Source organism: Pagrus pagrus (assembly GCF_965226575.1).
Source record: "Pagrus pagrus genome assembly, chromosome: 20".
NCBI lineage: Eukaryota > Metazoa > Chordata > Actinopteri > Spariformes > Sparidae > Pagrus > Pagrus pagrus.
The window spans coordinates 3,551,045-3,695,223 of NC_140207.1; the positions used below are offsets into that span (position 1 = coordinate 3,551,045).

Consider the following 144,179-nt stretch of genomic DNA (forward strand, 5'->3'; position numbering starts at 1 on the left):
TTTAATCATCAGTCAGGCTCTAGTTTTAAATATCAAACCAGGAACCGACAAACCGACTGAACCTGGAAGAACATACCAGCATTTTCAGGAATGTGACATCTTAATTTTTCATGTGTCCATCAAAGACTAATTTTAATGACATGTGATAGATTGTCAGAATTAATTTCACACTCTGCTTTGTGTTTTTTCAGCTCTGTAGCCTGCAGGATAAGATGTGTTGTGCTGTATGTGTGTGTCTGCACGCATGTTAATGAAAATGGTCGATACGCTGCAGCGAGAATCTCAACTGGCCCATCAGGAATTTTTCCACTTCCTGGACGAAAACATAGATATTTACAAAAACACAGCTCTCGTTAAAGTTAGAGCTATTTCTGAAATGTCACAAGTTCACTGTGTTAAGTGTCTCCGCTTCCGCTTCTCTCTCTGGACAAACATACGAACAGTTATTTCCACTGGAATGCAGGAAATGCGCATTTTACGACGTTTCCTCCTTTAAAAAGACTCATCAGAACACGAATACTATTTCAAGACCGCCAAAACAAGCCTATAATTATCCTTTGATCTGACGGCGCAGCGGGAGGGAACACAGATAGAGCTAATAGCCTGCACGCATGCCTTTAAAGATAAGAGAAAGAAAATCACTTTAAAGAAAAAACTGACTTCAAAACATGAACTAAAGCTCCAGACACAGAACAGTAAAACTGTGTGTCGGCTAAAACAAACAGTAATAAAGTATTTTTTTAACAGTAGTTAAAACATTTGATACCAGTTTTAAAAGTGATACCTTATCAACTGAAATTAGTTGAGTCTGTCACTGTTGTAGCTGTTTTTAGCATCACCACAAGACTAATTAAGACGTGCAGGGGCGGATTTAGTCATTTTGGGGCCCAAGGCAAACGCAGGCTTGGGGCCCTGAACATCCTTTTTCATCCCCCCCTCCCTTTTTTAAAATCCTCATGAACACCTACCTGTAACATCTTCTCTTCAAGCTTGATCTTTGCTTCAATGCAACAATATATTGAATTTTGCAATAAAAAAGTCTCTGGGCTCGTTAGGTGGAGCGGACAGGCTTGTTGTCCGCATGGCGGGCTATCGCCGAGCTGCCCTGCTGCTGCTCCACCACCCGGCCTGTCTGCTTCACCTAACGAGCCCAGAGACCCAGAGAGTGTCGGTGTGTTTACTGGTGGGGAAACTACGGCTCACAATCCGCTGTAGCTCCGCCGCTGGTTGTTTGTTTTTACAAACCAACCGCAAGAAAACACAAATAAAGTCTCGTTAGGCGCCACCCTTTAGCGGATGTGGTCATCATTACGGCAGCAAAGGAAGACATCAAGTGGAGAGTGAGAATGTTGTCATAGGGAGGAGGACGGGCTGGATAGTTGGGTAAAACAATCAGGACTGTTAGTAGTATTAGTGTAGTGTAGTTTTAAATCTTACTAACCTAGTTAAGTTACATCACGTATGTAACATGAATGCACAAAACAATTGAATGCACTTGCAATTATGCAATTATGAATGCGCATAACTGATGCTACATAAGTAGCATAAGAAGTGCTGGATTTAGTCATTTTGGGGCCAAAAGCAAACACAGGAATATGTTACAAACATTTAATATATAACTTAATAACATAGTTAAGTTACGGCACGTATTTAAGTCATGTAACATTAACGTAACATAACATACAAATGTACATAAATGTACCGACGCTCTCAACTAAACAGTCTTTCACGAGTGGATAGAAAAAGCAAACACCAAAGTGATGAGTTTCAGCATTTGCAGAAAGTTTTATTTCCCCCCCCTCGTGTAGAAATGTGAAGCTTTGTGTGCACTGTGTGAGTAATTCAACAGGATTCATCAACAGGCAGTCCAAACAGGCAAACAAAGCAAACACTGACAAGACAGGCAGGCGGGCAAAACGTCCAAAGAGAGACACAAATGATATTTATAAATAACAAGCAGCAGGAAACTGGAGAGCTGGATGATATCTGATTGTTGTTCACCCTCAAACTGATAATATAAGGAATATAAAACATAGAAATTCATGAAAATTAAACCTTATTTTAAATTTGTCCATGTTCATGTATCAACAAGGAGCTCTGTAGTAGAAAACTAATTGCTAAAAACACAGGAGAAGAAAATCAATGTTTTTAAAACAACAACAAAGTCCTGACAGTGTACGGTAGTTTCTGTTGCTTTCTTGTTTTTAACAAGTTTCATGGATCTCATGCGTAAACACACAAGGCTGGAGCTTATTATACAGGAGGCGTAATGGATGGAGCTACAGGTGTCAGTCATAAAAAAATCGATCCAAAACAACTTCTGCGTGAAAAGAAGATACGAACCGTGTTTTTAATGTTACCACCACAGAATACACAAGTGTTGTCGATTAGGGTTGAAACGCAGTGAGAAGATTTCTTTGAAGCAGCTTCGTCCTCATCAGAAAAAACAACCACATGTTGACTGTGAAAGCAGCTTATTATGACCCATATATATATTTCTTGATCGGCCGGTGGGAAGTAACAAAGTACAAATACTAACAATCAATGTTTCAGGTTATTTCAACCCAACATGTGGCTATTTGACGTCCTGGGAATGAGACTCAACAATCAACTGTCTTTGTGGTGCGTTCAGGAACAGCTGGGACAAATCCTACTGATTCTACCTTTAACTTTAATAGTCTTTGAATTATATTAATATTACGTGAGCTTCAGTTAGCTTTGACCACAAATGTCCTTCAGAGGGAGACTTTTTACTTACTGGAGTAAAGAAGCTGTACTTTTACTTTTACCAGAGTCTTTTCTTACACAAGTATCTGAACTTCTACTGGAGGAAACAATGTGCAGACTTTTGGTAATTATTAGGGCAGCAAAGGAGGAAGTCAGGGGGAGAAGTCTGCACAGGGAGGTGTTCAGGGTGGATGTTTGAGTAAAACAAAGCCAGATATTGCAACCAGGAAGCTGCTATTCCTGTCCAATGTGAAACCAAAAGCAGTGCAGTAAATGTTAATGTGGCTTCATCACACAAAACATAACGTGTAATACATAAAATCTAAACCAGTAGCTTTCTTTGTCCTTTTGGGACTCGTTATCGTAATTGTTCAGGTATAAGGATGTGTTGCTTTGAAGGGATTTGTACCATTCACAGTCCTGAAACGTGTCTCTTTTGTCTCGGGGAATATAGTTTAAATAGGGAGATAATTCCTCAGTGGGTTGAAACATTTATTTGTGATGATTTTCAGTGTTTCTTACATGTGAGCACTGACTGCATTTGACCCTGTTCGATGCTCCACTTCTACCTGTTCTGACGCCATCGATCTGTTTACGCCTCTCCGCCTTAATGAATGCACCGGGGAGGCTGTAGAGGCGGCATGACGGATTAAAGGAGGTCATACTCGACTCAAAACAAATGTGTCTAATCCTGGGAATATGCATCATGCTGCTCTTGTGTACGCTGTGACCTGACAGGAAGCTTTCTCACGATGCACCGATTTCTGTCCGTCCAAATCCAGCCTCAACCCCTGGCATCAACCTGACACGTACCCGGATAGAGACATGCACCGGAGTGGACTTTCAAGGTTATTCAAGCGTGTAAACTGCTGCGCTGCCCTTGAGCAAGATGGTCGGAGGAGGAAATAAATTCAGTCTGCGTTACTACTAGAACTTCTCCTGGGTGGGAATTAAAGGTCACGAATGTTTCTTTAAATTAGAAGCACCACAACAGAACTACATTCAGTCCTTGCAGAGAGGACGTAGCGGCTCTTTTTGTCCTCCCATTTGTCACCGCGGCTCGGTCACGACACGGCTCGGCTGCTCTCCTCCTGCTGCCGGAGGTTGGCCGGGATGTTTGAGTCAAGAGGTGAAGAGAGATGCTTTGCTTCACTTCTCTCGCTGGGAGAAAAAGTAGTCGGCGGATAGTCAATACGACGCTGCGAGTCGGCCTGGAGGACTGTAGTTACATAGTGAGAGTGAGATGGAGGGCACGGTGAGCGTGTGGGCGAAGTCTGCAGGAAAGTTTTTATTTGTGGGCTGAGCCCCCGATGTTAGATTAACTGGATTCTGGATGAATGTACAAGCAAGATAATCCTCACAGACGAGATTGTGCAACTTCCCATTATGCAGTGTTCGCTCGCTGTTTATTCAAAGTTTAATACTGAACACCGCGTGTCCGAATTGCACCAAATTCGACACTGCACTTCCTTGAGTCCTCAGCAACAAACCTGCCAAGTGTGAAGTAGATTGGGTGAATGGTTCTTGAGATATGCAAGTTACAGACAGACAAACTACATTTTTTAAAATTCACCACGGTGAATACGGTGGTATATCAGAGTTGCATGACTTCATCGACTTCATTGTCACAACAAGCTTCCTACTACTCTATAGATACTGTAGTATAAATTAAATAGAATAATTCTCAACTAAAGTCAGCCTTTAAAGACGGACCGGTTAGTCGATGAGTCTCCATGTTCGCTGTGATGACATTTAATATCACCAACAACCTCTGTAGTTTAATTTAGACACTTAAAACTGTAATTACACATATAAAATTAGAATAAATCAGTGATAACTACCAGTAAATTAAGTATTGCTTGTGTAGCTACATTTATACGTATTGTTTGGTTACATAAGTTTGTTTGTTGAAAGACAGATATCTTGTAAAATGATGTAAGTTTTCGTAATGAAAACTTGCTAGCAGTATTTTTCACAAACTAATTAAATATTAATGAAATGCAAAAGATTTTACATATAAAATAATACATCCAAACTAATAACAGCGCTCTTCTGCAATTTCAAGCCTGATTATTTGTATTATAACAATGTTTGACCATCTTTAAAGGTATAATTTAATTGTTTTTATATGTGCAAATATCGGGTTTTCAAGATGGCGACTTGTGTTTAGGAGAGCTGGGCGCGCTAATTCATCTTTCGCCCCCACGAAAAAAAATGAGCATTAACAACTATTTTTTTGAGGCAGTCTCACAACACGGCACGCAGGAAAACCCCAGTTTCTGACGTCTCAGACGAGCCTAGCCAGCAGGCTAGCAAGGCTAACAGGGCTGGAGCTGACGCTAACGTTAGCTCATTTGAACCAGCACTTTGTGAGACGGTTAGTGAGATTACGGCTAACATCTCCCGAGCCATTTAGGCACATCTCGGTCCAAAGCTACTGTGCTAGCGGTGTTAACACCAGCACTCCTTAGTGCTCCAAGCTCCAGACCAGACCACCAGCTGAACGGCTAACTTAGCTAACTAGCAGAAGGTAGCTGCAGTTAGCATTTATTCTTGTGATATACTGCCGACTCCATTTTGTTTTGAGTATGAACTCGACTCGTTCACATATTGAACCTTTAAAAAAGCTGAAGATTTCGTAAAATTAAAGTGAAAAACTGTATTTTAATTAGGGAAAATTAGTGTTTTTACAAGATGGTTATTTTCTTTTTGAAAAAAAAATTCTTCACATACGTCTCTGAGCCTGTGTTTTAATGTCACATGTGATGATCCACACCATCGGTCAGTATTGAGTAGGTTAACGAGGCCGCAGGTAGAAATCAGACGGGGGGCAGCTGCTCTTCACTCACATGGCTGGATCTCCGTGAAGTGTGTCGATGAGTGATGCACTCTGGCAGCTCCTGTGATGCATCGAGCTCAGGCTGAGCTTCCTCAGAAGTAATCCTGGTCTGATTATGACAGCCCCTCGCTCTACATCCCTGTCTCTCCGACGACGTAGCCCGAGGCGTGCCCTTCGCCGCTCGCCCTTCAAAGCCCCACCGCCCCCCCAACCACCACCACCACCACCTGAGGATGTGGATGTCGGAGCTCGTCAGGACTAACCTCTGATGCTCTGTGTCAAGGGGAAACGGCCTCTCGACTTCCCGCCATGAAAATCTCCTCTAGTTGTTTCCAATAATCAAACTGGCTTTCACATGTCAGTTAATAATGTCGTCAAGAGGCTCGCTAACGAAACAAGATGAGTTCAGATATATTTATGATGTGTGAAGAACAGATGCTTCCTGATAAGACTCAAATATGGATTTTTCTAAATGCCAAACACATTTAGAGCTCTCGTGTACACTGTCACAGTTAATAAAATAAGTATGTAAGTTAGGTTTAACCTGTGCTACAACAAGTCAACTCTTATTATTGTATTGTGTAACATGTTAGCTAGGAAGTGGTTGAATGCTAACGCTAACTACTGTCTAACAGAAGCAAACAGGATATTATGAAATGTCATTTTTTCTTGAAATATGGCCCGATGGCCCTCGAAATTTTTGCCTATTTTAATTATTAATGCCTATGTTAATCTACCGTGTCAAGACTTAAGCGATGCTCTCAAAATGTCTCAACATGTGCGTGCAGTCCTACCCCCCTGTAACAAAATGCACATGATGTTTTCCTCCTGCAGCCTGTTTCTGCACAGCTGGAGGAACATGTGTGCGTGACCGGATGCACAGAAGTCGCATGTCTCTTATTTTCAGCCTTGTGTCAGGTGGCTTTATCCTCCAGGGATGGACAGTCATGTCATGAAGAGCTGAGAGTCTGCAGGATTTAATCTAAAACCAAACTCCACCCGCTGATTTAACTGATTAGCTTCAAGAAGACTTCACCTTCAGTGACATCACCTGCGACGTCGGCTGGTTAAATTAAAAACATGCAGATTGTTGGCTCAGGGCCCACATAGAACATGATTGCTCTTCCCAGGTGCTTTGATTGGTCCAAAGAGTATTATCAGTGGCGGATTTAAGAAATTTGGGGCCCATGGCAAAGGCAGGCATGGGGCCCTCTGAAATGAGAAGACAACACACAAAACAACAGGTCAATTATACAGATACATACATTTCAACAGAATACACATGTATTATTTGTTTTACCTGTTGTCCCTCTCTTCCTGTCCCTTTTTCACGTTGTCTCTCTCCCTCACTCTGAAAACAAACACACACAAAACACAGTATAAGGCTCTTACCCAGTGGTGAAGTGTAAGTATATTTACTCAAGTGCTGACGTAGACATTTTAGGATTTCATGCAACTTCAGTTTTGTCTGCTCCGCTGTATCTCAGAGGCAAATACTGCACTTTCTACTCCACATCATTTATGTTGCTGGTTACATATTTCAAACCCTTCCTGCCCAGTGAAAACCATGTACCCTCAAAATGATGATTTAATGCTAATATTTGTGATAAACTGAAAGAGTCTTCCTTTGTGGGGCGACTTCTTAAGCCAAAACTCTTCAAAAAATCGTCTTGGGCCAGCTGGAAAATACATCATGACAAGACTTCAGTGAAGTTAGTTTAAGTTGGATATTCGACATTCGCAGCCACTCCAACATTTCAAGTGCACCCGTATTGCAGACTTTACAGTAAACACACGGAGAAGACGGCTACAGCGTGTACCGACTTCCTGTTTTCAAAATAAAAATGTGGGATATTTTAAGCAGAGATACTGTGTTTAAAGCTATTGAGAAGCTATTGAGCTAAGATGCTAATATTTACATAAAGCCTAAAAATTAATAAAAAATTATGAACAGATGTAAAATGTAAAAACAAGAGGTGTATCTCATGCAGCCAGTGTAGTTACATGATCCCGCACTGATTTTGAGTCAATTGATCATATGACCTGGAAGCTATTGAGCTAAAATGCTAATATTTACATATAAAAAATAATAAAAAATAATAGAAATTAATAAAAAATATTTAGAGATGTAAAATGTAAAAACAAGAGGCGTATCTCATGCAGCCAGTGTAGTTACATGATCCCAACATTATTTTGAGTCAATTGATCACATGACCTGGAAGCTATTGAGCTAAAATGCTAATATTTGCATATAAAAATTAATAAAAAATAACTTAACCCTATTAGGGTTAATTGTTTGCTTTGAGATATGCTACTGAGGCTTTAAAGCAGTGGTTGCCAACCTGTACATCAGGAAGATTGATCTGAGGAGTTACAGGACAAAGACATGCTATTCCCTAAGAAATAAACCAAAATGTCAAAAAATGGCCTACCTCACAATGTTAAAAAAAATCCTGGATTTGACCCACCAAATATTAAACGGGTCTTTTCTGGGCCGAGACACATCCTCCAGCTAAGTTTTGTGGAAATACGTTAAGTAATTTTTGTGTAATGCTGTTGACAAACCAACAAATAGACACAGGTGAAAAATTACCTAAAAAGTTGTTGTTCTGTTTTCCGAACCACTGCTTTAAAGGAGAGGTTCTCTATTTTTTTATACTGGGCCTTAATAAATATTAGCTCACGACACAAGAAATTGGGAATTATGCAACTTCCAATCATGCAGTGTTCGCTCGCTGTTTAGTCAAAGTTTATTAATACTGAGCGTGTCGTGTGTCCGAATTACACCAAATTCGACACTGCACTTCCTTGAGTCCTCAGCAACAAACCTGGCAAATGTGAAGTAGACAGGGTGAATGGTTCTTGAGATATGCAAGTTACAGACAGATGAACAGATTTTTTTCTAAATTGCTTTATGTATTCAGTATTTTAATTTAGTGAAAATATTGTTTGATGGATATTTTTGCCATTTTACTTGATAATTTAGATGCTTTAATGATAGAAGAACAAATGAATCAGCTGAAATGTAGTTCATGTTACATTTGGTGGATAAATTGTGACAGGTTAGTTGTTTTATATGAAAGAAACACAACTCTGTGTTTCACTTTGCGAGATTCTATTGACAGTGTTTTCTTTAAGCCTAAATGAGGCCGAGGTTGAAAAATCCCAAATGCTTTAAGGATGAAAAACCGCAGAGAAGAACAATATTTTTCAAAGAAAAACACGGATCTTCTGCGAGACGACAAATATCCAACAAAGACTCTCATACAGACGGGTTTGTTTGACTCCCACAGATGTACGGTATCTTACATACACTCCATCGCTCTGGTCTGACAAAATAAAGAAGGCTGGTAAACAAACCGTCCTGCTGGGATTTACAGGATTGGCAGCTCAATAAGAACACTATCACAGGGACAACACGCGGCGCTGCAGCCATATCCCAACAAACACTTCGTATCAACCTGCTCTCGACTCCTTCCATCACTTTCCTTCCAGTCCCCGTGCTGTTTTTCTATTTGTAGCCAGTGACATTCATCGTAAGGGTCCCCGGAACCTAATACGCTGCGTGTCGAGTCCAATTTGTCAGATCCAGTTCATGTTCTCATGCTTCACTTTCCTTCTCTTTTTTTTTTTTTTTTGGGGCAAAGCAGAAAGAAGCGCCGTGGTGGTTCCTCTCATGGGAAGCGAAGAAATTGGTCATTGCGAGGAGGATGAGAGAGAGGAAGTAGCAGGGATTTGGAGACCAGCGGGGGGTAGTTTTCTTCCAGTTTAGCCTCCTTTTTTTCTAATCTGTTGCCTTCGACAACACCTGGATGTAGGCTCCTAAACGCAGGAATCTGACAGTGTCATTAAAAAAACAAAAATGTGCAAAGCCAGCAGGAGCGAGACAAATCACACGGGATCAAAAAACACTCTGAAGTGTGGAGAAAAAATGTCTTCCCCCGCCTTGAATAATTTCAACTAGGTATAAGACAGGAAGCAGAACATTTTGTTGTGTTCCCGTCATGTCACTGTCATCTTTACCTGGAGTAAACCTGCCATCCTCACAGTGTCTCCTATAGATTTCCTGTGTTTGATGCTTCAAATGTTACATTCTGGAGTTAAGAGAGACGAGCAACGCTTTGATGCTGCTTTAAATTGTTGGCTCTTCTGTTCTCATTCAGCTTTGATTCGAACAAATTTGCTACCCATCACTTCTTAATGTGTAACGATCTGAAGTATCAAAGCAAGTCTGGACGGTCTTTTTAGGAAATGAGGGCTTTTTGTGTGGGATAAAGGAAAAGAAGAATGTAATTGCGAGTATAAGCAGAACAGTCAGGTGGCAAAAATTATTTTTCATCCATCTTTTATCTATAACTGCTTATTGTTTGGAGGGTTGTGGGAGGCTGGAGTCGATCCCAGCACTGGCGGAGAGACGGTACACCCTTGGCAGGCTAACAAAATATCACAAGGCTCACATATAGAGACAATCAACCGTTCAGTGCAGACTCACTAATTAACCTAAAGTTGTAAGATTTGAATCAATTTCTACCTAAATTTTGAAGCCACGCCCCTGCTGCTGTACAGAGCATGTTCACTCGCTGTTTATTCAAAGTTTATTAATACTGAACATGTCGTGTACCCGAATTGCACCAAATTCGACACTGCACTCCCATGAGTCCTCAGTAACAAACATGCCAATTGTGGAGCAGATTGGATGAATGGTTCTTGAGCTATGCAAGTTACAGAGAGACAAATGATTTAAAAAAAGAAATTGCTTTATGCATTCAGCATCATAATTTAGTGAAAAATATTGTTTGACAGATATTTTTGCCATTTTACTAGTAAATGTAGCTACTTTAATAATAGAATTTGGTTTTGAGAACAAATTAATCAGCTAAAATGTATAAAGTGTCAATTTATTCAAAGTTTATTAATACTGAATGTATAAGAGATTGTATCCGAATTGCACCAAATTCGACACTACACTTCCTTGAGTCCTCAGCAACAAACCTGCCAAGTGTGAAGTAGATTGGGTGAATGGTTCTGGAGTAATGCAAGTACAGACAGACAAACAGATTTTTTTTTTAATTGCTTGATGTATTCATTATTATAATTTAGTGAAATATATTGTTTGACAGATAATTCAGATGCTTTAATTTGATACCTTTTACTTATTTTTAGTGAGTTTTTTTCTGATTTATTGAAAACAACCGAGCAGTTAAATTTCAGGTTTATAATGTAATTGATACAGGAAGTTGTTCACTGAAGGGTTAGAGTTGATACTAAACCAAACGCTTCAGTAAATATCATGCAGCACCCGAGATACGACGTAAAGAAAACATCCAAAGAAAGAAGAATAAAACGAGATGATGGAAGAGATTTCCTGTTTCAAAGTAAAGCTACGCACTAGCGTCTGCGGCTAAGTTACCGTAAACCTCCGATGACGCGCCGCTCTCTGACGGCTGAATCTCCTGTTCTGCTGCAGCTTAACGAGATAAAGCGGGAAATAACCCACCGCTGCACTCGTGAGCCGGGCTGAGAGGAGGGAGAGACGAGAGAGAGAAACAAAGTGAGGGAGAGAGGATCGAAAAAGACAGAAGTGAAAGAGGTAGAGAGACGGACCGAGGGAGATAAGAAAGAGGATCAGAGTGAGAAAGCCCGGCAGTGATTTGGGCCTGTATATATGTTTCGCTCTCTAACTCCACATGTCAAATGGGGTTGGACCTGCTCTTCTCTCCCAGGGCCTCGAGTTTGCCTTTTCTTTTTTTCCGCCCCGCAATTTCCAGCAGAGCAGAGTGTGTTTTTCCACTTCGCATTAGGGGATGATTCACTGGGTCTGCTGCGGTTTACCCTCAGCAGGATTAGAGCTGGAAGGCTTCTTATTATCTTCTACCGTTTGAGCTCCATCGACTGTTAGAAAGAGCAGTGGAGCTTAAGACAAATTACCCCCTCAGTGCCTTTTTCGGATGGCACCGCTCCGACCTGGAAATGGCCCTGGGAGAGGCTGGCAACGGGGGCGAATAGGAAAGGAGGGTAGGAAGAGGGGTTGTTAGGATTTTAATTTAGGCAGCGCGATGGGGCAAAGTGTAGAGAAGGGCACTGAGGAGGAAAGAGACTGGAGGACACGAGCTCTGTATGCTGACAAATGCTCCTGACAAGAGATTTACGGGGAGGAGTGATGGGGAAGAAGGTCGCAGCGAGCAGCAGAGTTTTATAAACTAGAGAATAACTTTCACAGAATGATAGAAACAGCAACAGGGAGGCTACATCGAGCACGTAACGCAAACGTACACGGAGCGGCTGCTGCAACACTACGACCACCAGACCCTTTTCTATTTATATTTGTTTTAACTTATATCATAAATATATTTATTTTGTTAAAGGGGCTCTGTGGATTTTCTGTGTTGTGGTGGCAGCCCGTTGTTTGTTTATGTTAGTGGACTAATGTTAGCTGCTGATGTTGTCTGTTAGCGGACTCCATTTCTAAACTAATGTTAGCTGCTGTTGCTCTCCATTAGCGGTCTAATTTATACTCTTAAATCCTTCATTTTGCCTCTAAAATATTTTTAAATGTCACAATTAAATCTATATAAAGCCATTTTGGACCACTAGAAGGCAGAAAAAACAAAAACCATCCGACAGATCGACTCCTCACACTTCAGAAAATGGTACCAATTATCCTGATGAGTGACGGGTGGAGGTTAGAAAGCGTTCCTCTGAATTACTTCCAAAGAAACTGTGATATGATGCAAGACGGAGAAACATAAAGATCTGTGAAGCCTTTCTGGACTGTCGGATGTTTAAAACAAAGAGACAAATTGGAGGGAAAATCCCCGGTATGTAATTGAAGTGTTCTGCTCGGCATCAAGAGGATACGACACCATTTATGTAAAAACGTTAATCCTGTGAATATTAAGTTCATCTTCTGTGCAATTTCACCGCTGATTGCCACCCAGCAGGTAAAGAAGGGGACAAAATTGTCCGGGACAGATGATCACTTTTTTATCTTTTCTTGTCCTTCGTTGGAATTGATTGACAATCAAGTCGACGCTCTTATTTATAATTGATTGATTCCCGGTGGCAAACGTTCAACACGCTCGTGTAAATGTTACGTTGAAAGCAATCAGACGGAACGATTAAGGCGAGGTGCCGCCGAGGCCCGGAGGCTCAGGTGACGGCGTACGGGATGAGCTTTTAATCAACGCTCGGCTCTTAATCGTCGCCGCACAACAAAATAAGTCAAGAAAATTAAGCACTTTGAGGGGAAACTGTAATGAAAAGTGATTCGACTGCAAGAACACTTTCGAGGACAATTCAGCATGTGATTGCAAATTTAAAGAGCTACTTAATCTTTTCAAGGACTTATATTTTTGTCATGCTTCAGGGGGATTGCATAATGCAGTTTATAATTCCAAAACCATTTTGGAAATTTTGCCACAAAGGTGGTTTAAGGACACGAGAGAAGCAACGTTATTTTTTTCCTTTTTATTACCAAGAATACAAAAAATATCTACATTCACATACCACATACTGTAGCATGACTGACCACAAAGATTTCAAGTAAACGTCACCCAATCAAGTTATCAAAATGTACCTTCACGTCCCATCGCAGTTTGTAAAATCCTTTTTTTTTTTTTTTTCATCTTTTGGTGTTTGTGTTTTGCTGATTTTCATTTTCATCCAAAACGTCTTTTTTTTGTTGTTGTTGTCCTTTTTACATTTGGCACTTAATGCAGATTATCAGTCTCTGTAAGTCTTTAGGATCGGAGGATTAAGCCACATCTGTAAAAGCAAAACAGTATCTCCAACAGGACACATCAAGCCCTCCACTGCCGTCGGACTCTTGATTGGCACGGCGGTGGATCCGAAAAACGAAAAAAAGGTGGCTCGGGTTGTGTGCTCGTCCATTTTGAGTAACATTTGTCCTTCTGCTTGGATTTATACATCTCCATTAAGAGATATTCACAAAATGGCTTCCCTTAAATCCTCGTGAATGTAAAACTGCTTCATGTTTTTGGGAAAAATAACAGTTACAATACAAATCGCTCCAAAAAAAGATACAAAAACAATAATACAATAAACATATCAACCTGGAAAACCCACATGGGATTACACATTGTCATCTCTACTCATGTCACGTGACATATTCACCCCATTTACACCTGGTGTTGAAACGCGATCTGTGTCCGGACACGTTATTCAGATTAGGGAAATGCTTCGTGCAGGGACCTTGATCGGATCGCCAGACCACGTCTGGAGGTAGCCTGCCTCACGCTGCGTTTGGATCTTAGGTGTGAACTCAATTTGTACAACGTGCCGCCAACTTTAAAGGCATACTGATAACATTTTTATGCATTATTAACAATAATACATCTCCAAAGCTTGTAGAAAGGAGCAGAAAAAAGTAAAAACATTATTTTGATTGTGAATTAACAATTTTAAAATGTTTGTCAGATCCAAAATGATCGTTTTGTTTATCTGAGTCTGGTGCTGATATGCAGCCGCCTGAAATTCATCACGGCGGACAGAGATCTGATAACGAGAACGCGTGAGTAATACAAGATTGTAAATGCAAAGGCAAGATCGTGTAACACCAGGTGTAAACGGGGTTTTAGAGATGCATCGAAAACATTTCATCACACGGACTGAAAACAAGGGGCAGTTACGTCATGTATGTTACAACATATACGTGATCTTTTAAAGATTTCCTCACACGGCGGCAGTTTTAAGTACAGTGTTGGTTCCAAGTACCCAAATAAGTTAGCAAAAAATATAAATACAGCACATGAAACAAAGAAATAAATTAAGACCTGCCACAGATGAAAACAAACGTGAAACATCTCAGATTGCAGCAATGACTCTTCACTTTTTTCCTCCAGCGTCGCGGCTCGGCTCGTGTATAAATAAAAAGCACAAACTCAGAGCGGTTGGATCAGCGTTTTCAGAGTTCGTCTCCGGCGTTGCCTGAGAGGAAGGTAGTCCCTCTGTCCCGGTTTCATCTCTGGCATGAATCGCTCAACACTTTGAACCAAAGCGGCGCTGCCTGCGGCTGGGGCAGGCGGGGGAGTTAACATGTGCTTTGAAGCCGTTCCTTTGCGGGCCGAGCGAGGCTGCCAATCCGGCCCGTCTCTGGGGGGGTAGATTTAAAACCAGCTCACACTGCTGCTGCTGCTGCTGCGGGCGTCTCAGGCCTTCAAGGCTGTGGAGAATCGAGGCTTCGGCAGGAATTCAAGTGCTAACAGTCATTGGATGTGAACGTGAGCACATCCCGGCTTTAATGTGTCTTCCTTGCACACTGTTTTTGTCTTTTTGTGTCTCTGATGTTTTTCTTGTTTTTGTCGGTGTGATTTAAAAAGGCAAAAGGTTCTGGCGTCCTACCACAGCGGAGGACTGTTTGTCTCCAGCACGCCGTACATCTCGGCCAGTTTTTTAAAGCGAGGCCCCCAGTCGTTGAGATAGTCGTACTCGTGGTCCGTATTCGAAGTCCCCGACTGGAGCGAGCTGAGCGACTCGGCGATCGATCCCTCCCCCTCGTAGGCGTAGGTCTGCAGGGAGTCGTAAGGCGGAGCGCACGGGTCCATGTCGGCCTCCAGGAGCTTCGCCAGCACGTATCCGTGAACGTTACTGTCCCCGCCGCCGCCCATGACGCACGCCTGAGGGACGTAACGCGACAGGCTCTCGATCTCGGGCAGCATGTCCTGTCTCATCTTGCCCAGGTGGTGGTGCGCCTCGCGCGGGTTCCACATGGCGGCGATGTCGAAGGCCTCGGTGTCCTCCTCGCCGCCGCCTTCGTCGTCGTAGCGCACGATGTTCTCGTGGACGTTCTCCTCCTCGTCGCACAGGTAGGGCTTCTTGCGGTGGGTGCGCAGGGAGAGCATGAGGAGAATCATCACTGGAGAAAGGAAAGAAAACACATTTAATTCATGAAGCCTCATTTTTTGTTTCTCAATCTTTTCTTTTAACTCGTATTATTAATATTTTGTTTTTCTATGTTTTTACTGGATAATCATCTATTGATTGTTTAGTTTTTGTTGTATTTTCCCATCTTATGTTGCAAGATTTTGGCTTCTTGACCTTGATTTTGGCCAGTGAACGTATCTCCTGACGTGATATCATCAGTACAGGCTTCAATAAGGGTTTTCTTTTTGCATCCTGGCAAACGTCTAGCATTCATTAGCACCGTCTGCCCCACAGCATCACACTCTCCTTGCCCCTGGAGGCTGATATGGACCCACTTTAGCTCTCCCTGCAGACCTGTAAATGTAAGCAGGAGGGCTCAGCTGGTTGACTCGCTGCGCTCCACCGAGAGGCAGCCGTAAGTTAAGTTAAAACGTCTCCGCTCGCTGTGAGAGTGAGCTCATTGTTTTAAATAGACGTAATAATTCTGATTTCAAAGGAGGAGTTATTAAATGTAGCAAACATTCAATAAGAATGAAGTGGTAATTGTTTGTGCTTTTTAGTGTTTAAATATTTGATAACATTTGACAACAAACAACTTTTTTGGGGGACAAATAAAGTTTGACTGTTGATGGTTACTGTTTTTATTTTATTGTCTTCAAAACCAAAAAAACAGCAACTAGCGTTTCCGGCTAACTAGCTTACTGCCTACAGTGTTGACGTTAGCATCTCTGTCTTGCTCTTTGTTGGATTTGGGGTCCTCAACCTAAAGCCTATTTTTCGAGTAACGGTAAACGTGAATGAGCATTTTCAACCAACTCGTCACTCTGACTCTGAAGTTACAAACTTGTGGCGACAATAATAAACAGGATAATTAAACAGAAATATAAGCAAAAGTACAACAAATTTGTATTTTAGTGAAATACTTGAGTTAATTTCCACCCTAGCTTCAAAAGTTACTCTGAATGTCTGGTGATAAATCTGCCATTCTTATCATTTTAAGTTGAATATGTGCTGCAAAGCTTGACAGTAACTCAGCTATGACATGAAACATTGTATCAGATTAAACATCACTTCATGACAACAGGCCTCTGGCTCCTCTCTGCTCGTCCTCACAGCGTCGGGTCATAACTCACCCAGCAGGACGAAGATGCAGGCCAGGATGGCGATGAGCGCTCCTCTGCTGAGGCTGGCGGGCAGGCTGTATGCCTCGGCGTTGCACGACATGACGTTCCCCTTCTGGTCGCAGCTGCACACGCGGATGGTCATCGTGCTGGTGCTGTACTGGACCGGCTGCTCGCCGTCAGAGATGAAGATGGGGAGGTAGAAGGTGGTCTGGTCCTGCTGTGACCAGCCACCGCGACGGGTCAGGATCCACGCTGTGTTGTCTGGAAAGAGACAAAGAGGTCAGAGAGAGGATGCGACAGAGCAAGACGTTTGGAGTCTTCTGGGATCAGATCACTTATTTTGCGACAGCTGACTATAAATGAATAACAGTTTATAAGGCTGTGGTCCGGTTTGCACCGCGTTGTTCAGGGTCGTACAAGAGCGCGAATAGTGCTAAAATAAATGTAGGAAGGTAAACTTAAGCCGTCTTAACAGGTTGTGTTTGTGAAAGATAGCATGGAGCACATAAGTCCCATATGGTCTAGCGGTTAGGATTCCTGGTTTTCACCCAGGCGGCCCGGGTTCAACTCCCGGTATGGGAACGAAGACACTCCTTTGACTCAACATCTGAGTGCAGCCAAGTAAACTTGTACTAACGATCTAAGGCACTTCAATCACAGCTACGTAGGTGCTAACAACTTCCTCGTAGACAACTTGTTCGCACTTTAGAGATACACGAAACCAGCAAAATTCACTCGTCATTTTAAACTGTAATGTTTAAAGATAGATCATTTTGACCACCATGTTCGATGACGTTTATGTGGTGCTTAGCTAGCGTCTTTGTTATCTACCCAACAGCGGCAGCTCACCACCGGTAGGCCTTACTGCTAAAACTTAAGCCGTCATTTTCATACCATGTAGAGATAGTGAAAGAAACCAAACACACAATTTAGAAAACTAGGAAGTTTAAACTCTGAAATAAAATCATGAAAAAGGGGAATGAAATTGTACAGTCACATATGGTCTAGCGGTTAGGATACCTGGTTTTCACCCAGGTGGCCTGGGTTCAACTCCCGGCATGGGAATAGAATCGATAAAATGCATGTTTAATGCTTTAAATGACAGCTTAAGGTTAGCAAAAGCTGTTGGTTAGATAAAAGCAGGAAATATCATATAGTGGTTTTGTGTATATCTGATATGCAGATCATTCATCAGAAGTTGTTTTGAAATGGCATCGTTACCATCCTGGGAGTTGAACCCCGGCTGCCTGGGTGAAAACCAGGAATCCTATCTGCTAGACCATAGGGATGGTACAACTTCGACCACCTTTTTCATGATTTTTCTTCAGAGTTTATACATCTTAGTTTTCTAAATTGCGTGTTTGATGCTTTCTTTCACTAACGTTGTTAAGAAAGTGACGGCTTAAGTTTACCAAAAACTAGTGGTAGCAGTCAGGCCTACCGGTGGTGAGCTGTCGCTGTTGGCCAGATAACGACGACACTAGCTCAGCACCACATAAACGTCATATAGTGGAACAAGGTGGTCAAAATGATCTATCTTTAAAAATTACAGCTTAAAATGACAACAGACAAATTTGCTGGTTTCGTGTATCTCTGAAGTGCAAATGAGTCGCTTACGTGGAAGTTGTTAGCGCCCACGTAGCTGAGATTGAAGTGCCTCAGATTGTTAATACAAGTCTGAATGGCTGCGAGTCCAAGAAGTGTCATTGTTCCCATACCGGGAGTTGAACCCGGGCCGCCTGGGTGAAAACCAGGAATCCTAACCGCTAGACCATATGGGACTTGTGCACTGTGAATTATTTTGAAGTTGTGCAAAGAAAACCCCTGTTGGTATGGTCTTATATGAGAGTGTATACATCTTAGTTTTGTTACTGCTGGAAACGACAACAGAAAGACAAATTTGCTGGTTTTGTGTATGTCTGATGTGCAAATCAGTCACCTACCTGGAAGTTGTTAGCACCTACAGTACGTAACTGTGATTGAAGTTTAAGTTTGCATGGCAGCACAGTATCACATGTTGAGCCAAAGAAACTACATTGTTCCCATACCGGGAGTTGAACCCGGGCCGCCTGGGTGAAAACCAGGAATCCTAACCGCTAGACCATATGGGAGATAAAATCAAGTGTGGTGTTTTCTCAATCTAAACTTCCTGAAGCTTTTACATCGTAACAAGGTCATAATTTGAGGAAAACGGCTGAATACTTTATATCAAAAAACAGAAAATTGGTGCAATTTTTCCAAAACCATCCAGAGAAAACAGTGGAAACTAAATTTGTATCTCCTCCACAACTATCCAGATCCTCGCAGGTCAGCTGGACAGTCCAGATGTTCACTCTACCTTGGTTGTCTTTCAGGGTGAAGTTGGGGTTGTTGGCGGCCTCTGGAGCCAAGCTGTAGTAGAAGTGTTGTCCACCGAGGGGCTCGTCTGGATCCACCGCCGTCACCGTCTGGATCAGCTGGATCACATCAACACAGTTAGATCCCAGAGGACGGCAGCCACTGATTCATATTTTTGGCACACAATATTATGTGTTACATTTATTTTCTTGGTATTTACAGCAGCTACGGCTCCTGTGAGGCTTCATTCTTGTTCCATAAACATTGTTCTTGAAAAATAACAACATAACTCCCATTTTTTTGCTATATTTGTCTCCAGAATGTTGTCAGAAAATGAAAATAATAAAGAGAAGTACCTCAAAACTCTACCTAAGTACAGTACTTGAGTAAATCTACTCAGTTACATTCCATCACTGGCTAATTTTGCTATCTTTATACAGAGCTTAATCAGTAACTGCATCATATTTTTGAAGATTGAATCCTAAGTAGCAGTGGAGTAAAAAGTGGGTTTTCTCCTCTGGTGTTTGGTGGAGAAGAACTATAAATCAGCCCACACCACACCTCAAACTTCTTATTTAAGCGTAATACTTGAGTACATGTACTTAGTTTCTATGTACTGTTCCTTCTGCGATGCTCAGTGTTGTCGTGTCAGACGTTCGCTGTCTCCTTACCTGCCCTGCTTTGGCGGTTTCACACACATAAGCCTCCAAGTACTGAGTCAGCGAGGGAGGATTATCGTTAACATCCAGGACCTTTACAGCCACCGACACACTGGCGATCTGTGAGGGGTTATCTGCAGACACGACACACAAACTGGTCAGAAGCTGTAAGACACGTCGATGGACTCAGATAAACGACTCTGCTGAGCTCGGTTCTCAATCTTCCCCTCGTTTACAGCGAGCCTGAAGCACATTAGAGCTCCTCCGCATTACAATTCTATTATTCTCCATTACCAATCAGCAATTTGCATATCTTAACCAGCTGTGTAATGGGCAATAGAAGCCCAATTAGTGCGTAGTAACGACTTTCTCAGGTTTAATCACATGATCGATCAATCAATGGCGTGACTTTGGCTCTGGAGGTCGAGGCTCCACGCGGCCTCGTGTTACTAAAAACGTGCTGACGTTGCACCAAAGCGGAGTAAAATCAGCGGTGTGATGATCTATATGAGTTAATTAAGATGTGAATATTGATTGAGTTGCTTTAAACTAACGAGGGTTTTGTTCCAAATGATCTTCCACCGAGAGTTATAGAGAAAACATTTTGACAAGCGTAGATTATAGAGTGACCGACGGCTTCAGTTTCAGGGTCCTGGTATCGACTGTATTCACGCGGCGGCCATTTTCCACTGAAGCTGCAATGCTAGGCTAATGCTATTCTGCTGTGTTCAAGGCTGCAAGTCGTACATACTCAGGAAATCTGAAAATGTTTTATCATTTCATCACTTTTCAATAGATCAGCAATGAAATGATGATTAATTGCGTAAATCTGGAGGGAAAACAACAATAACCCATTAGCCAACGTTAGCATTCAACCACTTCCTAGCTAACGTTACTTTTTGCTTACATCCAGTGTGTTTCACTTCCAGCACAAGGTGTGCGTTGCCATTTTAGAGTCAATTTAAGCATTTTCTATCGTGATGTGTAACGTTTATCAAATGCTTACGTTAGCTAGGAAATGATTGAACGCTAACATTAGCTGAAGCTAATGGGGTGTCTGTTCAGTAAGCGGTGAAATGATAACAAAATGGAGGAGTAAATTAATTCTAAAATAACAGCGCACATCTTGTAACAACCTTTTTATCATCAACTTTATTTTTATTTTTTACATAAAATCACAACTTTTGTATTATCTCACGATGACTTGATCATTTTCTCAGGAAAGTTTTGTATGATTTTAATATTTTCTTGTTTTACTTAAATGATTGTGTTTTAAAATGTGCTCTAAGAAATTTAAGCAGCTACAAGGAACTTTCAGCTAGCTAGCGTTAGCGACATTAATGTTAATTGCAAGACTATTTGAATATTTTGAGAATTTTCTCATAAAATCTTGACTTAATCCTCATAATATTAGAATTTTTTGCATTTAATAATAAAAATGATACTTTTAAAAAAACCAACTGACTTTTTCTCATTCTATAACGAGTGTTTATGACGACTTATTAAATAATGACTTAATTTTTTTCATTAAAATCACAACTTTTGTATTATGTAATATGCAAAATGACACGGTGACAGAAAAATCATATAAAAAATAGCAAATTTTCTTGCTGTTGGTCTCATTTTTGATGTGTTACAGTCATTTTTGTGTGTTTTTGATTGGACTATCAGTCGATCTGGAGTTGGTTTACTCATTTTAAGAGCGTCTTCTATCTGTAACTCTTTGTATCATTGCAGTGGTTTTGAAAACAAGTCGTGCAGAGTTATATAACGTAGATCAGGAGATGCCCCGCAGATCTGCACACAGCTGGTGGCCCTGAAAGTCACCTTCATCACCCTCCTCCTCCCTCTGCTCTGTTTGCCTGTTTGTCCCTTTTGTTTGGTAGACACACCTAAAAGGAGATGCTAATTAAATTAATGACTAATTAAATAACTTTTTTCGCCTGGTGGTTAATTAATAAGATGTGACGGAGACGGAGAGGGCGAGAGAGGGCACAGGTAGGAGGGGGGAGAGAGAGGGAGGAAGTGTGGAGGAGGAGAATCAGCTGGAACAAAACGAAGCTGATTGATTTAACTTTTTATACGACTGAGTGATCGTCTGATATTATTTATTGTTTCATTACACTGTGAAGCCTTCATGCAAAGTTCTGTGACTATATTTAGTTTGTTAGCTTCACTGTTGGAGCAAGTTTTGAGGTTTGAGAACAAAATGTCATAAAATAATCTTAATTTGAAATTAATAAATGGTAAATTTATTGTTAATTTAACTTTAGTCAGTAGTTATTTCGCCGTTAACTAACAAAGACATGCTTAATTAACATTATTACGCCTTTGTGAAGGTTTAAAAGCAACAATTATAGATGAACTACACAGTATTTATCATTAATTATATAAATTTGTTGTAAATAAAAATATAATGTACCATTTATTAATGATGGTTGTTATGAAGTGTTACCTAAAAAATAAATGTTACATCATATTTCATAAAATTATGAGAATTAAATCTTGCAATGTACTAAAATTAACTTTTAACAGGTTATGAAACAGTTTTAATTAAGTTATTAAATTTTATTTTTTACATTAATTTATACATTTGTGCTTTTGTGTCAATAAATAAGTACATAAATTAACAAAATAGATTTTAAAAAATGTAATAAAGGAATAAATAAAATGGAAAATTAAATGGTAAAGTAAAACAAGTGTAACCTGTGTGTGTGTGTGTGTGTGTGTGTGTGTGACGTACTCATCTCCATGGCGAGGATAGTGATGTTGTGCCAGCCGATCTCCTCTCGGTCCAGTGAACGCACCGTCATCAGCGAACCGGAAGTGATTTCGATGTAGAAGAACTTCTCCGGGTCACTGGACCTCTCGATGGAATACCTGGCGACACAAAAACGTCACGTGTGAAGTGTTGGCGCTGAATGAAAACAGCCACGTTTGCGTGTCTTTTTGTGTAAAAACCACAATCCAGCATGTGTGCATCTGCGTGATAAGCCGTCAGCTCTCTGAAGGCACAATAACAAGAGGAAGAAGCTGCAGATAATGTCCATCGGAGTATCTGCGTCCGCTGCCAAACTGGCGCCGTGGATGCTCAGACCTGCAGCCTCGGCTCATCTCCACCGCCACCGCCGGCCAACCTCCCAAAAAACACTCTTCAGAGAGCGACACGCAGAGAGAGACGAGGAGGATGTGGAGCAGAAACCTGTTTATGTAACCGTGAGGTCACATGTGGACTGAATTCAAGCTGAAGCTGCTCTCACCTGGAAGAGCTGAAGGTGTAAATGTGTCAGAAAATCACCTCCAAGACGGAAACCATCGACCGATCATCAAAAAGATCTGTTGTTTCAAGATGATCTGCAAACTGCTTCAAAACTGTTTTAGCATATCTTTGTCCTCCTCCTCATTCTTCTTCTCCTTCTTCTAAAAATGTATGGATTGAAATGTTTGATCATTAATCCCCCAATAAGGCTTCTACGTCGTTCAGCGTGACAGCAACAAAACTCCCTTTAAAAATCTGGCAATTTAATTTTGTCTGGAGAGGAACAAACATTAAATAACTTACAAAGTGTTTTCTGCAACTCATTTTTGTTTCTTCTTGGTTTTTGGGTAAATTTGGCACTAAAATCAATCCTTCTGAGGCTAACTCCACCGATTAGATGAGCAGATGATGACTGAATTTTCTATTTTCTGGTGAACTGTTCCTTTAAGCATTCATCTTTACAGCCTCAAAGTGAGATAAAGACGATAACAAACGTCATAGAATCTGTTTAATAGTCTTTAAAAGCTTTACAAGCTTTGCGAAACACTAAAATTCACCTTTCAGACCCAATAATCTGGATTATTGAGACTATTGAGTTAGTCTGGACGTCCTGATGAGATTTTACCTGCAAGGAAAGTCTACAACAAACTGAACTGCCTCTAAAGGACTCATTAACTTATAAGGTTGTTTAATAAAGTACTGGTACTGATACATCAGAGTCACTGAGACAGCTGTGTGTGTGTGTGCGTGTGTGTGTGTTCATGTCCGCAGGCTTGTTTGCAGTGTGTGTGTTTCGGTCGTGACTGGCACATCGACGCCTGGCGAGGATCTCCCTGAAGGATCTCTATTAATATCACTCCTCCACAGTTAGAGGAGGGGCTGCTGTGTGTGTGTGTGTGTGTGTGTGTGTGTGTGTGTGTCAGATAGCAGGTGAAACAGTGTGTGTGTGTTGAGATGTAACTGCCAGTCATGCTGCTGTGTGTGTGTGTGTGTGTGTGTGTGTGTGTGTGTGTGTAGAGGACAGGAAGCTGTAAGACTGAAGGTCATCTGCTGCTTGTTATCTGTCCTCCTGTTGTTGCTGCTGCAGTTTGTTTGTGGCCTCGGCTCTTCACCGTCGCTCTCAGCTGATCCCTCCTCAGCTTTTCTGCTAACCTGCGCCACAAAACAGGCTTTTTTTAAAATGAAAATCTCTCGCTGATTCACCGCCAACGATCCAGCGCCAGCTCTGAGGATTCAGACGGGAGCTTTAGCGGCTTCGGAGGCATCGACGCTCTGATTCACACTCGAACGAAGAGCTGTCGGTTAATTATCATCAGAGTCGGGACGATCAAAGAGCTGCGAGATTATAACATGCAGTACATTTTTTGGGAAGTTTTGATTTAGAGGCAGATTACAGATAAATAACTGGATGAGAGTATCTGTTTTGGCGAACAACTTGACATTTTTTTGTTTTGCTAACCTTTGCGACATGGACATCTTTTCACTGAGTTTGTCCATGCTAGCTAAATAAAGTTACTACGAATCCAGCAGCTGTTAAATCAACGCCGACCGGCTGATCAGGACTCCAAAGGCATCATTTTCCCCAGTCACTATCCCCAGGTAAAGGTGGGACAACCGGAATAACTGGTGATGGAGGAGGAGCGATAGAAACTGAGTTAAAACAAGAGTGAACGGACGAGATTTCATTCCGGTGTTGTGTCAAAGTTTGTTCCCCCGTTGATATGTGTCTCCTCTCACCGTCGGTACTTGAGACGCTTCAAAACCTGCCGACTTATTAACACAACCAGGTGTTTTACTGACTTTTCACAGGACTGAGATCAGAGTTTCTGGGTCAAACTTGGATTCTGACGGGTGTTTTTTGCTTTGGACTGAAGCCAGGCTGCTAACGCTGTCTTTCAGTATTTCTACACGATTATACTTCTAAGTATTAAAGTAAAAGAGTACTGAGTACTTCTTCCTCCAACTGCTCCTTTAGCAAAACATCCATGGACTGACACATGATGTTTACTTTCCCCGAGCCCTGAGGAGTTTTCTTGTCTCACTGTGCGATGTGTGATTTCTATATATGTCATTGTTTACGTGTTGTATCTTCTTCTGCTCTGCCTTTGCCGGCACACTGCAGCTTATCTTGGTGCATTAGCGCCACCTGTTGACCGAAACAAGGACGCACTCGTAGAAAAAACATCTCCAGAGTCCTGCAACTTGTGTTTTGCTTTCAAAAACTTCCCAAAATGGAATAAAACGTGCAACATCCAATGAACGTGAACTATTTTTGGCTGGAAATACCCATAATGCACTGCTTTCAGAAGGGGAAATTACAGTTATGTGACACAGGGGAGAAGAAAATGAGGATTCATAAGTGAAATCTAAAATTTGCGGCTCACTTTTGACTGAGGGAGAAATCTTGAACGCAGCACTTGAGATAAACTGTCCACACACACACACACACACACACACACACACACACACACACACTCGAGCAGTCATCTACCTTTAGTCCTAATCGAGGTTGTAAAGCGGACAGCTGGGACGGGACGCAGCCTGTGAAACACTCATTTACTGCCGCAGTCGTCGATTCCTTTGCATGATTAATGGGCTCATTAAAGGCTTTATGTCTAATGAGTTTATGAGAGGTTCGGTCCGGACACATCACATCTGGTCCGACCGGGACAAAAACATCCTCAGATTCTCGTCTGATCACTGGATGGTGTTATTAACGCTACTGTCCGTCCTCCTCGGCCTCGTCCTCCTCGGCTGCACTAAACACAGGTGTTGTTAAATACAGCCTGCAGTCGAAGCCTCATGTGAGGAGTCATGTTGTGCAGCTGCCCCCTGCTGGTGATCAGGTGACATTACACCTACAGAGCCAGAAAACACGTTTGATCCCCACTGTGTCTGTGGGCAACTATAATTATTATTTTTAATTGAATTAGTTGTCAAATTCTTTTGAATTTCACTCCATATTTACTTTGTTTGTCTCTTTGGTTTAATTTTCTGACAACTGACGGTCGCAGCAGCTCTTGAATGCAGCACTGTTGTTGAAAATACTTTTTTTTTACTGCTTTAAAACAACACAACATTATTTTCCCATTAGGTTTACGTAGAAAAAGCAGGTCTCCATGATTAATTTTAAATGCAGAACCAAAATAAACAGACAAAACTGCAACAAGCTGCTGTATGAATTGACAACAGTTCTGTATGAATGTAAAGATTAGCACGTTTTACAGGGCTTAATATGCAAAAACACCAGTTTTGTCTTACGTTACGGTTCATGAGGTGAGGAGAGGTGATGTTACGGTACATGACGGTACGTGATGTGACGGTACGATACGTGACGGTACGATACGTGACGGTACGATACGTGACACGACGGTACGATACGTGACACGACGGTACGATACGTGACGGTATGTGACATGACATGACATTACATGCCGTGCAGTCAAGAGAGAGAGTTAACAGTGCATGTGGGTGACGGTGATTAAGTTTATAGTGACGTTATACCGCTAACGTAGCGATGCAGTGTGCGTACAGTTTAGCCATACCTCTGCTTGCTACCTACTGATTAAAGTGAAGCAGTTAACAACAACTTCGATCGAGGCTCACTTAAGGTTGACAGACATTTAAGGAGGACCATTTATTCTCATCTGAGAGAAACCCCTCCTCTGACCCCACACTTGGCCTAACAACTTTTCTGCTGCATGATTTTTGAAGGCCTCATCTTGATGTTTGTATTGAAGCCAGATGTGTTCAAAGAGGCTCAGAACTAAAAGTGAAGCTAGAAAAACGCACACAAGGTCGGGACCGTGTCGTCCTCCTCACCTCACAGTGTTGTTGGCAGCATCAGGATCCCTCGCCGACACCGTCTTCACCATCGTCCCGATCTCGGCGTCCTCTGGCAGCTCGATGTAGTACACCGGCGAGTCAAACACCGGGGCCTCGTCCACGTCCTCCACGCTCACGTGCACGATGGTGACGTCCTTGAAGGGCCCGCGGTGGCGCAAGGACGGGTCCACGTTGTTGTTGGCGCCTTCCACCTTCAGAGTGTAACTGGGCTTCTTCTCAAAGTCCAGTGGCTGAAGGGTGAAGATGATACTTTTAATGGCTGACTGAACTTTTGCTGCAGTTGTCAGTAATTAAGTTTTTCTGTATGCTGTTAGAAGTCGTATCTTTAATTCCTTCAAGACAAACTTGACTTTGTGCCAGTTTATATTATAGAAAGAAATGTCCTGCAGAACTACACTAGAATATACACTAGAAGTGAATATCATGTCTCTGCTTTCAAGCTGTATTAGAGCAAATAATTCAGTCATCTGCTCACCTAATTGCTGGAGTTACCCTTTAAAGTATTGATTTAAGTGCTGAATTTACTCAAAAACACTAAGAATCAATATTATGTTGTAGACAGCACTTTAAATGTTATGTAATGTTTATCCCTCTGTAGGAGAAAATTAAATTACCAGATTTTTAAAGGGAGTTTTGTTACTTTCTCCCTGTACGACGAAGGAGCATTTTGGGGGTTCGTATCAAGGTTACACACAAAAATCAATTTCTCCTTCTGTTTGGAAATGTATCTTCAATCATTAGTTACATTAGCTAAAGGAGCAGTTCACCCAAAAATGATGTCTATAATCCAAGTCTACAGAAGCCCAGAACTCAAGAGTAAGTAACAAAACTCCCTTTAAAAAACAGTCAATTTAATTTTGTCTTGAGAGGGACGAACATGACATAACTTGTGAAGTGTGTCTACAACTCATTCTTGATTCTTAGTGTTTTTTGGTCAATTCAGCATTAAAATCAATACTTTTAAAGGGTTATTCCACCAATTAGCCGAGCAGATAATGACTGAATTTCCATTTTGGGGTGAACTCCTCCTTTAAGCATTTATCTTTACAGCCTCAAAGTGACATACAAATTACATGAAATCTATAAAACTCTGGCCAAAAAAACAAGTTTTTCTAAAATTAATATTAATTCAGATAAGAGGTACGATGAAAATGGTTAAAATCATCCAAAGTAACAAAACTCCCTTTAAAAATCTTGCAATTTAACTTTGTCTCGAGAGGGACAAACGTTACATAACTTATCAAGAGCTTTCTGCTAATTTGTCTTGATTCTTAGTGGTTTTTGGTAGATTCAGCACTAAAATCAATACTTTTAAAGGGTTATTCCACCAATTAAGTGAGCAGATAATGACTGAATTTCCATTTTTGGGTGAACTGTTCCTTTAAGCATACATAGTTACAGCCTCAGAGACAAAATAGATTTTCTTTATCAGTTTGCCTTTGTACCTTTTTAACTGTAATGATGCCAAAAAGGTTGGTGGGGTCGGTGCTGATGTCAAACGTGTCCCGTCCGTCTCCATCGATGATGCTGTACCTCATCTCGGCGTTGACCCCGATGTCCCTGTCCTTCGCCCAGATCCGACCCACCACTGACCCCACGGGAGCCGACTCGGGGATGCTCATCTGGTACAGCCCTGAGGAAACACATTAACAGAGTCATCATCATCCTGTCACACCTCTTCCATCTGTTTTACCCTCATTTGTCCTCTAGATGGAGCCAAACCTCTTCCTCCGTCCATCCTCTCAAAATCACATCTCAGACAGCTTAAAATAAATGGCTCCATAAACGCCTCACAATTGGGTTATATACTGTCTCGCGGGCCGGCTTCAATTTCATCTACCGTTTAACCTCAAAGAAGAGGTGACAGCTGCCCAATTTGTGCGGCTCCCTGCGGACCGAAGTGAAATGCCTGCACATTGTGCTTGACAGAGGGGGAATCCCTGAAGCTCTTCACAACCGATCAAAGTTATATCGAAGTGATGGCGCTAATTGGTGGGGGACTGGTGCTGGAAGAGGAAGTGGGCTGCGGCAGCGACGGAGATGGGTGTTTTTCTTTGTCTAAGAGCGAAGCCACCCGTCGACCGCGGACAGCTAGACAACCCCTGACCTCGGGAGGACAGTAATGAGAGGAGCAGGAAAGGGGATAATCAAAGAGACAGCATGGGGTGACTGGTGGCCGAGGGAGGGGAGGGAGGAGGCCAGGGGGCAAATGACCGAGGACTGGTGGCCTGAAGTGGACAAAGGGGGGGGAGGGCAGAGAGGCTAACAGCTACATGCTCCAGAGAAATGAGGTGGAGATGAAGAGCCACTCATACAAAACAGTAAACTCTCGTGGTGTCACTGTGAATCAAAGCGTTCACACATGGTTTCACAGATGCTGCAGGTCCATGTTTTACTGCTCGCATGAAACACAACCACAAGTCAAACCACGAGTCACGGATCGAGCCTGGAACCAAACCAAAGAGTTGTTTTTCAAAATTCAAGTGAACTCCGGGGTCATTTCAGGGCTTCGACTTGATGTTTGTGGTATATTTCAGCTGCAAGTGTACGCTGAAGGGTCAGTACAAAGCGCAGCAGAGGGCTCACTGTACACTCGTTATGAATCTGAAGGAATACTTGTGATGTTTTTCTACAAAGTTGGAATCAAAACGAACTGTGACTCTTCAAAATGTGTGACTTTGGTGCAAAATGCTAATTTAAGAATCACTCACATAGAAATAAAGCAGCTACAACCCAGCTCAATATGAATAATATCAGACGTCTGAGCTTTCTCCACAGACATCAGGTAGCTTTTTGTCTTAAAGGGACAGTTCACCTCAAAATCAGAAATACACAAGACTATATTGTGGCTTGATGTAAGATCCGTCCATCTTTCACAGACAAATTAACGGGAACGTTGCTGGTTTCAACTTCTGTAACACGAGAATTTGCTGCTTTCCATCTTTGGATTCGGTCAAGACAAGGCATTTGAAGACAGAAAGATTCACTGATTAATCGGGAAAATAATCTGCAGATTAATTAATAAGACAGAGCGCGGCGATGAGGGGATGTCTCTTACTCTGGTCGAACATTGGCGGGTTGTCATTGATGTCCCCGAGCGTGATGTTGATGGTGGTGGTACCGGCGAGCCCCCCCAGCTGCCCGCCCATGTCCTTGGCCTGGATGACCACGGAGTAGTTTTCTCTGGTTTCCCGATCCATATCGGCCAGGGACACCCGGACCACGCCTGAGGAGAGACAGGACAGAGAGAGAGAGAGGTGAATCAAAGGTCAGAGGACTGGTGACACGGATTAGGGTCATGTGTCCGAGCGATGGCGTCCTGGAATGTCGACGCCCCCGATGGAAGCTGCCGCATGAGTGATTTATAATTGAAGTTGTCATCAACACAGCTTCACTACTGAGCTGCAGGACAGAAAAACATCTCAACCTTACTTGATACTGCATGGATTCTGTAGTTATTACACCGTCATGTTTCTTATTGTCAAGCTTGTCCGAGCTTTGGATGCGTCAGTTGGTAACAGCTGATAGTATCATGGCTGAGTATGAGAGGGACGTCCTCACAAGTCTTTTCAAACAAAGATGGATCGACGGTTCGACACTTTGTGAAGCACACGACTGTATGAAGGAAAGTATGTAACTGATTTAACTTGGTTTAACGTGTGCATAATGAAGACTGGAGATAAGGTGCGAGCGTGACAGGAGCGTGGCCGGATGAAAGGGAAATGGAAACTTGAGGTGTTTCCTGTTTGCATGCAGAACAAAGTACATCTAAACTCTGACTAACACTGAAGGACAGCAGCCTCCAGAGGACTACATATGTAGGTCTCCATTGTCAGCGTGCCTGTGAGCATACTTTCACCTGGTAAACACTGGAGGATGTCTGCTCTCAGCTCGCTCTGGCTTTTATCCGGATGCCATCTATACGCTATTATCAGCAGAGCTTTACTGTCAACAACTTCACACGTGGTCCTTCACATGTTCACCAGATGCAGCAGAATCCAAACAAGGTTCAAGTTGTTGTTTTGTGCTGAAGAGTAAGAAAAAGCAGCGAATGTACCGACGCTGAGGGGTTTGAGCTGTACGTGCTAAAGTTTTTACGCCGTGTTCCCGCCAATAAAAAGCCTCGGCGCTGAGCTCATAGTGGCGTCGGGAGCTGATTGATAGCTGTAGAGCCTCTTGTGTTTGGGTGATGGATGGACCTACAGCAGCAACCGTCTGAGTGGCTGCTGATGGGCAGCGCAGCCTGAGAGGTTTGGCAACAGATTTCTGTGCTGACAAACAAGGAAATGAGGCAGCTGTGGTAAACAATGGCCACTGAGTCTCTGCTTTTAGGAGGCTAATGGATTTTTGGAAGAGGGAGCTGGAGTTATGAATGATGTTACCATGTGCTGCTGCTCGAGGGGTTTCAGCTCTTTATATGTACACATACACTTTATTTTTTTATTGCTGCCGTCTGGATTAATGTTTTGATTTATTACACTATATGGCCAAAAGTATGCGGACACCTGAGAAAAACAACCTAAACAGGCAGTTTTTAAACATAAAATTTGGTAATTATGAAGGTTAATCTGTCGCTGGAGCAGCTTCCTCTCTTCTGGTTTCAGTCTTTCCACCAGATGTTGGATTCTGGTACAGTCTGGGATTTGCAGATTTTGCTCCAATTCAACCACAAGAGCGTCGCAAGGAGCCAAAACCCAAACCAGGAAAATAAACCAGACTCAAACCAAAAGTACACAAAGGTTTTCCACATACTTTCTGGTGGTATCATCACGTGGTAAGGCAAACTGATTTTAAAATTCGAAACACTCAGTATTTTATATCATAACACTTGTATTTTTATATTTTTATATTTTGTCTCCCCTGAATAAATCATGATTTCAAGTATGAAATCACCCTCTAAGGAACAGTTTCTCAGGATTGACACCACACTCATGTTCGTGCGCCAGCTTTGGAGCTATAGACGGGAGGTGATTAGCTTAGCTTAGCATAAAGACTGGATGCCAGGGGAAACAGCTAGCTTTGCGTCCGTATAACAAAGTTAGTTTTCTTGGCATGGATTGAACAAACATGACACACTGTGTTACTTAGTGAGCTTTTCAAAAAAGGCAAAAAACATTTTTTTAGTGGGCGTTGAGTGTGTTTTTTGTTGGGTGTAAAAGGAGTTTAGCACATGCAAACTCATTGTCATGGTTCAGGGGTTGTAATCACTTCACTTCGAGGGGCTTCCTCTTTAATTCTGTCCTCATTTTCAACAGATAAGTCACACTTTGGGGCTTCGCACATCTTTGTTGTCGAGTCCAAGGAGTTTGAGATACTGCGAGTTGTAACAAAAGGGAAGTGTTTGGTAGTCTCGTAGCAACAACAGGCACCACGCTGAGCTTCCCACATTCAGAGCTGGCTGGTACACACAGGGGCTTAAAGTGTGGACTGCTAAAATCAGCCCGCGGTGCAATTAGAGCGAGGTACAGTGTTAGAAACGAGGTGGGGAATTAACAGTAGCTGTCAGCCGGGTGTTAGTAAATCCTGTCAGCTACTGGAAGTTTGTCGACTTTATCAGGTCATCTGACATCATTCATACTTATGAAACATTCACATGAAGCTCATAAATTAGTTAAAGTGGCTGGTGGGTTTTGAAATCCATCAGACTCTACATGTAATGGATAAAAAACGCCGGTTTCCCTGGTTACAGATTGATCGTGTTAGAGGGAGTTTTGTACCCGTCTTGGCGTCCACGGAGAAGTAAGGCTGGCCCTCCAGGATGCTGTACACCACGCGAGCGCTGTTGCCGTACGTCGGGTCGTCGGCATCTGTGGCGGTCAGCTGGATCACAGATGTTCCTGCATAAACATGGAGGCAAAGGTGAGGAGGAGCGGATGAAATGCAAAACAGGTGAATAAATGAGGAGGAGCAAGAAAGACCAGCTACAGAGGTATCATTATATAAATCAAATAAATCATTTCGGGTTGAAGCTTTTCCATCTGTGGCCGGCTGCAGGAATTAACTACGCTTATTTACTTCAAAGTCACCACGAAAGTAGGTTCATGAATACTGAATGAAGCAGATGGAGACGAGCCTGTGAGAACAAACCAGAACCATGACTCTGCCGGGCTTTTATGCACTTTGCTATTGTTCACTGCCGCTTACTTAAAAAATAAACACCTCAGACATGCAGAGGCAACACTTTAGTTTCTGTCTCCATCCATCTGTCTGCCCTCATCTCCCCCCGCTCACCTATTTTGGACATTTCGGGTACAGACGCCTGGTACGGTCCGTCCAGAAACTTCGGCTCGTTGTCGTTGATGTCCTGGATCTTCACGATGAACTCGGACTCGGGCTCCAGAGGCCGGTCGGTCAGGCGGTTGCGGGCCTGGGCGCGGAGGACGTACTGGGCCTTCACCTCCCGGTCCAGCCTCTGGATGGCGTGGATGTCACCCGTGCTGTCGTCGATGGTGAAGGTGGTGCCGGCGCCCTCGCCCGTCAGGATGTACTTAATGGAGCCGTCGCCTTTGTCCATGTCTGAGTGGAGCTGGGGATGTTCACAGGAAGGTTTTTATTCCACAACACATATTCACAAAGGAAAGAGCCACCAGAAACAGTCCAAAGACAAAGATTTTAATCCTCCCAAAATCAAACTGTTGTTACTTTACTTGTTTTACAACTACAGCTGTTTACAACTTGTTGTATTGCCACCTTAAAGCGCAGTTTACTGTTTAACGCTTCATGTTCATGTTCTGTGTGTTTAGCTCTGTTAGCTGTTAGCTAAACACACTGCAGGACCCTGCTGCCCTCCAGCTGCTGACAGCTGCCAATTTCAACACAGATTTGTTGTTTGCAATGTAGCGTGACTGTGTCCCCCATTAAAAGTGCTTATTATTGTCCCAAACTGTTTTTTTTAACATCCTCAGGACAATTGGATGCTGTTAGATTCACGCCCTGACACCTTAAAGTGTTCAAATACGTGTCCGAAATGTCAAAAAAAGGTCAAAAAAATGCAAAATCACCCCCTTAAAGTCATGACAACTTATTCTAGATCAACTATTCTCAAACTTAAATGTAAAAACAACACATCAAAACTCCTCAGAGTTTCGAAATGAAGTACTTAAACTGAAACGTACATTCAAATAAGCAAGTTTTGTCTTTCCGGTAATATTTTAGTTATGTTGAAGAAACGTGTGGAGCAGGAGGAGAATATCACAACAGCACAACAAAGGTCACAAGTTGAAACCAACCACCAGGAAGACAACAAACATCTGGTGCAGTGACACGATTTCGAGGACGTTCAATTAGGTCACATCGGCCAATTTTAGAACAATGCATCAGACGAGACGACCAAATCATTGTTGCGAAGCCAAAGAGGGGAAAAATTCTTGTTCTGAATCCAACTGAAGATGCTGCGAGAGGTCGGGCTGAGGCTCAAGTACACAGACTTCTGTCAGAAAACAAATCCACGATCGATGCTTTTTAACTATTTGTCGATAAAATATCTCTTTGGCTGCAGTATCCTCATTGTGAGTCTCTGTTTAAATGATTGTAAAATGATTATCTTTGATCCACTGTTAAATGACCCCTACATCTTCATGGGTGGTGTATTGTTGTACGCGGACCCCGACATCTAATCACAGCTCACAGCCCGATTGTTGCCATGGACCCCGCGGTGCAATCAGAAGCCTTTTGTGGCCTGTAAGTGCAAATGCCAGCCACTGATGTGCAATCACTCCTTACTTTACACTTAGAGGGGCCTCCACGCATGATGAGTACTGCCATCACACTGGCAGAGTGGAAATAAATGCCCCTATCGACGCCTGCCTCGTATATAATCAACAACACAGCTGGATGCAAAAGAAACCGCCGACTCCCAACACACACACGCTCGCCCACTAAGCGAAACGACCGTGCCGAGGTTGCGGCGACGCTAAAAGTTTGTCAATTGTTGTCGTTCGGCTGATGGTCCAACAGCGATCTTTACGTTACCTGTAGCAGCACACAACACAGTTTTCCTATCTCTTCGGACAACGTGCCCACCTGCACGCTCTCCGCAGCCCAGAATATATTTTTTAATCAACACCCCATTGTGGGCCTCAGCCTCGAGTCCCGTGGTGATATATCTCAGGCCTCATCCGCCGTCTCCTGCACTGATCCCTCCTTTCTACCCAGGCCAATGAAAAGAGGGAGTTTGACACTCAGGCTATCAATTACCCTGCTCGGTCTCAGCCCCCGAGCCCAAAGCCCAAAACCTCCAACATCCCTACGGCTCTGAATACTAAAAATACTAAGCTGAGAGGAGGAAAAAACTGTCAGTGGGAAAGCTACAGTACATGTTTCTCCTGCTTTGTCATATCCCACAATGCCTCTCTGCCTTGAGTGGCTCTCTGGGTAGTAGCCTGGCCTGTCACAATCACTTATTTCACTCAGCTCAGGAAAAAATTAGGGTGGGCGGCTTGAAAGGAAGAAACGCTAAATGGAAAAAGAAGACGGAGTAAGATGGAAGTGAATATGCTGCAGCGGCTGGAAGGAATATTTAATCGAAACTTTTTATTCCACAGCGCCGGTGACGTTCCTCTCAGGACTTGTAACTCTTCGATCTCGTACGAACACGTGACTGTGAAGAGGAAAAATTATTCCACAACGCTAATTAGGCAGGTTTGCATCATATCCAAAGGGACATGTCTGAGGATGAGCGATCGGCACGGTGACGGCAAATTCAATCAAAGGTTTGGAATCAATGTTTAAAGATCAAGGAAGCATGAGATGGTTCAGAAAACCTGGATGAGGTGTTTACATGCAACATTATCCTTGTTTCTATCAGAATACTTTGTGTAAACACATTTTCATTTGTTTTCTTTACCTGTTGAGTGCTACAGAATATTCATATAATGACGTTAGATATCAGAAATGCAATGTTATAATCAATTAAGTAAAATATCACATGAAATGTTTCATCAATGCTAAAATGTGCCGCTGACAACGTTTCATCTCAAGTTCATCCAAACACGGGATACATCTCCTGACATTTCGTTAAAATCAATCGATAATTTTCAAAAATAACCACTGATCAAAAGAGAGTGCTCGTCTGACACTTCAGCTCTCATTCTCCCCCTTTTAGCGGCTGAGCTAACATTACGTTAGCTAACATTAAAGTGTCTGACTAATGGGACACGCTGCTGATCAAGGTGATTAAATACTGATTGGGCTGTGCCTTAAAAGTGTAAATTAAGCTTTCTTATAAAAAATTCAGAAGTTGCATTAATGTAATAATTATTATCTTATTAAGGTAATAAAACAGCTCTCAGTTTCCCCTTTGGCTGCTGAGCTAACGTTACGTTAGCTAACATTACGGTTTCACAGACTGATACAACAAGCTACTGCTCTGCTCTGAATGTCCAAGTATCTTGATTAAGTTGATTAAAACACTGATTTAATGATGAATAAAAGTTCAGGTGAACTAGTTATCAGTTATCAGTTTATTGTCCTTAACTGCTGTCTGGATAAAATGTACGAAGCTAACGTTCAGGTTCAGTGCAGACTCTTTGTCCAGCAGCTATATCACGTAATCCTCACTTAAAGATACAGAGCGCCGTCTGTTTCCATAACGAAACTCGGTGTTTGAGTGAGCAGACGGACACAGATAACAGTTTAATGTTTGGTTTAGCTAACTCGGAGAGAGGCGCCTGCTGAGAGCGTTTTTCATACAGATAATTTCATGGTTGACAAAGAGGGAGACATTTCAGATATGAGATATTTTCTGCTTCAAGTGGGTCATTTATGTCGGCTCAGCGTACACATTACTCAGAAAGCCTCAACAACAAAAAACAACAACACTTCTCTGGTGATGTAATGCCAATTTTCATTGCAGTTTTGCGAGACTGATGTGTCTCTCCGCCGATGATGACTGGCCTTACAACTATTGATCAAATGTTCAATTCACTTTAGCGATCAAAGTGCTCCTTTGTGAGCTTCCCCCATTCGCCCGGGCTTCTTTTCAGAGCCATGTTGCAGACACGCCGTCCACTTGTGTGGAGTAGAGGACGACTGAGCGAAGCCTCGGTTCGGGTCAATTAACTCAATCACTGCTGTCTGGCTCTGGTTCAAAGCGGTCAGAAGTATGGACGCAGTGCACCCGAGGACTGAACTGGGAGTTATTTATTTAATTTTTGCAGTCTTGCCCACCCGTGAGCTTCTCTTTTGCATTCATGCACTCCGCTCCGGCCCCGAGCAGGTGATGACCTCCAGCCTGCCGAGCTCCCCTATAGATATGTCTTGAAAGTTCGGGGGTTGAAATATCTTTGCAACACCTACACGGAGGATCCCTTAAACATGGCCTCAAGTGCAGGTGGTGCAAACCCCATGCACACCGAACTGAAAGGTCAAAAACAGAAACCAAACCAAGCCAGGAGGCTGCACACTTTACATTTCTTCAGGTCATAACTTCACGTGTGTGTGTGTGTGTGTGCGTGCGTGTGTGTTCATACAGTACAACACTGACCTTTCCAATATAAAGTGGTTCCAGTCCAGTGTACTCCTCCAGGACAAAGAACTGGTTCCAGACCCAGCCTCTCTTCACTCTCTGCAGCAGCGCCGAGCTACCTGTGTTCGCCTCCTCTGCCGGTTTACCCAGAAGGCTGTGAGGCAGAAGGGTCAAGATGCCGAGGGCCACGGGGAGCAAGGTGCTGGCAAGTGCTGGGAGATGCAGTCGGTCTCCCATTGTGAAGCACAGAGTAGGCTTTGTAAAGGACCGTCCCTCTTTCTTCACAAGTGCAGTTGTTGTTGTCTGGCTGCTGTAAGAGACAAAAAAGAAAAAGACAAATGAGTCTCACACTTGTGTCCTTCTGGACGCCATCGAGACTGTAAGTCTGAGCTGCACCGTGGGAGACCTGTGGACGACAGGTCTTTTCTCCTGCTTGTTGAGTTATAATGAGCCTTATCACAGCTGGATCAGCGGGTTAGAGGAGGAAAAACAGCCACCAAACAAAACAGTCATGTCACGAGGATGTAGGTAACGAGCGAGGGGGCTAGCTTAGCTCACAATTTGTGTTTTTTTTTACAGGAAATTGTGAAAGCTGGGAACTGGGTGACTTCCTTTTGTCATTGTGTCACGAGACTCTGCATAAAAGCAGTTATGTTACTGAAAATAGATCAGATATCAGCTCTCAGTCGCCCCTTTAGCTGCTGAGCTAACTTCACGTTAGCTAACAACCAAGATACAACAAGCTACTGCTCTGCTCTGAATGTCCAAACATCTTGATGAAGGTGATTAAAACACTGATTTAATGATGCATAAAAGTTCAGGTGAAAGATTCATTATCAATTTATTGTCCTTGACTGCTGTCTGGGTAAAAATGTACGAAGAAAATGAGTATATCATCCAAAATGTAGATTGTTTTCCTTCAGCTGTGTAACCTCGTCATGATCTGAATACATTCCCATGAAGCCACTTAAAAAGACTGAGTGTGCACCTTCGCTGTCACCAGCTTCAACACCTCTTCCTTCACATTTTCACAAAAAGGAAGAAGAAGAAGAAGCAGCACAACCTAACCCTTCCTTCCTTCCTTCCTCTTCCTGTAACGAAGGCGAGGTGAGCTCCTTCACACCTCCTGTAAAAGGCCCGGGGGTGTGATGTTCTGAGGCTGCAGTGTTTCTGTTAACACTCCTGCTCAGTTTTACTCACACCTTGTTGTACAAGCTCCCATCAGCGCTGCTCACCGCTCATTACAAGTGTGCAGTGTGGTTTTTCTTCCCTCCATATCTCCGGTTGTGAAGGCCTCTACGGTGCAGCGTGGACGTTGGATTTAAAGCCTCTAAACACCGGCTCGCTCCACGTTACTCTTTTTGACGGGTGCATCACAGGAATCTTAAAGATCAGCGAGGTCAAATACATGGATTTCTTGCCGGAGATGCTTTTTTTAAAGGTTACCCATCGATTTTTTTTTAAAGCTAATCAATACCTTTTTTTTTTGCATGCAGCGCATGGCACCTACGCTGCCTCCTGCCATCTGCATCTTATTTTTATGTACCGGGAGGACGGCAGCATCTGCCTGTTTTTCCTCCTGCATTAACGAGCTCGGGGGGAAGAAAATAGGCAGATTTATGGTCAAAAGGCAAAGGAAACGCACAGACAGAGAGAGAAACACGCCCCCCCCCCTTCGTGGATGGAAAGTTTGGGGGTTGAGAATAAAACCAAGCGGAAGAAAGACAGACTGTTTGACTCATGGCTTGACTCCATTATGCTTTGTAAGAGAGAGTGCATTGTGCTGCTGGAGACTCTCTTGAATCGCCAAACTCAGTTAATCATTGTTGAAGAGGCACAAAAGGCAGGGGAGGGTGGGGAGGCGTGGCGGCATTGTAAGCAGGAGGTTGGGTGAGTGTGTGTGTGAGCCGCTTGGCAGGACGGCTGACACTTGACCTCGCTGCTCCCCGTCTTTTCTGTCCATTCACGCCGCCCGGTCGCCATTATGAAGTAAAATTAGCTCCCTGTTCCTTCCCCACTCTCAGCTCCTCCTCCCCCCCCACCCTGTCGAAAAAGGTCACGAGCTCGGCCCCGAAGCATTTTGCTCTGTTTTGTCGTCCCTAATGAGGTGACAAGCGCCGCGATTGTGCCGGCAACACATCCAGCACGTCCCCTCTTCCAGCTAATCTTACGGCATGCCACTTGTTTAAAAAAGAGAAAGCAGCTGCCACACAAGCTGTGAATGGCGGGTGGGTGGAGGAGATGGAGGGATGAGGAGGAGAGGTGGAGGGTGGAGGAGCAATCATATGAACAAGCTTAAGGCGAGGAGGTATTTTCCCACCGTCGGAAACATTCTTCTTTAGCTGGAAATCTGCCTTTTTTGTGGAGAAATTGACGGCGGAGGAGACGCGACTATCAGGACGAGCAGCTGGCGTGACAACATGATGGTTCATATTGTTGTATCATCTCACTCCAAGTCCACCTGCTGCTCCATTAACTGCAATCTGACAACAGCAGACTATATCAAACTGACTACACGAGCGAGACGGAGGTGACCGCTTCCTCCCGACGGAGGGAAAACAAACAGGAAGCGAGCGATACGGTACGACTGAGCGAGCGCCGCTGGGCTGAGGCGGGCGAAGATAATCTCACCACAACTCCACCTGTTGGGATTAATGAGTCGCTAATGTCCAAGTTATGGAGAAAAACAAACTCTCAGACAAACCCCAGTACTTTTAAGATCTATATGTGTTAAATCTTAAAGGAACAGTTCACCAAAAAATGAAAATTCAGTCATTATCTACTGAAGTAACTTCTTTAAGAATGTATAAATAACATAAAATGGCTCCATGCAGCTGGTTTGTTGGTCTCCAGAAGCCCCTGAGATCCAGACCTGATTTGAAAAAGACGTTATTTACACCTTTTCTCAAGCCGAACTCTTCAATGTAGCTGCTCAGCTAAAAACGTTAGCACATAACCCGTCTAAACTTGTTAAATAACATCTTTTTTTAATAAGTTTGGGATTTCAGGGGCTTCCAGAGACATGGACTGTGCAGCTGTATGGAGCCCTTCTATGTTTTCTAAAGTTTAAAATAAGTCCCCATCTACTTCAGTTGTAGGAGTTTTGCTGTGAAGCTCCAGAAATGTTTTGGTGCATTATGTAACTTTATGAAGTAACAGCTTCGGTTATAAAGTCCTGTTTTCTTGGACTGAAGGACGTCTGTGATCTTTTTCTTCTCACTCCACCGTCACTCAAAATAAAAGCTTGTTTTGCTCCAAAGTTTCTGAACAAACTTGTAAACATTCGTCTTCAAGGTCCATTAAGACTCACGTCAGCTCCTGCAAACTGCTCTGGAGCTCTGCCTGTTTATAAGGCCTGTGAAAAAAGTTGCATAATGCACCTTTAAAGTCATTTTCAAGCAAAAAATTTCAACTTTTCCGTCTATAAATCGAATGATTAACTGATTCACTGTGTAAGTGATCATCAGTTCCAGTTCTCATGTTATCAGAAAGTCCGACCCTGACCTTTTGCTCCACCAGACCCTCGTTCTCCATGCGAGGTTACCGAGGTGCCGGCTCGGTGTGTGGTACATTAGTATGGGTCGGCCCTGTTTAAGTGCTATGTGGAGCATTATTAAGTGTTAATTTCACAGTGGCCGTGTCTGTGCTCGGCTCACCTCGGCTCTAAAAGGGAGGCCTCCCAGACTGTGGAAAAGGTCCTTAAGATCTGGGTGGACCCATGGAGAAAGGGTTCCTCCCTCCCTGGCAGGGCGAAACGTCACGGCCAATTTGTTAACCACAATTGATTCTGCACGGTGGAGGGTGACGCCACCGCGGAGGGGCTCTGCATATCTCCGACCCGGGCGAGGGGGGGCCGCATCGATGCACTTTGACTTTTTTTATAGATGCGGCGAGAGAAAGTCTCTGAATAAGCCGAGCACAAAAAAAGCCGAGCCGCCGCCGCTGTTTGCGAAAATATGTGGAAGGGTGGTGAATCTAATTTCACTTCCCGGGCTGAGAGCTGAGCGTGACAGGCTGCATTTTACCTCAACGCAGAGTCCTTTTTTAAAAATTTCTGAATGCTAATGTTTATTTACTTACTTACACGTAATTAAATCCTGCTGCTGCTGCCGCCTCGCTCACTTTTTAATAAGCGGGTCGTCCTTGCAGCGTGGCCTCTGGTATGTTTCCTGTGTGAATGTATAAAGATGAAATGAAATGACCAGGTCTCTATACCGTCGCCGCCTGCAGCAAGGACCCACTTTCTTCAGTCAGCGATGGCAGCCTTCAAAGGCAGAGCCGGGCCGAGGGGAGGTGTGTATTCTGGCCAAACTCTCTCAAGATCACACAGTTGTTTGTGTTTGGTATGAATATGAGTTCTCGGTGGTTGCGCAGCGTGTGTGTGTGTGTGTGTGTTACCCTCTATTCGTCCTCATTCGTCTAACCCCCGTCCCCCCTCAGGAGAGAGGCGCTGGCATGGGGCAGGCTTTGAACCTGCCTCTGCAGCGCTCTCTAATTGTAGGGAGCTCCACCGGGCCTCGGGTCTGTGCAGCTGTGTGCGCCGCCACCGCTGCGCCGTGACGAGCGCCTCCCTCCCCGCGGCTCGTTTACTGTAAGGTGTTTTTAATTACTCGTCCCTCTCTGAGCTCTCTATCTGCCTCAGAAGTTTCTCCAACCTACTATTACAACTACTACTCCTGTTTGAGACTCAAAACAAAGAATCCCTCTGAATCCTTTAATCCTCTCTCTCCTCCTCCTCCGCCTCCTTCTTCTTCTTCTTCTTCTTCCTGCTGCACATTTAGTTCATTCGTCGCTCAGCGGAGGCCATAAAAAAGGAGCCCTTGTCATTTATGGAGAAATTAAATCACACAAACTGGCATTCATCCCAGCCACTGGTGCATGGAGATGATGTCACCATGCATAAGCGTCATCTGGTAAAAGTTTGCAATCAGTGTCACTCCGCCGCAAATTGAACAGCGCGGTGTCTCGGGGACAGATCCTTTCAAATTAATATCGAACTCGTAATCTCTTTTTGAATTTTGCGGGTGGGGGGGTTTGTCTTGAAGGAGAAATCGTTTCATCCTCTGTGAGAACCACTTCCTGTTCTGGGATGTCATTTGAAGTTATCCCCCCTCCACAGAAAAAACCTTAAATGGTTGTTGTTAATACGGACGCCGGCGCACAATGCTCATCTTTTTTAAAGCACCCTCTCTCGCTGACACTGATAATGGCCAGAAAAGTGTCGTTGCCCCGGCGAGGGCTGCACATGCCAATCTACCGTCTTATTTGTCGGGGCCCGAGCTTACAAGACAGGCGATAGTTTAATGGGTTTTATAGAAAAAAACTGGGCTAAAAAAATGAATCTGTCCTCATCTCGAGAAACTAGAAGCTCGGCTCAGGCCGAGGAATGAGGGCTGAATGGCAAACAGAGGTCCGTAAAAAGGCAGATAGGCATTCCTCTCCTTCAGCATGGCTTGTTTGAAGTAGCGACAGTGCAGACGTGCTGAGAATTGGAGCCACGCTTTGAGCCCGAGCTCGTGTTCACAAAAGTTTTTTTAATGTGCCACCGAACCCCAGAGCTCCACAAATAATCACCGTGACCTACTTTTCACAGCCAGACATGCAGCATATGTATATTTGTTTCTGTAAACATTCCTTATCAATTAACAAACAGAAACTATTGATTCAGAAGTCGAGTATTATTCATCTGTGCACAAATCCCCAGTCGCCCCTCGAATCATCCCTAACACTCCCTGTTTACAGCTTGAAAGTATTATTGGCGTTTCTCATCGAGTTTTCAAAACATGACCGCTGAAAGTCAAGGATCATTTTTATATTATTTCTTTGACATTTTAAGCACAAAATTCCACGCCTTACCTTCTGCCGTTTCAACGTTACTCCTCTTTTCTCAGCCACTCGTCTGTGCAAAAATGCTCGTTTTTCCTCCTCTCTTATCTCTTTGTTCTTCTTTTCCCTGCACGCTCGCTAAATTTCCCTTGTAAAAAGTTGTGAGAGCGGCTGCCTGCAGAGCATCACTTCCCCTAAAGTCACCTTGAGTCCACGCTCTCTCTCACTGTCCTCTTTGTAAAGTTTCCCCTCTCTCCATCTCTATATAAATATATATATCTGCTTCTCCTCTCGCTGCTTCAGCTCTGTCACCGCTGCAGTCTGCCTCTCATAGCTGTCTGCACACTCACATCCCCCCCGGTGTTGACTATCTGGGGACCCAATCAGACTAAAGGACCAATTGTCCCGTCTCTTTACAATCAGTGGGACGGCCTCCTCCGGCTCCGGCGTAATCCAGCCATCTCCGAGGGCTCGAGCGTGGGGAAGGAGCAGTGGACGGAGGAGAAGGAGGGGGGTAGATTGACAGCAGGATAGGGGTGAAATTACAGCGAGGAGGGTGGTAGAAATCAAAGAGGTGGCGAGGAGAGGAAAGCCCGAGACATGAGGTGGAGGGAAATGCTTCTGCACTGCACGACAAAAGCAACTCATTTCATCTGAGGGTGTTTTGCAAGTGAATAAAGTGACCAGGAGAAAAACTCGGGAGCGTGTGACGGCTGTGTGGAGATTTTGCCGCGAGTGCAAGGTCCTTGGATCGCTGACCAGCGAAGTAGAAAACGCAAAGAGGATGAGGAGAAACCCCACCTTCCCTCTCACTCCGGAGAACCTGCCCTAATGCATTTTAATGAGCCGGTGTTGTACACGGCTGGATCTGTGGAGGGATTTATGGGCATAAAAGATGAAGCTTTAAACTGCATTATATTCCAGCTGCTTGCCCAGTCAGAGTCGAAAGCAATTAGTTTTCCAAATTGGCAAAAAAGATCCTGAAAAATTAGGTGCACGCCAACACACACAAAAAAGCGCGGCGGAAGATTAGTCATGGTCACGGAGATCTGATCCCTGTTTAGCAGCGAGCGAGAAAAATAGCAGTGTTTCATTTAAGCAATCATGGAAGTAATGCAGCAAAAAAAGAGGTTTTCAGAGTTGAGTCTCTTGCATATTTCTTCTCAGGAGGAGAGGAGGACGGGAGGACGGGGGGGGAGTGAAATCATATTGGAAATGTACTCGAGCATGTTTAAACAGAAATGAGAATATATTATACAGAAGCTAGACGCTGCTCGGGCTCTTATTCTCTGTTTTATTTTCATTATGAAGTCTCGACTGTTTTCATATTATATTTAGGGTCAGACTGAAGTGATGGAGCTCCAGGCACGCTCGTGGGGACGATGGAGGATGTGTTTGGGACGAAGAGACGCCTCGGGGACGAAACGGGTTCCTGCATTTTGCAAATTTAGAAAAAAGCGCCGACTGCAACTTAAGTTAAGATAAAATGTGACTCGTCAAAATCCGAGAAGACGCTGTAATCTCTATCAACAGGGGACGTTAGCATTTTTCCTGCGGTGTGTTTAGCTAACGGCGCTAACAGCTAACTGAACTAAACACACAGCAGGACCGAGAGTTCCTGCTCCGGGGAAACGTTAAGCGTAAATAAGTGAATTTCAGTTTTAATGTGACAACATGATGAGTTTACCTCCTTTTCTTGGCATTTTCTTCTTCTACGTATGATAATTAGGGGCAAAATCAAGTGATGGAGCTCCAGACATGCTCGTGGGGGTTGGAGTCGTCAGTTGCCCGAGAAAAATTTGACTCGTTGGACAGAAGTGTAGCAGGAAATCGTCAGTTGTTTTCCTTCGGTCAGTGCTGATATAATTTCCGATCTTTCTTCGTCCTACCTGTTGAAATCTGTCAGTACACGTTTGACAGTTTCATTAAAGTATTTATGCTAAGAACATTGCAGATGAAAGTACTTTAAATGCTAATACTTTAAACTAACAACCTCGATGATAATAAAGTAAAATCACAACGTTCAAAGTCAAAATAAAATGACAGAGCTGCAGACACGAGCTAGCAAAGTTTCTGTCCTACTCAGTGAAACAACTTTGCTCTTTTTTTTCTTCCACTCGACAGCTCTTTGACTCTCCTTAATCTTCCTGACAGAGTAATTTGGTGTGTTATACAGCTCTAAAAATACAGATGAAGGCTGTTGTCACCCACCGAGCCAGATGGTCAAAAGGTTGTACTTCTCCATCGGTTCAATATGTTTTTTTCTTTCCACCACTCTGTCCCTTTCAATATGTCTTCTTTCTCATTTGGCAGGTCATTCTTCTTCCCTCCCATCCCGACTGCCCTCCCCATCGTCTTTGTCTCTTTGAAGACCTGACTGGTTAGCGCCCCGGCCAATCTGTCAGTGAATGCTTGACTGGACCCCCAGAAGAAAAAAAAAAAAAGGCAGGGGCTCCCTCTTTGTCAGGGCGGGCCTCAGAGAGGGTGGCATTCAGGCCCATTGAACAACACCTTCCATCACTGTGGCAGAGCAGGGGATAATAATTGGCAGAACAAATTGAAGCTATAGGGCTTAAGGAAGGGCCTCTGTCTGTTTTTTAAAGTCGGTTACGGTGGTAGACGTCTAGAAAACAAGTCCCTCTGGGTCCCCCTTCACAAAGGCCCAGATCCGCCGTAGAAATAGATTGGATACAGTCATGTTCTGCATGTTGCCGGACTTTGGTTTAGCGATAATGTGCAGGATGTTATAGGGACACGGTGCTTTCACGCATCGGATCAAGTACGCCTTCTCTTAATGCTCATAAAGGCCGTGACTTGTTCTGTCACCTCGGAGTACCTTTTTAGCTTTAACTGCTCAGGTCTTTCATTAGTGAAGCTGATTTCATGCTTGTTAGAGTTACATATCCTCTCTGGATAAGTATCCTCTCAATTACCATTCCCTACCACTCCATTAATCAGTCTTACTTCAACACTTTGTTAGCCATTTTCCCCCCTAAGCAATCATTTGTGACTTGATTATCACTTGCACTTTTACACTGAGTACATAAGTGACCTTTTATTGATTATTATTTTTTTTAAGATTAACTGTTTTGTTTGGTTTATAAAATGTCAAAAAAGTGGAAAATGTCCATTAAAGATTCCTTGAGTGTGTCGTCTTCAAGTGTCTTGTTGTTTCCGACCAAACGATCCAAAACCCAAAGTTATTTAATTTACTGTCACATAAAACACCGAAATTGAGAATCCTTTTACAACTGAGAGGCTGGTAACACAGAGTGACTTCCACCGGTTAACTGATTATCCAAAAAGGTCCACATTAAAGGGGCTCTGTGGAACTTCTGTTCTGTTCTGGAAGCTAACGTTAGCAGCTGTTGTTCTCTGTTAGCGGACTCCATTTGTAAGCTAACGTTAGCTGCTGTTGCTCTCTAATGGCTATAGAATAATGACTCCAGGGTTTAGATTTCCTCCCTTCAAACTTTGTTTTCATTGCACAGCTTTGTCTGCCACAGGCTACAAAACGAAGGCTGACTGGCGATTCAGTTGGGCTGCAGCCTGGCACCATTTTGGCGCCACTGTTGCGAAGACAACTCGACTGCTTTCTGTTTTCTGCAGCGTAGCAAGTACCAACAACAGAGAACAAAATGCGACGTCACTCATTTATTTGGTCCCTAATGGAGACGTGAAAGCAGAGAGAAATGGTGCCAGGCTGCAGAAATAAATGGTGCCAGGCTGCCAGCTTGAGTGGATCACAAACAGCACAAACCTTTCCTGATGGTTTCCAGAGCACAACTCTACTGAAAACAAGCTCCCAGAGTTATGACCCACTCTGTCTGAATCTCCACAACTTGTTAACACCAACTTCAGTGCCACCGAACAACCCTCGGATTTGATTGGTTCCCAACTGAGGAGACATGGGCGACATTTTAGAGGTCTGCACCAGAGAATACTTCACTGGATACACACTCCTGACCCTCTCGCCCAAGATTGAAAGTTAAATAAGCTCTTAACGGTGCAGCGCATCCAATAGCCAATTAAAAATAATGACAGCAGTTAGGTACGCCGGACCTGATGAAAAATACAACCCAGGAAGGTAATACCCTGCTCGCCGTCCGCCCTTATTTACCCTCACTTATCACGCAGCAGCCTTCAGACGGAATAACCTAAACAAAATTCAGCCAAGTCTCATTCAGTGTATCACTTTGCCACCACAACCACCACCAGGGGAAAGCATGAAAGAGGGTTAGGTTTCAGAAGACGAAGATGACAGAGCGCCAGAGAGGGGGAGCAAAGCCTCCATGTCATCTAAGATAAGAGGAGTAGCTCTCTTCCCTTCTGCCCGAGATTAAAAATGGCATGGAGCAGAACAAGCCCGAGTACAAAGAGCTCTTCTGTGTCTTTGGGGTGCGCAGTCAAGCCTTTTCATGTCTGATTGTGGCTACAGGTCGAAAACAAAGGGAAACTTGACGGGTGAGATGCGCACGTGAAAGAGGAGGATTTGTGTACAGAAGCCAAAGTCACAACTGAAGCAGTAACCTTTACAGTAATTGGTGGAAAAGGAAAAGAAAAAAGGAAGATGTTTGGCCGTAATTGTGAGACATCAGAACTGGCACCGGGTCGAAAGAGTGAACCGTGACATTAACTGCTTGCCTGGCGTCATCCGGCCTCGTGCTCGTGTCTCAGACAAGCTGCGTCTTTTCAAGATCCCCGTTTTTCCCGGTGACCTTTTCACCGTTCCCCCCACCCCCCCCATCCCGCGTCACCTCGGCAGAGTATTGACTTTCACTCCGCCGTGTTAAACTTCGCCATGCGCTTGCGAGGGCTTGTTGCAGAAGCTCCGCTGTGACAAGCAGGCGGCGTTCTGTTTGGGATAAAAGGCTCCCCGGGCTGTTTGATGCGGTTTTCCAGCGGGGATAGGCAGGGACTTGGCCTTGATGAGCTGACAGGAGCGGAGGAGACGTGGGGCCCTCGGAGCAGCAGGACCACAAAACCTCAGGAGCAGCGTGCCTTCGCTCTGATATTTACCCCTCCTTCTTCTGTCATCCCTCATAACCCCCGACTCTGCGCTGCGCCACCGTGACCCTGTCGGGCTGAATCGCAAATGAAAGACTAAAGTAACTTTTGAAGTATGAATTAAGGGGCGACCACATGTGTTGTGACTGATGCAAGCAACAAACACAAACGCAGAACATGACATGCTTGAATTATGAATGGATTCATATGTATTCTGTCTGCAGTGTTATTCCTGCTTAATTATTTACGTAGCGGCAAATGAATGCTGGAAAAAAAAAAGAAAGGAAAACACGTCTCTCCAGATGATAAATAACATCCAGCTCCGGAGCGTTTTTAACTCACACAGCCGAGGCATTAAAGATGTTTATTCCAGAACTAATGGGCACAATATGTCGGGTTCAAAAGGGCTCATGTCCTGGTAGCGAGTGCACGTGTCTCATATCAGCAGGTCGGACTCTAAGCCTCCGCCCCCACCACCAGCGCCACCAGCACCCAGAGTCAATACAATAACAATTAGGGGGGAGTGCTCGCGCTCCATTACACGTTTGGTATGCGGCGGGCGTATGCACAGGCAGCCACGTCCAACCAGAAACAAACACACACACAGGATAAATGTCTCCTTTGTTGGTTTGTGTGTGTTTGTAGTTTCCACACTGATCCAGTGATCAGAGGAAGAAATAGTTCAGCGGGGGTTTAAAACAACACCGTCCGCCACTCTCCCTCCACCTCCAAACCAAACCTGGCTTATCGCGGCAGAAAGAAAACGTGCAGGGAAAAAAAGTTTTCCATTTTCTTTTCCAGCGACGCAAACGAGATAAAACCCAACAGGAGTTACAGCAGCCTGCAGTCGTTTCCATTACAATCATCTCTGAGGGAACTTTGTGCAGATGAAGCCCGATCTTGGCAAACTCCTCGTTAACTACTGGCGCATGAAAAAATCAATTAGTGTAGTTGTGAGTCTTCGGTCGAACCGTGCGGGGGAAAACACTTTTTATTTTTCTCTGTCACCTGGCAACTAAAAGCATCAAAGGACCCGCTAATCTCAGAAGGTCTCAGATCCACGAAAACCTTTTGCTTCGCCACCGGCTTTATTCTCATAAACACGCTATCTTGGGGTCAGAGCAACTTGGACTGCAGACGCTGAACCCTTTTACCAAAGAACATGACTTTCTCCTCTGTGCACTCACACAGATTATGCTGAAGACTCCCATGTTGGCGACTTTACAAGGTGCCGCTGGATAAAAGGTGCACGTGTTTATTTTATGTGTGTGTGGCCGGCGTCTGTGCAGCCTCATGCAAGCTTATAAAGAACAGAGCATTAGCATTAAACAGAGAGTGTATGAGCACTTGAGGATGGAGGAGGAGGCAGATCATTGTGACAAAATGAAACACGGAGCTGAACATTTTATAAAACTGATCAGTTATGAGCCTCAGAAGGTACAAATTCAGTCTTTCATAACGATATTTAAATGACTATTGCTATTATTAATTCTTCACAGTCACTCTGTTAACAGGATTAATGAATAAAAAAGATGTTGATGAAGGATCTCAGTCGTCCAGGTCACGCTGGTTCTAAGTGCTGTATCGAGCGAGGACCGGTTATCTGCTCCCCAACGGCCGTCGGACAGTCAGAAGAAACTCTGATTTCAGATGCAAACAGGGCATCTGAAAACGTCATGGCAACACGACGATGGACAGAGGACACGCTATCCACGTCTTCATCTTCTATTATGCCGCTTCCCCACCAAAATTAGCGGGTCTACATAGGTTTTATTAAACATGCGTCAACTCTCTTAAAATCAACTATTGACCCAACTCCCACTTTATCTGAAGCGTGATGTAAGTCACTGACGTCACGTCAAACTTGAAGGTCCACGTTGTAAACGAAGAGAATAAACTGCATCCCAAATTGCCGTCATCACTTTGCGTGGTCTCATTTAGATCTCAGCAGAGCCGAGGTGATAAAAATCTGTCTACTGCAGAGTTTACACGTTCCCATTGCACACAAAAGCCCGATCTTAGCGGGTTTAAGTGGAAACCTGACCAGTTGAAAAGGGCTATGATTTGCAAGAAAGTGGTAATTGTGAAATCTTAAATCGCATTTCCTGCACGTTTGACCCAGAAACATACACATTTCATACAGCCACACATATCACACGTCTAAAACTATGAACTCTTGATGTATTATCTTATCGACTCATGAACTGTATAGTTAAACTGCTGGAGGGGAGACGTATCAAAAGCAAAGGAGGCGAAGAGAGAAGATGTAAAAAAAAACAGAGAGCAGGATGAAACAATGCTGCAAGTGGCTGCTTGATTCAGAGTAAAAATCTGGCACCTGTTTTTCTAGCTGATTTAATAATGTTCCCATTAACGCTACGCTGGGGTTTCCACCCAGGGGTTGGTGACAGACTGATCTGAAATCATCTCTCTCTGACTGCTTTAATGACTCCACCGCTGCGCTCAGCCCCACGGTGGGCGAAGCAGCATTCTGGGCTGCCGAAGATCCGGAGGCATCTGAGAAACGTCGCCATCAGTTATTTCTAAAAGAGAGTCATTTGTGTGCTGGATCGACAGCCGCGGAAAAAGAAGGGGGGAATTTTTAATACCTCATTTACGGAGCTGACAGAAACTATCCACAAGAACGTGGAAACATTTGGTATCGACGAGCGTAGAAGAAAGCAGGCCAGCGCTCCTAAAGTCGGAATTAATCACAGCCGCCGCTGCGAACGAGTGTTCAAAGATGTGACAGTTTCGGGACTGATCTGGGTATTATCTGCGGGGAAAATTAAATCCGAATTCATTCCCGATGCACAAAAGTGGGGTAATGTGACACCTCCACATTCACCGAATTGACATCTGCAAATTTAGTGGAGACGCCGCAGCCAGAAAGTCACAGTGACACAAAATATTAGGAGCAGAATATGAGCTCGTGTCAGAGGATTTTAAAGTTCAGACCCAGTAAGTGTTTAATCTCTTATTCCCGCATCAGTGTCGCCGAAATGTCATTACAGATAAAACAAATGGAGCAATTACAGTGCAGATAACAGATTTACACTGTAATTCTACGATTAAGCGCGAAAATTATTCCTTAAAAATCAACTTGCAGCAAGAAAAAGTCTTGTTTTTGCTGCAGTTGTTTCTCCAGTGATGTAGAAATGTTAATTAATATTACACTGCTGTCGCCATCTTGGATTTTTGGGAGGAAGACGCGACCATATTTGTACTTGAGGGTGGAGCTGGGGAGGTTTCCTGTACGAATGAGCGGGTACGTCATTAAATTTTCTGTATTCTTGTCACTACTCAGAATGGGCGGGGTTTAACCCCAAAAGTGGGTGGAGCTACACATTTATTGAAGTGGTTTTCAGTTAAATATCTGAAATAAGGTGTTTGGTTACTACAGGCTTAAGATATTTACAAGTTTTGTTCTAAAATACATCATTAAATGTCCCACAGTTTAATTATAAAGCTCTTACGTGTGTTAAAAACGGCTAGCGAGTTGCTAACAAGTGTCTAAATGAGACTACAGAAGTTGTCGGGGACATTAAACGTCCTCACAGCGAACACAGAGACTCATCATCATCTACTCACTAGTCGTCTTTAGTCACAAACTATTCTAACTCTGACTTTACAACTTGTAAATTGATCAGTTTATAGAAAACCTGCATAGTAGTTGTGTAGCAAGACGCTCAGTGGTTGTGACGTTTAAGTCATGTGACCGTGATGTCGTCTGTTTGTAGCCTAACATTTGCTTTTTACTGCTACACATTTAATTTATGCTTCAAAAATCGTAAACTTGTGTTTGAAACAGAAATCATTTTTGGTGATAATCCAAAATCCAATTCAAATATCCCGTGGGCTTTTTCTCGAGGGAACCAGCCAATTCAAAAACATGCCACCGAAACAGCAGATGTATCCTTAAACTGTGTTTTTAATGAGACCAAATCTTCTCAGATAAGCCTTTTCTAGATGTATCACAAACTAGTCCTTAGATATTAAATGAGACGTCCATCAAAATGTAAAAGTCGAACATCTGTGGCAAGAGATTATTAACCGGATGAATCTCAATGTTTGTATTTCCCTCGTCGACACCTGAGAAAGTAACTCGAAAAGTGAAAGTACGAGAAGTCGAGCCGCTCTGCTACCAACCGGAAAAAACTAAAGTTATTCACAAAATAAAATCCATTGTGAGTCTTTTGTGAGTTACCTCAACACGCTCTGAAACACTGCAATTCTTTGGCTCTGCCCACCGAGGTTTAACTTAATCAATGAGATTATCTCCGCCTCCAGAGCAGCTCCGTCTCAGAAATGTTTGCAGCAAGAAAAAAAAAAAACTCAAATCAGCTCACAGGTTCAATTCCCTCTCCAGCCAGCATACGTCCGTCAACAGCCACAGTCAAAGTGTCCTTGAGCGAGGCTCCAAATCCCAGCCTGCTCAGTCATGCAATATGAATCACTCCGAGCTTTGAAGGATTTCATTATCTCCATCGGTGATATTACGGAGCTTAAAACAAACGAACAACACCGAAGCCGTGGTGCTGTTTTTCTCCCTCGAAGGGGGCCGAGAAGTGGAAGTGAGGACAGCCGAACCTCAGCTCGTAGCCTTGTGCACGCCAGACTTAAGCTTTGTTGCCGTAATGCGAGGCGACACGCCGGCGGGAGATGAGAGGAGAAAGAATTGACAGAGCTTTTGTTACATCTTTAATTACAGGCCTTGTGTTTGTCTTGTTCAAGTGAGGGGAGGCCTTGGGGAGAGGCAGCTCTCAAAGTCTGATCCGTTTCTTGTTCCTGTGAAATGAACGACCTGACCTCCCATCTTCCGAGGATTTATCCTCCTCTGACAAAAATCCACGGACGAGAGAGCCAGAGTTGAATTTTAGAGTGAGTGTACAGTCTGTAGCCGGTGTGTACACCTGCTTCAGTGCACTCTGCGAGAAACAGACCTGCCATCCTTCACATGCAGAGAGTGAGGAGTCCACGAGGCGTGAAGCGAGGAGGGAAAAAGGCGCTCCGCTCGCTGCCCGCTGCTTTAACATACCCACCCGACCTCCCCCATCCTCTCTGCAGTGAGTACAGATATGCCTGGCAGGTACAGGTATGGGCTCTGCACTGCTGCCGCCGGAGAGATCAACGGCTGTGTCAAAGGAGATGATCCACAGCTAATATGCAGCTGTCTGACCCTATTACCTTTAGTGGCAGGGCCAGGCTGCTGCATCCCAGGAGGCCTCCTCCACTTCTTCACAAGAAAATTCAGTCAGGCTTTAAAGCGCTCTGCATCTCTGCAGACGCACGCCGCACTCTGCATGTGTTTGTAGTGCGTACATGCGGACCTGACAGCGAAGAGGGGCTGAGGGTTTGGATTTCAACCCGCGAGTCGAGTCAAGTTATGTTAATAAGCCGACGTGTCAGGCCCGTCAACCTCAATAAGAAGACGAGACTATAATAAGACTTTTTTTTTTTTAGTCGTCGGAGGGGCCGACTGCTACGCTCGTTAGCTCGCGAGTGATTAGAGAGAAAATGCTGCGACTACTTAGCATGGAGAGCAGGGTGTGGTGAGAGGTGGAGGAGCTGCCGCCCCCACATATTCGTTAAAGAAGTGGTTCACCATGTAGAAACCATCCCTGGGTTAACTCGAGGGCAAAAACCTGCCGCTGGGGCCCACATACAGCACGTTAGGTGCAAAAAACACTGCTGAAATCTCGTGTTTACTGTGTGGTTGTTAGGTTAAAGGCTTTAATTTAGGAAGAGGGAACATACGAGTGAGAAACTAATATGACAAATGTCACAAAGCTCAGGTGACTCTTCATCATGCCAGCTGATATTGCAATTTTAGACATGCATCAGTTGTTTGGCTACCAGGCAGCATTACCAGCCAAAAACAAAATAAATCCGGACGCTTGCTGTGTTCGTTAGCTTCGTTAGCTCACAGGCGACTGAAACAAAACATCCAAACAAGGTGTCAGGATGCGGGAGGAACACAACGCAGAGGTTGTTATTATGGAGAAGAACATAAGAAGCATGTTTTTCTGTTGCCAACACGATCCCCCTCCTTTCTTTCCTTCCTTCTTTCTTCCGTTGGGTCATTGTCTCGACTGCAGGATCTCGTTACGTCGCCTTTTCACCGAGCCACAATGACAATTGGGCTCCATACAAAGCAGCGTTGTCAGAAGTCGTACCCTCGGTCCTCCTCAAACTCTCATCCCTGCCTGATGGGACACGAGGTGTCTGTGTTGAGATCTTGTTACCGGAGTTATGATCTGTTCACAACAGCCTCTGATGTGTTCTCAGGTAGATTTTCCTGCTGGTGCTGCTGACAGATAAGTGGGTTTCTGCCTCTGAGCGGAGGTAACATATACCGAGCCCGGAGTCAGAGATACTGGAGCGTAACCACATATCACAAGTCGGATATCAGGATACTTCTCACAAGAAGGGAGAAGGTTGTAACAGATTACTGCTCATTTACTGCTGGAGTTATAATCTGTTTTTACGGTACGTCAGAAAGCGTCGGCCCTTTTCCTTGTTATCAGTTTCTTCCACATGGTCTACGTCGAACCCGTTTCCTCCCCGTGCTCTGACAGACATCTACAGAGTGCAACTGTAACCTCAAGCTAAATGTTTGGGCTTCAAGTCGACTTCCTTTGAGCCGAGAGCGCTGTCAAAAAGGCTTCTGAGTGCAGCTGACATTTGGCTGCCTCCTCGGCCCTGTGGACAAGATGATACCGTACTGTGCAAAGGTTCACCGCTTTCCTATTTAGGGTTGCTATGGTGCAATATCATGAGATCAGTGGTTGCTTTCCTGTATCGATATATATGAGGAGAGGCAGAAACATGTAAGACAATCAGACTGATGCTCAAGGCCTTGTCCACACGTATACGAACATTTTTACAAAACATCTCCAGGCACACGAGAAGGAACAAATGAAGAATTAAAGTCCACGTCGACGTTACATCAAACATCAGTTATGTGGACGTGGTCGAAAAACAATAAACCGCTGAGATCAAACCTTCGATATGCTTCAAAGAAAAGGTCCAATAACTCATTTAGTCGTCTTTGACGTACAATCTGCTCAATCATTATTCGGGGGAAGTGTGTCGAAAGAAAACTAATATGGTCTTGTCATCGTTTTCATAGATTCAGTGTCATTAATTTTTTGGGGTGAAAAGAAAAAATATATCAGCGTAATTACACATCTGCTATTCTGAGCGTGTGCAGGTTTATTGATGAATAATATTCAGCTCGGTCTGTGATGAGAAAGACAAGATTTTACTGAGAATTAATTGGTAAGATTAGTAAAGTCTGAAGTTATCTATCAAGAATCTGTAATGTGTTTTATTTCAGGTAGAAATCGTCTCCACACACCAGCTAATTACTGGACAGATGTTGGAGAACCGGCGTCGTCCCCAAAGGACCGCTGGCTCTGAGTCCAGCCGGTAAATACCCAGAAGTCAGGAGCTAAAGATAAACAACGACGACGACTGAGGACCTCTTGAGAAAGGTGTTGGATCTCCTGCCTGTTGCTGCTCAGGGGAGGACTGTGTTCGGGGTATGAATGCAACTCGACTGGAAAAAAAAGGGCAAAAAATGATCCGATAACCTTCCTGGAAATAGAAGAAGAGAAAAGAGTTTTGATGAAATGAAAGTTTCAAAGAAAACATTTTAAAAAACAGAACAAAGACGGAGGATTGTTACGAGCGTATCCACGGTGTCCGACACAATTAAAGACGTAATCGACAAATGAAAACAAGCGACGACAATAACAGCAGGTTTTGAATTTTAGCTAAAGGTGATTGGATATTTTCTAATTCGCCGGCTTTAGTATAATCTAATGCTGGCTCTGAGAGTAATAAGCAATTACCGTGTGTTTATCCCCACAACTCAGAGAGAACTAATCTGCACTCAACAGCCAGGGCCAAAAATAATGAAATTAATTACGAGCATTAAGGCTATGCAACTGCCAGAGAAAGGTAGAAATGTAATTATCCACATTGAGACGGAAACCTCCCTGTGTTTCCCTCCGCTCATCGTCTCATTGTGTCTGTGGAAACTATTATGCTTCCTTTTCTTTCTCGCTCTTGATGGGCACGAGGAATGAGAAGTGTGAAAACATCCATTTGAAACCGATTTTTTAGGCGCACGTTGTCCTCTGACCTGCTTCAAGTCCATTTATTACAGCTCAGATGTTCTGATAACAGCTTTTAGAAACACAACGGTGATTGTATTCATTATGTTACTGCCCCACTGCCAGATAATTTTGACCTGGATTTAGGGAAAACAAGATTATAAGGCTCGATTCAAACTAAATGACTTGTTTATAATGAGATTATAATGTGCTGTCCTGCACGCTACATTGCACTGCGGTGTGGGAATTAGTCTTCAGGTGGAGAGAAAAGCCACTGAAAATCAGTTTACAAGCTCTTCAGGTTAAAAGTAATCTACGTCAAGTGAGTTTACAGTGATGTGAGTTTACTGAAATTAAGTTTTAATCATCCGTGGCATAAAATCAATACGTCTAAAAGTGCAATTTAATTAGTATTTTCTTTACACGTTGTGCTTTTTATCTTATTACTCCGTAATGTTTTGCTGGCTAATAATATCAAAGCAATATCTGATGTTGAACCAACACAGTGAATCATCGGCTTCAAAGAGAAGCGAACCATAAACATCAGTAACTAAAGAGTTATTTTTGCTCAAAAGCTGCGTACGTGCTAAGAAGCTAGTCGTTTGCTTTAAAAAGTTTTCTATTCAAAGATTCAGCAGACACGGAGGAGCATCTTTTCCATCCCTTCAGAGTCCAGATAGCAAAAAATTGTGCCATACACGTTCATCCGGCACTTGGGCGGTCCCCAACATGTAAGCCAGAAGCAGGCTGTACTGACGCCACATGTCAGCCAAGACCGAACAGAATCAACCAGAACTGGCAAAAAATCTGGTGCCACAATGTATTTCCAGTTCTAGTTTATTCGGTTTGCCCTGAGCTTAGGGAGACCAGACGTCCCCCGTTTCTTCTGGAAATGTCCCCGTCTCTAATAGCAAAGTGAAAAAATACTCAGAGTTGCAAAAGAAGACCGGGCAGCAGAGCCCACCGGGTAACGTCTCCATCACGTAGTGCTCGTTTGGGCCAACAGAGGAGAGCAGTGCCGGCAGGAAACAGCAAAATCTATTAAAATATATATATTCGTTTGAGCATACGGCATGTTTTTTAACATTTTTGGCACTTCACTTTACTTACGTTTTCGGTGGCTAAAATACATTTTGCTGCCGGTACAGTTTCTCACACTTCAACACTGCTGCTGGAAACTGGATTTTAAAAATGCAGTAAGTGTGGGACAGCACTGAAAATAAATGTTGCTTACGACCCTGAAAAATGTGTTGAAAGAGGCAAAAAAAAAAAAAAGCTGAGCAGAGTTGGTGATGAGTCTCAGGCAACCCCCTTTCACATGACATGCAGCCTCTCATCTGATTCATTGTCAGCATTAATTATTATTAGTGGAGCTTTTTAAAAGTAGATTAAAAGACACAACAGCGCTGAAAGTGTCCTTTGAGGTGAAAACAGCTTTAAAAGTAAAGTGACTGATATCGACTTGTAGCTGGTTTTGTCTTGTTAACAGGAGGCTGTTGTTTTTCCTCCGTGCTTCTGTTCGCCACTTGTTTTTTCTCTAGTGGCAACTGTCCAGTGTGGTCAGGTTAACACGGGAGAGGACGAGCCACCGGCGCCACCAACCAGTCCCCGGAGCGTTATAGGGCTCGGTTGTCATGGGAGACGGGACGTAGCGGCCTTGTATTTACAGCGGGCGGCGATTGTGCTGAAACATGACTCTGCCTTCAACGGCTATTGTTCTCGTTCCTCACACCTTGCTCTTGTGGGAGAGAGGAGACGCCTCGGGGGGGGAAGTTGGATTCTGCTTTCACCGGTGCACCAGTTCTCAGGGAGATATATACCGCCTGCACCACCTGAAACGAGTATCCGCCGCACCACTTCACCTGCTCGCTACTCACGGAAAAAAAGGTGCACGAACATCTACTGATCGCCACATCTTTCCTTCGGGGGGGCCGTCGTGATCTTTTTGCAGACAACTAATTTTCCCGGGCGCATATTTCACACCAGAAATCTGATGCCAACTCAGTTTTCAAAAGGCTGCACCTCCTCCCTCACAGTCTGCAGTTCACACTCGCTTATTTGAGGGGATGTGGAGCGTGGCGTGGTGGAGTAATCGCAGCCTACTTGACCCTGATGGAGAGAGGCTGGGCTGGTTAGGGTGTTAATGGTCTCTCAGAGGGCATCGAGCAGCGCTAATGGCGCCCTCTTGCACCGGTTTTGCGTTGCATTCACGCGCGAGTGCACGCACACAGACGTATATACACACTCGACGGTCATTTATCATTTTCTGGGGTTGTTGTCTGATGGGTGTGTGTTCAGTGACAGGTGCACAGAATCAGATGCAAGGTTGTTATTGAATACAGGATAAATAGACAGAAAGGAGAGACTTCTTTGAAAGAAACTGTGAATGCAATTTCCCATTAACGTGCTCGTGTGAATGCATCCCCTCACGAGGAAAAGCTCCGGTTGAGTATTTTTTCTCTCAGGACACAGAGAGAGAGAGACTGAGAGTGAGTGGGTGATTGAATTAATTATGTTTTATCACCTTTTAGCTGATTGAAGTCTACCTTACTCCCTTTAGACAGCTTGTGTTTGTGTCTTCGCCGGCGCCAAATGGATCGGGCCTGTCACCCAGTGCTGGCGCTGCCATCTCTGTTGTCTCAGACTTGGACTTTCAGATCTGAGCACTGAGGCGGTGTTGTCAGTCGGCGTCTCAGCTGCTTTTGTGTTGTGTTGTTTTATTTTTTGTCTTCCATTCTTTCTCTCACAGTAATTCATCTCATCTCGTCGAAAAAAATGAGTTCTGGGCCCGGCTGCTCATTACTCACACGATGATTTGTGGGAACAATTTCAGGTTTTCGAAAGCCTCATATGTCTGTCAGGAAAGGTGAGTTGCAACTGGTGCTGTTTACAGAAATAGGCCTCTGTCTGACTTTTGACAAGAGCTCCAACTACAGATTTTTTGTATTTTTATCGTTTATTCTATAAAAAGCCAACAAATGTTCTCAAAGCCAATAGTGATGTCTACAAATTGCTTGTTTTACCTATCAAGCAGCTCCAAACCTGAAATATTTTCAGTTAATAACAGTATGAAACTGAGAAAAGCAACAAATCATCACAACTGAGGCCCCAGAACCTCGATTGGCTGCATGCGTAGCTTTACACTCGTTCCCAGCTCATCAAATACGGCAGCTTGGTCAGTAGCCGTTAGCTTCAAGCTATGACACTCTACCGACCCTTCTGGTGTCAGTTCTGTCTGTGAAGGGCTCCGTAGTCAAGTTAGCAATAATACGTGTGCAACTTGTGGTTAGACTTACAAAATAAAAACAGTTAAAATGTTGTGACTTCTGGACTGTTAATAACATCTCAGTTTGGTTAGGTTTAGTCAACAAAAGTACTTGGTTAGGTTTAGGCACCAAAACTACTTGGTTAGGTTTAGTCAAGAAAAGTACTTGGTTAGGTTTAGTCAAGAAAAGTACTTGGTTAGGTTTAGGCACCAAAACTACTTGGTTAGATTTAGTCAACAAAAGTACTTGGTTAGGTTTAGTCAACAAAAGTACTTGGTTAGGTTTACTCAACAAAACTACTTGGCTAGGTTTAGTCACCAAAACTACTTGGTTACGTTTAGTCAAGAAAACTACTTGGTTAGTTTAAGCATATATCTAAATATAATATGCACTTGTTGAGGATTAAATGTCCCTCTTGAAAGCAGAAAAAAGTTTTTCAGTGTTTTCCAAAGCCTGAACGCTCTGAAAAACGAATAAATGGAACTAGAATGAGGATTTCACGGTGACTTTCGCTCCACTTCAGTGTTTTGTTCCACGTTCATCAACATGACGAACATCCATCAGCCTCTCTCTGCATGTTGTCTCTGCGGCACTGTGATAAACACATGTCGAGACGCTGAGACTTCTGCACGTCAATACGATCGATCGGCTGATGGATCACGCCCGGGGATGAATTACACACCGCTCACAATTGCCGGCAATTAGCTAAACAGGCCGAGGAGTGATCGATGAGCAGCTAACCAGAGTGACGGGGAGGATCCTCTCTCCAAAGACAGTGAAGTAAAGAGAAACCTGAGATGTGGCTGTACATGTATACATTGAAAGACAGAAGAAGAAGAAAAAGTTAGTGAGGAAAGGAATTCACAGATGTATTGGGTGCAGCAGAGGGTGGTGGGGGAGCAGGAAGCCATCCTTGTGTCTGACATATCCTTAACTCAGGATGACACATCCCAGGTCCCAAACAACAGAATTCCTCTGAGCTCGACTCAGTTGCTCTGCATGCTAATGTTTGACATATAGGTTCCTGGAGGATATTGTTTACAAAAAAAAAAGCTGCCGTGAGCTGGTTTCTGCACGCTGAGGATATTTTTCTACCTTTGCATACAGCTCGGATCATTTGGCTGCTTCACGTGTCTCACTGCACTTAAGCAAATATCAGCTTTACAGGTAATTACCTCCACACCTACAGTATGTGCATAGATTTGACTTCAGGAGGTCACGACCGTGTAGGTTGTTTTTTTCTCTTCGGACATTATTCGACTAATTTGCAACAGTAAATGTGTTTTGAAAAGAAAAGTAATGCTGCCTGGACTGTAAGTTTTTTTAATCTGCATAATAAGGAAACTATTAAAATGACATATATATGGGGTTTGTATCACGAAGGGATCTCTTCTCACAGTATCAGCAAGTTTTTGTGTTCTGAGTTTGTTCCCTGAAAAGTTTTAGCACAAAGCTTTCCCACAGAAAACACTGTTCCTGAAACGCCTCGTCAGTAGTGCTGCCTTTAAGTCCGTGACTTCCTGTCATCACACTAAGTCTCACATTTCCATAATTTATGCCTCTATTCACGGTACAAGAGAAGCTGAAAATACGACCGAGCCGACTGGAGACACAGTGAGCGTCGCTGGGTCAAGCATGTGTGAGCTGACCAATCAGAGGAGACTGGGGGGGCCTTAAAGAGACAGGAGCTAAAACAGAGGACTTAAAGTAGTTATTTTAACCCAAGGTACGATCTTTTCCTAAACCTAACCATGTAGCTTGGGAGTTTTTGAACCCAAAACTGACGCAAGAGGGGTCGAAAGAGCGTGATGCTAATGGCCACCGACCAAGCTGCTGTATAAATGAGTTTGGAGCGTGAACTTGTATCAGATTTACAACTGTGAATCAGGAGGAGAGCTTGTGGCTCGGTGTAAAACTGTACTGAGATATGACTTGACGTCTTTTCTGAGATGGTGAACGGTGTACAAAGTTTGAGGAAACATCGCTATGATAACTGACCCTCGGCCACTTCGTAAGAGGAAAATATAAAGACAGAAATCTCCCATGTGAAGTGACCCAAACTCAAAAATAATACAATGCGCTTTAAGGACATTAATATTCTGCTGATATTCCTCCTGTTTGGGTTCAACTTTTCACACAGAACTTTTCACACAGATCACATCAGCTGCTAACTGCCGTGTAAAAGTCATCCTCCCCCTGAGGATGTTCTTCACTCGGATTATTTTGTGCTGCCCACCTCGCCGCATGAGCGTGGCACTCATAATCACACTAAAGCGAACCCTCCCAGGTATTATTATGACAATGACATTTGCCAATAGAAGGGCAGGCAATCACAATAGATGTTTCCATTGCAGTAAAAAGGATTTATAGCGGCTCTCACAGAAACGATGATCCAGAGGGGGCATGTTAGCGAAGGAGGATAATGGCACCCCTGTGCACAGCTCCTCTCCATCCAGCGTGGCGTGTGGTGCAACGCAGCCTTGACTGCCTCACAAACTCTGCTCCCTCGGATGACTGAGCCTCCTGGCCTTCACAAAGTCTATTCTCCCTCGGATAAACGCTGCTATAAATAAAAGAGTACAAAGCCAGTCACCTCTCTGTTTAAAGAGACGTGCCACCTTCCCACACACGGGATCGTTTGTTTGATCTAATCTCCCTGGTTCGGTCTGGGGCCGCTGGTCTGCTGTTGGTCCGGCCTGCCTGACTGATTGTTTGGAGCCTGCTGCGGCTCTGTTTGCTGGGAGACGGAGTCCGGGCTGTGGGTGGTATTTGCCATCTGAGGATTTTCAGCGCTGTAGACCAGATGGCCGTCAACCTCGTGTTGATCTTGGAGCACGATCTTGCCAAAAACCGCTTCCCCCACGGTGGAATAAGAAGAATCGAGATGTTAAACATGCTCCCTGCCCCGAGCTCCTGGCTTCAGCGTACCACAGAGGGATTATGTTTGTATCTGGCAGGGCAGCAGGAGTTGGTATAGGCTGTAATAGAGCCCAAAGGGAATAGGGACTGGCACAGAGAGGAGCAAAATGACACAACCACAGGCCCAAGGGTGCCGTCTACTTTCTTCTTTCTATTTCTACTCGAGTTCGCTCACATTCTCTCACAGCATCGAATCCTGCTTTTTCAAACTGGCAGGTTACAAGTTCAAGTATAAAGAGTTAAACAGACGAAGTGCTCATCAACTTTATTTGCTTTCTTGCTGAGAGTTGCATGAGAAGATCGATACCGCTCTTATTCAGCTGCATGTTAAATATTAAGCTGCAGCCAGGCTGAAACAGCTACGAAACAAACACTGGGACTTGTTTTAACAAACCAGATATAGCATGATAATCAGTGAGCTATAAGAGGAGCAGCTGGACAGACTTTCTTCACTCTTTGACAGAGCCAGACTATCTGTTTCCCCTGTTTTCATATGCTGCATTTGCTTCTATGCTAAGCTACCTCCTGAACATAGCATCATATCTACAGTACGGATTTCAGGGTAGTATCGAACTGCTCATCTAACTTTCAAGAAGACTTGACAATGAAGCACATTTCCAAACGTGATCGAATCCAATTTTTCTTTTAAACATCAGTGCTGAAAACAAAACATTTTTTGAGAAGTTAGCTGACTGGTAAACAAAGAAATCTGGACTAAATAACCTTGCAAGCTCAGCAAGCCTTATCTCCAAAACTTCTGGCTAAATAAACTTTTAATTCCTGCCTCGGTTCAGCTTCACCCACGCTGCCAATTATTTTTTAATGGAAATTAGCTAAAGCCTGCTCTAAAGGCCACTAAAATACCAGTTTTACATGCTGATTTCTGTATCCATGCCACCATAATTATTTACATATATATAGGTTTTTGTTAAGTTAAGCTAAACTGACAGACTGTATCGTTAGCTATTGTTGCTATCGTCTTATCAATGCCTAAACATAACCGAACTGCGAGCCAGGACGAAGGTCTAGCACACCTGTTGTTGCTACACTGCAACAGTCATGTTGTTTTGGGCGACCTCTAGTGGCTTTAGTAACAATTACAGCTGCAAAGGAGGAAGTCAGGAGTAGTATGAAGAGCAAAAAGTCCACAAGGGAGGAGGTCGAGGTTGGATGGTCAGGTTAAACAAGCACAGGATTGTCATTTAGGAGACTGCTGCTGGTGTCCAGAGTGAAACCACAAGCCAACAGTGAGTTCTTCTAACTTACTAATGTAGTGAAGTGACGTCACGATCATTTAGTAGACCACTGCTGGTGTCCAGTGTGAAAACAAAAGTTACGGTGAGTTAACGGTGACGGTGTGTGGAGAACGCTGTCTCCTTACTGCCGATTCTTAAGATGTGCGTTTAGTGTCCAACATTAACAACATTACTCAGCTCACAAATGTCACCGAGATCCATCAAGAAAAACTGGGAAATGTAATAAAAACCAGCTCATTTCAGCCTGAAGAGCAGCTCTGTCACTTGTAAACTAACAATCTGTGACTAAACACCTCAGAAAAACTGAAGTATTGTACATGTTGGAGCTGCAGTGTCAGCTGCTCTTCACATCCTCCTCTGCTGTCCAACCATAATTACACCTCCACTGCTCATTTAGTCCTCTGTTCACCTCCCTCCTCTCCACTCGGCCGTGTAATAACATCATTCTCCATGTTGAAAAGAACAGATAGTATCTCCCCATCAGAAACTTACCTGGCTGTTTCACCGAGCTCTGAATGAGACACGAGTACGGCGATCCTTCACCCTAACCCGGGAGCCCATCACCCAGCCAGCACCAAGTACTCCTCTTCCATCATTAGGTGTAATTCCACATGCCATCTGCTACTGGCGACAGGGCTCGTACGCAGCTGTGGCTCCAGGATGCACTCTCATGTTGACCCCGCACCTCCTCTCGCCAGGTATTTCCGATTCCTGAGAGGCCCGTTGTGCCCCTCTGATGCTACTTCTAATCTACCTGGTAATTTGAGGCTTGCTCTCCTGCCGAGGAGCTGAATCTTCCATCTCCTGCCTCCTGTCATGTCTAATGTTAGCCTCTGTAAGTAGAGGAGGGAGAATATTGGGTCTCAGTCCCTGCTCGGCACGTTTGAAATCAAGTAAGGCTGAAGGATAAAGGAAAAGAAAGCTCAGGTTCCTACATCCTCGTCTGTGATGTGTTTGACAACCAGCAGTTGTGACTCGTCTGTGATTTGAGATGGACGTTACTGTATCATCCTAGTAAGAAAATTATGATAATAATATAAAATATTTTATTAAAAATATTTTTTGTAAATTAATAATATTAAATTAATCAAAAAAGAAAGAAAGAAGAAAATTCCTGCAATTATTCTTGCAAAAAATTTAAACAACATATATCAATAAAAACTATGAAATAAGTAAGAATAAATAAATACATATAAAATATCACAAGAATATAAAGGATAAAAAGTTAAATTTATTAAATAAGTATATATTTTTTATTTAAATAAAAATTTACTTTAATGATGAAATAAATATGAAACTAAATATAAAAAAAAAATAATACAGTATTTTGAAAATGACAAATAATTAAAATAAAATATTAAGAACAAATATTTTTAAAAATTATAAAAATTAAATGAGTAATAAATAATAAAAAATTACTCGCATCATGTAACTATTAAATACATTGAAGAAAAAATAACATTCATTACATATATTATTAAAATGTACTCAAGTTTAGAAAATAAATATAAATAAAAAAAAATAAAAAAAAATTGAATTAATCATAAAGATAAAACTAAACGTAAAAAAATCTGTTATAAGATTAGAAAAAAACCAGAATAAATAAAATAAAAAATAGAAGAATATAAAATTAAATAAGTAAAATAAAATAATCAAAAATACAAAAAAACAAATTCTGGCATGTTGATCAAAGTTTTGTCTTTAATACGTCCCAACTTCCAGCTCCAGCTGAGCGTGTGAAGTGTTTCTCGCCTCAGTCCGTCCCTGTTCGCTCACATCCCTCACAAAGATATCTGCAAACTTTCACCAGACTTTCAGCGTCTCAGATCTTTTCCACTTCTCTCCACCGCAGCTCAGCATTTGAGTGAAACGAGCATCATTTATAGTGAGTGCTCCCCCGGTCTGCAACCTCACCTACAAACTTCCCACCGTACTTGAACTACCTCCCCACCCTCCCATCGCCACGATCCAATATGTGCACGCACACACACACACACACACAACTCAACGCTTGTGAAGCTTGTTTTCTTGTTGTTGTGCTTCGCGGAGGAAAGAGATGAAGAGGAGGCAGAGCAGATGTCAAGATTGATAGCGAGCTTATCTAAACATCATTGATTTTCACACGTTCGTAGCGGGGCCAGCACGGGTTGGTTTCCTCCTCCGATGCCAAAGCATTTTTAGAGGATAGCCGGGAAACATGTCAGCAAGGATGAAACTGATAAGAAGGCACAAAAAGCCGTCCACCCACATCTTTCCCTGCTCCCTTCAACACGTTTCTTTTGCAAACCCTTTAACTTTGGACTCATCAGTGACTTTGTACAAAACGAAAAGGAGAAGACGCGGACACGGACGGAGCAGGGGAAAGAAATAATTGGCCAGGATGTCCGTGCGTCCGGCTTTAAGCCGTACGACGACTCCACTCCTGCTTCTGTTAGTGTTTGACCTATCTGCCCATTTAAAAAGCTCCATCTAGGTGCATGTAGGCCTACTGAAGCATGAAAGCCCTCTGAGGCAGCGTGTTAGACAGACGATAGAGGGGGCTTACGAATAGGATAACAGGAGGAGACCTGGACAATATATACCTATCTCCTTCAAACGGTTCAATCCAGCAGCGGGGTCTGCAAACTCCTCTTAAAACAAGCAAAATATTCAGATGCTAGGAGATTAAACCATCGTTTTTCTTCCAATCTTTGATGCCACAGCAAGAAAACAACTGTCCCTGCGTCGCCGTCGTCTGATTTCACAAAAATGACCCTAAAATTAAGCGACAGGTTCTCTGCCAGGTGCTGAGATTTGCGACTCTCTGCCAGACAAATCGTTTTCTCAACTGTTCAACGACGGAGGCCGGCGCGCTGTGCAGCAAACAGATGTCAAACAAGACTTCATCTGCGAGCCAAAAGAACAAATAACATCAATGCTGTCAAGCAGTCATCTCCAATATTAGAGGCAATTACTCAAAATCTCTTGCATCTCTGCTGTAATTATGGATTAATTATATCAATCAGTGAAAGTTGTTGAAATTTCTTTTGGTCCAGGAAAAAAGTTATAAAGGTTTTTTCTGGTTTTTATCGAAATGCATTGAAAATTTGACAAAATACATTCATTAAGCTGAGTATTCACAATAAGCACTCAAAATTAACAATGGAGGGAATTAATAGCTGTTTTGCAATTTTCAGGACGGCAACAACGGCACAAATTAAGCCCTTTTATACAGAGTTTCTTCTTTAACGATACATTTGGATGATTAGAGAGGCTGCTCTCAGTATTTCAAGTTTCCAATGTCACTGCAAGATCATTTAAGTAGTTAAACATGTGACAGGACAGAGAAAACTCTCCAGGACGTTAATATAAATATTATTAAACAGCTCTGATGGAGCTCAGGATTCATCAGGAGGGTGGCTGCTTCACTCCAAACAGTTTCCCTGTATGAATCTGGACTGGTTCTGCTGAGTTCATGACAGGCTGTGACACTTTCCAGCTGTTTGTAGACCCTCCTCAGCTGATGTCGACAATCTCCAAAGTGTGTTGCAGACCTATTAGCTAAAGTTGGGCTAACATCCAAATTCAGAGAGGCTCAGAGAAAAACTGACATGACTACACAATTTCTAGGAAAATCACCGCCACGCTTCCCAGAGCTGTCCAAAGTATTCAGTGTGCCTTTTTGCAAACATGCATCTCTGCTAGAAACTTTTCTCATCTACGAACTTTAATAGCTGCAGGTACAGGTCAGGCTAAGTGGTGCCATTGTTTCAACTGTGACCTCCAGCTCCGTGAGCCAACGTGCTCCCAGGTAGCCGGCAAGATATTAAATTGCAATAGTTCAGTTCAAGGTTTCAGCAGGTTATTGAAAATAATAAATGATGTGCACTTACTGCTAAAACCTTGTGTATATTTTAAAAAAAGGGCATCAACTGCTGTTTGTTTTTAAAAAGCATGACAAAAATGTAAGTAATAGAAATTCTTTAAAAACTATCTTTTCCGAAGTATCGTGCATTCTTGTAGTACTTGAACATACTTGAACATTGAAGTGGTCCTCTTGTGAGAACACAGGATCAGCAGTGGCCCTGAGTTTGAGACCGCTGGATTAGAGTAAACAAAATCCTTCTGCCACAAGTGCAGCTCAGAAATCTTCTTGTAATAGAAAGAAAGACAAACTGTCCTCGAAAAACAATCCTACAAGAACGTCGACACTGGATGCTTATAAAGAAACAACCAAATGGATGTTTATTGACAACATTTGTTGAATCCAGTACCAATACTTTCAAAGTTCTCACTTTTTACAACATCCTTGAAATTTGAGTTGTCAAACTGTGCTACACCGACCACGGTAACCTCAACTTTCTGCATCGCTACATAAACAACAAACTATCTCCTGTGTCGACACTGAGCGTAAATCATGAAGTCTGGAATCGTCAAATACTGATGCACTTCCTCGGGATCCAGATCTTTTCAAGAGAAACAACCACCGGTCGTTTGTTCACATGCCTAAAATATGAAAGGTTGCTGACGTTTTCCTGAAAAGCATCTCAGTAGCTAACTAGCTATCTAGCTAACGTTATATTCACTTTGATGGCACATGACGCCCGAAATTACCTAAACGTTCAGTTGCTAAGTTGCTATTGTTAGCCTGTAACATCACAACTGCATTGTGATAAAACCAGGATTGTCACAGTGACATCAGAAGTCACCACAGCCGTCTGTTTACATGAACGCTTTTAATGACAACTGATGACGTATGAGCGTCCTGAAGGGTTGTTCCAGTTCATATGGGGCGATTTCAACCACAACCCCTTTAAGTCTGTTTAGAGGGCCGAGCGGGCACTTAAAAATGAGGGGTACCTTCCTACTTTGAGGGGCTTTTATATTTTCATGCTTTTTTTTCCCCAATACTGATAAATACCCAGATTTGTCAGAACATAATGAGCTTGAGGCGAGCTCTCCATGCTTTCCTCAGGATGAGTGTTTTTTATTTAGTGGGGAGCTGTGGACGACCGCCCCCGAGCCCAAAGCCATCATCTGATTTCAGCTCTGCTTGGATGAAAACTCTAATGGACTCCCGGTGTGTCTCCAGCTCCTCACCTCAAACCCAATAACTCTTTCCCTCTGGAGGTCTGGCTGCAGCTCTCCCCGCTCACCCGGCAGGATATTTATCATTCCTCCGCTCGGAGGACGTATTCAGCAGCCGTTAAGACGAGTGCTCGCAGCGAAATGTCAGGGATTGTCGCCGCCGCCTGTTGTGTTTACTTCCTCCTCCCTTCCGTCTGTTTCTGTTCGTCCGTGCTGCCTCCAGGCGATCGGGCTCCTCGCATGCCCCCCGTGACACGTCCCGTCTTTAAAGTGCAGCGTTGACGGCACATTTGTTCAACATGACAATGAGGGCTGCTCGCCCCCAGGCGAGCCGAAAGATGCCTGTAAACAGATCACGCTGTGCAGGCTCACCAGTGTTTGTACACATTTGTTTTTGTGACAGCGTTTATGAATTTATGATTATATAGCTTTAGGTGAGCTAGTGCTTATCCTGCTTCTAGAGAAACAGGAAGAATTGCTATTTTTTGATCTCCTCCGAGGTTTTGACCATTATATCTATGAATGGGATGAGAAATATTTGTAGTTTGTAGCTTAATGTTCAGTAAATCAAAGCTCACCGGCTAACGTGAGAGCCTTGGCCCTTTTTTTCCTTGAAAAGAAAAGAAATCCTTCCTTCCTGACACAAACCATATAGCACTGACTTGACATGTTTTCCTGTATATCCTGCTTATTACGGACCTAAAGCAAGATTCACCAACATTTCTTCTCCCTAAATGCGCCCTGGGCTCCATCCATTAGCGGTTATCACCCCAATCACACCAGGAAAAAGGAGGCAATCTTCTGAGCAGCACGGAGGGAAGGGAAGGGAGGGCGGGGGTTTGGTTTGAGGGAGGCGAGTTCCCCCCTCGCGGGGTTAAGAGAGGCAAGACATGCTCCACAGAGAAAATCACTCAGCCTCATTGTGCGGACTAAATCAGAAACCACTGCCGCCCCATCCATCTCCCTCAGCTGGCACGATGTGTGGTGATACTCCGCAGTGTGATTGCACATGCCTTCGTGTGTGTTGTGTTGTGTTGTGTTGTGTGGAAGAATGAAAGGGGAGGGGGGTGATGAAGAGTCCTAAAAGCCTTAAGCTTTTCTTCCTGTCTCCTGAAATTCACAGCTCTCATGAATCACCATCGCTGCTGTTTTTAGCCCGATTACTTTTTTTCCCTCCAGCGCTCCAACAGGTTATTTAATTCCCACGGTTTATGCTGGTGGTCAGTGGAAAAGGAATAACAAATAACTTGGAACTGACAATCAACATCTCGCTGCTTCAATTTAACGTTTGCTGGTAGATAAACGTCAGAGATGGAACAGAGGGGGTTTCTGTTCATTCCCACCAATCACGTCTTTCTCAATAATTCTGTTTGCATGAATCCGGCTCTGTGTCTCTTCTCGCAGATCAATGACACTTCGAGCAGGAAAGTGAATATTTAGCTCGTTTTATCATGATTTCCTTATTTTGTCATCTCAATCTCCCAATTCTCCAACTTCTACTAAAGTAGTACTTTTTACCACCAAAAGTTAAAAAGAGCCTCGAGCAACATCGGGCGTTTAATTAACATGCATGTTTACACGGATCTGAATTTGAATCACTTAAGTTTCACGATCTTCTGATGTGATAACCCCAAACCAAAAACTCTGAAAGTCCTGCCAACACATCCTCGTACCCAAATGACCAAATAGGTCGACTGTCAGCGACTCCCAAAAAGACATGACCGCCATATCGGACCTTTGTCATATGGTCGCAGTTTGGTCAGGTTCAGGAAAACACTGGTTTGGGTTAAAATAACTACGTCAAGTTAAATGTTGACTGTTCAAAACATTCACCATATTTTTGTCTCTGATGGATCGTGTCATGCACCCACATCCTTCTTGCTCTGATGTCCCGATGTCAAATAAAAAACAAACTGATAGTAAACTGTAAGGGGCAGTGTCGATATTATAGTGGCGGTTGTCAAGATATTGTTGTTATAGAGACAACACGCCCGTGCAGCCCTATCTTACATTGTTTAAGAAAGTTCATAGGATCTATTTTGAGCCCAGACCCGTCCTCCATTGAAGTCTCGTGAAACTCCATTCAGTATTTTTTGTATAATCCTGCTGACAAACCAACAAACAAGCGGGCAGAGGTGAAAACATTACCTACTGTGAGCTTACGACAAATGTCCGGTACACCTGATGCTGTTACGTTGCACCAGTCACGTTTGGTGAGTATAAAAAATTACTTTTGCCTTTGCCAGATTTTGGACTGAACCGATGGCAACATAGCACCAGCGATGGCGCCAAAGTTGAATACAAGCATCCACAGATTAGCGCTCTAAATGAGTGTGCAGACAGTGTTTCAGTCAGCCATCACAGGCCATCCTCCATGCATCAAGCTGTCGTTCTATTTCTGTGCAGAGCCAGAGACACGTCCTATATCAGTGTCTGTTCAGGCTCGCTTTATGGGAGACCTCCTCCTCTCGCAGTTCAAGTCAATTGTCAACATGATTTATGGAGACGTGAGCTATCTCCAGACTGGCTCCTCAATCTTCCCCCCTGACGAATTGGTACCATCGGCCCATGTAACCGTCGTTTGTTTTCTCCATTGGACAATTTTCATCCACGCTAACAAATTAAATCTGCCATGTTTTTGTGGAAGCTATTTTTTCCCCCCTCCCGTCTTATTTCCCAATGTATGACCTGCTCGACAATTACCAGAGATGTGAGATTGACACCGAGGAAAGAGCTTCACAGAACAGTTCGAGACGTCTTTTTTTTTTTTTTTTTTCTCCCTCCAAGGCTCCGATATGAGTAATAACCAGGTTTTTAATGGAGGTATAGTGTCGTAACATTTAATGGTTGGGAACTTGGGTTGGATGACACGTTCTGAGTGTCACATCTCTCAAAGACACGCACCACTTATTGTCCCAATCATCTCATACAGCTCACCAACACCAATACAACTTGATTAATGCGACTGGCTTTTATGAGCGGGATAAAAGGCTCTGCATATTACAGAGGCAATTATAATACCCCAGGAAACTCTTCTAAAAACAATGGAAAGCTCGTGCAATCAACGTAAGTGGTGGTAACTTTTTTAAAGTTTGGCTATTTAAGTTTATAATTGACTCCTCTCCACCACCACTAAAAAAAGAAATGAGGGTCCGGTGAGCAATCAGCCGTATCTTCATCCAGTAACTTTGTTGCCCTGCTCTGCCCTGACCTGCCTGCAGATTAAGGGGAAATTAACTGCCGGTGGCAAGGTGGCTGAAAGGTTGGAGGAACTGAAAAGAGAGAGCAGGTTTCACTCATGAAAGAGCCACTGTTCTTCCTTCTGCAGCCTTTTAAAGAGTCACCGTTCAAAACGCCGCGTTTGAATGTCTGTGACATGCTTGAGTTATAACGCAGAACCTCATCGACAACTTGAAGTGATGTTCAAGTGTTATCCAGGGACGACTGTCAACTGTAAATGCGATGTGATTTCATAGTTTTTTTTGAAGCATACTTCAAACTATAAAGGCACTAACCTTCGCCAAAGCCCAACAGCCCCCTTTAATCCAATCAGTCCTTATCCTTCATCAAACTTGGTAGTCCTGTATCACTCAAGTGAAGTCTGAGATTGTCTCTGATGCGTTGTGTCCTTTTGTAATGTCTGGATGTTTGCTTTTGTATTTAATAGCTGAACTCAGGTCTCTCTTGCCGACGAAATGAACTCAGAGTACAGACAGAAGGCTCAGTCTATATCCCTGTGCGTATCTAACATTGAGCATAAATGAGCCATTACTCAAATTTGCCTTCCCGGATCATATTTCTTATTCTCAAACAGCATCAAGGCCGACCTGAGCGTTTTGTAAATGTGGTGCCATGTTTGTTCTTTAAAAAAGGTCCAACTTGTAAGAAATACCCCGCTGGTCAAAAATCCCACTTAAACCCACTAAGATCAGGCTTTTGTGTGCAATGGGAATGTGCACGCTGCATTTACATCCGGGTCAACTGACTCTGCAGTAGACACAGGTTTTTATCACCTCGGCTAGGCTTTGATCTAAACGTAGGACCCGGGCTCACATGCTGAATTCGAAGTGATGACGCATTTTCAACATCCGGTGGTGGCGTGTTAAAAAACACGCCACCACCGGATGTGAAAATGCGTCATCACTTCGAATTTAGCATGTTAGGAAGGAATTTGGGGTGTTTTCAAGGACGTTTCATTACTGGACAAAGCATCGACATTTGAAAATTTGAAAAGACCTTTAAACTGAGGCCTGGACTCAGATACAGGCCCAATGTTAAAGTGGCACTATGTAATTTACTTAGCCCGGGATATTGTAATATTTTAGTGTTTCACTTGATTGTGTATTCTGTGACATGTTTTCTAATTGCATGGGGTAATAATACAAACTCAGACATATTTATTTTTTTCTTCCATTAGTGAATAAACAAGCTGTTCTCAGAGGAAAATAAATGCGACTGTTTGAGGCTAGAAAGGTGGCAGGGTCAGCCACATATAAACAAAGCGAAACAGCATGACACTACGTCGTCCTTTCATGTCAGTTTGTGTATTCAGTTTAATGGAAGCACTTAACAAGCCTGTTGAGCTTTGCCAGATGACAATAAGCAAAAAACTACAATCTGTTCTCCGGCTATTAGCGGCGTCTTCCTCCTCGATCCGGTCTCATCTCTTCTTCATCTCGTCTTGCGTGCATCCTCTTCCTGCGATTGCAGACGCAGCAGCACGGCAAAACCACATAACAAGGTATGATATTTCAGAATTATTTATAACGCTCTGTATGTAACACGAGTCACGACCTGTTGATAAGATCAGTAAACGTGATGCGATGCCTCTTTACTTACTCCATAGCAGGAAACAGCGATGTGATTGCAGCGGTGAAGCCGTGTGCTAATGCATTTCTTACAGCAGAACCGACTCTGAGAAAAGTGCTGTATCACTTCTGCTTCTCACTCCGTGTTTTTCTCTGTAGGTATATTACAACTGTGACACCCAGTCGAGTGTATAAGCTTCTCCCTCTCCTTCACTGCCTCTCCGTCGGTGGCTGTGTTTATGCGGGGTTTTCACCAGATGTTGATTCAACCGTTGAACAGATGACAGACTTAGCCGGCAGCTGAGGAGACAAATCCACAGTCCAACACTCAGCAGTCTTCCACTTCCCCCTTTTCTCTGCCTGCTTTGTTTACATACGTCTGTCTCTGTCTCGCTTTCTCTTTCTTACTCGCACTATATCAGTGTTCTGACATTTCTTTTTTTCCCTCCCTCCTCGTCTCAGCCTGGCACAGTTGCATGGATTGTCTACAGACACACACACACTCTCTCTTCTTTTGTGTTTGAATAGTAATCATGATTTTCTTACAAGGCGGTTTACACGACGCTGTAAAGTTGCAAATTATGATTTCAAAACCGTAGTAAACAAAAAAAAAAGCGCAGTGAACGCTGTTGTAGTAAGTGTAGTTGTAGGAGCGGGGGAATGAACCCCGCTGTTTTCCTCAGGAGACATCATTTACTTCAGCTGCTCTAATAAACATTCAGCCATAAAAACAAATCCATCCGCCAACGCCAAATGTGTAAAGCTGTCGGCTGTCTGAAATGACAGATTAGTGTGTCCGCCGAGCACATAAAACATGAAGGTTTGAACTGCTTCTTTCAAACAGGTTGATTGTGTGTGCTTCAAATTCCCATTACAAAACATGCAAACAAAATAAGGAGAAAATGATTATTATTATATGTATTTTTGCAGTTATTTCAGTGAGACTCATACTGCTCATTATCAGGTTCATACTTGTTTTAAACGTTTTAATGTTCAAAAAACACTTCAGTCTCACACTGTCCAGTGAAGCAGCTCTGTATTGACCCTCTGTCTCAGATGCTCCTGTCTCTTCTCCGATTGGTCAGCCACAACAGGCCTGAGCCAGATACCCAAACGTACATGCCCAAGCTCTGAAAAAGTCAGTTTTCCATAACACGTCCCTTTTAAAACCATAAATCCTGGACGGTTCCCTGGCCAGCAGCCATTTCCCCTGATTACATCTAATCTCTGAAATGAAATGTCATCTACACAAAGTCCTTCCTAAAACCCCTCGAATCTCTTCTTGTGTTTCTTTTATTCATGTAGATGCGTCTCGATGTCGTGATCCACAGAAACAACCCGACCGTAGTGGCGCCTGATGGCAAAGACAACATCTCCAGCCTTTCTGAAGCATCATACGGAGAAAAATCCATTGTGAGACAGAGACCAATTTCTCAAACAGCAGCGGGTTCAGCAGACCATAATGCCACACAGCTACAGGACATGGGCGCACTACATGACTCCCATTTCTTCTTGACTGTTGCTCACATGTAACCCACAGCTGCGTACAGAATGTTCTCTGGCGCTTATCAAAAAAAAATATTCTGGGAAATGTCAGAAATGACAAACTGAAGTTGACGTACACAAGCCAGGAGGGGAGGGAAGTGAGTTCACCTCACCTCACACCTGGGAACACTTCAGGAAAATGTGCAAGTTTCCTTTAAATAATCATTAGATGCAAATACGTTCCTAACTCGGGGAAAAACAATCGCCGTCTCCGTCAGATGTTGTGAAACGAGTTAATTTTTGCCGTCGCTCATTCGCCTTGAAATAAATCAAGAGTGGGATCTGAGGCGCATTCATTATGAATGCATTCCTATTCTCCTCTCCTCTCCTCGTTCTTAATTCGTGTCTGACTCTTCAAATATTTAAAGGTAGGACTTAAAATTGAAGTGACTGCAAACATGGATCCCAGGGCCCACTTGACAAGGCTGGATAGGTTGTTGTACAAGACAAGCACTTACTCAGACATATGGCCGCGAGAGCTCGCCGGCGACGTTAAGAAAGGAAAAGCCAAGACCGTCGTGCTCGTGTCCCAGAATGACTCCATTATTTACTGATGATATATTCATACTATTCATTTTTTAGTGAACACCGATTTTGTCGTATTTAGGTCAGAAAGCATACAAGTTCAAACTAGGTTACTACGGCAGCAACACAAATAGCTCAGTTATTTGTTAGAACGTAAAAACGAACAACAAAGATAGTAGTTATATATATAAATGTTCTGTTTAACAAGAAAACTTTTCATGTTTTGACGCGCCACTGAAATAAAAACAAGCTCCTGTAAACCGACTGGACACTAACCGTCCAACGCAAAACATCAGACAAAGTTAGACGAGCCACTTTGCAAGAAACATTTTAGCTCAGGGTTGTAAATTGCTTTCAACGCCTCGGCTAAAATGTTAGTTCACATGAAAATGTAGTTTGAAGTTGAACATCCTTCAGGTTTTAATATACTTAGGAGTTGTCGGCCAATCGCTGACTTAGAGCTGCGATCTACATCCGGTAACAAAATATAGTAATTCAATTTTATTTCACACTGAGCGTCTAGTCGTTTTCTGACCTACATGATCAAACTATTCTTACTGGCAAATGTAAAGAGCTTCTGCTTCCCTGTTTTCCACGAGTTTGATTTAATGGCCGCCACATGAGACGCTCAAATATCCTCGGGGGGACGTGCATACGATAGGAAGAGGAACTGATCCTCCCATCGAACCGGGAATTCCTGCCGACAGCTGACACCGAACTCTACTGTGGTTATTTCCTCACTTCGCTCCTCCTCTACATCTTCCATTCTGTCTCATCTGCTGCTGTACACCCCTCAGCTGAAAAGAGGACACAGGTAATGTGATTTCAAAAGGAAGGGAGGGTTGAAGTGTGTGTTTTCAGGGGAGAGGGTGGGGGGTTATGACTGCGGCTGAGGTGTAGATCTCTTTTGAAGCGAGGTGGAGTGAGATCAAACGGCTCATCTGTGTTTGTGTAGATGGGGGGGAGGACGGTCGGTGCCCCGCCCCACCACTCCCACCCATCACTGCAACACGGCGTCAGTGATGTCGGCCCCATCAAACAGCACGAAACACACGAGGGACTCGGCGTGAGCAAATAAAAAAAATAAAAGAGGTCTGACTGGAGCTCTTTCAACAGCATGCATCATTCAAGAGCAAGAAAAAAACATACTCTTTCATCCGATTTTGAGCTCATTCTTCTTAAAATCTGGTTAAAAGTGATGATTCCCTAAAATCTGACATCACAAACTCATCTTGGATTGAATGTGTCAGCGGTAAACGTCATATTTATGTTTCTCATAATAACCAATCTAATGCAATCAACAATTACAGTCCTGCTTAGAATTAATTACATTTTCCGTTACGCTGACGATTAACCTTAAAAACCCTCTAACACACTGCAATTTTCTATTTCTTATTCAAATAAAAAATCAGTTTAATAGACTGAACATACTATAAGTGAGACTATTTTCAGTTGTGAGAGGCTTCTTTAGTCATGTACCTTGAGTCTCGTGTGTTTTTATCAGTCATAACCGCTAATTTTACCACTAAAAAGTTGCTTTTCAGTTCCTCCCATTGTTTTCTTTTTGATTTCACCACTACTCGTGTTAATCTACCTTACTTAATGCCATGCTAATAAGGCTACTATGTCAGTTACAGCTGAGTTATGCATGTAAACTAGCCACCATATGAAGAACGGTTAGCTGAGCGGTTAGCGTAACCTTCTGTAAGAGACATAACTTAAACAAACAGCTGAGAGCTAACTGTAGAGTCTGATGATGATGATCTGTGAGTTTCATTGCTAGAAGCAACCCCTTTCACATTACACCTTATCATCTGATCTATCTTTTAATATATAAATATTGATTATAGCTGCTTTAAAAGTCCAAAAAGCCATTACCTTTAACATATGGACGAATTCTGCAACGTTACAGAATTTATGTCCGAAGGCGGCTGTGATTATTGGATGGCGGTGCAGGAGCGTTTGGCAGGAGTGGGCGAGTCTAAACTATTTCATTTCTAGTACTGTAAAGGCAGAAAGTGTAGCCGAAGAGATGTATTTTTTCCACCTCAAACGACTTACAATCCTCAGCTGTCTCAGCAAACAGCGGGTGAGGAAACAGATGCGAGACTTTCCTTATCTGACTTTGTCTTTCTTTGTCTACATGACTCTCGCTCTATTGATCGGATGCTTCAGGATATGGAAGAAAAATGGTGTTCGAGGGAAAAGCTCAGATAAAAGCTTTCCAGCCAATCAGAGAGCAAACTGTATCTTTTACAAGGCGATGTGTCTTCAAAACTTGAGTCCCATCTCCTCCAAGACGGGACGGAAGTAAAAGAAGAAATTTACCCAACTTCCATCTGACGACTGCCATCGCAACGACGCTCTCACTTCCCTCACAGCAGCAGATGATGCGGGCGATAAGGGCCGCTGTGAAACGTATACGGTTGCGCAGGTATATGTGTGTTTGTGTGTATAAGCGGAGCCCGGCGCTCAGCACTTGATCTTCTCTTTCATCCCGGCGTCTGTGGCAAGCTGCCACGGGCCCATATCATTTAACACACTACACCTGTTGGGGATGAATTTGATACCTGAAGATAATGGATTGGAGTTCAAGGAGGAGAACGCGGACAGGAAACTTTTTTCCAGAGGTCGTATTTCATGAGCAATCTGCGCTGATGCAAACACACCAACCCTCCCCCGCCCACGCACACATGTATTCACAGCTTATGGACAAAGAAACACACACACACACACAAATACAAGAGTATACAGCAGCAGCTTTCACATCAAGCCTGAACAAGAGGAGAAGGCAGCTGCAGTTGGCTGCACGAGAAATAAAAAATACATATCACACCTTTTCTGATTTAATTTAATGGAAGGTTCGGCTTCGAGCCAAGCAAGAACTGATTGCTTTTTTTTTTTTTTGTTACGAGCGCCACAAAGAGGCTATTTTTAAACAAACTCCACACTCATCACTGCTGACCTCCCGCAGCAAAATACTTTGTATTCTGAATACCTCGGATCAATACGAATGAATCAGCCACTTTTACACAAAAACACATTTGGCAAAACCTTTTAACCACCTCCAGAACAATCTTCTCCAAATTCTTTGAATAACATCTTTGGATTTTTAAAAGTAAAATAGCTAGAACTGCCATAAGTTTGGATTGAACTGTGCAATTACAGACACATTTTGTTGACACTCGTACATATACACTTAGAGAAATCCAGGAAATTTCATGGTAGTTCTCCGATATGTGACCTGTATAGAGCGGTGAAGCTGGTAGTCCTAAAGCCTGAGTGTTTTAAATTGGTTTTCAATTAAATGCCTGAAATAAGGTGTGTGTGTGAAATAAGATGTCACAGAATAAACAAACAAGTGAAAATATCCCAATATCCCAAACTCATTTTGAGCAGTGTTGCTACGATTCATATTTTCAGCTGCTTATCAGTTTTTATCACCAAAAGTTGTTTGATTATATGGATCCTTTCTTCTACGACCACGTTGAAAAATTATTAGTACTAGTTGGGATGTGTCAATCTGTGTCTGTTCAACCAATTAAATTATACGTATCCGTACTCTGAGTGGGTGTGGCTTAAACCAGAAGTGGGCGGTGCTTAAAGTCAGAAGTTGTTGAGACTAACTGTAAATTGTTAATTTAAGCTTGAATTATTTATTTTAAAATTATTTGTTTTCAACAGAGCTAATTCTTTATAAACTTATTACAGTATTATTGATAAAGTTAAGTCAGCTACACACTGAGGATTATACAGTAGGATACGGATACTGACACGTTTAACTTAGATGATACTCGTAAAAGTACATTATCTGTACCGGATACTTGTTCCAGTCGAGTGCTGCTCAACTTAAACTCCAGTTCAGTGGGATTCGTTGTGGTAGATATCATACTTTATTATATAAATAGGTCAATAACCAGCCCCTTGTATTTGAGTGTAGTCACATTTGCTGGTGTGTGTTGAATAACAGCTCCGCACTTGACTTGTAGAGAGTCCATGTATCAAGATCGCGGTTGGGTTTCTTTGTGCCTACTGCATTTTTAATTGGGTCCGGTTATCCTGTGATCTATTTTGGACGGGGCCTGACTGTCCTTGGATCCCTGTCAGATTCGGGTTTTTTTTTTATTTGCAAGCACGTACGTGGATCCGGGTGGATAGGGTTTAATACAGGAATAAAGGTTTTCAGCGATTTTCTTTGCGACAACTCGCGTAATTAACTTGCATAACAATGGAAAAACGGACGACGTGGAACAAACACACAGAGACAGATACTGTAAGAAGTCCTGAATAACGTTAATTAACACCACAGATTATGTTGCTGTCGGCGTTGGTGCAAAGAGCAGTGGACAGAGTGAGGGGAAGAGAGAGTAGCCTCACACTGTGTGCTGCAGAGAACAGAAACCTAATGGATCTGTGGCTCAGATTTATGGCGGCTCATCCCCTCCATTGCAATAGGAAAAGTTGACTGGAGCTCACAGACTCCGGAGACGATAACTCATTCCCCACTGTGCTCCATTTTATTCAGCCAGAGTACATTGGTGAGTATTGGACTCCTTTTTTTTTTTTTGCGGGCCAATAAACCCTAATCACTGTCTGCCAGGACGAAGGTCAAACTGTTTTCCTTCTGCAATGCGATGATTATTTAGGCCTTCGCTGAAGGTCGATTAGCTGTTTATTTTCTGCCGATGCCCGGGAGATTGATTGTTAAAAAATTAAACAGGGGATGTTTGGTTTTTGAAGTAATTACGGATCACAGTTTGCACTTATATTTTAGGTGTTTTCTCCCTGGTGCTCTAATCCAGAGTGTGATAACTGAGTAGGTAGGATGTTTGAACAGGTTGACAGTGAGCACATTTGCTGTTGCATGAATTAAGCTGGTGACATTTCAGTGTGTGGACATCCTCCTCGACTACTCGGTCTCCTCTGTTGGCAGAAGTTAAACAGTTCGACATCGCACTGTTTACTTTCAGTGCTCACGCAGGCTCCGAGGACCAAAAGTGACCTGTGCAGTGACGTCGTCGTACTGGAGACGGTAAGAACTGCAGGTCACTTGATTCTGACAGCTGCCATTTAACTACAAATTGGACATTGCTCTCTCTCTCTCTTTTTTTTTTGTCTTTCCTATTCTACCACAATAGGTTGTTTGGCATCACATGATCTCAATGACGTGAAATTCTTGTTGCTAAAGTAGTTGCTAACAGGGGCTAACCCCTAAATTCCACCAGATCCGTGTTCGGGCCGTGACCGATCCGCCCTGGCAGAGTCTATGTGGGCAGGCTCCCCTGCGTTGCATATCTACTCCGTCGCAGCTCCGACAGTCTGGACCGTCCATAGCAGATACGCAAGGCTTCTATTTCTGCCGTATGCCGGCAACATTGTGCCGCGCAGCGCTCAAAACGCAGCCGTTGGGGGTTGATGGACGATGGAGCAAAACCGTAGCGGAGCCGTTCTGCGACGTACATGCAACCAGTGGAAATCCCGGGTCACTTTACAGGGCTCCAGGTGAACACAGCTGTCGCCAGTTTGACGACAGGGAACGACAGAGTTTCTTATTTTAGACGGTTTCTTATGCAGCTAACGTTAGCAGTCCTATTAGCTGACCATGCCTTGGCTTGCCAGGAGCTGAATCTGTCAAATTCCAGTTTGATAGCAGCTTTTTGATCACAGCTGCCTTTGTGATTCAGTTGTTTGTACTTACAGGAAAATAGTCCTCACCTGTGCATTCGTCTCTTGTCAAAAAACCCAGCTGTACTGACGCTATTGTTTGTCACTGGACGATGACGTGTCCGCACACGGCGCCGACGCACAGCTCAAAAGATTCAAAGCGAACCAGATGGCATCAAACTGCGTGAGATTTGTCATCGTGATCATTACAAAGAGCTGTGTGTGTACATACTTAACAATCGCTCAAATGAATAAACACAGGCAAAGAAAACCATCAGTTCTGGTTTGCTCTCCGGTCCAAATTGAGGACTACTGAGAGAGACGGCTCATCTTTCCGATGAGCTTCATTTAGCAATTGATTTTCACATGTGGCCTTGAACGTTTTGAAATTTCCCTCTCTAAACCTTGTCAGCGGCGATGGGGAAAAGGACTGGGGAGAATCAATTCAAATTAATTTCAGAGATGAGGTGTTTCTGTCTATTACTTTAAGCAACTCTCATTTTCAATAGATCCACTGCCTGAGAGAGAAAAAAAAAATGAAGTGAAAACATGATTGCTTTCTTCAACCCGAGAGGGGGATGGAATAATTCACTGTCTGAGCTTAGAGAGAGTTGCAGGAGGAGCTTAATGTAATGAAAACCTGCATCTTCTGGTGCATGATCAAGCTCGGGCGGCCAACACACAAACAATGGCCTCGTGCACACACAGATGAACATTATTGTACTGTCTATATGCTGCGGGGGGAAAAAGGGGGAGTGTTGCCTGTGTTTAAATACACAGGATGCCACGGGAATGAAGTTATTACTTGCTGTAGGTGTTCTTTAAGGTCGTGGGGAGTCGTATTAGTGGTGTCGGTACTGACAGTTTAAATTACACCTGGTATTTTTAGCTGCCTCAGTCCATTTGTTTACCATGTGCCTCGACTTTAACTTGTAGCTCTGAGCAGATGCCTCCGGGAAAAGTGCTAGTCGAGACTCTTTTTGTTAAAGAGACTGCAATTTGTTTTTAAGTGACAACTTTGCTGAAATTGTCAGAGTAATATTTTGAATGTCTTGCCACAGTCTGGGATAAATTACACTCCGTCTTTAACCAATTTTGCATCAACAAAACACCTGAAATTTGAGTCGACAACAGAGGTTTTACTCTTGACTGAAGTGGGTAAAGAAGGTGTATCTGTTAAAAGCAAAATGTGAGCAAGAGCAATGGAAACGGATATCAGATAAATCCTGAGCAAATGTGAAGCAAGTGAATGATCGATCCACTGAAGCTTGAGAGATGAAAAATGGTGCTAGACAAAAACTTGAGATCTGTTCAGAGCATGAATACATGAAACAAATAGAAAATGTCATATTTTCATCACATTTTCCACATCGTTTCTCATCGTCTGAGCTCTTACTGGTGATGATTTACTGGTGTCATGGACCCAACTTCTAATATTCACATAAGAGCAGAGGACGGAAATGGAAAATGTGAGTTTTCTTTATCCTATTTTTTGGAAAATCTGTTAAATGAGAGATATATGGGCTCATTTCAGGTTCATACATTAAAAACATCTGTTTTCTCAGTCTTTCTCTGTTTGTTAAGCTCCTGTCTCTTTAAGGCCCCGCCCACTTAAATACCCAGTCTCCCCTGATTGGTCAGCTCACACACGCCTGAGCCAGCAACACTAACAACAATAGAGCAGCTTCTCGAAACGAAACTAGCTGCTAGGCGTAAATTATGCAAATGTGTGACACGGTGATGTAGTGTGATGTCACAGAGTCACAGAATTAAAGGTGGGGCTACTGACGAGGTGTTTCAGGAGCAGTGTTTGAGCTTTTGTTGGTGCAGACTTTGACCTTTTTAACTTTCAACAACTTTTACATCCACAAGAACACAAAACACAGTGAAAGGAAAGAGAAAATGGACGTTGGTGGACAGTTTCCTAGTCCACTAAACATTTCTGGAGCTTCACAGCAAAACAGTTACAGCTGGATTATTTAGACCAGTATCCTTCAGTCCTGGTCCTCGTGATCCCCTCGTCTGCATGTTTTAAGGCGTCAGGTCGTTAACAGGCTTCAGCAGAGCTTGATGATAAACTTGAGTCAGGTGTGTTGGAGCAGGGAAACGTCTGAAACACGCAGGGCCAGGACTGAAGAACACTGATTTAGGCTTAAAAAAAGGTGTAAATGACACCTTTTCAAATCAATTTAGGATCTCAGGGCATCCAGAGACTTTGATTACGAGCTGGAAGGAGCCAGGTGGGTTTGTTTTTTAACGTTTTCCATCTGACAGCTGACTTTTCATAGCTAAATGTTCATTTTCAGTTGAACCTGTTGCTTTAACATTCCTGCCAAGCGTCTGTCAAGTGTCCCTGTCAGAATCTGAGTCTTTTCTACTTTACCGGAGGTACTGACGTAAACACAAAAAGGAGGAAGTAGGAATGGGGGAAAAAAATTTCGTGGATGATTTCGTAAATTTTACAGAAATCTGAAACGAGCCAATTTACCTAATATAAAGAAGATAATTACACCAATTTCAGACTGTTCTGAGTGGGCATGTATTAAAGTCCTCTAATGGACTCGGACAACGGACAAAAAAAATGGCTTCATTTGGTGTAGTTTAACTGTCGGATCCACACCATTATCAAGCCTTCCTCTCATTTCAGCTGCAAAGAATATTAATCCAGTATACGATTTCTACTTCACGCCGTCTATATGTTTTCCATTGTTGGAAAAAAATGCTTATCAAAGTCAACAGTGAGCGTGAAACAAGCATGACACTCAAAAGTATGCACTGCAGTCTTTACTTCTGTTGAAGTGGAAGCAAGAGCCCCAAGGTCAGTCAATCCATCATCAGCTCAGACAGATAAGCTACAGCTCCAACAAAAGGCTTCGCTCTCTGCTACAAAATACTGTCAGGGTGTTTTGTGTACAGAAAACATACATCACATTGTGACATTTCCCCAACAACTATGTTTCATAAAACCCCGAGTGTGTTTTCTCCGTCTTCCATCAGCTCCGCCACGTCTACGTTATTACTCATCTGGTGTCGGATAACGCCGAAGAAAAAACAGGCGGCGTAATGATCCAATGAGCCAAAAGGAAAAGTGTTTCAAAAGGAACAAAAGCTAATTGGAGGTAATGTGACACCAGCCTCTGCTCGAGCGTAACACAGCAGGTGTAAAGAGCGCCAACACACTCCCACCGCCTGCCAGGCCCGCCTGACTGACGTGACGTTGTTTCCCAGACCGCAACAATGCCGTCAGGGTCCTTGTTATTCCGCGTGCTCTCAAAGGCTCCGTCTGGTAGCCCATAAAGCACCATCAGGCTGCGGGCCCTGCAGTCATTCAATTAAGAATTTACTGGGCTATTGATTTCACCACAAGCTGAAGTGTCTCACATCTTGGAAACAATAAGGAGCCTTTTACCAGCCTTTTAGCTAAAAGGGTTAATGACTCTGGTTTTCCAGCGTGGAGAAAAGGCATGAGAGGACTAATGTATGATATAAATGAGTCTTGTCCTTCACTCGCTCTCTTCATTAATGTAATGGTACCCTTTTTGTATTCACCGTGACCTCGTTAAGAAGCTGTGATTATTTTAAGACAACTGTGAGGAAGTATTCAAATGTAGGCCTGCAAGTGGAGCCACGTAGATCATGTTTCAAAAAAGGAAAGGATATCTCTTTTGGGATTAATAAAAAATCCAGAAAGTTTTGTGAAATTGGGGTCTGGACCCAAAAACTTGAGGGATACGACCACTTGGGGGTGTAAATGTTGGATATTTCAAAATGTAGCTCTTAAAGCACAGATTTTTGTATTCGGACAGATTCCTAGAAATATACAGTACGTTTGACCAATGAAATCCTTTGTTTGTGCTGATGTGCAGGTCCAAACGAGGGAAAACCCTGTATATTTACTCTCGCAGCATCCGATACTGTGTGACAACAACGAAGTACAATATATGGCTTGAGGTTGGCCAGCAGCTGAGATACAAGAAAGATGGTAATGTAGCTGATACTCACTTGATTACGGTAACGTTACATGTTGGTCATGGAAATGGACTTTTTGGGACCAGGGGGATACTTATTACCAGTTACCAGATCTGATCTTGACGTGTACTTACTATTGCCGTGCCGCATTTTCACATCAAACTGGTGGGAAACGGATCATTTAACTATTTGGCATTGCGTATTTTTCAGTATTTCTGATGATCGAACAAACTGAGGCTCCATATTTGCCACATTTGTTCCACGACCAAGATAAATTCAGCTTTGTGAAACACAATTCATTAGGGTTTGATTTTGCTCTACTGTACTAACTCTCGCAGGAAACATCAAGACGGATGGGTGAAAAACAAAGGTCGAGCTCGAGTCAACGTAACGCTGAAATCCAAAAAAATCCCAGACAACAAAACAGACAAAAGCAGAAATGGGCATTTCCACAAACTAAAGAGAAATATAAGAACTAAACTACAAACCAGGATGAAGTTTGGGGAACACAGCCTGGATAGCAGAAAATACTAATTTTGTAAGTGTGTTGTTTGTTGCTAAGCAGCTAGTTTACATATATATATGTGTGTGTGTGTGTGTGTGTGCATATTATTTTATATATATATATATATGTATATTTATATATATAAAGCTGCACTTGAACACACCGCAAAGACTGCAACCGACGTCCAGCTAGCTCGTACGTTCTGCACCTGCGTGAGACGAAATAACTCTCCATACCACCAGGTGGCAGCAGTCTATATTCCTCATTCAAAAAGGGACTGACGATATACAAAATGTTGTTATAGTAAAGCAGCATTTGCCACTTTTAATCAAGAATTGTCCGATGAACGGCACTGGTCAAGAGGTGGAAGTGAAAACTAAGGAGAAACAGCCAATCAGATTGATTTGTCTCCCCTCCGATTCTACTCTGATGGTACGTGACTACAGGGGACGTTTTGGGCACAAGGTCTTGCACCACTTCCAGGCTTTGCAACACAGGATAACCCCGCGACAACCCGGCTGCACACGATTGGACGGACGCCACTCGTGTGCTGTCTGCTCCAGGATTTCAAACCAGCCAACATGGCACCTCATGGCGCCTCGATTGTTAGAAAGTTTGTTTTTAGGGAGTTTCCAGAGGCGGCGAGTCGTGCAGGATGACACTGACTCAAACATAATCGACAGAGGGCAGAAAGCGTAGAAACAAAGGATCAAGTGGACGCATGTGCCTCAGTCGGCAGCCCTGACGTTGACGTGTCCGGGTCTTAACGTTACCATGTCTTTCTGTTGAAACTGCTATAAGTCAACCACATTTCACGACCCTTTACTGTCCTAAAATACTCACAACCAGTCACCACGCTGGCATCTATAAAATCTCCGGAGACCCCCCGGCTGCATGCAAAGCGTCCCCCATGTGGCATCCCAAAAACTCAAGGTTGCCAAACTTTGAGCTGCTCCTTTTTTTTGTTGTTGTTGTTGTTAAATAAATCCTCCCTGAAGAATCGCAGCATATGTGTTTTATTATTAACCGCAGAGCGTTACAGAAACACAACTGTTGAGCTGAAGCTGATTATCGTGGGGCCAACCGAGACCGCAATAAAAGCGAGAAGGGGAGGAGCGGCCGGGGCAGAGCGAGCATCAGCCGGAGAAAGAGATAGAGTAAGTGCGGCCGGGGGAGAGTACATGTTGATGCTTAATGAATTCGGTCGCAGCGCCGCACAATGAAATCTTTATCCGTAGGGGGATGAGGCAGGGGACTTGGCAGAGCCCCGGCGTATCTCGGCAAGGGTGAAAAATAGAAATCCCACTGTCCCCTGTTGGCTCTCCCTCATGTCAGCTGCCTTGGTTACTGAGTTGGCTGCCAGCGAGCCCCCGCCACTCCAGTCCTCCCTCCATCCATCCATCCCTCCTCCTCCTATTCCTCTTTTTACTCTATTTTTCTCCGTCCAACTCTCCTTCACACCATCCACCACCTCCTCCCCTCGCTCAGATTTCTCTCTCCACTCCGACACAAACTCTCCTCTTCCTCCTTTCAGCCCCTCAACACTGTTGTCACCATCGTTTTCACCACATGTGTCTCGGGTTTGAATAAAAGCAAGCGCAAAAATTGCTGTTGCAAAAACAAAACAAAGGGAAAAAAAGCCAATAAATCACATCTTTGTTGTTCAAAGACTTACCTCGAAGCAGGTTTTTCGTGCTCATTATGTGCAACAAATCGATGTGTGATGGGGATTTTTTAAAATGAATCCACAGTCGGTAGCATCTGACGCATATTTACAATACAAAAGTATTAAAACAGATAAAAATCCTACCTTTCAACTGGAACTTCTCCACAATCGCAGCAGTTTTCTCACTTTTTTTTTTTTTTTACTCTCTCCTTGACATGCCGGTTTCTATTTCTCAGTCTTTTGTCCAGTGGAGGATGATCACCGGGGTTTATTTTTTGTATTAATTCTTGCAGAGAAGTCCAGCTGACCCCCGGTGCTGCTTCAAAAAGAAAAAACAGAACCGAGAGCGACAGACCTCCCGATCAACTCCTTCCTCGCTGCTTCTCCTCCTGCTCCTCCCGCGGAGAGACGGATAAGTGTGAGACAAAGTAATCTTCAGGTGAAAAGACAGACTTCCTCCTCCTCTCCCTCCTCCTCCTCCTCTCCCTGCTCTCTCTCTCTCAGCTCTACCTGCTCGAAGCGTCTGTGCGAGCCCTCGCAGCAGCTGCCTCTCCAGCTCTCCCTCTTGTGTCTGAGCGCTGTGCTGTTGCTCCATCCATACCCCCTCGTTTCTCTGCCTCTCCCTCTCCTCACCCTCCCTCCCTTCCTCCCTCCTCCCTCTCCATCCATCCATCCATCCCTCCACGGCTCATGAATGTTTAGACACGGCAATCGTGGGCTGAAAAGGCACCGAATTAACCCGCAGGACTCAAAAAAACACACTCTTTTGCTTCACTCACTTTTCCAGTTTTTTCTCGTTTTTTTTTTTTTGCTGTGACCCGTCTCAGTGTGGACGCGACCCTCCTGAATACTACAATCAGATCTTTTTAAAGGGGGAGTGATAGTCTATTAACTTTGTGGTCCTGGCTCTCCACTGCTTTTTTTTTTTTGTATCCACACACTGTCTGAAGGAGGGATAAAAGATTACCTCGACGAATGTGCGATCAGGGACGCCGGGCCCCCCCGTCGGATTAGAAATGCAGCACACGCGAACGCACATTATGAGCGAAATTGGCTCATAAAATAATCATGCGCAAAAAACAAGAAATATGTATGATGAATGAGTAAATATTTACCACCGTTGCTCCCCCTGGTTAATCAACGGTTAATTGTCCTTAAACGCGTCTAATTGGAGTTAATTCAAGATATTGAGTCATTGGGAAACAGATGACAGTGAACTGAGGAGCGTTTCGGTGTCAGCGAATCAAAGTCAGTCGTAGCTCAAGTCTGTGAGGAAAAAAAGTGCAGTTTAAAGTCTTAAATTACACGTCAGGTCTCCGATTGTGTTTTCACATTAATTACTGCCGATTACATCTTCCCTTCTATAAAAACAGGATCAGAGTGAGACTCAGCGGACAGTTTGTTGACACAAACGAGGGATCGTGGTTGCCGGTAGCTCGCAATACCCACACATAATTAAAAAAGAGGACATAATGACATAAACTCATTGTCACATTCTGCTTTTACTTATATTGTTCTGCCGTTCTCCAGATGCCAAGCCAGAGACCACTGTTCAAGATGCGTTCCAACATTTTTAACTATTTCTAGCGTGTCAGTGGCAACAAAAACAAATATTTTTTAAATCAGATGTTCGGATAATTTCCCGCCATGTTAGGTAAAGGCTCATATATGCTCAGTGTTAGCTACGGATACGGACTGAGCCTTCTGTTCGAACTCTGCGATCATTTCATCCGTATTTGTGCGCATTTTGTGAGAGGTTACGGGTACGGGACAGTACAGATATCGTGCAGGGCAGTCTAATTTATCGTAAAGACATGACACAAACTGAAGTGTATGTTTTAAAACGTTAAATTTCAAGGAAACCAATAAAAAAATACATAAAATGGCTCCAGACAGCTCGTCCAGCATAATCAAAGGCTCCAGAAGCCCAGAGATCCCAGATTGATTTGAAAAAACGTTATTTTCACGCTTGACTCACAGTTGACCTTGTGCACTAACGGGTGTAAATTGTAGCCATAGCGACCTAACGTTAGCGGAGATGAGTTACCGGCTAATGTCGCCAATGTGGTAGGAGCTTTACTACCTGCTTTATGACACAGCGTACATCAGTTACTTAGATTTTTGGCAGCTCTTTCACCAAGTGTATTTAAGAGTCACGGCGACCTAACGTTAGCTTACCCGCTACTGTTGTACGCCGGTCACTTGAAGTTTTGGCAGCTCTTTCAAGCACAGAGTGTAAACAAGAGCCATAGTGACCTAAAGTTTGCTGAGCTGAGTAACTAGCTAATGTTACTAATGCTAATGGTTATCTAAGACACTGGGGTGATTATTAAAATGATCAAAAACACTATATACAAAAAGGAATGAAAATTAGCAATAACATCTACAAAGCTAACTGTGAAGAGTGAATTTGTGATCTTGGCGACTTTCCATCGACGTGAGGGGAGTAGATAATAATTTCATTTTTTGGTGACCTTTTCGTTTCAGGTACTGTTTGATGACTTAAATCAAATCCAATCAAAAACACAACGGCATCTGAACGGGCTGTAACCTGCCTCACAACATACCAGTTGTCAGTGACGTTAGCTCAAAGCTAGCGCTAAAGGGAAGCCAAAGAATCTGAACTTCCTCAAGAGTTGTGCTGAGCTGTATGGAAATGACTTCCTGTCTTTTTACATGCCTTACACGTCAGACTTCTTCTGTTTAGCCCGAAGGCTGATTCAGAATGCTAAACTGTGTGGTATTGATCCAGCGCAAGTCACGCTGCGACCAACACAGCTTGCTGTATGTTGATTTGACGTCACGCACCTGTCTGAGCAGGTGCACAGTGTGATTCATCATCAGTGATAACGGGGGAGGTTTTTAAAAGAAACAAAAAAAAATCACAGTAACGTTAATCCAATACTGTCTTTGAAATGCTTTTGTTGTCCTTTAATCCGTTATCAGCCCGGCGTGAGTCATGTAAGATCAATACAAACACAAGCTGCGAGTCTACAGTCAGTCCAGTGCTGAATCAAGCGGGATACTTCTCGCTGCTTTCTTCTCTAATGAAGCTGAGTTTTATTTAAAAAAAAAAAAAAAAAGCACAAATCTTTGAAAAAAAAAAAAAAGTGACAGCAATTACCATCAAATCTTGGCGGGAGTCATCTCCACAGCTATATGATTTCCTGCTGTCCTCACGAGGGGCCGACGTGATTATGTTAACAAGGAGGCCATCTGCATCGCTGCAAATTACCACGTAGTGCATAAACAAATTAATCAGCGTGGCTGTAGTGTAAAGAAATCATAACTACAAACAAAAAGATGTGTTTCCAGGTGTTTCAGCTGACTAAGATGAAGATATGTGAGTATTTTTAGCACAGCGCTGGTTTAAAGATTAAAATTGAGTATTTGGGAGAAACAAAAGAACAACTTAGACACAGAAGCTCGATTTGAAGATCTCTACAGCTTCCATGATGGTCTTTGGAGAAAGTAGTTTTCAGGTCTGGATTGCCCCCCCCCACACACAGAGAGAGAGCGAGTGTGATTGATTTCTTCGGTTTAACCCCAGGAGATGAGAAAGTTTGCATGTCTCGCTCCCTAAAACCTATAAATCACATCGATCAGCCGGGATAATAAGGCCATGCCTACACATCCCCGGAGAGCGAGATGAGAAAACAATTAGAGGGAGCACGGTAAACCTGCACAGACACACAGAGACGGAGACGAAACAAAAAAAAAGTAAGACCTAGATAGAGAGACGATGAAGGGGGAAAAAGGAGAAAGGCAAAAATGAGGATGATGCTGGTGTGAACTGTCAAAGGTGCAGGAACTGAAAGCGTCAGGGGGAGAATCATTAAATTTAGGGCAGAGCAAGTTTTGTTTCTCACATATATCTTCTCTCCACTGCTGCCATCTTTTTTTGGTAACCCTGACCCACTTATATTGACCCGTGGAGTCTGCCGGAGTCGTGTCAACCTCCTATATTCTGGACAGGATGCTCAGCTTTCAGTTTCTGTACCAGTAAATGTTAAACTTTTTAAAATAACGACGCAGGTCAGTCACAGTTAGGGGGTTTCTGGGGGGGTCAGTCTATATAATGACGTCATTGTGAATGTTATGTGAGATTCGTAATTTTTGTATTTATTTGAAAAACCAGGATAAGTTATGTCTAATAGCTTTTAACAACAGTTTGAGAACATTTTGCACTCGAAAATGCAAATTTGAACACCAGTTCCCCAGACTCCCTTATAAAATCGCTCCATTTTGCGAGTTGTTGATTCAGGAGAAACTTTACAATCTTTGGGAAATCACGTCTGCAACAAATTCTTAATTATTTGTGCCTTCTTGTAAATTCGGCATATGTTACACATGAGGTTATTTCTTTTTTAGTGTAAAAAGCATGTTGTCCGTTTCCTTCAGCGATGTATAGAGTGGGAAAGTGAGATCTTGAGATCAGATCACTGAAGACGCCAGCTGGGTGCAGTCTGCAGTGTAGAGTTTGGAGTAAGAACATGTTGGTTTGTCTGGAATCGCCTGTCTTGACGCTTGGAGATATGGATTTCTGATCTTGTGAATCTAGCTGCCTCGTAAGATAAGACTTCTTTACACCCGTCTGGTCTCATCCCGGCTCCAGATCTCTGAATCACATCAGATATATATTTCAGTGATTCAAAACCGTCTAGCGTCCAGAGTTTTCTGACGGCCGTCCTCTCAATTGGAAGAGACGCACGCCAATGGAGAGCTTTCTAGGTTTTTAATGATGGGAGAAGTCATCACTCCGTTCTTAAAGAAGATGGAAACAAGCTTTACAGATTGTTGCAAGTCGACTTACAGAAACTACAACTGTTGATTCGTGATATGTCTTCAGATACAGCAAACATGAACACACTAACGATGTGAAAGACAGTCTGACGATGAGTCTTGTTGTCGATGAACTCTGATGTAAAGTTTCGTCTCTGGTGTTGCAACAAAACTGTTAAATTAAACTGATCATGAGTTATTTAAAGGAAAGCTGAGATCAAAACACAGACTTTCCTTGAATCCAACGTTGTGTTCATAGTTTTCATCTCATTCATGGTTAACGATTAAGACTTTGGTCAGAGCTGTTTTGTCAAGTGATTTCTTCGTCCTTTTGAGTTTATCCGGATGTGAACAGAGCAGGAGATGATGAAACGACACCCCAACATGCTCTTGTAGTTTTCTACCGTTTTCATTTGTGCACGGACACGACGGTCAAACGAAGGCAGAACTCCAGACGTGCCAGATTCCCTCTGCGTGTTGCGTTTGACGGCCAAACCGCTAGTGAGAACTGACAGCTGGGTAAAAATCTCTGTGAAGCGCCGACGGGAGATAATGAGAGAGAACAGCAAGGCAAAGAACGGAAGAGATATTCGAGATGAAGTCCATCCACTGGTCAATTTCATGTGTGAATGATTGGGGGTGAATGACAACGACAGCTTCCTAATTGTCGGCTCCATCTCCTCCTCGTGACAGATGCCTGTTTTGCGACGAGCTGGCGGTTTGACAGCGGCTTTCTGGGCTGCAGTCATGCAAACTGCCATGTGTGCTGTGATGGACATGTGCGGTGGGTGCTGCTCCTGGACGTCTGATTCATGATTCAGCTCCTTGTTACCGTAAGAAGCATCTACGGACTGGACCTGTCAGACCGAGCCCTGAGAGGGCTTCTGCTTCGAGCCTGGTACACAGACTACAAAATACACATGCACATTTATTTGTTTTAGTTTTTATTGGCTTCATGCCCTCTTACAAAACTAGCGTTACTGCAAAAAAGACGTCATCTTTCTGTGTCCAGGTAAAAAAAACGACAATAAAGGAAAAAATAAATAAATTCAGCTTTCAGGGCTTATATGAAGACTGGTGCAGTGTCCATTTAAAACGTGCTGTTCAGCACAGATTATCTACTGTTAAACATGTTTGATGTCAACGTGTTACTGCAACAAGTTGTTGCAACACGCTTATCACCACTTTGTTTATGTCTGCTTCCCCATGAGCGTCTGCAGAGCCACAAAGCCAGAGGTTCGCTGTTTATTCAAAATGTATCAATATTGAACTTGTTGCACCTAATTTGACACTGGGTTCGATATTCTAAGCGTTTTCTGCTCATTTAAATCTGGATATAGTGTTCGAGATGTCGCTCAGAGCCTGGCGTCTCACAGATTTTCTCCCAAGAGGCAGTCAATCTTGTGAATTTGGCTGCCTTTGTTTTATTTTTAATTGTTGTTGTTAGTTTATATTAATTATTTTAAGTTTTATATGTTCTCCAAGGAAATTTCCAAGTTTGTCAGTTCAGATTAGTTTTTACATTTCTCTAAGGACATCCTAACACCCTCTATACCCTCTCTTCATTTTCTAATGATTTACAGTTTTACCATTAAAATGCATATTTATGAAAAGTAATCACAGCAAATTACAGTCAGAGACCAGAACAGCTTATAACGAGAGCAACAGTCGCACAAGTTCAGTGCAAAGGTCAGCGCTGGGTTAAAAACATTCCTCTGACGAAGGATCGCTCATTATCTCACACACTTTCTCTTATCTGTATAATTGTGTTACACATCTGAGGGGAATTTAAAATGAGAGTCATGGCAGAGAAACGTGAGCCACCAGGGGAACCACAAATCAGGTTTTGTGCACCTCACACTTCTCCATATTGAATCAGCGGTACACTGCAAACACAACTGTCACATAAAGTTTGTCATAGTTTGAAAGACCAAACGAGACGCGGCGGCAGGAGACCGCACAGCTGCTGTAAATTGTTGATACGGTCCGGCCGCCAAACAACAACAATGGCACAAATTATTCAAATGACAAACCAACAACTCGCAGGAAAAGTTGTCCAATATCTGTCAACAACATGCAAGATTGATGGGCTTTTCTTTTTTTTCTCCTCCTCCCCGCCATCTTGAACCTGCAGAGGCGAGAGGAGAAGGGCCTGACCGATTCCTTTCTTGACAGTTAGTTAGCATTCTCTCAGTTTTTATTGTTCCAGCACATTGTCGAGTCCTGACCCGATGAATAATTTGGAAGGAGAGGACGCTCGCTGCGGAGGAGTTGTGGAGGTGACGGGTTCGGGCGACTCAAAGAAAAAACCCGACTCGATGTGACGCCGGCTGCAAGTTTTTTGTCGGGTTTGATTCTGACCTGATTCTACAGTCCGTCTCGCAAAAACCTGATGTGCAATAACCTGCCAGTCAACAAGCAAATAAACTGGATTTGCTTTTTTCTTTCCTCAGCCAAATATTCCGTCAGTCGGCTCCGAGCGTCTCAGCATGACTGAGCGAATGTGTGTCTGTGCTGCGGTGTGTTTGTGTATTTATTAATACGACGGACCCCTGGCAGAAAGCTGCTGCGTCTCACCACGGGGACCGTCTCTCTCCTCTGCAGCGACGAGACGTGTGAAATGCGAGCGTGATCCATACATGCTGTGCGCATGAGGACGCAAATCAAATCCAATGTCTTAACATTTTATCAGAATAAATGCAGCAGATGGGAGAAAGTCTGTGGAAAGAGACACAAACCTTTTGTCTTTTTATTGTCTGCTGCAAAAGACACAAATGCAAATCTCTCCCCTTCTTGTCTGTATAGATTTTTTTTGATTTAAGGCTTCACAGACCGAGCAGGTCGGCTGGTTTAAAGACATCTGGGTATTGAAGAGCTCGAAACCACAGGAGACAATCACTTAATGCTGTCATTAATGGCCAGATATGCAAATATGTCCACTGCAGCTTCAATTATGCCACACTTTCTGCATGGAGTGATCATCTCTCTCATATTAACCTATTCAACCAAACATGCAATTATTGTAAGCCATCAGTGTCGTCGTCTTCACAGAGATCAGCTTGGATTTCCTGAGATAAATGGAGAGGATTTCAAAGTTTTCATGGGAGCAAAAAGGTCTCGTAAAACTTTATGAAACAACATTTACAGCTTAATTCTTAGGCCTCGATCCAAACACCCAAATTTTGCCAGAATGTTTCTGAAAAGCTCTCTACAGATGTTACAAACAGAGGTGGGAAGTATCAGAGTACAAATACTTCATTAATGTACTTAAGTAGTTGTTTCAGGTATGTTTACCTCTCTACATCTGAACACAAACATTTCTCCTCCTTCAACCTATCAGTGCATATTGAAACGAAGACGTAAGAAGACGTAAATAGACAGAGAGGGAGACTGAAATGTGGAGAAAAGGTGTGTTAGTGTCTCGTATCTGCAGAGATTTTCTTATTTTCTCACTTTGTTGCTGCTCGGGACGCTCTTAACTTTAGTAGTTAATAATAGTAATAATGAGAGTCACGTCAGATAGATTTTTTATCAGCAGGTGTGGTTGTTGTTTAACGTTGTGTTCACTAACAGTGAAGTGAGTTTGACGGCAGGAAACATTTGTGTTTATAGCCCCACACAGCCAGACATTACTGTACACCAGCCATAAGCTAATGTCGGTTCAGGTCAACCTTTGACTACACTCAGCACTCAGCACAGACTCTGGTTCTGGTTCCGGTTCTCTCTCTCCTCTCTGTAACGTTCATGAAGTAAAGTCCATTTCCCTTCCGGCTCCAGTCAGCGGTCAACATTACAGAACAGAAACACCGAACAGTGGAGGTCACCTCCGGATCACTGCTGCAGTCAGGTTGATAAACAGGAGTGAAGATAAATCCCAGAAATTAAAAAGTAACTCTGAGCTCTCCTCCCGTCTGTGAACGGCTCCAAACTAGCTACAATTATGCAAATGTGTGACATAGTGACATAGTGTGATGTCACAAAGTCACAGAATTAAAGGCGGGACTACTTGGCGGACTACTTTCAAGATCTTTTACACGCACAAGAAAATATAAAACAATGAAGGAAAGGGGAAGAAAACAGAAAAGCACAACAGGTCTCCTGTAAGGCTACTGTTACCAGCTGTTGTTTCCACTGCTAACAATCATGGCCACTTAAAAAAAGATTGCAGGTTTACAAAGCATCATGCCATCAGCTTCCTGTGACAGACACCATGAATGCTCAGTCACTTTTCCCTGTTGAATAAAATAAAGTAGGCAAAAACATACTGAGCGTTGACACGGACGGTGTAGAAATGGATTCGACTGCACTTCCTCAAGATGTTCGAGAGGTTTTCATGGATTTCTTTGTTCCGTTCTCCGCCACGAAAAACTGGGAACAAATATCGATTCTCTCTTTCTTTGCTCGAGCAAAACATGAAGAGATGAGTGGTGAAAAATTACAGGATTCGCGACGATGATTTCCTCCTTCGACGCAGCATTAAAAGGCCTCTTCATGCTGTACGTGCCTCCATGTGCCAGCTCCTGCTGCACACATATGACTCATACATCAGCTCATACATCCCCCCGCATCATTATCACCTAAGTCAAATATCTGTTCGTTTACCGCACAGAGCAAATAAAGTGATTCAGCTTCTGATTGCCAATTAATGAAAGCGTCCCTCCTCCTCCTCCTCGTCTCAATCACCCTCTGCCTCTTAGTGTGCTCAAAACTGGTGAGAGCAGATGTTGACCTTTGGTTGCTTTGCACAGGGGGATGAGGAAATGAGGCGTTATTAGGCCACTCCATCAGTTCACAGATTGTATGTGGTTATTAGGTGTAAATATTTCATGACTGTAAATCATGTCCGTTAGAATTGCAAACCCCTGAAAGTTGATGGATTTGTGCATATTTTGATGCCGGGAGGTAATTTAACGCTGTATGAAGGGTTTTTACCTGCCGGGGTTAATTTTAATCAGTAATTAATTATTGTATTTTCTTTATGAGAATTGATTGAGTGCAAATGAAACACATTCATGGAGGTGTTATTCGTACTATCTGGACATTTTGTATATTTGCTAGAAAACTCATTAAAAATAAACTTTAATGTAATAATGAAAATAATAATAAACTCTATTTGGATGAACTGTATGGAGCCATTTTTGTGCCTTTTTTCCATAACGAAAATGTAAATTTTTGAGTGAACTCATCCTTTAAGAAATGATTGTTCCTCTATGTATTTATTGCCTAAAGACAGGAGGTAAAATGTCAGAATTTACACCAGTGACACACATTGGCTTCCTGTCAATATTTCGCTGCCTGATTTCCTTTACAGAAGTAGACAACTTCTCCCAGTATCCATCCCTTACCCCACAGCTCAGTCCATGTATTTTTCCGGTCTTGGCTCGTTAACCAGCCTCTTCTTCGGCACGTCTTGGCTCTTTACTGTGTGTTTTCTCTGATTTTCCACGGCAGCACCAGACATCCGGTGTGACGCTGCCGTGCCATGATTCAAGGCGGACCTCGCGGCCTCGCTCCCGATTAGATGACCGCTGTCGGATTAGTCTGGAAATTGATTGTTGTGCTTCCAGAGCACTGCGAGTGATGAAGGAAAAGAGCTCCCTGTTGAGTTTGTTTCCACCTCTCTTATGTGACATAATCACGGCTGATGAATCTTGTGTGTGAACGTATGTGCTGCCGAACCCCAGGAGAGAGTTGACAGCGTGTAAATATACTGTATGTGTGTGTTTGTACACAGCTGGGCCTCACAAAGTCACGAAAACGCCCCGCGTGTCCGAGCTGCTCGTCCTCCACTGGGACGACCGTAAGTGTGCCTGTGAACAAAACAAGCATCCCCCGTCCTCCATCCAGAGGTGGAGCAGGCGCTCTCTGGATTTTCTGACCCAATAGGATTTGAAGGGAGAGCCGCTGGTAGAGTTGAGCTCCCTGGAGGATTACCCCAGCTTGGGTTTTTGGCTCGGCTTGAGACAGAACCCTGGAGAGCTTTCGGGTTTAGTGTGTGTGTGTGTGTGTTGTATATGTGCTGGGGAGGGCAAGTATGGTTCTGTACATCTGCCACTTCCTCCCAAGGGAAACCGCCAGGAAGGTTAGCCTAGTTTTCACCTCCATCAGGACACTGGAGGAGTTTATTCTCCTCAACTGGAGCTGCAGAGGATGTACAGTAAATAAAGCCCTTTCAGAGGTGATTTATTCCTCCGGGGTTCAATTTAAATGTTGTGTACGCTCGTCAGACTCCATTTGTGTGTGTTTTAGTCCAAATCACACTTCGCTTTAGGCCTTAAAATTGGGTGCAAGAGAAGCTGAAGAGATTTTCATGGTAACCATCTCAGAAAACATCATGTTGTATGGATTTTACACAGTTTTTATTATCAGTAATATCATATTATAATTTCACAAAATGCTCTGTCCTGATCGGCCTGTTCTCAGTCCCAATGCATCAAATATGTATAAGCCTGATCATGCTTTTAACTGTGGCGCTGTGGTTACCTTTCAAGCATTATTTGGTGAAGCGGCCCTGATGTGTGATGGTATATATAGTGAGGTCCATATAGGAGGGTGGTTGGGGTTGTGTTGATGAGCTATACTCGGGACTTTACCCGCAGGAGAGCAAGGTTAGAATCCCCTGCGTGACCAAGATAAATTTGTCCAGAGCATCTTTTTTTAATAAAACCTGATCAAGTAGTTTTTCTTAGTTTGTCCCATAGTTAATATTCATAGTTTGACGCTAAAGGCCACTGACCAAGCTGGAGTTGTGAGTGATGGATGTGTGAGTCTCTACAGAAATCAGAAATCAAACGTGATATAAACTTTTTAATAAATTCAATACCGTTGATAAGGAAGTTTCCACCGCGTGATAATTACATTTTCACACCATGATACTCTTTAAAAACAGAATACCGGTGATTTTCACCCTGGAGGCCGGTGTTCAGACTGTGGTGCCCCGCGTGAAACCCAAAAAACATCAACGGTGACAGACGTTACCTATTTGACTGTAGTCATGTTCGCAATGTCATGTCTTTCTAAACCTAAGCAGTAGTTTTGTCGCCTAAACCGAACCAAACTGCAACCGTTGCATGTTTATTTTTCGTCACCCTGTCCCATTGTCCTCTTACAATTATATGCTTATTTCTTACATTTATATACATCTGAACGAATTTAGCAAATGATTATGATAAAGTGGTTCTTGTTCTTTCATTAATTATAGTAGTATAACCAGAAATACATAACCTACATCAAGGCTCGACTTTTCACCAACTTATATGTTGTTTTCTGCTTAAGTAGCAGATGGATAATATATCAGAGTGAAACTGAGTCATGTCCGCTGCAACCGGCATGAATTCAAACTGACCACAAGGACAAAAAAGTCTTAATAAGCACCTTTCAAGCATGCAAGGTTTAAAACTAAGAAGTGTTTCGGTGGCGTTTCTTTTTTCTCTGAAACACTCAAACGAGAGGAACATGGTTGTATGGGCGATAGAATATAAGATGAAACGTGTGCAGGATCAGAGATGTATGAGCATCAGGTGCAAGTGCAGCACATTTCATGAAAACAAGAAGAAATCTGCAGTTGTTCTGCATCAGTATTGACTGTAATTACTCCCTGAGAGGAATATTTGTGTATTTTTTTCTGAGGCCAGAACAAAATTTATGTTTTTCTTCCAGTAATTATTGGTAACCCAGCCCCCCGCTCCCATCCCTCTCACTTCTCCTTCCCATTGTGGAAGATTGACAGAAAAAAATAAAAGCGTCTGTTATTGTGATGCCCCGCAACATTTTCCAAGCAAAGCCTGAATCTTTTCAGCAATTAGAACGAATGTCAACCGGAGAGGAAGAAAAAAAGCGGCTAATTGAAAACATAAAAAGATTCCACAATTATTTCTGGAAGGAAACACATGAAACAGGTTGTGGAGGAAAATCATTTTAATAATTTGCATCATTAGTCAGGAGGAAAGGCATGCTGTGCTGCGTTCACTGTCAATGCTCCAATGGAAATTTGTGCCATCCTCAGCAGGGAGCCACATGAAACACCAGCAGTGTGTGTTTTGTTCCTATCCGTCCGCTCTGGTCCTACAATGGGTGCCATTTTTACCTTCAGCGCAACAGTAAATCACCAAAAGACATGCAGAACAATATTACCTTTGTGTTGCAACATTCCCGCAAAGATAGATGTGAGTGCAACTTGAAATTGCGAGGTGAACCTTTTCACAAGGTGCTGCACCTATGCACAATGCAAAGCACCTCCATCACCCGCTGTGTTTTTGTGCAGCCGGAGAAAAGCATCACTCCCCAACTTTTCAGAATGCAATCCATAAAAAACAATCTTTCACTGTCCGTATGAGTGAACAAGGCCGTCACCTGTGGAACGAAACAGCTGTAATTTAAAAATGGACTGTAATGGCTTAGGGTTAGGCTTTTGCCAGCTTGAGTGCATGCTGTCATAAAGGCAAAAAGGGGACAAACCAAATTCTAGCGTTCTGAAATTCAAGTGCAAGGAGCTCTTTGAATAAATGTGAAATCATGCTGGGCTAACCGGAGTCAGCAGGTTCTACACAAACTTGTGGAGTCCACGCCAGCCTGAGCGCATTCTGTGATTAAGGAACAAAGGGGTAAACACCAAATATTAAGAGATTCTGAAATTCAAGTACAAAAAGCTCTTTGAATCAGTGTCAAATCATGCTGGGATAATATGAGTCAGCAGGTTTTGCACAAACTTGTAGAGTCCATGCCAGCTCGAGTGCATGCTGTCATTTAAGCGAAAGAAGGACACACCAAATAACAAGATATTCTGAAATTCAGGTATGAGAAGCTCTTTAAATCACCGTCAAATCATGTCTGGATAATATGACTCAGCAGGTTTCGCACAAACTTTTGGAGTCCATGCCAGTTTCTGTGCATGCTGTCAGTGAAACAAATGGGAGACACACTAAATACTAAGATATTCGATGCAAAGCCCCTCCATCACCCACTGTGTTTTTGTGCAGCCGGAGAGAAGCATCGCTCCCGACTGTTCAGACTGCAGTCCATAAAAAGCAATCTCCTCACATCTTCCATTACCTGTGTGAGCGAACAAGGCGGTCACCTGTGGAAAGAAACAAAATGGCTGCATGTGCACAATCAGCCTGATGGAGACATCAGATCTCAGCTGTGTACGCTCGCTGTGAAGGCATCACTCAGGTCTTATGCTGAGTCGGAGCTTATCACAGAGCTGTAGATTTTATAAACAAATGAAAGAAGTTGAGCGTGTCCACAAACAATTACTTCTTTTTTTCAGTCAGGCGCATGTGAGCGACCTCGGGTATGGCTGGGTACACCTAATGTACAAATTTATCTTACATTTCCGAGATACCGTGTCACAGGTGACCTTTCACGGAAAAAGGAATAATCAGCTTGTTTTTTTTTTTTTTACTATTGGATTCGGCTGACATTTGCTCGTATCAGTCAGATAGCTTTTGACATGAAAGCCAGGGGAACATCTGCGGGGACCTTTTTCACTGTTGTAGAAAGAGAGAAAAAAAATGAATAATAATAAGGAGGGAACTGTGAGGCTTTTTAATGTGCAAATACGAGGAGCTGTGACCTGTCTGTGGCAGACTTTCAACATTCACTGTAGAGACATCATAATAACAATGTTTCCCTAAAACAAACAAAAGAAGAAACAGAGGCAGCTCCTGTTACCCAGTCGCTTGTCGTACTTATTAACACAAACTTCAAGTCTCCCCAGAAAGAGGAAAATATAACAAACGTCTTTGTTTTTCGCTGTTTACAGAGCCAGATAAAACACTTCCTTTTGGAGCCCTGTCGTCTTATGTTTGTGAAACACAATAAGTGAGAAGAAAAGAGAGAGAGTTTTTATCCACTGAAGGAAACATGATGAGGAAAATAAAATAGTGCAGCAGAAAGTAAAGATGTTGTGATGTACGGAATCCAAAAGTCTGAGACCACGAACCAAGATGCTTCTATTTTTTCTAATTGTTCCGAATGTAAAATTTTAATTACAAATAATACTGTCAGCTTACCAGTTTGTGTGAAAAGTTCAACCTTTGAAAAATGTCCATGAATTTCAGAAAACGTTGCTTTATTGACAGCATGCGCTCAAGCTGGCATGGACTCCACAAGTTTGTGTAAAACCTGCTGACTCATGTTATGCCGGCATGATTACACTGTGATTCAAAGAGCTTTTTGTAGTTGAATTTCAGAATATCTTAGCATTTTGTTTGTACTCCTATTGCTTTAATGACAGCATGCGCTCAAGCTGGCATGGACTCCACATGTTTGTGTAAAACCTGTGGAGTCATGTTATCCCAGCATGATAAGACCTTGATTCAAAGAGCTTTTTCTACTGAATTTCAGAATATCTTAGTCTGTGGTTTGTCCAACTTTTGTTGTCATGACAACATGCACTCAACCTGGCATGGACTCCACAAGTTTGTGTAAAACTTCTGACTCGTGTTATCCCAGCATGATTTGACACTGATTCGAAGAGCTTTTTGTAGTTGAATTTCAGAATATCTTAGTATTTGGTTTGTCCTCCTTTTGCTTTAATGTCAAAATGCACTCAAGCTGGCATGGACTCCACGAGTTTGTGGAAAAAGCTGATGACTCATATTATCCCAGAATGATCTGACAGTGATTCAAAGAGCTTTATGTCATTGAATTTCAGAATATCTTAGTATTTGGTGTGTCTCCCTTTTGCTTTTACGACAGAACTCGACGACAGCTGGCATGGACTTCACAAGTTTGTGTGAGACCTGATGACTTATGTTGACTCATGATGACCCAAACTTCAGCATAAACAAAGCTTTTCAATTTCTAAAAAGCAAGAATTCAAGAGTCTGTGGTGTCTTTGAAATGTAGAAAAGACCCCAACATCAATAAAAAAACAATAAAAATAAAAAGAATTTATTCATTCTTGACTGCTAAGTAACGCTTGACGACGTTTGGTCTGACCAAAACGTCCTAAGTCCCAAGGTCTGGGAAAACCTCACAAAGGTAGAAGTACAAGAGCAAACACGCACTGACATGGAGCTGAAACTTTCCCTGTACATGGTTTTTGGTTCTTTTTGAAGTTGAGAAACGCCATGGAAGCCATAGATTCAGAAGAAAAACAACCTTTTCGACTTGAGTGCAAGGGAAATACATTTCAAAGAGACTTCTTGAAAAGGAAACTTTTGTCTGAGAAACATGTCTCTTCTTCAGGGATTCAGAAAGAATTACAAAACTGATGGAAATAAAGAGAATACAGAAAGAAACTGTATCACAGAACAAATATGTTTTACATAAAGTTTGCTTAGAGGGGTAGTAAATAGTTTTAAGAGGATACATGTGAACAATTCCTGTTCCTTCTGCAGCCATGCACACCAAAACACATTTACAGTGGTTTATTATACAAAGATGAATGATTTTTTGTGAAGTAAAACATAGAATTGCCTTCTTCAAGTTACAAAATACATGAATTATAATGGCCAACACAGCACCTATCTGGATGACTTTGTAAAAGATGAATCCGCGGTCAGTGTTTTTGCTGGAAGACCTTGTGAATTTTGTCTCTATGGAGCTCCAACCTGCAGGTCAAAGGTCAGAATAGATGGAGGAAGCAGTAGGTGTTTACTTGTACTGTAGTAAGGCAACCAGTAGAGAAGTGTATAAGAACCTGTCCTTGAAAAATCAGTAGAAATATCCAACTCTTTACTACTACTACTACTACTATTGGAGTTTCCAAAGGTAAAAAGGGTTCATTATAACTGAACAATATGCTACACAGATTGTGAAGCAGTTCAATGTCATTTCAGTAGAGTGACAAACCAAAAACCATTTTCAATTCTGAATTTGAGCTGAGATTTTCTTCACACAAAGACTCTTAACCTCATTTAACCCACAGCTGGTTACATAACGTGTACAGTACTGTAACCGTAGCTTCTTAGCAGCCGGTTAGCACGATAGCGGGTTAGCTCACGAGCAATAGCACCAGCTCAGGACCTGAATCTTTGGAAAACTATGAATCTTTGATTCAAGTCAAATCCTTGGGTGCTGATTCGATTAAGAAAAGAGTTTTAATTGTTTAATGCTGCGTTATATGCTTTAATGACAACATGCAATAGAGCTGGCATGGACTCCACAAATTTGTGTAAAATCTGTTTACTCATGTTATTCCAGCGTGATTTGACAGCGATTCAAAGAGCGTTTTGAACTTGAACTTCAGAATATCTTTGTGTTTGGTATGTCCCCATTTGGCTTTAATGACAACATGCAATAGAGCTGGCATGGACTCCACAAGTTTGTGTAAAATCTGTTGTTACTCATGTTATTCCAGCGTGATTTGACAGCGATTCAAAGAGCGTTTTGAACTTGAACTTCAGAATATCTTTGTGTTTGGTGTGTCCCCATTTGGCTTTAATGATGCCATGCAATGAAGCTGGCATGGACTCCACAAGCTTGTGTAAAACCTGATGACTCATGTTATCCCACCGTGATTTGACAGCGATTTTCAAACAGCTTTTTGTACGCTAATTTCAGAATACCTTAGTAACTGTCATGTCCCCCTTTTACCTTAATGACAGCATGCAATTGAGCTGGCATGGACTCCACAAGTTCATGTAAAACCTGCTGACACATCTTACTTAATACTTTTACCTTCATTTGTGCCCGAGCCAGACATTCAGCACAGACCTTTGATCAAACAGCTGTTTGATTAATTGCTATTAAACACATTTGAAGAGGATCTTAATCGCCATTTTGATTTCCATTCATTCTATTTCATTATTATTTCTTTTGCAGCTGATGATTTTCCTTTGGCGCTGGATAAAACCTCTTCAGGGAGCACCAACACTGTTAACCCCTGCCTTGCAGGGTGTGTAGCAGCCTCTCCAGGGTCTAATTTGGTTTCATGGTAGTGAGTAGTGGTCTCATTTAAATGAATGATCCAGCTGTGTTTTTTCATGCAGTGCTAACATCAGTCTGAACACTTCTCTCCTCTCTGCAGAGGAAAAAGCTCCTACTCATGCTGTTACACAAACCTAATCTGCCCAAGAAGATCAATAAACCTTCACTGTTATTTCTAAAGCAGCTTTCCCACTCTCTTCATGAGAGAAAAAAATCTCATTGCAGGCCTGTTGAATTCACAATAAATCCAAAAGGAAAATATTCTAATGTATTTAGGGGAGAGTAACACTCAAATTTATGTAAAAAAAAATAAACACAGTTTTTGGCAAGAAATTCAGTTTATTTCAAAAAGCAAATACAGTGGTAAGATGAAAGAGTTGTGAGCAGATCCCCGGAGTGACATTATCTATTTTTGAAGCAGTTTGAGGGTCTAACAAAGTAATTCTGAGGAGATACAGTATTTGCCTCGAGGGCTGAGAAGCTGCAACGTGATGATCCTGCCGATGAAAGCTCTCCTCACATGAAGCTAAATTGCAGATGACTCCAGGTTTGGTGGGATGCACGCATGTCTTTCACCGTGTGGGAGGAGGTTAATGTGACATGACGAGGTGTCTGGGCAGGAGGAGGGAGGTTCAGGGGGTATGTATGGCCTTTCAGTGATGATCGGCTCTGTCAGCTTTCCAGGCCTACCTTGTACTGAACATCCAGGAAGGAGCGGAGTAACGCTGATTAGCTTTGACTTTTCAGCCTGTTACCTTTCTCCCCCTCCGAGCATCATGAGAGGAGAGATGAGACGATGGAGAGGGCTGATGTTTGTTGTCGAGAAAAAGTGGAAAGAAAGTGTGGTGAAGTGCTGCGGTAGGTGGAAAAGAGGAAGATGCTTTACCTCCACGAGGACGTGAAAATGCACATCGAGTGCAATCTGTAATTGTAAGCAGGGGATCGGTGTGTGTTTGTGAATGAGTACTTTAAGTCTTAATGAGCAATTAAAAAATAAATATGTGAATTTTCTCTCTAAATGTTCAAGTGCCCTCAGATGCAGTTTCTCTATCGGCCACCAGGTGCTTCCTCAACAATATTCCAGACTGTATTGATGTCAGAAAACTGCAAATTTTCCTCCAGGGGCGTTCAAGAGATATTTGTTTTCCACAAGTAGAGGAAAGGGTATCAGTAGTTATTTTAGCTTCATCAATGTGTGTCCTGGTGCCACAAGCTGTAATTACATCGAGCTGGTTTATGTCCACTAAATCACTGTCTGATTTGGTCTCCACCAACTCCTGGCAAGTTGGTTTTATCAGAGCTTTCTACTGAACCAAAACAGGGAAGTTGATGGCTGTACGACCAAAACAATGAGCTGAAAGATGCTAAAATGCTCCGAAGAGCTGAGGGTAACTGCAGAGTCGGATGCTGCCACAAAAACACTGATCGGTGCAGCTTTAAAATTGCAATATGTGTGAAAGTTGATCATGAGTCTTATTCACAGATTGCCAAATACTGATGCTTCGGATTGGTAGTAAAAACACTATCGTAGAAAAAATTTACAAAAAGATAAACATGATAAAGTGCCCTCTAGGGTGCGCTAGCAGTGAAGAAAATGAGTTTCTATCACAACTCTTTTAATTTCTTTCGTCACTTGATTTATTTGAGCTCTCAGCTAGTTTGCGATGCCTGCTTCAAAAATACACAAGTGGTCAACATACTTACATCCATTCATGTCTTAACGATGGATTGGCATCTTTGAACTTATAAATACGATTCACATCAACTTCCGGGTCACGGGGTGGTTGGTAAACTTATATTTTGTAACTTAATATTACGTAAGTTACGTGACTAGATGTAGTAATCTTAACCCAAAGTATGATATTTTCCTAAACCCAACCAAACTGCGACATTGTCACAATGTTAACAGTCCGAAAGTCATATAATGTCAATCAATCAATCTCTATTCTGATGCTGTCAAAATTAAGCAGGTCTAAACCACACACACATTTCCCCAATGAGCAAGCACCTGGCGATGGTGGCGAGGAGAAATTGCCTTATAACAGACAGAAACCTCGAGCAGAACCTGCCTAGACCTGTTTGTCAGAAAGCTTTATTTGAAAGGCTACCTGGAAGTTGCATATAACACATTACATGACACTAGAGGCAGCCCAGTCATAGTTTGACGCTTAAGGCCGATGACCAAGCTGCTGTATTTGACGAGTTAGGACGAGAACATGTTGACAATTTCAAGTTGGGGCTTAAAAAAATAAAAAAATGACATCTTGCATCCACCGCTCAGGGTAATTAAATCCACATTTTTATGGATGTGGCTCCATGTTGCCAGTGCACAGTATGTTTAATCCTCCTACAAACAGTCCTGACAATCACAGAACCGCCTCAAGTCGTTGTAAACATGGTAAATCTGTCCCATCGCTACCTTCCATCTCACATCACAGATTTATCGCAGCAGACTCTGAGTATTGGTGTTGTGATGTTGGAGTTGGGCTGAGGCCAGTTCAGGGATGAAATCCTGCCAAACATTTCTCTTCCCCTGCTGAACTCTTTATTTTTTTCCTGCAGTCTGTATTTAAAAGTCGAAATAATAAGTGCTTTACTGTAATTTGGTTCAGTTTGGGAATCCCCAGGCTACCTGCAGATAAAGCCCCCCCCCCCGCTAAACAGTAGGCTGGTAAATTACAAATCACAACTAATAGAAAAGGGGAGAATTAACGCCAACAGAGAGCAGCTCGCAGTGCTGCCAGTGTTTGTCATTTTAATGCCTATAGAGTGGGAGGAAATTGTCAAACTCATGTCAAATTACATCCAGTACCTGCAGGAGCTCACAGATGTTTGAGCACAGATGATGTCCCTTTCTTTCTTTTTCTTTCTTTTTAATGTTAAAGACAATGTGATTCTTTGTGTGATTGAAAAAGAAATTATGAGATGAGGAAAAACCTAATTGGAGCTCCTTTTCCTCGCAGCTTAAGCTCAGGCGTCGGGGACCTTGAAGCCGTGATCACAATGCCAGAGGCGGCGTAGACAAAAGGAAATCGGAGAGAGTAGAGGAGTTAGGTGGCAGCGGCGGTGGAGGTGGAGGTGTGTGAATTTGAAAAAGAAGAAATTAAGTGATGAAGGAAAAAACTCCTCTGGAAGCCCAAGAGTGAGACAATAAAGAAGGCAAGAAATGTATCACAGCAATTGTGTCTTTTCTTTGTAACAGGCAGCTGGATTTCAGGTTGATTTCCAGTGAGAGAACAAGAAGTGTGAAAAGGCTCTCCTGTTATTTAAAAATGAAAACAGCTACTTAGGAAACAAGGTGTTGATGAGAAGGTGAAGGATTTGTCTTCACACCGAGTCAAATTAAAGAAGTTAATTTATAAAAGCAACTTTGTTTTGTTTAGTTCAAGTGAGGATGACGTCTCACCAGCTTCTGCGCCTTGACAGATCCACACAGAGGACCAAAATGTCTGACAGAGTTTGAAAGGCTGTCTTTTATTCTACATTTTTTTTTATGTTACTGTCAAGAATTCCCAAAGAAAGACCGAAACTGTCGCAGCAAACAAGAATCTTTTATAAACACCTCACAAATACAGAATTTCATTTGACCCCTTGAATAAAACTCGGATGTCTCTGCAGCAGAAAGACGCTAATATTTATCAAATTGGTAAGAAAACAGAGAAAAAAGGGCTGCAGTATTCCCTTCTGCTCAAAAGGTAGAAACTTACATCAACCAGAATAAAAACTCCTGCTGATGGGTGACATATAGAGGCAAAGTCCTGTGGGACATCATTTCGCAACTGAAGAAAGTCCCAGTTTGTCATAAAGATACTTGAATACCATTCAGTTTTGTGTATAACCGCTCATTTTGCTCAATAGACGTCACCAACAACAACAACATGGCCGTCACCTCGGCACAGAGTAGTACTAAAAAAGGTGAACATCACAATAAATCTGGTCATGTTGAGACTGCAGGAGAATCTAGCTAATATACAGGACCGACTGCAAGGTTTTCAGATAGGAATGCAAATTTTAAGCAATTTGTTGAAGTGATAGTCGATTATCAATTAATCAACAATATATCAAAGAGAGTATGTTGGACCATCATATGTTTTTCCATCAGAAAACTGTTCTAAAACCTGACTTAGGTTTAAAACTAACTACTAATCAGATATTCTCTGGTTGTGTCTGTGTTTTTGTGGCGGTGGTGATACAACAGACTGCCAGCTGTGCTTTCCCCAGAAAACACACCTGTGTCTCTGGGCTGGGCAGAGCGGACAGGCCGGGTGTACGCATGGCGGACTGTCCCTCCACACGCAGTGAACTTGGATGCAGCAAACGTTACTTGGTTTCGTCAAGGCAGGTTTTGCCACCGGGCTTCAGACACCCAGCCTGTCTGCTCTCTCGAGCCCAGAGACACTCCGGCAGGGAAGAGCGGCTGAGTGTAAGAAAAGCAACAGCAACGCAACAAAAATGTCGGCATGTTTACGAAAAACTGCAGATCACAATCCCTGTATTGGTACCGCCGCTGCCGCCTTGTTCAGCCTCCGTTTTCACAATACAGAAACAATATGTCAGCCGTTTGCGACTCACAATCTTTCTCTATTGCAGCTAAACTATTTTAGTTTATAGTTTATCAGCACTGCTTAGTTGATTTTGGTGAGACGGCCATCACTTGTTACAAGAGAGAGACGCTGGCTTACAAAAAAATGTGGATCTGTAGTCAATACAACACCCCCACAATCCTCCAGATGACATTTGCCTGCAAACAGGTGAGAAGTTGACCAGTTTTTAATTTGCATATACTAACACTGAAAATCTGTTAAAGTCTTAAAGTTTCTCTTTAACACATCTGATGCTCTGGTGAGTATCTCATCAGCTGGATGGTGTTTGTGTGATTGAGTCGGGGGTTGAGAGAGATTGGGGGACGACATGCAACAAATGTGACCGAAGACGAGGAGGTTGCAGGTCATGGTCGGTGCCTTAAACCTGCAGGCGACCGAAAAACTGCAACACTTAAGATTTACAACGTAATTGGATGCAGCCGTCCTCTGCAGGATGTACACGGGGCTATTGTGGAGGCAGGTATACAGTAAATCCACCTGTTTTATACACACCACTGCACCTCTGGTGTCGAGTCTGTGGCGTGAACACATACAGACAGGATGGTAAATATGTTGTCTGTCTGACTACACATAGCGAACACTGAAAACTTTAAACTTAGTGTGTTTGGATGTCAGTACATGAGACAGATGGCTCCTGGCTACACTGTTGAAAACATACAGCTTAACAATTCATTAAATTAGGCTTATATTCAGAGCAAACCAAGCTGTTTTCATGTGTTTGTTACTTCTAGAGGTAATATTTCAAGGTTTGATTAACAGCCACGGGTTTTCAAGTATCTGTACTTGAGTATCTCTGTGACTTTCCCTCTCTACATCTGAACACAAACATCTGAACTTTCTCCTCCTCACATCTTCAAAACAGGCTCCTTACTTTAATTTGATGCATTTGAGGTGAATTATGGATTACTTTTATTCGGCGTCATCGCACGCCGCCTTCCCAACATCATAAGACTGATTTCAACCAATCAGTGCACATCGCGCACGGCAGACGAGATGGAAACAGAGAGTTGCTATTTGTTGCTGCTTGGGACGCTTTACCAACCCAAAATGTGGCTATTTGACGTCCTGGGAATGAGACTCAACAATCAACTATCTTTGTGGTGCGTTCAGGAACAGTTGGGACAAATTCTACTGATTCTACCTTGAACTTTAATAGTCTTTGAATTATATTAATATGACGTGAGCTTCATTTAGCTTTGAGCACAAATGTCCTTCAGAGGGAGACTTTTTACTTTGAGTACATTTCAGAGCCTGTACTCTATTACTTTTACTGGAGTAAAGAAGCTGTACTTCTACTTTTACCTTTTTTTACACAAGTATCTGAACTTCTACTGGAGGAGAGAATGTGTGAGATGAATTCAAATAAGCTTCTGGATGTTTTTCAGACTGCAGATCTCATGTTCATCTCTTTGTTTTTCTTGAACAATAATATCAGGGGATTGTTTTTAGTAAAAAATGATTAAAACTGCCAGCCATACCATGGACTTGTAATTATCCAGGAGACCTCTGTGTTCCTACGTTGATGAACGCTGATCATTAAAATAAAACAACTACTAATTTAGAGTGAGGAAGAATACTCTGGGAATCAGCAGCTCTGTCTACTTTATTTCAGATAAATAAAGGTTAACAAGGACGCGCTGAACGATTCTGTTTCTGTGCTCGCTGCTTGTTTTTTAATCAGCATCTATTGTTTTGTATTTTATTATCACTGAGTGTCATCAATTGGTGAATGCAAATCAGATTTAAATGGATGGTTATAAAATCAAATAACATTGATTTTTTTTTTTCTTTTCCCAAAACTAACAATAAAAATCATTTTGAATCCAATTACCAATCATGACTGATGAATTATGAAAATATATCAGCAGGAAAAGTGCCAGAAAGCAAGCCCGTTAGTCAGCATGCTGTGATGATCTGTTTGATGTGCTACAGTTTGCTCGGCGAGACACTTTGGCCGCCGCCGCCGCCGCCGAGAGACCTCGATTCTCTACAGACGTGCCGAAGTTGCTCCGTGTGGATCTTTGTAAAGAGCATAAACATGGGTATTCACAGGATTCTGGAGAGCTTTCTGCACGCTGCGGCGCTGTCCCTCAGCACGCCTGAGACCATCACGAAATACCTCAAATTAGAGGATGTTGGGCAAACACTCCAGTGGGAAAAGAGAGGAGGGGAGGAGGGCAGATAGGAAGAAAAAATCGAGCAGGAGGGAGAGAGATGAGCGAGGATGCGAGCCAGTGCTTTCATGTCCTTCCAGTCCTCCCTCTCACATGAGGGTTTACTCAGAGAAATCTGCCGCCTGTGGTTCTTCATAGTGTTCTGAATTGGCCCTATCGGTGGGATTTGTTTGCACAAAAGGGAGACATTTGGACTGGGATTATCAGAGGCCCAGACCTCCGTGTCTCAGCTAAGTACAGCAGTCTGCCAGAGATGTTCTCTCCTGCCAAACTCCTGCAAAAAACTCCGAGTCGGTGTCTCTGTGGCTGCAGCGAGAGCAGTGCTCGGTGTTTTAAAGAGTTTGGTGGGTGGTGCATGTCTTTTTTTTTTTTAAAGGCTTCACATAACATAAAACACAAAAGTGTAAATACTGGATTAAAGTGTCTTTGTCTGCTGTAATGTATGCTACGATCGTTAGCATATCTGGCTGACTAGCTTAGCCTACCACCTACAGCAGAACCATAGCTCAAAGGAGCACACAGTATAAGCTAATGGTTTTAGCTTGTGGGTTCACAGGTTTTGTCATAAAAAGCCCTGTTTACGACCAGAGCACTGTTTAGCATATCCATTGTGGAAAGTCCTGGAGGCTTTGAGAGGTAAAAGCTAATGTTAGCGGCTCTTCTCGTTCGTTGTTGACAACTGTCAGTTTATTTACACATGTGAACTCTGCAAACGTGTCCGTTACCGTAACTTGCCAGCTAGAAATGGACCAACAGATGTTGGCTCAATTAGCTGGCTAGCTACAGCAGAAAAATCAGTGGTTTGCAGCTAGAAATGGAGCTAACATTAGCTTCATTAGCTGGCTAGCTACAGCGGAAAAGCCAATGGCTTGCAGCTAGAAATGGAACTAACGTTAGCTTAATTATCTGTGTAGCTACGATAGAAAAATCAAAGGTTGCCAGTTGGTGAAGAGACGCCTGCTTTTGCACTTTTCAGTGTTTTGTTTTCTGCTTTTGTTTGTGTGGAATTAAGAACCAATTGTTAAAATAATGTAGATCTGCTTAGTTCCTGAGGTCACTCGTGTTTTTTTGATCTTAGTAACAATGTTGTTCTGAATGTTTCTTCTTATATTCCTTTTGATGAAATCTTCTGTAGCTGCAGGTCAACAACTGCAGACAGAAAGACGTAATCTAGTTTGTTCTCTGTCCCTGCTGAGAGAATAAATAAATAAGAGGCCCTCTGAATGCCTATTTCCACTTGTTCATTACCATCCTGTCTTCTTCCACCCTTAAATTAGTTCTTGGCATTAACAGGCTTTCTTCATTGCTAACTGGAGGAAAGAATAGATATTTGCAGAAGGAAGTTAAAAAAACATCAGTGTTTTAATTAGATAACTGGTGCCATTAATCGCAAGATTACAGTGTCAACATCTCCTTTTGCAGTTGTGTCTCAACCATCTGCTGCGTATCATAAAATACGCTGCGCACAAGAAAACAAGCAAGTAAAGACACTGATTAAAGGGAATTTGGTAAAAAAAAAGGAGCTTCTCATTAATTTGAAGCAGAAGCACAGATGAAAATGGTGCAGCTGCTTATCCAGCTCCAGAGACACACACACACATATATATATAAAAACAAAGATTAGTCTTGTGAGATCGTTTCAATCAGATCTGCCTTCAAAAGGATAAAATAGCGTTGCATCATATCTCTTAGAGAGGCATGAAAATGTTGATTCTGTCTGTGCTGGTGTGTGTTCTGGGCTGAACGCACAGCAGTGTCAGGGTAACAATCTCCTACACTAGAGAGCCACGACAACAAAAATAAATAAAACAAAAAAAAAACAACTGCTGGGATGCTCATGGGAAGAGGGAGACAAAAGTGAGTCACGGAGGATTTGCAAAGACAGAAAAAAATGAATTTACAGATGGTTTTGAGGCACAGCTGCATCTCCAACCCCGAAGTCTTTTTCACTGCCCTTTTCCGTGCAGATGCAGCTTCTACCTCTTCTTCTTCTTCTTTACATCCCCGCTGCTTCATCTTCATCGCCCTCTCCTCGCTGCTCCAGTTCTGAGCGCCGCTATTGTGAGCGTAATGGCTTCAGATGCACCAAAAAACACAGATTTAAAAACACATAAGAGGGGAGGGGAGGAGAGAGCGAGAGCAGCTCCAGAGGCGGTGGTGGTGTTGAGTATATTTTTGTTAAGCTTCTTTACTGCGTGCCCCACAGATGTACACGAGGAGATGCAGCTACCACGGAGCAGAGACCTGGAGAATATCATGTTTGCCTCATTAAAAACGACACTCACAGTGAGGTGAGCACAAACAAACAGACAATAGGAATAATAAGACGCCCCGCAGCCCTTCACATATTCAAATGAGTGGGATACATGCAGATTTGCACTTCATTATTTAAAAATGTTCCGTCCGTGCTCACTAAAGACGACCAGCCATCAGAATAAAACAAGCAGATGGAAAAAGAAATAATCAATTTGGAGTGGTTCATAGCTGTGAAACCCATTAGTCCCCAGACAATTAGGAGCGCATGTCTCTTGCATTATGTCCTGTGCAGTACGAAGCAGAACACCCTGAACGCAGCAGGCTAATAGGTGAATAATCAGATAATTAATCAGAAGCTTTTCACTGAATTACACGCAACTTTCAACGACTGAAAGGGGAGATGAAAAAGATACGAGGAGTCTGATATCATTGCATATGCATGTTCATCGTCGGAAAAAGTAGCAGTAGTCCGTTGTTCCACAGCAAGACACCAGAAACACTGTCATTAAAAGTTTACTGTCAGAACTATTTAAAATTCTGCCGTCCAAAAAAAAGTTCTCGAGTGTTATTCCGTCATTTATCTTCACAGGGATATACACAGAGATGAGTTTCCCTCCATCAGTATTAAATCACCACTGAAGAAATAGTTAATCAAATACGTCTCCTGTCGAAGGCGATTTTAACCGCTCTCACTCTTCATCTTTTTATTTCAGTGAGAAAAAAAACAGAAGCTGTGAAAGTCATAAAAAATTCAACCGCCTGGCATCAAGAACTATCTGTTCACAGGAGGTTATACTCGCAGAACGGTAAGAAAATAAAGTTCAAAACATGATGAGCACCTACATCATACGAACAAAAACACTCAAAATATATTAAAAAAAAACCACCGCAACACAAAAGTTATTGGTGAAATAAAAAGTTAAAGGTTGGGAAAAAGAAATTTAAACTGAGAATTTTAATATTTATAATGTTAATGAGGTTATAATACAAACTCAGAAATATTAATTTTTTCCACAACTGAATAAACAAGCTGTTTTCTCAGAGGAAAATAAGGTCCAATAAGTGAGCTTTAATAAAGAAAGCTGTAATCCAAAGTCCAAAATACAAGAAACAAAACCCAGTTCAGTCAGGAGAGAAGAGAGGAGACTCGTGATGAAGTACAGAAAATGTTTTCTCTTGTCGACCCAACTACCCAACTCTACGGGCGCTGGTTGATGTCTCTGACCCGGGAATTCCACTGGTTGCAACACCGAGTGTTTTATTCTGAAAATTGACCTGGATGTTACGTTGTTGTTTCCAAGCCTTTGCGTATCTGCTACAGAGGGGTCCGGACTGTCGGAGCTGCAACAGAGGAGATACACAACGCTGCCGTGGTGGATCAGAGACGGACCGAACACGGATCTGGTAGAATTCAGGGGTGAGCTGGTGAATCTGCGAAGACTGGGTAGTGATGGAGAGGTGGAGGGCAACACATCAACATGAATGAACTAAAGGCAGGAGATCATCGTATTTAAAAAGACAGCAGCAATATGATAGGCTAACAGTGAAGGTGTGAATCAGGTACAAACCAATGATAACAATCGAACACAGGTGAGGTGCTAAAAGGGTGGGAAAACAGACAAAGGGAGGAAATGAAAAGCAAAACGTGACACATGAGGGCAGAACTTCAAAATAAAACAGAAAATGACAAAACTAAAACCATGAAACTTTCCATTGTTTAAGTTTTGGTCATAAATGTGCTTTTTCTGTGACAACTTCTGCCATATTTAAAGGGTCAGTTCATCCAAATTACCAAAACAAAACATGAAACATAATTTCTCACATACCTCTTGTGGTACTTAGTCATGCAGATACTTTTTATGTGCCTAGGTTTAGAGATATCCGTCTCTGAAATATTACACCACGTGAAATGTATTTTTTTCAATGGACAGCAGCTTATTTTTTCTTTCCAGAAATACATCAAATGGAGTATTACTTTCAGTAGCAGGTGGTCCCTTTGTTGACGTTGCTGCTTTTTTTCTTTTTCTAAAGCACTACAAATTAAATTCCTTTCACCTCCATTGAATTGGGGCGGAGGCTGAAAACCAATCCATATGTATCAGACTTAAAACAAAATAATAAAATCAGTTTTCTATTAAAATGAGTGAGCCATGCTTTTAAAAGTGCAAATGTGGATGTTAATTTAATGCCTGTAGCGTTACAGCGTGCCGAAATGTAAATTTATGTAGATGATCATGTGGATTATTACTTCAACTAAAGGATCTCTTCTTCTGCTACATGACTTGATAAAGGCAGCCTGAACCTAATTACAGCCCCCTCAGGTTAATTTATTCCTGGAGAGTTTTCACGTCCCATCACCAGGACACATGGTATGCAGTAATAGAGGCTCCTGCCTGACTGCACACACATTTTTGTAAACACTATAACTTAGAGACGATTCATGAAAGAAACATCACACTCACACAGGCTCATCCTCGAGAGGAGAAAGTCACCGAATCTCACCTGGATTCACCCCATGTTGTTCTTAAAGCAATCGCATGTGAGGAGACAGATGTCGGGCCAATTGTGGAAGTAATTGGCTAAATTAATGACCAAACATGTTCTTGTTATCTTGTAATGAGGATGTGGGGAGGTCAGGAGTCCTGTGTGAGTTTTTAGCCATGCTAGCGGCTTGATGGATGGTGATGGCGGTCCACAGGTCAGTCAGACATTATCCCAACAACTTTTGGAGGTATTGGCATGAAATTTGGTGCAGACACTCATGGTTCCCAGAGGATGAAGTTTGCCAACTCTGGTGAGAAAACATCCAGAACCTGCCGAGAATCTCGGCAATGGCTCCTTGTTGGCAAGACTCTTGGCTGGATGGCGATGGTGGTCCACAGGTCAGTCAGACATTATCTCAACAACTATTGGAGGTATTGGCGTGAAATTTGGTGCAGACATTCATGGTTCCCAGAGGATGCAGCTAACTGACTCTGGTGAGAGGACCTGCCAAGAATCTTGGCGATGGCCCCTTCTTGGCAGGCTGCTTCTCCACACAGGGGAAGAGCTGACGGCCATCTACACTGACTAGAGATAAGCACCTCATACAACCCCGAACTAACACTTTAACAATAGATATCTATCTTCAGAACATGGAGCCGATCAAACTCGTGCCAAAAGAGATAAAATATCTGAAGAGGAAGAGGAATGCATGACGTAGCATCACTTTTGCGAACACTTGACAAAATCCTAAATTGGAATGAAGACATATGTCAACATAGTTAGTGTTCAGACACTTTTATTTTGGGTCCAGGTATGACCTGCTTCAGCTCTGCAAAATTCAGACTCATCAATGTGACTTTTTTTTTTTTTTGTCCATTCAGGGAATGCTGCACAACAAGGCGATGAAGTAAAATGTATGTTTGAATTATGCATATGTGAGGGGAGTGCTGTGAGTACAAAGCATTAGAAACAGGTCCTCAAATACTGGATGTCATAATAGAATTCCACTCAATATGTAAATTCTCTCCATGTTTTCACAGCCATCACGAGCATGCTCAGCCGTGGCTCTTTCCTGGACATTTCTGTTTGGAATGAAAAATCTGTTTATTTTTTCCCCTGCCCGTCACAGTTTACAGTATCCAGGCCGAGGAAATGGATGCACGTTTTTTATTTTTTTCCTATCACTAATAGGGATTTGAGGGAATAAAAGTTGTCACATCACATATTGATTATGTGTCTGCGAAACGTCTTCCTTCCTTCCAGTCGAGTGTTTCTTGTCAGTTGAGGAGTTGCAGACGCTGCATAATGACAAGATGACGGAATTGAACCAGAATCGGTCACCGAGTTTTTAGCCCCGCGCCGTCCGCTGCAGACACAGCAACATGTACATTTGTCAATTTGATGCGATGTCAGGCAGGTCTGAACTCCTCACAGTCCCCTGAACACCCCAGCGGGGATGGAGGAGTCTCACCAAAGGGTGTCATTAGCCTGACGAGAGAAATGAACGGTCAGATTCGAAGCTTCCTTTGTGTGTAATTAAGGGGAAATTATCCTTCACAGTTTTGGCAGGGCAGCAGGGCTGATGAAAATTTCCCTCCACTGCGGTCAGACTGACTGCGAGGTGGATAGTAAATAGCTCTGCAACTGAAAGATGTGTCAGAAAGACTCCTCAGACCACATAATGTGTAAAATTGAGGCTTTCCTCTCAGTTAAAGTCACATTAGAGAGAAGAAGTGGACTCACATTTACTGCAAAACTTTTGGAAAAAAAATCTTCCGACAAAAGGTTCTGATCCTCTTCTACTTCAGGGTTAATACAGACTTCAAAATGCACAGGAAAAAAATACAATAAAATAAAAAACATATTGTCTTGTAAATGAAAAACAGAGGACTTTATTTCATTTCAGTATTTGTTACATCCCACCTCTGCTACCTCTACCACGAAGGTCCTGCAGGAACAAGATCCCAGATGTGGACCGGCACCTCCTTTTGTCACTATCAAAGACATTTTGTGTAATATCTAATGTTGTTCATCCATACCTCCTTTTATTTCCCACTTCTTAAACTGCTTGTTTGTCTATTTTGGAGGCATTTTAAATGTGATTTTAAAAAACACATAGAGGGAGTAGTCATGACGCACAGTGACGCCTGAAGCGTAATTAAATTTGTGGGTATTGTGCACGAAACATGTGGTTTATGCTTTTCAGTATCTAAATATTTTGGCATATGATCACTGTAAACCCCAAAGCAAGAGGGCATAAATCCATTTCCCAGTAGTGTAGTCTGGAGTCTTAAAAACCTTTTATGTGTATGGGTATGTGGTTTACACGATTTGTCCTATGACATAAAATACATCATTGTATGTCCCACAATTATATTATAAAGCTCTTATGTGTCTTAAAAACTGCTAACAGGTGTCTAAATGAGACTACAGAGGTTGTCATTAAACGTCATCACAGCGAACACGGAGACTCATCTACTCACTAGTCCGTCTTTACAGGCCCACTTTAGTTACAAACTATTCTAACTCTGACTTTACAACTTGTACATTGATCAGTTTATAGAAAACCTGGATAGTAATTGTGTCGGTAAGACGCTTAGTGGTGGGGACGTTTAAGTCATGTGACCGTGATGTTGTCTGTTTGTAGCCTAACATTAGCTTTTTACTGCTATAGATTTGATTTACAAAAACACCACTGCTGTATGCATTAGTTTGTGGTTTGGGTTCAGGACGTAGCACTACATTGCACATGCATTTCTCAGTGTTTTGGGTTATTTTTATCCCCCACGACAGTAAGTCTGCTTTTGACCACTGAGCAGTTCCACTGTGTTTTGTGCCTTGCTCATGAGTCCACTGATTATAAGTCTCAAGAGAAAGGGAGATCCCATTTTATATTAACTTTTCTCACCAGATAGTTCAGCATTTGAACCTTCAATCTCACGTTCACACCTCTCAGCTGATATTAGTCTGCAGCCTCAAATGTCCGGGGCTGCTGAGGCTGTCGGACAGAGTTTATTGCCTTTCTCTCGGCGCACTGAGCTCCTCGCTAAAGCTGCAAAACAGAGTCCTCTTGATAATTACAGTCACTGTCATTTGTTTGTTGGGGCTCTTGTGATTTATCTCCTCTGAATGCTTTTGATTCATCATTGCTCCAAAACATTAGATTAATTCCCTGCTTTGGCAAGCAGCCTGCCAATTACTTTTAGGGTCAACTGTAATCAGCACAACACTCTTGTGCTGTTGTGTAGATTAGATGAGAAGCGTATCATTAAACAGGACAATAGAGGATGGCCGAGTGACCACATCAGGGCGACTCTCCCCGTGGATAGGTTTTAATGAATTAAAGTCGAGGTCACGCTGAAAGTTTTTGTAAGTTAGTCTTGTCTGGAGGTTTTTCCTGCGGCACTGACTGCATCAGAACTGGAGAACCGGGTTGTTATAAGTCCAGAGCAGCTGAAATCCAACAATAATCTTGTTTGATTTGGAGAGGCCCAGTCAGTCCGTGCCCATGAGGAGTGAAGCGGTCCAAAGCTCACCAAGTTCTGAGACAATGCTGGCAAATCCTAATGGGAGATTAGTAGAAAAAAGGGAAAATGCAAACTGGAAGAGAAATCACTTTCACCATCAACTTCCATTCATGCAGACAGTTTGAACTGCCAGAGCGTCTGAACTAATCTCATTCAACCCAACAGATTAATTCATTAAGTGATTGAAAGATCTTTTATCAACCAAAAATCACAAACATCTGCTGGTTGCAGCTTCTTAAAACTGATATTTTGCTGCTTTTCTCTGTTTTAAATTACTGTAATTTGAATATCTTTGAGTTTTGGACAGTTTGTTGGACAAAATAAGCAGTTTAAAGACATTCAGTTGGACTCTGCAAAATCATGATGGGCATTTTCTGTATTTTCTGACATCCTATAGATTAAAGAGTTCTCCACTTATATAATGTTGACGTATATCCACTTCACGAACTGCACGTCCTTTTGCTTCCTGTACCACCTCTACTTTATACGTCAGTGTGGCTAGCTAGTGATGCTAACAGTTATCTATCTATCTAAATCAGGGGTCTCAAACTACTGGACCCTCCCCCTCCTTCAAGGCCCGTAACCTGATATCAAAAATATAATGTAATATGTTGGTTGTTTTTAGTTGTGGCACCAAAAACGTGAGTTGACTTTTGTTTTGAAGGAGATTCATCACAGGAAATGCAGTGTGTTTAGTTAGTGCCTCTGTCGTTCATCAGAAATGCGTCTACAGAGCAAAACAGCGTTCATTTTTGGCATTTTTAGACAATGAATCAAGAGTGAGGTAACAACTCTTTCCCCTTCAGCAACGTTATCAGGTTCTCTTTTATGAGTTTAAATCCTCCGCCATCACCTTTTGCAGTTAGCTCTCCAAACTGTTTCCATGCTAAAAGTTAAACAACTAATAAACAACAAATTCAGGTATTTTCCCAGTGAGATCTGTCTGTGGACCAATGTTGACTTCAAGTGCTCAACAAACCAAGACAGACAGGAAGTTAAACACTTTATAATAGGCGATGAATGGGTTACTGTGACAGTCCACCCTCCAAATCCTTCAATAACATACACTCTTGTTGCAGTGTAGTTATGTACTCCAGTGTGGCCTTTATGCAGTGAAGCAGGCAGTATAGGTGTGGAGGTGGTGGATGGGAATATGTACCCTGCCACGGATATGCTATATTCTGTTTTTTTACCTTGACCCCTCAGCTCTGCACTGAAACCTGGATGAACTGGGTTATGAAATAAAACTCATACTCGTGGCACAGAGCAATATTTCTCTGTTTGCTCTCTTTCCTACTGCGGCGAATACACGGAGGCTGAAGATCAGATTCTTTAAACACATTATGATTTTTGATTTTATCTCCTGACCGTCAACAACAACCTGGACAAAACACAAGAAAATAAAGTCTGTCGGGCTGGTTTATGAGCAGTGAGTCTCCTTCTGCTCTTCAGCAGCAGGAAAACTCTGAGCTGCAGACTAAATCTGGGCTCAAACAACAGGAGTTCTTAAATCTTGCCTGTAAAGGGCAGCGCAGGCTGGGAACTTAGCTGCTCACAGTACGTGATAGGGCAACAAAGGCTATCGCACATATGAAGGTAAAGGATCACACACCACCTGATCTCATTCATTCAAAAGTATAGGTTGTGTAGTGACGTTCACTGTCATGAGTCCAGGTCTGGGCCATCACTGGAGATGAGCTATAACAGTTATAGTCTATTGTGTTCTCCCAGACAGCAACACCAACAAAACCTCCACCCATTTTTCATTAGATCCGCTTCTATTGGTGCCCCGCGTGAGTCTCTGCCTCCGTGGGGCTGTTCTACTGGTGTCAAACATTTCAGGTAGCTTCTAACCTGTGCTGGGACTGTTTCCAACTGCTGACACCATACATGAATTAAAAGATTTGGTCGTACTTAAAGCTTAAGTGTACCAAAACATGATTACAATATTGTTTTGAAAGTACTTAGTTAGGCATTTTTGAGATTAAAGCTTATTAGTAGCACTTCATTTTACAGGTTCGCAAATTTCATGACAAGTGGATGGTATTAAAGAAGTAACATTTCCTCCCAAATTACCACAATAATTACCACAAAATGTATTGAAAATTACCCCAACACGATATAAATGAAAGATTGTGTGTCTGACAGCAGTTGAAAGGGGATGGTTCGCATCCCGAGTGACCAAGAGTCAAGATTTATTTGTTTTGAAGTTATGTTATGTAAGTAAGTTAATGTATGCAAACTTATGTGACTCAACTCGGTTATTTTAACCCAAAGTATGATCCTTTACTCAACACATCTAAGTAAATTTGGAGCCTAAACCTAACTAAGTAGTTTTCTAGCCTTAACATAAGTAGGTAGTTTCTATGGCTAAACCTAAACTAAACCGCAATGTTTTCACATTAATAACATGCATATTACACATTAGGTTTAGGGCTAGAAACCTATGTACCCTAACCCTTGAAACCTAAATCTAACCAAACTGCAATGTTTTCACCTCGTTAATAACATGCATATTATACATTATTGCCAAGTTGACCACAGAGCATCATAGTTTAATGCTTCAGACCACTGACCAAGCTGCAGTATTGGGGTGTGTGTTGGAGATGTCGGTCTGGTAACTGGATTCAGATTTGATAGTTAAATAAGCTCCAACCTTGAGCTTTGAGTCTTTGCATTAGTCTGTATGTGTGTTCCCGGCTGTAGTAAACACAGACATTTCTACATAAAGAGAACTATCAGGACAGAATTTAACGTGAAATGTAAATAAAATGCTTTAACGTCTCACATATTCTGCTTCCTGGTGCAAAAAAAAAAACTTCCTCAGCCCAGCACTTTATCTCATATATTTCTCACTGCGCCACCTCATCACACCCAAACAAATTTATTATTTTTTCTATCAGTCTTGTCAGCTGGTGGAGCCTTTTTTTCATCTAGTCGAAAAAAAAAAAAAAAAAAAAAAAAAAAAAGTAGAAAAGAAACAAATCAATGCAGGACTCAGCAGTGAAACCCTGTTAGGATTGGCCGGGCATCACCTCTCATCAGTATTCCATAATCATTCAGCAAGTCTAGAACCGAGCATGGGCTTCTTTAATTGTCCCTCTGCAGGCGAGAGAGTTTAAAATGAAGAAGAAAAACAGCACATTCACAGGGCTGTCAAGACGAGCAGAGAGTAAATACAGCTAGCCATCACTCCAGCTCCTTATACACCCCATTATTTATTGGCCTTGCAGATGCCCTTGCCTGGGATTGCTTCTTTTGCAGACCTCTCTCGCCTACTCTCCATCACACATTGAGTAAAGTCATGATCCAGCTGGGGTTTTTACTGAAGCTGTTGGCCTCAAAACATGCTAACCCAGGGCATAGTATTTCAAGCTGACATGTCGCCCCCGGTGCTGTAATCAGGGGCTCCGAAGTGCCAGGCAGCTGGTGCCAAAGCTGGTCCTTCATCTTGACACACTCAGCATTTGAATATGTGCTTAAAGCAAACATCTATCCAGCACGATTTTGAAATTCAAATGCGGGAAAAACACCTGGTCTTTGGCAGTTGTCAATTATGATTCAGCCAGAGGCTCATTAGTAAAATTACTTATCTTAACAGAGATGAAAGTGCATTTTCATAATAAAACCATTATGTTGCAAACACAAGGGCCTGATTGAGCACATGCAACCTAAAAATACCAATGTGCACATACACACACAGGTTCAGTTCAAAGGAATAGTTTGGGAACATAAAAACCTTTGCAAAAAAATGAAAAATCTTCAAATCAAGTCTTCTTTTCACCATAAAATCAAAATGTCTTTATTCGCCAGAGGCATAAAGGAAAATGTTCCAGGTAACATCACAGGTCATATGTGTTCTGCAAGTGAAACAGTTATTTATTTATTTTTTACTTTTTTCTTTCAATTTCAAGCAATGCATGTACAAAAAAAATGCAATCTGCCAAATTGTTATCATTTCACAGCCTCCAGATTGATCAGCAGCTGCAAAGATGATGGATAGTAAAAATCTGGAGGGACATTAGGCCATATTTCAAGGTAAAACAGAATATTTTATTCCTTTTAGCCAACGTTAGCATTCAACAACATCTTAGCTAAAGTATTGTTTGATTACATTAAGCGTGTTTAGACAAACGTCTCCAAGATGCGTTATTTCTGAATGAATTTAAGCCTTTCTTAATCATATTCTGTAATACTATCAAACAGTAACGTTAGCTAGAAAGTGGATGAATGCTAACGTTAGCTAATGGGAATCAAGTATGTCAGGCTGTGAAGTGACAACATTTATACGACTTGCAACCTGGCAGCATCACATTACTTCAGCATTGGAGCTCAGAAGTTGGCCACCTGTGAATAAGGTCTATTATCTATGAACAGTGTACGATTTTTTTGGTACTTTTAACGGGTTAATTACTTGAAATTTAACAAAAAAGTAAAAGAATTTCTAACTGGCAGAATACAAATGACCTGAGAAGTTACCTTGAACGTTTCCCTGATAAAAAATCAAATCAAACCTGTTGTTTTACCTTGAAATATGGTCCGATGTCCTTCTGAATTAAACTACCAGTTGTCTTTTCAGTTGCTAATCAATGAGGAAGCAGTACAATGATAAGAATTTCTCAGACTACCTATGTTGATACACAGTCCAACATTTGAGGGAAATGGTTGCCGTGTGATGGTCTATTGTGCATATTTTTAAAGGTCTTCTGGACCATGTTTTAAAAGTGTGACAGGAGCAAAAAAAAACCCAACAGCAACCAGGAACTGGAAAGTCTTTGGTGATTTCCTCTTTTCTTTTGTTCCTCAGATTAATTACAGCTTTCTCTGTGTTTCCAGCTGACATTTGCCTCATATGACGACTGCCGAGAGTGTTTCAACAAAGACCCGACTCTTTGTGCTTCGGGCCGTGCTCACTGTGAGGTGTCGGCTCATTTTGGGAGTCTTAATTAGAGGTTTATAAAAGCCAAATGCACTGGAAAGGTCAACCGGCTCAGGCGGTAGACATTATGGTAAACTATGTGGGTAGAGCTAGAATCTGTGGAAGTAGATGATGACGCCTGAAGTGTGATAAATCGAAGTATTGCAGGTATGGAAAAACACAAAAACTAATTTCTACTTTTTTTTTTAACCTCCAAGATTAGTTGGCATTTTCAACTTTTACTCGTTTTCCTATGCAACTCCCTCAAGATTGGAGTTCGATGATGTTATAATGATGATTAAAGGAGCTATATGTAAGAAATGGCCACCTTTCAAATTTAACCTCCATACCACTAGGAGGCAGCAAATCACCAGGAAGTTGGGCTGATCCTCCCGCTTATTTATAGTGTTTAAATTATAGTGTTTCTGCGAGCTGGGCCTCTTTGATTACTGCAGGGTTTCATGATGGATATGTAGCTTTACTCGTTGCTTAAGGAACCGCTAACTGCTGCTTAGTGTAGCTGCCGTTAGCTAGTTAGCTCAGTTAGCCATTCAGCTAGCTGCCCTGTGATTCGACTCCGCCTGGATTGGGAGCTCGGAGCACCAGTAGAGTGTTGGTGTTTATGCTGCAAGCACAGGAGCTTAGGACCACCAGGAGGAGGAGATTTTCAGGCCCAGGGCAGGGGCAACCCAGTGGGGAATGCTAGCAGGGGAGCAGCACCAGAACTGGAGCCAGGTGAGCGGACAACGGAGCTAGGCTCAGCATCTCCCAGTAAACAAAGCCTCCAAGATTTAAAGCGCTTTGACCAGGACTCAACTCCGGGGCTCCAGGAGCTAAACCCAGGAGGAAAACCATTGATGTCGTCGGACTGATGGCACACTGGACGCCATTTGACTGGCACAAAACAGGATGTGCCAGGGCTAGCTGGTTAGCATGCTAACTTTAGTAGGTACTTCTACAACACAGTACATTGACATAACATCAAACTCTAAGCTTTTTTTTTATGTTTTAAACCAAATCTCTTACTCATCACATTTTAATGCTCACAAAAAACAAGTATAAAAACGAGTCTAAGGTACGCTCAGAGGACTGCTAGCTAAATATGTATCACACTGACGTCAGTCAGAGTATCGATCGTTCCAATGTTTACCTCTTATCAGTCTCAAAGGAATTATTTTCGTTCAAGGTAGGTCAACTCTGTAAGTATTACATGCTGAAGGCTGCGTTCACTGAGTATCACTGAGCCTCACAAGATCTTCTCTGTGGTATCCTGACAGCCACACAACTTCAAAAGGCTGACTCATCATCCCCTTTAATTTGTAAGAGCTCTGCATTTACAAGGAATAGTGAGTATTCTTACAAATTATATCCAATAGAAGACCTTGATGGACCCAAGATGGTCACCCTGAACAGTTTTACTTCAGGAAAATGGATTTCCACACAACCATCAAACATAAGAGATCATGGACAGCAAAGTGTACTTTTATTATGGTTTACACTGAAATGTGAGCATGAACTGTACACGACTTAGATGTCTTGCAATCCTTTAACCAAATTTATCTCAGTTTAAACATCGACGTCCAGTCATCTTTTGACATGAAAATCATTTAATCAATACCGACTGGTGGTGGGAGCCTACTTGACGTCTGTTTTCAGTTTGTTGCCATGAAATAAACAGTTGAAAAGGGGATTTCCAACCAATCCCTTAGTGTTCATCAGAGTCCAAAACCAACACAGTTAAAACAAACAACCATACTGTAGTCAGTACAAGTTCACTCTTTTCTCCCTGAGTTGAAACCTGAACAATGTGAGGAATAATTGCCCACTTCAAGGTGCGCACTTTTCCCTCCTCGTCTTGGCTTGAGGAGAAGGGAGCCGTCTCGAATGTAAAAGGAAGACAAGGGGTAATTAACAAAGATGGTGGAGGCTCTCTGGGGACGAACACCTCTTGCATAACCAATGAAAGTGAAGCAGAGCATCTTAGGTGAGCTGGGTGTGATTGTCAGAGAGGGGCTCTGCATGTAATTGGAGTTGAGAGGGTCACACGGTGCCGCTGCACTGTTGGAAAGTACTTAAGAAGATCTGGACAGTTTTACTTTCTACTCGTTTGAGTTCTCAAAGAGTCCACAGTGTTCACAGAAAACTGTTGATTTTCATTTGTTTCATTAATTTCTGATTGCAAGGTAGTCTACGTTCCATAATCTGTTGTGTTTTAAATGTCCAACCTTCATTAACTTTACAAATCGCATGACCTGTATCCAACCAACCCCTGAATAAAGAGCTTTATTACTCTTTTACTACTGCACTAGAGGGACGCTTAAAGAAGCGACACTAGGGGGATAACTACTGCAGCAAACTTAAGAGGTGCAGGGCCGCTGACCAGGCTGCTGAATGGGTTGGTGTCCAAGTGGTGTTATTGTTGGTGCCGAAACCACAAAGACAACCGGATTGCTCCAATTTTCCTCAGAGTAGCAACTACCAACAACACAGGACAAAACATGAGTTTATAAATTAATATAGTCTATAAGAGACCGGGACCTTTTGTGCCCGGTGGCAGACAAAAGTAGGGACATAGATGTTCGTACCAAACTTTGTCTTTTGGGATTGATCCTCTGGGGAACGTGAACGTTTGTACAACATTTACTGACGATCCATCCAATAGTTGTTGAGATATTTCAGTCTGGAACAAAGTTGTGACCCGACCAACAAACATCCAGCCATCCACTGCGACCACACAGCAGGAATACATCACGTTTATATGCTGATCGTCTTGTATGAACGATTGTAGGATACAAACATGAGCTCATGCATGATGTCAGGCAGCCTGAAGCGACTGCATCCTTCCCCCCAGAACTCAATTGAGCACGACTCCACCACTAACTCAGTTAAGAGCTCATGCTACTGTACACTTTGTTAACGACATGTCAGTTTAAAAGCGTATTTTCTACGCTGCAGTGTGATGTAAAGCTGAAATCAATACCAAACTGGTTACCGTGAACATCCGAAAGCACGTTGCATCCTGTCACCGTGCCCTCCAGCTCTGACAGCAACGGCACATTTTTGATGCAAAGATTGAGTCTCATTTTCCCGTAAGACAAACTGCACTTGATTTCAGAAAGACTGCAATTGTCGGGGCAATTCGATGCAATTTAATGCAAAGCAGAGTAACCTGGTTTCTGACATGACAGTTTGAATCGAGTGCCTGGATGCTCTGAAGGAAAAAAAAATAGCTGTAAGTGATTAGATTGTATATATTTTGGACTCTCAGACATATTGTCTTCGGTACATCTGGTCCTCTGAAATCCGCCGCCGTCCACAGACAAATTTATTCATTGTGACATTTGTCAGAAAAATGACAACTGTCTTTCTTTTAATGCTTTTTCATCCACTGTTCCCCCTCAGTGTTCCCTGGCTGTTTTCCAGTGGGGTGAAATTGGGTGACAAAGTCATTTGGCTAAGTGAGAGTAATTTCAGCAGACTTAAAACAAATTACGTGTGTTCTTCATTTTGTGTTGTTGAAAGACAAAACGGTTGGAGGCTTGACGACAGCCTGAATGAGTATTCGCAAGTGCTCGGTGATAATTGCAAAAAATTAAGTGTTAATAGTAATAATACAGAAACATGAGGATGAGTTTGAGTAAGTATTTGAAAGATGAATTTGCTGTTGCTCTATTTTTGTCTTCGGGACTTTAGATTTAATGCTCAGGTTGGCTCCGTCTCAGACGAATATTAATAACTCTCCTTGTGGGATTATGAAAATAACTTCATGACCTTCAAGTATTTTGGAGTGTGGCCAGAAAAGGTACTTCTAAAAAAATATGAGTATTTCTTAAGTTTGAGATGATTACAAATACCTACAGCAGATGTTGTTTTCATCTGGCTTTTGAAGCTACAGGGGCTCAGTTATGGAGGACCAAAGCTGCCAAAATCAATAAATAAACAAATGAGTCAATAATTAAATCTATATTACATTAAATGCAGTAAAAATAAAAGAAGGTGAATATTATTTCACAAAATTTGACATAAATTGGTATTTTTGTTTTTCAATTCATTTACTTTCCATTTTATTAATTAATTTATTTCATTTTGATTATATTTATTTATGTAGAATTTCTACCAAACTTACTTATTTACTTTTGTTTTTATATTTGTGTTCACTGGGCATTGATCCATTATTGCTCCCACATCAGTTGTCTCTTCACTGACATGAATAACAATTAATCAATTAATTAATTTAAACATGAATAAATTAACAGTTAAAATGGAGAATTAAATGGAAAAAGCTAATTTAAAAAAAGGGAATTACTACAAAGGTTAATACATACAGAGGCAAATTAAAACTGATATCAACTGTTTGATAAATTAATTAATGTCTGCATTTATATTTAATATTATTTTTGGTGCACTTATTAATTTATTTACTGAGTAGCTGATTCATGTAATTTTGCAATTGTAACTTATAGATCAAGACGTTTAGGTTGTTGCTTCACTTTACGTGTGAATCCACAGTCACAACACATCAAACATCTCGTCCGCAGAGAGTAAATACCTTCACTCGCGGCGCATCAAGTGCAAAAGGCGCTCATTTAAAATAAAAAACAATACAGCCTCACCTGCAGTGTTTATACCACCGCTGTCAGTTTGATCGTGTGAGCGTCGGTGTGCTTGAGCCTCACTTTACCCATTAAAAGGTAAACACAGGTGAACAGTCGAACAGTAAATATCATTATTTTGTCACAGCTGCAGACTTCAAACAGATTTACTTCACTTAACATTCACGCTGAGAGCAAAACAGGGAAAAAGTTGTGTTTTTAGTTCACTTTTTAGAGCTTGGTATCAACATGTGGGTCCATACAGCCGGTTTCATACCGACTGCTGCTCTAAAACACTGTGTACACGACGGTCGAGACCACCGAGAACGAGCTAAAGGTCATTCTGATGTGAGATTTCTTAAAATGTGGTTATACGGCCCACCAAGGTAGAGAGAGAGGAAGAAACAGCTCTCTCGCACTGAGAAAAAGCTCCAACCTCAGGCCTGCAACCTCCAGCATCTCCCTGCTGCTTCTTCATTTAGCCTGGAGGTGTATCTTAACTTTTTCATACGAGGGCATTTTATCCCAAAACACTGTCGGGAGGTTAGATTGACTCACCAACAGGCTCGAGGGCTCCACAGCGCGCTGATTAGTTGTTGTATTTTTGTACAAACATTACAAATATTAGTGTAGTTAAAAACAAAGTGCTGTTTAAGAATTCATCGTCATAATTATTGGAATCTTTTGGGATCCAAAGCACAAAAAAAACCCCCAAACTGAAGCTGTTTTCTTCCCATCAGTGCTCTGCCCGGGGATATCTTGATGCAGGATTCACTGCAGCAGCTCCATCTTCGTCAATAAGTTAAAAGTGGAAATCACTTCAGATTTTTGCCATGTTTCGGCTCTATGGAAATATCAGACTGTTGGTTTTTTGGTCCAGACTTGAAATATCTTGACAACTATCAGATGTTTTTTTCCGTTAAATTCATGGTCCCCAGAGGATGAATCCTAATTTTTGGGTGATTCTCTGAACCAGGAAGTTGAACAGTTTTGAGTAAAATATCAAGAAAACTACAAATACACATCACATCCGTCCAAAAGTTTCATTTTATGATTAAATACCTAAAAAAACACAGGTATGTCACACGTGTTAGCATGCTAACATGCTAAACGAAGAACATGATAAACATTACCACATCTGCCATGGTTGGGGTTCTTTGCTTTGTTGATGTCCTGTTTTATTTTGTAGTTTTATCCTCTTGTGTCCCGTTGTTACGTTCTGCTTCCTTCTCACCAGCGTTCCCAGTGTTCCCAGTTTCTCTCCTGTCTCTCCAGCTGCACCTCGTCCCCTCGTTAGTTCAGTTTGTATTTAAGCCTGTTATGTTTCCACTGTCTCCGCCGAGCTTCTGGTTTGTTCTTTGTTTTTGTTTTTTTTGCTGTTGCTTTTTGGACTTTGGTTTTTAGGATCATGTATCATTAAAACTTGCTTTTTGTTGCGTCAACCTGCCGCCTGTTTATCTAAATGCACCTCTGTGCCTACGAACAAGCCCGTACAGTTGCTAGCACGGATACAAGATCATTTTGAAGGAAAAAGTTCCCCCCAAAAAAGAAATGAAAATTTCATTATTGTATTATTCAGTCATAGAATTAGCTGTGTGTGATCTTGGGGGTTCCTGGTTCTTGGATCAGCTGTATTTAAAATTTTTCTTGATTGTTTTTCACGTTTTAAAACAAGTCTCCAGTTACTTCGGTTGCTTAGGAGAATGTTGCAACGCTGACATGTTTGTCGACTATGAAACAACCAAATATAAAGATAAAACGGCTCCACACAGCTCGTCTGGAAGCCTAGAGATCCCAAATTGATTTGAAAAGGTTTTATTTACACACTTTTTACAGCCGAAAATCTTGTAGCTGCTACGCTAAAAGGATTAGCTAGCCTCCTGCATGACGACCGTCAGCATGGAGCTGTTTTAAGTTTATTTTGGTTGTTTGTTTTAGGCTTTAAGGTCCACCAGCACGGGGACGAGGACATAATGAGTGAATTTTTCTAAATCTTTTGCTTTCAGACGACGCGCAGCACTGAAACATGTCGACCTTAAACTAACCAAGATACTAATATCCAGTTACAAGCCAATAGAAGTGGAGCAGAACTGTATTTTCACTGATGCAATCTTTGGCCTGTGTTAACTTTTTCATTCCAGACATCAACGAGGGGAAACTGGTCTCAGTCCGCCGGGTTGTTTTCTCTCTCGCTGTTCATCACAGCATTGATCAGATTTCGAAGCAACAGAAGGGAATAATGCAGCTCACCAGTACTTTAAACCATTTTTTAAATTACACCGATAAGCCTGAAGGGAGCTTCTACAGTAACACTGAACATTAAAACAAAGTTCATCCTCAGAAATGAAATATCTACTGCAGCTTTGTTATCATTACCGCCGTCAACTGTATGTAAGAGCCACGTTTCTGCGGTTATTGGTCTCATAGGGCAATAAAAGTGAGAAAGTAAAGAACGAAGGCATCGTGGGGAAACAAGAGCTCGACAATTAAATTTTCCAAAGCAGCCCGACAAACTCACATGACGTCATGGAGCATGTTTCACATTCATCTTTTTTTTTTTTTCTCCATAATTCCCAGAAGCTCTCATTATAAGCCTTGTTACATTTAATCATGTTTGTAATCAATACCCTAATCCTCTCATCTGGCCACAAATAAATTCATGTGACTCCTCGCTGGAGGGGCTGCTATAAAGGAATTAAATTAATGAAACTTCTACCCTGCTTGGCCCATATTCTTATTATCAATTGATCACACTGTCTGAGCAACCTCTGAGCACACACGTGGGGTGAAATTGAATTGGGATTCTCCCTGGAAGGAGAAAGGGAACAAAGAAAAGAAAACAAGTGAAAACTGGCTGGCTAATTTTGGAAGTTGGCTTGAATCAAGATTGCCCATTTGATCCGTGGCGAGGTTTCGAAACAGTTTATCTCCCGAGCCTTTGTAATTTACAGAGCTTTGATTACTGGAATCGGGAGGACGCAGGCTGCCACTGAAGCCTGATTTCTGTCTCGAACTCACTCGAGGCCAAAGTCAGACTTTCACCTCCACTGAATGCTCATTTGACCGTCGGCCGTTCGCAGTGCAGCCTGATCTGAAGGCGAGCGGCTCATCAGAGAGTCTGTGGAGGAGCTTTATTGGCAAAAGATTCACCCTTTTTTATTCAGTCAGGCTTCTTGTTACACTGGAGACGTTTGACTGCATTTTCTAAGATTGTTGTGAGTCAGAAGTCACCATAAATACTTAAACAATGACGGAGGCTTTTACTTACTGCATCTGCAGAGGCTGTTATTTATTATGCGATGTTGAACACAAGCTTTATTTCAAATTCATCCAGTTTTGCAAATGTTTTATCATATTTTTGGAAGATATCTCCCATTTTAAACAGCCGTTAATAGGAATACAAATATTTTTTTCACACCTCTGCTACTGTACGTAGCTTTAAAAAGATAAACTATAATAAACTTTTAGAGCTTATATCCTGCCAACCAAACAGAGTTGCCCTATGACTCACAAGCTTATGTGGTTTATAAATACACAAATACATCCTGCTTCAGAAACAACACACAAACAACAGCACCCAAAAAATAACAGTGACCGCAGTTCAAGGCTGCGTTCCACAATTTGTAAGGGTGAAACCACTGAATATTATGGATGAGGGACCGCGGCTTTTCAACATTTGTAGCCGTGTTAGTGGCAACCAAAGCAGACATTTTAAGCCACACCATGAATTTTTATATGTGAATTTCTGATCCTGGAAGCAGTTTCATCTCAATAAAATGTAAAAGTAACACTAATACAGTAAATTCCGCTAATTTAAAAGCAGATATACACGATTAAAAACGTACAAAAGTAGCAAAAACAGGCTGTATGACATGTTGTTTTTGATGAATGCAGCCTAATTTTCAATTGTTCACTTAACCCTTTTAATGCTAAACATCTCCAGGAATCGTTTGGTTTAATTAAGTAGCTCAACCAAACAAGACGAATGAAGTGGAGGCAGGTGGAGTGTGAGATTAGCATTTTTCTGATTTCAGATTGGTGATAGTAACTGATGAAGGTAGTGTTGTGGAAAATACATCACTTAACTTACCTTGTGAGCTCTGATATCACAGGTAATGTCAGCCACAACTGTGAGATGTGCCTTTAGTTAAATATCAGCATTTATTTGAGAATTTAACGTATTAAACTTAATATTTTTTTACTCTCTCCCTCCTTGAAGCCCTATATCTTGTCTGTATCCTCAGCGGGCCGCCACAGTAATCTGTTTTTAACTCACCCGTCGTTATCGTCACCTTCGCTGCAGTCGCCTGCCCTCCTGCTCACCGGTTACCCACCGTTACCCACCGTGTCCACGCTCCACTGGTCCTTCTGTTTCACTTCATGCTCACAGCCTCAACAGCTTTATTGATATCTGCCAACCAAACATCATTATTTATCTCCTGCGCAGCAGAATCAACACTTTCTCTGATCTTACAAAGGTGTCGTGTGTGTGTGATCTCTAACACTTTGAGGCACACGTCTATAAATGACATCATCCCCGCTAAGTGAATTTAATGCTCCTAATTGCACCTATAGAATAATGTAGCTTAATGGGCTCGGCCATGGACGCTAACAAGGCTTTAATATGAGCCCTGTCACCTTGTGATAGTAAGTCGGGGTGATTTATGCTCTCAGTGTTGGTGAGCAGGCTTCTTTCAAGTTTTTTTTTTCCAGTCCAGTGCCTGTTGATTACGGTATATCTTCCACATGAAAGGGATAAATGACAAGCGGACCATGTGTCTTTATAAAAGCAGCTTCTTGTATGCTCGTTAACTGAACATCTCTTCTCAGCCCCGATGATTAATGAGCTCTGAAGGAGATGGCTAATAGGTTTGCTGTTGGTTGCTCTTGGAGACGCAGACCCATGAAATAATCTTGGAGATAATTCAGCAGCGGGTAGGATTAAAGTGTTTAAAGGTGTGAAAATGTTTAAGAAGCATTTAAATCTCGTCTCGCCTTTAACTAGCCCCAGTTTGTCAAGTTGCAGTTTTTGTTTTAGCTGAGTTTCAAGGTCTCTCTGGGTTGATTGCAGAGGATTCAGATCACCTGTGTGCAGGTTGAGGAGACCGGCTGCTAATTAATGAGTGAAAGCATCTTGGGGCATTCCCCTCCCAGCCAATCAGGGTGTAACAACACCTTTCACTGAAGGCTTCAGAGAGGTGGGGAATAGCACCCGCATCAGTCTGATTCTCATTCTGATACTGTCCCACTGTCGGCCATTAACTCTGATCTGTCTAGGCTAGCCTAATGATATTTATTTGCTGTCCTTGTTCTTTTAGTTGAGGGAAACTGGTGTGCATTCAGCAACTTTTTTTGCCCATCAGAAGTGACCGTTCAACTCGATTACCTGCATCAGAGTCATGCTTATTTGTGCTTATAGGCTGACTCCTGCAGGTTTCTTTTGTGTGTCTTAACTTGATACCAAAGCTCCTCTACACACCTTCAGCTTTTTCCCCATTTCATTTCATTTCATTGGGGACTTTAGAGGTAGTGAAAGACGTATATCTCACACGATGGGATTAGAAATGTGAGAATGGCGGGAATACACGTGAGAATGACGGGATTATACATGCGTAAACGACTGGATTACACATGAAAAACGACGGGATTTCACACGCGAAAACTATGGCATTGCACACAATGGGATTATCAATGTGACAATGACGGGAATACACGTGAAGACGGCGGGATTACACATGTAATAACGAAAGGATTACACATGTGAAAGTGACGGGATTACATATGTGTAAATGACATTGGGGACTTTAGCGGTCGTGAAAGACATATATTTCACACAATGGGATTATAAATGTGAAAATGATGGAAATACAGAAGCGAAAACGACGGCATTACACATGAAAACAACGGGATTACACAGGTGAAAACTATGGCATTACACATGATGGGATTATAAATGTGAAAATGACGGGATTAGACCTGAAAACGACAGGAATACACATGCGAAAATAATAACGACGGCATTACACACGATGAGATTATCAATGTGAAATTGGCGGGATTACACATGTGAAAACATAACTTTGTGTACCGATTCCAAAACTGTAGGTAAGTATAAATCATTTACAAACATTTAAATGTAAGTCGCTGTCTTAAAAATACTGTCATTCCCCTTTAAGACACCGTGGTGCATGATTCAAATGTACACCATAAAGACGGCAGCAGCAGTAACAGCAGCGATGTGCTCTGAGATTTGTCACCTCTACAAGGCTCTGACTTTCTCCCTGCTGCAGCTTGTATACCTGCAGCAGCGTGATCTGTCTACAGGTGCCTGTTGAAACACAGGCCGTGTAATGATTGGTTACACAACCCAGTGGGACCAGAGCAGCGTGGCAGCTCGAGGATCAGGCTTTGTTTCACACAGCAACATGCAGCATGATATGGGAATTGTAGTGGGAGGTTGTCACTATCGTCCCTTTGTTCTAATTTGGAGAACCTGACGAGCTTTATTAATTGGTACAGCATGTGAAGCAAACTACAAACGGTTACTACCTACAGTACTTCTCCAACCAGACTCCATTGATAAAATCCTGGATTAAGCGTTGATAACACTTATTTTATTCCTTTTTAAAAAAGACTATAATTACGGGATGAAAGCTTTGATATTCTTTTTGGAAGACAAACTTTATGCAACACTGCAAAACCAATTTAACTCGGAAGTCATAAGCAGGAGGAAGCAAGAAGTAGCAATCATAAACCCTTATGAACACGAGATGAAGTCAGGATGCATGAATATGATGCGCAGCTACTGAAAATTGCCCCTCGGCAGTGCAACAAGGGAAATTTTCTGTGTTGCGTTGCTAAAAGGTAATTTAGTCGAAATAAACTGGGAACTGTTATCGTTGAAAGAGGCACCATTACCTCCGTTCAATCATATGATCTTGCAATTCTGTCAACTATGTAGAGAATAATGGTTTTTATAGGCTACATAAAATTGCTCCCTCCTCAGCAAGCTTTGAAATCTCTTCTCCTCTCTCACGCGTCGGCTGAAAGAGGCTGAATTTTTAAGAAGTGCCATGCCAGCTGCCTTTATTCAGGTAATTAATGCTTTCACTTTCTGCTGATGAGCTCCCTTGGTCACACGCGGGAGGCCATTGTGAGGGAAAGCTCTCTGTGCACAAAAACAAAACATGCTGCCAGTTACATTAGTTTCTCTCCCATTTCAGGTCTGTTCCTTTTTTTTTTTATTTTTCTCTTCCTGCTGTCTGAATGTGAAGCGCTCAAATGTGTTTTTTAAACCTTCCTCCCCTCGGAGAATAAATAAATAAATATTCTGCGCATATTGTTTATCAAATGAGCACCAGCTGAGCTCTATAAAGCCAACGCCACACTGGAAAATACTGTCATTAGATGAGTTACAAGACCGGATCAGATGATGCATCTGACCTGATCCTGAAAGAAGACAGCGGGAAAGCCTCAGATGCATTGTTTTTACTGCTGCAAGACTGCAGAAGTTCGGGTAAATAGCCAGAAAAGGGCTTTAGCTTTTGTTTGACATCTATGTAACAGTAACACATTACACACATTAGCCAAAACCTGTGAATAATACCCTTCAAAACATGATGAACACTGGACCTGAAGCCAACACAATAGCTACCATTAAGGCCTGACCTGGGTTATTATCTTCTACTGTGGTTTTGCTTTGATTGTGTCAGAGTGATTATGTATTATACAAACAGTGCATGCTTTTTAATGTGTGCCTTCATTCGATAAGTTCTATGTTGTCTCATTTAGTCCAATTTAACATCCTTCAGTTCATTGTGTTGCATGTTTTTAAATAGTACCTGACAATGTGGTATCGTGATGTCTATGATGTCATCCCAGTCAGTATAATTGGTCAATTATAAGAGCACATACAAAAAATTTGGATCTGCTCTCAATGTTACACATTTCCAAGGGGAGCATATTTATGTTCCCAGGAAGCTACTGCATGTTTCTTAGGACCCTATGTTCTCAGGGTATAGGTTCCAGGGTCCTATGTTCTCAGGGTCCTTGAAAACCTGGGTATTATGTTCCCATGGTCCTACATTACCTTGTCCCTATGTTCCCAGGATCAAAAGTTCCCTGGGTCCTAAATTGTCCCTGTCCTACACCCTGGGTCCTAAGTTACCAGGGTTCAATGTTCGAAGGATCCAAGTTCTCCAGCTCCTATCTTCCCAGGATCCTAAGTAACCAGGGCCCCAAGTTCCTAGGTAGGTCCTAAGTTGCACTGGTCCTATTTTCCCAAGGTCCTATGTTGGCATGGTCCTAAGTAAACAGGGTCCAGAGAAACCAGGGTACTCTGTTCCCATGGTCTTAAGTAACCTGGGTCCTATCTTCCCAGGGTCCTAAGTAACACATGTCCTATTTCCTAGGTACCTATCTTCTCAAGGTCCTATGTTCCAAGGGTCTGGAGAAACCAAGGTACTATGTTCCCATGGTCTTAAGTAACCAGGGTCCTAAGTTCCCAGGGTCCTATGTTTGCATGGTCCTAGGTAACCAGGGCCCCATGTTCCTAGGCACCTAGCTTCTCAAGATCCTAAGTTACAATGGTCCTATTTTCCCTAGGTCCTATGTTGGCATGGATCTAAGTAACCAGGGTCCAAAGAAACCAGGGTACCATGTTCCCAAGGTCCTATCTTCCCAGGGTCCTAAGTAACAAATGTCCTATTTTCCTAGGTACCTATCTCCTCAAGGTTTTAGGTTCCTAAGTTAACAAGTTATGTTTATAGGCTCCTATGTTGTCAGGGTCCTAAGAAACCAGAGTACAATGTTCCCAGGGTCCTAGGATCCAATATTGGAGAATTTATAAAGTGAGCAATTCAACTGAAGTGTTATCATGTTAAATATACAGTTAATCTGTGTCATCATGAGTCATACACCTCAGAGATAACAGAATAAGCTCTAAAAAGCCTTGAACAAAAACACTCCCATTATTGTCACATCCCACAGTCAGTAATTTAATAACACTTCTACTCTGTTTTTATTGTTTTCAAAGTGAAACTGTTACTGAAATGGGGCAACTATGTCTCACCCAATATAATATGTGTCAAACTTAAACCCAGTATCACGTTTTACTATGTTAGTTTTACTGAGGCAGTTGAGGGAGCACAGTCCAAAAAAAAAAAACACCTTCTCTGCCCAAAAAACATGTTAGTGTTGAGCTCAGACAGAGAAAAACCAAGAGGAGCTGCAGACAGTCAGTTTAAATGTGCATTTAAGAAGAGAAGAGAGCTACTTTTACAGAGTGAGAACATTTTCCTGGGGTTTAAAATTTGCCCCCCAGACGATAAAGGGATAACAAGCAATGTCTGACCAAGCAACGATGGAAGAACAGGATTTTGATCATGCGAGCGAAGGAGGATTTCTGATTTAAAACAATGTGCCCTGCAGGAGCCGTGGCATGATAAACTCTGAATCGATTGTGACACGATTATGCTGTTTATTTGCATTTAGATAGTTTTATCTGCTCTGCAAAGTTGATTCCGACACGTTCGGGTTGTCTCCCCAATGAGAACATTAAAGGACGTTTATACATCTCGTGAAAAAGTAAGATAAGGATTTGAATGCAGAATTATGCAGATATAAGGCCGATGCTGTAAGATTTACCGTACAGGTGTATGGTGCTCAATGCATATTAAAACCAAACCCGGAGCCATTGGCGGCCATTAGAGGTGAGCTTTTAACAAGATAACACGCTCTCTTAGATCAATGCTGCTGAGATAGCGAAGGTGTCATTGCTCGCCGCTAACAACGAGCCGGGTCTCTTCGAAAAACAGCCAAACAACGGCTCCCGCTGAGGCCGCCGCAGAGGGCTAAGTGATATGATCATGCAAAAACATCAGCTATACGATCTCCCCTGGAAAAACAAGCCCATTTATCTGCCTCGTTCTACTACTCCCCCTCACCTCGGGGTTCGTCCCTCTCTTCTGCCTCATTAATGATGTCAAAGTATGGATAACAGTGTGATTATTCCTGCCTGGCCAGACTGCACTTTAGCGCCTGGATGTGTCATATCTTAAATGACTCTTGATTGCAGGGATTTAGCCTGAAGGGGACTAAAAGCACATCGCCCGTGTGGTTTTTTATTATCATGTCAGGGAAGAGGGAGGAAGAAAGGCCCCGTGCTATTCATCAGGGGCATGCAGACAAAGCGTATTTAACCACAAAAGAGGGGGAGAGAGGATCCAGGCAAATAAGGACAGGGTAAAAATTTTCTCCCGCCTTGACAGACTTAAGTAGCCTATTACATGATGGCGAGGCTTTCATCTATTACTTCAAGGAGGTAGAGAAGATAATCACCACTGTTATTCCCCATCTGATGTGCCCCAAGCCACCTATTACCCCGTGGCCTGCAGCACTCTCTGATGAATACAGAGAGAGGGGGGGGGGGGTGCTCTCTGGCAAAAAAAAAAAATCCTCACTCGACGAAAGAAAGATGTGTTTGTTGCCTGCGAGGGTCTTCGTCATGAGAGCAAAGATATAACATTAAATATGACAACGGGAGCCACGCAGCTGTCACCTGAAATCTAGCAAAACACCTCCGGACTGCCTCATCATCTTCCATCATCACTTACTCACCTGCGCGGACGATAATTAGGTTAACGAGAGCGAGGCCGTCCTCGTCGTCGTCCAGCCACGCCGTTTGTCCCCTATCTCCCGCTCCAGCCTCGTTCCAAAGACATTGAGATATGGGAGAGGGATCATTTATTGGGTCATTAGTTCTACTAATCAGCTCTCTAATTACAGCCCATTACAGTTGGGTGTCTGATGTATCTCCTCTCCCCAGGACCTTGGACATGATGCACTCTGACACTCTGTCTCCCACAAACAAGCAGCTGCCCTGCGGCTGAACATCGGAGGCGTTAACCTCTGGATGAGGTCTGTTTTTAGACAAATGAATGTCAGCATGCATTCACACCCAGCATGTTCAGAGTTGTGTTATTCCTTTACAGAACAGAGATTGTCCATTGGAGTAAACTTTGCACTAAAATAATCTCACTAGACATCTGAAAATGCAAATCTTCTTTCGAGTGAACTGTGGGAATGTTTATGGTGCGCGGGCGAAGTGTTAAACCGGAAACTTTTTTGCATGTTCAAGCCCATTTACTTCATACAAATCACTTTGAGCATCATTCTTGGCGTCCGGATCAAAACGTGTGGAAAACTGTCACTCACTGTTTTTTGTTCATGTTACAATGTTTTCTTTGTGCAGTTTGTAAGATATGACCTGAATGTTGGTTTAAACAACAGTGTTACGTCAAAAACGTCGATGTACACTGATGTCTACTTAGTCTAATGTGCAAACAAAATAAACTCACAATGTCAAAGGAAATATTGTTGCGCCTATTTTTCTTACTGAACAGAAAAATAAAGAAAACATGAATTCAAGTTTCCTCTTATCGAACTAAGACAAGCTTAATATTTATAATAAAACTCAACACTACAGTCTTGATCTGTCTTTCAACAATCACCTCTGGTTTCGTCCACATCATGCCGTGTCTTCTCGTCCCCGGAGTCATAGTCCTGATCACAGCTGCTGTAAATCGCCTCCATACTTTATCCGCGGTCTTCAAACTGACCTATCGGTCTCGGGAAGCTGTGTTCAGTCCCCGTCTGGTGTCTAGCTGTGTTCACTGGGAGCCTCCCATTTGCTAACAGGTCCACTTAGCTCCACGGCTAACAGACCTACTTGCTAACAGCAGCTAGTTGCCACAGCCTGTAGTTTGGAGTTACCTTTTGAATTCTGTACATTTCTTAAAAATTACACTTACAATTTTAAAAAATACTCATAAAAAGAATTAATTATTTATGGTTTGTTTCACAGGATGGTGTTTAAAGCGGACGCTACTCGCAACATCTGTCTTTCGAAGGGCTTTTATGAAAACAAGAAATTAAACCAATGTAATTTAAAAAAAAGGCATTAAATGTTAGTACATTTAAGTACACATTTAAAAGTAACTTGATGCCCATCAACAGATTTAACCAACTAACAGTAATAAAATAAGCTTCACATCAACAAACTACAACAGTAAACTGATAATAATAGTAAAAATAATCCGGTAACATGATGAAACACTCACAGGGGTCTCCAAGTACATTTTGCTACGTTTACTTAAATAAATAATCTTTGAATGGCAGGAAAACTCAACCAAGTAAACATAATTTGTGGTTAAACGCACTGACATTATTATGCTCCTTTTTAAAATGACTGTCTGTGCCCTGCAGGGATCCTTTATTATATCATTTCTCAGCAAATGCGGGACTAAAAGTAGCAACTGCCGACACAAAGGCCTTTTCATTCGCCCAAGTTCCCAAAGTGGCCCTTTGATCAGCCCAGAGGCCTTTTTCAAGAACCTTTCATATTCGCCCCAAAACCTCAGAAAGTCTTCATTCGCCCTGTAAGAACATAAGACAATCCAGAATGCAAGGTATTATGGGTATAAGGAGGTGAGACGTGACACCTAAAGGTGAGAGCACATTTCCTGCCACAGCTCTGAGGGGCTTTGGAGAAACTGGCCTGACAATCAGCTTTAAAACCTTCTTCTTAAAAGTGACTCTCATCCAAAGAATTCCACTTTAACTTTCACTTTTTCAAACGACTTGGATCCAGTTCTCATGAATTACAACTATAACCATGTGCTGGAGTTACGGCGTGATTTTGATTAATGAGGACTTGTTCGTGGCAGCAGATTTGTAGATGAGGAGATACTGGAGAAGATCAACACGTTCACCGACCGACAAAAGTTTGAGAGTTGTGGCAAACAGAGCAGATAAATCCATCAGACTTAACAAAGTTCAGAGCGGTGGGATTAATCGGATTGCTCTCGGCGACCCCCTGCTGACTAAATCTCCAACCTGGTGGGATGACAGGTGATCAAAACTCTGTCCAATGGAAGAGGTTCCTGCGAGTCGGTGAAATTTTGTTTTTGATGTTCAGGCTCACCTGTGATGGAGGTCAGAGGAAGGTACTATTCTCCACTGAGTCCAAACTGTGGTTAAAGCTACGGAAAGATCGCGGTTTTGGTTAAATGTTTATAAATGTGTTGCGTCTCGTGCTTCGAGTCATTTTCTGACTTTACCAGAAGCTGACAGTGCCTAAAACACAATGAACACAACAATCTGAAAGCAAATATTGTTCTGCTTGATCAAAAAATGTATTTTGGAGATGTTGGGTTTATTTTCTTCAGAGATCCTTCATTGATTTTTTTTTTTTTTCTTTTGGAAGAGGTTTTACCATGGACGGCTTTGAGAAACTTTATCTTTTGTTGAACTCTGTAAACTTTATTTTTGGTGCATATTATTTGAACTTCTAACCCTGACCTGCAAAAAGCCACCAGGAAAAAGTCGAGCTTGTGACCGGAGGGTCACTGGTTCAAACCCCCGGTCCGGCAGGATATAAATCTGGGTGGGAAAGTGAAAGACAGCACTTGCTCCACCCTCGTTTACATCACTGAGGTTGCTGAGCAAGGCCCTTAACCCTGAAGGCCAACAGATCAGACTGTGGTTGGACTGAGTGTGAATGTGTAAGTGTGTCGGAGCGTTCATGTGGAGGAGAGCGTCACTGCCCTAATGTTAGCTATAGTGTTAGCAACGTTAGCTACAGCAACCACTTGAGGGGCAGAATAGCAGCAGTGCTGTAATGTGAATTCAGTTACGGACACCAGAAAAGCGGTTTGATGACTAGAGCGACAATTTTCATAGTCGATTGATCTGTCAATTATTTCCTCGATTAGTTGTTTGGTCCATAAAATGTCAGAACAAAGTCCGAGACGACATCCTCAAATGTCAAGCAGAAACATATTAACATTTAACAAATTAACAAATGAAAACGGTCCACTGCACCGCGGATGATAAAAGTTATTGTTTTAATAACAGCCTGAGTTCTTTTTCTCTCTTTGACGAGTTTAAAAAAACCCAAAATAAAACAGACGTTGTATCGTATAGACGTGAAATATGTGATGAGACTGCAGAACAGTTGGAAGGTCATTTGCAGAGACAGATTGCTCGACCGTTTTTTTTGTTCATTGTCTTCTTCGTCGCAGCGTGAGGTTACGCAGCAGATGGTGGAGCTTCCTCCAACAACTGAATATAGGAATAATAAATAGGATAATGCGGGTTTGTATACAAAAACATGCACAAACATGGCCGTCAGATGCACGTACTGTATTTTATATTTTTATTCATTTCCATGTGATGCTGCTGTCCAGAGACAGAGAGACAGAGAGAGAGAGCAGATGGGTTGTAGGTGAGCGGCTGTGACTCAGCGGCTGACAGACACTCTTATCGTCGCAGCCATCCCTTATTACAATTAGAGGAGGATACTCAACAATGTCAATATAATTAATTCAATTATTAAAAAGCCCGCGGCGCATTCGAAAGGATATGAAAATGACAAAGACACCCAGAATGAGGGGCTGTGCTGCACACACGGTGCCGCCGCTGCTCCGGGCTGTTTTTTTCTTTTTTAAATCCGGTGATATTTTGAAAGTTTCCCACAGGTTGATTGTTTTTTAAATGCCAGGAGAGAAGTCGTCTCAGGGGAGCAGGCAGCCGAGGAGGAGTTTTCACTTTGAATTCATAATTACACGAGCGTGCGGTCGGGCCTTGATCGACGTGGATTCCTGAAGACGAGACGTGCAGCAGTAT

General features: G+C 42.5%; 1 protein-coding gene across 3 annotated transcripts; it reads right to left on the bottom strand.

Annotated features, from left to right (window-relative positions):
- Positions 1–13,036: 13,036 nt before the first annotated feature.
- On the bottom strand, positions 13,037–87,817 carry LOC311249089 (cadherin-20-like). Of its 3 annotated transcripts, none has more exons than XM_084339831.1 (12): positions 87,426–87,817; positions 37,157–37,448; positions 32,905–33,199; positions 32,391–32,510; positions 29,732–29,899; positions 28,119–28,306; positions 26,650–26,903; positions 22,312–22,448; positions 19,581–19,702; positions 18,911–19,028; positions 16,582–16,833; positions 13,037–15,440 (listed from the first exon to the last, which is right to left on the bottom strand). In XM_084339831.1, exons 2-12 carry the CDS (start codon positions 37,373–37,375, stop codon positions 14,923–14,925), a joined length of 2,391 nt encoding a protein of 796 aa, XP_084195957.1. In that variant the 5' UTR covers positions 37,376–37,448; positions 87,426–87,817; the 3' UTR covers positions 13,037–14,922. The 3 variants fall into 3 exon arrangements, with proteins under 3 accessions (XP_084195957.1, XP_084195958.1, XP_084195959.1); XM_084339832.1 differs by lacking the exon at positions 87,426–87,817 and adding an exon at positions 42,995–43,285; XM_084339833.1 differs by lacking the exons at positions 37,157–37,448; positions 87,426–87,817 and adding an exon at positions 34,645–34,711.
- Positions 87,818–144,179: the final 56,362 nt, after the last annotated feature.

Excerpts from the sequence above, each read along its gene's own strand:
- LOC311249089 (XM_084339831.1), bottom strand. The coding sequence starts at position 37,375 with ATGGGAGACCGACTGCATCTCCCAGCACTTGCCAGCACCTTGCTCCCC. Across the intron at positions 19,703-22,311 it reads TATCCTCGCCATGGAGATGA|ATAACCCCTCACAGATCGCC; the intron begins GTACGTCACACA and ends TCGTGTCTGCAG. Across the intron at positions 19,029-19,580 it reads AAACCGCCAAAGCAGGGCAG|CTGATCCAGACGGTGACGGC; the intron begins GTAAGGAGACAG and ends GATGTGATCCAG.